The 144179-nt window shown below is 41.0% G+C and overlaps 7 protein-coding genes and 2 pseudogenes across 13 annotated transcripts; 3 read left to right on the top strand and 6 right to left on the bottom strand.

Annotated features, from left to right (window-relative positions):
* Nucleotides 1-14072: 14072 nt before the first annotated feature.
* On the bottom strand, nt 14073-17476 carry LOC144703601 (Sucrase/ferredoxin-like family protein). The gene is made up of 5 exons (XM_078575807.1): nt 17112-17476; nt 16218-16303; nt 15823-16122; nt 14802-14885; nt 14073-14682 (listed from the first exon to the last, which is right to left on the bottom strand). The coding sequence occupies exons 1-5, from the start codon at nt 17421-17423 to the stop codon at nt 14316-14318; spliced, it is 1149 nt and encodes a 382-aa protein (XP_078431933.1). The 5' UTR covers nt 17424-17476; the 3' UTR covers nt 14073-14315.
* A 365-nt stretch (nt 17477-17841) lies between these two features.
* Nucleotides 17842-22742, bottom strand: LOC144703610 (weak chloroplast movement under blue light protein (DUF827)). 2 transcript variants are annotated; one of them, XM_078575821.1, is made up of 3 exons: nt 22501-22742; nt 19755-19953; nt 17842-19675 (listed from the first exon to the last, which is right to left on the bottom strand). In XM_078575821.1, exons 2-3 carry the CDS (start codon nt 19926-19928, stop codon nt 18044-18046), a joined length of 1806 nt encoding a protein of 601 aa, XP_078431947.1. In that variant the 5' UTR covers nt 19929-19953; nt 22501-22742; the 3' UTR covers nt 17842-18043. The 2 variants fall into 2 exon arrangements, with proteins under 2 accessions (XP_078431947.1, XP_078431942.1); XM_078575816.1 differs by having other exon boundaries at nt 22490-22741.
* Nucleotides 22743-31301: 8559 nt separating this feature from the next.
* Nucleotides 31302-54201, top strand: LOC144703621 (uncharacterized). Of its 4 annotated transcripts, none has more exons than XM_078575847.1 (11): nt 31302-31747; nt 32095-32151; nt 34096-34164; nt 40429-40534; nt 40624-40756; nt 43477-43691; nt 43788-44058; nt 44302-44554; nt 44862-44987; nt 53484-53780; nt 53911-54201. In XM_078575847.1, exons 1-11 carry the CDS (start codon nt 31685-31687, stop codon nt 54028-54030), a joined length of 1710 nt encoding a protein of 569 aa, XP_078431973.1. In that variant the 5' UTR covers nt 31302-31684; the 3' UTR covers nt 54031-54201. The 4 variants fall into 4 exon arrangements, with proteins under 4 accessions (XP_078431973.1, XP_078431958.1, XP_078431981.1 ...); XM_078575832.1 differs by having other exon boundaries at nt 31303-31747; nt 34121-34164; XM_078575855.1 differs by lacking the exon at nt 32095-32151 and having other exon boundaries at nt 31304-31747.
* A 119-nt stretch (nt 54202-54320) lies between these two features.
* LOC144703642 (Nucleotide/sugar transporter family protein) lies at nt 54321-58150 on the bottom strand. Its single transcript, XM_078575868.1, has 7 exons — nt 57861-58150; nt 57628-57779; nt 57341-57549; nt 57164-57257; nt 56419-56585; nt 55570-55740; nt 54321-54721 (listed from the first exon to the last, which is right to left on the bottom strand). The coding sequence occupies exons 1-7, from the start codon at nt 57934-57936 to the stop codon at nt 54496-54498; spliced, it is 1095 nt and encodes a 364-aa protein (XP_078431994.1). The 5' UTR covers nt 57937-58150; the 3' UTR covers nt 54321-54495.
* A 12126-nt stretch (nt 58151-70276) lies between these two features.
* Nucleotides 70277-74369, bottom strand: LOC144699908 (pyruvate decarboxylase 2-like; annotated as a pseudogene).
* Nucleotides 74370-74427: 58 nt separating this feature from the next.
* Nucleotides 74428-75901, top strand: LOC144703649 (UDP-glycosyltransferase CGT pseudogene; annotated as a pseudogene).
* Nucleotides 75647-79050, bottom strand: LOC144703659 (coiled-coil protein). Of its 3 annotated transcripts, none has more exons than XM_078575890.1 (7): nt 78787-79050; nt 77913-78127; nt 77569-77792; nt 77101-77247; nt 76566-76790; nt 76301-76449; nt 75647-75786 (listed from the first exon to the last, which is right to left on the bottom strand). In XM_078575890.1, the coding sequence occupies exons 2-6, from the start codon at nt 77988-77990 to the stop codon at nt 76305-76307; spliced, it is 819 nt and encodes a 272-aa protein (XP_078432016.1). In that variant the 5' UTR covers nt 77991-78127; nt 78787-79050; the 3' UTR covers nt 75647-75786; nt 76301-76304. The 3 variants fall into 3 exon arrangements, with proteins under 3 accessions (XP_078432016.1, XP_078432023.1, XP_078432028.1); XM_078575897.1 differs by having other exon boundaries at nt 77913-78169; XM_078575902.1 differs by having other exon boundaries at nt 76301-76389; nt 78787-79049.
* Nucleotides 79051-118314: 39264 nt separating this feature from the next.
* LOC144700769 (uncharacterized) lies at nt 118315-119498 on the top strand. The gene is made up of 2 exons (XM_078572673.1): nt 118315-118636; nt 118684-119498. The coding sequence occupies exons 1-2, from the start codon at nt 118315-118317 to the stop codon at nt 119496-119498; spliced, it is 1137 nt and encodes a 378-aa protein (XP_078428799.1).
* Nucleotides 119499-124624: 5126 nt separating this feature from the next.
* Nucleotides 124625-126722, bottom strand: LOC144703681 (uncharacterized). The gene is made up of 4 exons (XM_078575914.1): nt 126432-126722; nt 126307-126367; nt 126054-126198; nt 124625-125040 (listed from the first exon to the last, which is right to left on the bottom strand). The coding sequence occupies exons 1-4, from the start codon at nt 126622-126624 to the stop codon at nt 124786-124788; spliced, it is 654 nt and encodes a 217-aa protein (XP_078432040.1). The 5' UTR covers nt 126625-126722; the 3' UTR covers nt 124625-124785.
* Between the last annotated feature and the right edge of the window lie 17457 nt (nt 126723-144179).

The raw sequence follows: 144179 nt of genomic DNA on the forward strand, positions 1-144179 counted from the left end.
AGGAGATGTGGGGTCGCAGCCCCGTCGTGGAATAGGGTCATTGCATTAATATCTTAGAAAGCTTACATCGTAGTTGGGACAATCACATAGGGGAAGACGAGAGGTGATACAAACGAACGACACGAGGAACATCCTGCCAGGGTAGTGTCGCTTCTCCGCCTCGAGCCCGCCGCTCCGCGTGCGCGCGCGCCCACTCTGCCGCTACCCATGTGCCCCCTGGTCGAGCGCCGCGCGCCTACAGGCGTGGCGATCACACACGCCACCCCTGCCTTTACGATCACACACGCCATCAACACCCGTGCTCACACCATCGCACGCAGTCTGCGCGGCGTCACCGCATTCGGCGCCTCAAGCTGGGTGTTGGGCACCTAGCACTACCCGCGTGAGCGCTACACCCTCTATGCTGCATCGGCGCTCTCAGTGCGCCACATGCCTTAGTCTCCTGGTGTGATGTCTCCCTACCCCACGCCCCGCACATGCAGTGGGCGCGCTGCCTGCGTGGTCGCTGCACGGCACCCTGCATAACTCCACGTGCTACACCCACAGCATGCCGCCCAGCTTGTGCGTCCCGCGCGCAGCGCTCCTGCTCCCGCGCGACGCTTGGCGCTCGCGCGTAGCGTTGGCACCCGCGTGCTCAAGCCTGTCGGCCCGCACGCCTAGCGTGCGCGGACTTCGCCTGATCTGTTCTGCCTTAGGCGTGAACGGGCACACGCACCATTTGCAGTGTATCACCACATGCAAGGATGATGGCCTAAAAGATCAGGTTTGGGCATCGCTACCCATAGATGACTCAGTCATTAAGTATCGTGAGTCTCAACGCGAACACCCCTCCTAATCAGCACGCAGGCCTCTGGGCAGGGAATGCCGCCTAGTTAGGGGCCTAACACGTCCCCATCGCCTGAACTTGTTGACGCCCTCGTCAACGCCCACTACTCCACTTATATGCTCGCAGTAGGTCCTCGAACTACCATACGTTCGAGTCGCGCTCCCAAGTTGCTGATTCGGCTGGTCTGTTCTTCCACGTGATGTGATATTCAATCTTGTGATAACAATCGTGACGTCCTCCCTAGTCAATTTCCCTCTTCGCCAGGACAGCTTCTGCTTCCTGGTCGAAAGGGGCCGCACATTTGGCGGCGCACGCTAGGGCTGGTTCCTCACCGCGTCTTCAGGATCTCATATATATTTCTTCAAAATTGACACATGAAAGACCGTATGGACCGCCAGCTGACGGGAAATGTTGAGCCAATAGCCCACTTGTCCGATCTTCGCTACCACCTCGAAAGGACCATCATAGCGAGGTACCAGACCCTTGTGTCGTTGCTTTACTTGCTTCGTCTTCAGCATCTGTGTGTTGGTCTTCAACAAAACTAGGTCATCGACTTGGAACTCTACGTCCCTTCTGTGTTGATCAGCGTACTTCTTCATTCTCTGAGCAGCACATTCCAGTGCCTCGCGGGCTTCCTCAATGCGAGCATGATAGTTGCGTGCAAAGCGGAAGACCACGGGGAAATGTATGTTCCCCTTTCTTTTCACCACTTCCAAAGGAGTCAGCGATTGTCTTCTCGTTACAACCTCAAACGACGAATGCCTAGTAGCCGAGCTCCGGTTGATGTTGTGTGCAAATTGCACTACATCCAATAGCTCCACCCAATTCTCTTGGTTGACTGAAACGTAGTGCCGTAGATATTCTTCAAGCATGGAGTTTACACGTTTCGTCTCACTATCTGTCTGGGGATGGAAGCTCGTAGAAATTTTGAGTTTGGAGTCCATGTACTTGAACAGCGACTCCCAGAAACAACCCGTGAATCTTGTATCGCGGTCGCTAATGATGTCCAGTGGAAGACCCCAGTATTTTACCAAATGGGACACGAACAGACGAGCCACGCCATCTACGTGCACCTCCGACATGGTTGGGATGAACGTCGCATACTTAGAGAAACGATCCACGAAGACCAAGATGGCATCGTGCCCACCCACGCGCGGCAAACAAGTGATGAAATTCATTGAAATGGACTCCCACGATCTGCTCACTCTCATGAGAGGTTCCAGTGTTCCCGCAGCCTTTGCCTTCTTCGTCTTGCCTTGTTGATACACCAGGCATGAACGAACATAAGCCTCCACATCTCGTTCCATTCCCGGCTAGTGATAGCTGCTGGATAGGAGTGCAAGCGTCGGGGCCTACCCTGGGTGTCTGGCGTGGGGTGCGTCGTGTGCTTCGTAGAGGAATTTCTGGTGCAGCCCGCCCACACGCGGCACATACGGCATGTTCCCATTTGCATAGATAATGCCATCCTCTGTCCAAAATCTCATCGTCTCGCCCGCAGAAATGTACTTCATGAGGCGAACGACTTATGTATCATCTTTCAGCACCAACTTGATTTCATCAAGAATGCTTCCTTGAACTAATGAAAGTGCGGCCACAAAAACTTCTTGTTCCTTGTGGCTTAGGGCGTTGGCCACTTGATTAGCCCGCCCCAGCTTGTATTTCAAGACAAAGTTGAACTCTGCCAAGAAATCTTGCCATCTTGTTTGCTTTGGGGTCAGCTTCTTCTGTTACTCAAAGCAGCTTGTGGCCACATTGTCGGTGTAGACCACAAATTTCGCCCCAAGGAGATAGTGGCACCAAACTCTCAGGCAACGTACCACCGCTGTCATCTCTTTCTCGTGCATTGAATATCTTCTCTCCACGTCATTCATCTTGCGGCTCTCATAAGCCACGGGATGTTCGTCCTGCATCAAGACACCACCAAGTGCAAAGTCAGAAGCATTAGTGTGTACCTCATATGGCTTGTTGAATTTGGGCAATCGGAGCATCGGTTCACTGGATACTGCACTCTTCAACTTGTCGAATGCCTTTGACACCAGTCTGTCCACTGCCACTTGACGTCTTTCTTCAACAAATCCGTTAGAGGGGCAGCGAGTCGGGAGAAGCCTTTGATAAACTTCCGGTATTAATTTTTCAGACCAAGGAAAGATCTCAACTGTGGTACTCCCTTTGGCTCAGTCCAATTCCTTATGGCCTTCACCTTCGAGGGATCCATGTGCACACTTCCCTTCCCAACCAGGTGCCCAAGAAACTCAATTTCCTGTAATGAAAACTCACACTTTTTTTGGTTGAGGTAGAACTCGTGCTCCTTCAGCTTGGCCATCACCTTCCTCAGGTGCCTCACATGGTCATCCAAGCTTCATCTGTATACGAGAATATCATCCAAGTACACAACAACAAAATCATCGATATAGTCCCTAAAAATCGAGTTCATAAGGCAGCAAAAAGTAGCAAGAGCCTTCGTGAGCCCAAAAGGCATCACACAAAGTTCAAATGATCCGTAGCGCGTCACGCACGCCATCTTCAGTTTGTCCCCATCCTTGATCCGCACTTGGTGGTACCCGCTCTTCAAGTCCATCCTTGAGAAGTAGCGAGCCTCACCGAGCCTGTCACACAACTCTTCAACATTGGGTACAAGATATTTATTTTTCGCTGTTACCTCATTCAGCGCTCGGTAGTCCACGTAAAGTCAGAGCAACCCGTCCTTCTTTTGTAAGAGGACTGGGGCGCCAAAGGGGGCCTTGGACGACCGGATTAGCTTGCTTTCTAATAGTTCTTGGAGTTGCTTCCTCAATTCCTCTAGGTAGGCAGGTGGCATTTTGTAGGGTGCCCGCGTAAGGGGATAGGTGCCAAGGAGTAGTTCAATCTCATGGTCCATGACCCGCCTGGGCGACAGCTTCGCGGTGAGTGGCGCAGGCATCACCCCGGCAAACTCTTGTAGTATGTCTGCAATTGCCCCCGGTAGTCCACCCGCAGTTGCACCCGGGTTTTTGTCATCGTCATCTCTCCCTTTCTCTCTCTATAGAATGCCTCTCTCTCTAGAACACCTCTCTTTATCTCTCTAGAACCTCTCTCTCTCCTTCTCTCTCTCTCTAGCTCGCCCCTCTCTCTCTCCTTCTCTCTCTCTAGAATGCCTCTCTCTCTTATCGGAAAACCCTTGGCAGGTCGACATATCCCCTAATGACGTGGAATCCAGCGTGGCTGCCAGGTGCGTTCCGCCAGGTCAAAATCTGGCCGGAGATCCACCTGGCAGCCACAATGGATTCCACATCATCATCAGGATATATCGCAGTCGACTTAGCGAGTTTGGGATATACCGAGCCAAAAAAAAGCTAAGGTTAACTCACAGATTTTTGACATGGTTTGGGATGTACCGTGCTATTTACCCTTATTTTAATGCTCCTCTTTAGGAGAAAAGTAATAGGGGTTAGTAGATGGATCTGGTATGTGGCCCACACTCCTCTTACTACTTCTTTAATCCCAAAACCCAAAAGTCTACTTTTAGCCATATAGTTTAACTTCAAGCTCGCATAGAGTACTACGTCAATTTACAGGCATTCCATATACCATGCAGGAAATACTATTCCAATAAGTCTCAATAAAATTCAAATAATTCAGTTAATAATATTCTAGATTCATGATTTCATACATCCAAATCATGGAGGAAACTAAAAAATACTAAGGGTTTCCCGAGTCTCTTGATAATTAGCTTAACTTTTATCTCTCTTCTTTCAAGGACAACACATAAAATGCTTTCCCATCTAGATAGGCTTTACCTCCCCCTTTATAGTTCTAAATTTGATGGAGCGCGCCCAAACGACATCAACAAAATGTCATCATAGCCATCTTCGTCGTCATCAGCATCACCGTCGGTCCTTGTCCAGCCCGACCGACACACCAAATCGTCTGTGAAGACGCCCATGTTTAAATACCCCGGGTAGAGCACGTCCGTGTCCGTATCACCGTGTTTTAATTATCTGTTTTCAGTCATTTGATTTCTGTTTTTTTTTCATCACGACGAGTGCATCCTACTCGGCGTTACACGTCCGTATCACCACGTTTTCATATCCATTTGTATCAATTTTATTTCACGTCGTTTTATTGTTATTTTCTTATTTGTGTTGTAAATTTGAGGGGGGGGTGTGGGAATTCTTATTGGACTCCCCTTATTTGGACTCCATGTAATAGGCCCATCGTGGCCCTATATAAGGCCATGATGGGACAACTTCCTGTTTAGATCTGGTAATTTCTTTGTTGCGGTTACTTGTTTGTAGAACCAAGTCTCGTTTGAGGAAGAGAGAAAGGAGAGGAGAAGAGCCAAGAGCTAGAGAAGGGAAGGGCATAGTTGGCGCCATTCGCCAGTGCAAGCCATCAAAGTTTGAGAGGGTTCAGACGCACTCTCCTCCCCGTGGGGCAGTCAACGTGTTCGTTCGCGAAGGCACAGACGACATTGGAAACCCTTCCGACCGACCGTATTAGTGCGTCTGATCTACATTGTCGCAGCGCAATGGCTATCGCATCAATGCATGTGCGTCTGTGTGGTTTGTTGACCTCGCGAATCTGAGCCACTTTTCAATCCTACGACGCCGATCCTCCGTGTCCTGTGCTTCTGAGTCGGGAACAAAAGGGTGCATCGCATGGACGTGTTGTTGACCTGACGGACAAATTCGACAGTTGCATCGACTATGCGACCTTGGAGTATGGAGAAGTTGACCCCGTGGGCCTAGGGTGCTTGCGTCCACGCCGAGCCCTGAAGTCAATCGCAACGCTCAACTTTGAGCCCTGATCGCCCGGCATCCCCCCCCCAAACAGCTGCAACGCCCTGCTGGCCGACTGATGACAACCTAATCATCCAGTCGGCCCATTCACGACGACATCAAAACCCAAACTCGTCCCACCATGGACCTTCAATCGCTCGTGGTTCCAGTATGCACGTGCACCTCCCCACGTTTCGTCTCACCCGCGGTTGGCCTTACTACGACCCACAGACGCTACCACGCCTTGGCAAGGCCCGTGTTTGATTCGGGTTAGTGCTTCTGCTGCGTGTAACTCTGCATTGTTTTTGCCTTGTGCTGCTGACGCCATCACCCGCGACACCCGTGCTCCGCACCAACGATTTGTCGCTGCTCGCAATTGCCACTTGATTCCGCCCGTGCCAATCCTCTGTAAGGATCCCTGCACCGCTGAGCTCAGTCGACTACTTGAGGCCATTCCCTATTGCCAGCCGCTCTATCTCCTCTCCAACCATTGGCATCACGCTCCTACGACGTGCCTCCACCACCAGCCAACCCCAGCCATACCCGCTTACAGCACGTCTCTCACCGTACCTGTCCGCACCGATCTGTGCTCCGACGAAGACGCCAACGACTAACACCGTCACCGACAAGGTACGCTGTGCCCCTTTTTCTCGTCAATTAATTACGTCTTTCAGTATATCTTCGGCTGCACTTCACGCGCTCGGGTTAGATTAGGTTAGAGATTATTGAGAAAAGTACGAGTTGAGCGTCCTCCTAGGTACAGGCCGAGCCCATCTGTTAGGTGTGAGTCCTTATGGAATTATTCCATTTGGTGCCGTAGTCGTCGTCACTCCGATGAGGGTCAGAAGATCACCTTCATCGTCATTGGTCACCCGCTCCGGAGCTCGAAACTCGGGGAATTCCCACTCATCGGCCCTGCACGTACACTCCACCTAGGTCTTTTGCATCCACGTAGTTACATTCATTTAGTGAATTACCCGTCGGACAACGCCATCTACGACGTACGACATCCAAATTCATGTTTATTCATCCCCAATCTTCATAAGCTCTTTCCAAGCCTTCAAAATCTCCCTCAAGTCTGTCATACCAATCAGAAGTTTCTTGCTCAAGTTTTCGTGAAGTGAAATTTTCTGCTGAATATTTGACGTAAAGATATTCAAACTAATTATCACAACCAGCAACCGAATGAACCACTCTCCCATATCTATCATACGGATGCACATTGCTAGAAGGTTGAGATTTTGGATTTTTTTGACAGGCCTCTTTTATAGGGTTGAGACTATTCTCTAATCTACTACATCAACCTTTCTCAATTCCTATTAGAATTAAATAGTTTTGGTAAATTTAAAGCATGAGATCTTGTCCTTTTTAATAGCAATGGTTTAATTGATTTTGATAATATCTGGTTAAACTCAAATATGGTTTTAGTTTCACCAGTATTCCTTATTTCCTAATTTCTCATGTTTTAAAAGTGGTGTAACATGACCAGTCAAGTCAGTGGTTGGATTACACCTCAGGAAGAAACTCGTAAATTTCTACGGTCGAAATGATGCATTGTTTGAAAAACTGTTCAGGAGCAGTACTTGGCAGTTGCCGATTAGTTAGTAGAACCACTAGAGAGGCACGGAGGGATCTAGGAACCAGCCAGGCTCCCAATGACCCAACGGACCACGATGAGGCTGACACGCAAGGTGGACAATCACTGTCCGAGCGCGTTCGACCGTCGTCGGCGGCGACCCAGTCCGATACCAAGAAGAAATCCTCACTATATTTTTGGTAGCTAAACCGAGGGGCGAACATTGAGGATGGCACTGGAGCAGATAATGATACTGCAAACTAAGGGGGAGGGAGAGATCGAACCTGATAGCGACACCTGGTCACTGAACCAGACAAGATCAAAGGTGGTGACGACCTAGGTCGTCGAAGTGATCTTCTGGCCAATTGGTACGACTCCGAAGGTGTCAAGGTGAAGGTGGAAGCCCAGGCGTCGACCAAGCAGTCAGTCAGCACGGACGGCAGGGATGAAAATCCAAGAGACCCGCTGATGCCGGAAGTCATCAAGAACGTCGTCTGGTCAGTACCAAGGACAATAGCTGGGTACCTAGATAGGGGGTCGGACGTCAACGATGTCATCATTTGACAGATGATAAAACCCTAATGTGTTGATGTAACTACAATGCACAATGAGTGATGCATCCTATGTGTCGTACATGCAGGCTCCGACTTGAGGGAGATGCCGAGCACCGTGCTACGAAGGGGTTGCCAGGTGACGGCGATGGTGGCCTCTCGAACCTTCTCAGAGGGGCGAAGACGTCTACGGCCGAACGAAATCAATCCGTAGGGCTCACACGTAACGGACGGACTCGTCCGTACCGGTAAGACGCTCACTTGCATTCATAGTTTTCTCTCAATTTCTTTCCTCTCTCACCTACCTAGCCCTAGCCCCGTGGAGTCAAGACAAAAGTACACTGCAAAAGGTAAAATAACAAGTGACGGAGAGAGGACGTACCTCATCGTCGGGTGGCTCGTCGTGCAGGTTGTTCGTCGATACAGCGACTAGAGCGGGTGCGACAGAGAGGAGCCGGAGAGCGACAGTGGCTCGACTGGCATAATGGCTCAAGAGCGATGGGACGAGGGGGTCGGAGGAGTGGAAGGGCAATGCGGATGTCACCACGCGTTCGACTGTCCCCAGGCGGCACGACCTCGAGGAAGCTGGCACAGACGGTATTCCAACCCGGATTGTGCGTGCGGATGATGACCCCAGGCGGTGCCACGGTCGTAGATAACCCGCGCAGAGCGGCCAAGATCCTGTGGGTCGGCGCCTGAATTAGCCGACCTCTGAGTAATGACCTAGGGGTGTTGACCCACAATTTCAGAGTAGAATTCACCAAGGCGTGACCAGGGGTGTTGACTCGTACATGCCAAGATGAGCGGCGGTGCCTGTTACTTCCGTCGACCAGTGGATTTGTCCCACGGGGTCTTGACCACGTTCACCTGGACGGCAGATCAATCTCACCTGGACGACAGTGATTGTTTGGGTAAAGTGGGATTCTCGGCCACGCTCGGGGGAGGGATCTCCTTGGTCAAATAGATGGGAGGAGGAGCTACTCGCCCCTGTAGTAAGTAACCAAGGAGTCGTAATCTTCCATGATCGTCCCCTGATGATTCTTGTCGAGCAGGAGATGAGGGGGCCGAACGGCCGTTGAGATCTCCACCGGAGGCTTGATTCCGCCTAAATTTTGGGCACGCCAGACTCCTGGTTTGCCAGGAGAGTCATGGTCGTCGAGTTGTCACAGAGGATTGATCCTTGATCAGATGGATGCCCCTGGCAATGTCACGCGGCGCGACGGCTGAGTGCGCGCACGCACAATGAGATTGCTGATGTTGGTGATGCGAGAATCCGTCGTGAGAATTCCTGCTGCGAGGGGAATGCTCGGGGAAGGTAATGGCCACGTTGAGGGCCAGATCTTTGCCTTTCCCTTGCCAAAATTCCCACCAAGCTGCAGCAATTCACCTCAACGCGCGTTGAGATTGCCGAGGATTGTGACGTGTGAATCAAATGTATGATTTCCTGCTGCGATGGGGGATGCTCAAGGAAGGAATTGGCCACATTGAGGGCCAAATCTTACCTTCCTCAGATAAAAAATTTCCCCAATTCTTCTGCGATCTTTCTCCTCCACACTCCTCTTCTCCCCCTCTTTGTTCTCTCTGAACGAGGGGTGAGACCAAGATATAATGAAAAAAAACACTTACTCAAATTCTTCCTGGTCTAACTTCATTAGGCCGCCCACTCTTCCCTTAATGGGTCCTAAAGGGGGAGGGGAGGGGGGGGGAAGGGGAGGATGAAGCCATTAAGGTGGGCCCCTTATATAATGGGCCCACCTTACAAAAATGAAGGAGAAAACATGATGGAAATATATGTGGCCAGCAAGCCAATCACACATTCCACATCTCGTTCCATGTTCATTAATAGAACATATTCATTATAGTGCACGTGTGATGCGTATAATGATGTCCATGAATACATGAGATCGTAATACGGAGATCACTAGTCTTTAAGCATGTGTTCTAAACATTCTTATTCGAAGGATATGCGAGAAGGACATCGAAGTATCCGGATAGAATAGCACTATCTACCCTCACTCATATGATGAGTATGGCCGGTCCCGTAGCCATTAGTGTGGCGACACTAAGGGTAGATAGTGGGTGCTCTTTGGCGAAAAGAGTTCATTGAATTGATCCGTACGAATCCCTGAATGGTATTATACCTAACTGTCAATCAAGTTTATTCACGTCACGGTTGTGTAAGTGGTCCTTAGACCTGAGACACCAAAGACATCTTGTGGACGGACGGTTGTACTTTGGCTACGGCCAACAAGTCTCTAATCATGAGATTCTAAACGGTCTTAGTTCGGGTACACCAAGAAGTTCACGAAGACGATTGAGTGGTCAAGATGGGATCCTCCACCCTCGGTATAAGAGGTGACAGCTCAAGGAAGATGATGAGATGAAGTCCTTGGCCAAGGCAGTGAAATATCAGAGAAGAGTTCTCCGATGATTTCCAAATGCATCAGTACTAACTCGGATGATCGATTAGGGTTTGACAGTTGACCATACCCTAAGTCGTCCAAGGAGCGTCAAGTGGATGAGGGATTATACATACACGGTAACCGATGATGAACACGTTCCATGAGTGAGTCGATACACACTCCTTTGTATCTTCTAGAACACGAGGTGTAGCTTGGCACCCCACGTGTCGGAGTCTCGACCTATCGATTGGGTTAAATCGATCCGACGTTAATTAATCTATATGATGATATAGTTAATTAATTTGGAAGACCAATAAAGGTTATTGGGCCGTTGGAGTCGTTAACTAGACTGATACATGGGCCTAGAGGGTCACACGCAAATGGTCTTTTCGACATCGGAAGATATACTTAACTTTTGGGGGTTTTATGAGAAATATCCACTTTAGCATAAATAGGGGAAGGCCCTGAACCAAATTCACCCAGGCCAGAATTGTTCAGGGGCCTTCCCCTTCTTCTCCACTCTCCCCACACCCCCTTTCCATCCCTGATGTGATGGGGACGACGTAATGACGTCGACGGAGAAAGAACGGGGCTCGTCAACGAGAAAGAGGAGATTCGATGTGCCGAGGACCGCGTGGATACATCTAGAGATTGCACACTTGATCAGCTTGACTCGTCTCACTCCGGGATTGAAAAAATCATGAATGAGATTCATGCAAAGGTACCTCTTTTCAATGTTCTTCTTGATGTCGTTCAATTCACAAAAGTATTCCACTGTGAATCGTTTTGTTTTGTTCATCCATGTCAAGGCCTATAGAACCCAACAAAACAAACATAAAAAAAGGGGGAACAAGGGAGGGGAGTCCGAAATGACTAAGGACCCCCTTCCACATGACGACGAAAAAATAACTCGACGGGTGCGAAAAACATGAAATGCAATTACGAAGATGAGGGAAACCAGCTTACGATAAAATGAGCTTGATTCAACCGGGCTATCGACGACAGCGACGGCGGCTCGGGTGACTCCTTCGACGGGTCACGATGGCGTGCGCCATCACCCACGTCCGGTCGTTCAACGAAAAGAAGTCCAGGACACTGACCAGTCGTCGGATCGACGCGGTCGATGGAGTAGAGACCCAAGGGGCGATTGATCGCGTTGGTGGATGGAATAGCAGACAAGGGGCGATCCCGTTAGTAGATCGAAGAAGGGAATGTTGGAGGCGAGCGAGACGGTGGCTCTTCAGGCAGGGTTGTCCATCTCATTGAGGAATAGATTGGCAATGGCATAGATCAATGGTGGCAGGGCAGCTGAGAACGAGGAGATGTCAAGGGTGAACGGCGACGGCATGTCCTTCCTGCGGAGATCTCATGGACGCGTCAGAGGAGGAGCGGCGGCAACGGCTCTTGATCGACAATCTTCCTGCAGTAGTTATCTTCTAGGTATGATGGGACCTCTCCATGCAGGAGGGTGGGATCTCAAAAGGAACAAAAAAAGAGCATGATCCTTTTTACTAAAGGAAATCCAAAAAAACAGCCTTAGGGTACACCATCCCTTATAGAGGTAAAGGTGGTTGCCCTAACGGACCACTTAGGGGGAAATGTCCGAAGTGAGACGTTCCATCTAACTGTCCGGGTGCCTAAAACGAAAACAAAAATATAAAACATGGGCCCAAACATGGTGGCCCTCGTAAAAATTCAGCAAAATGTAAAGCAACTTAAATGACTTTCGGGGTCGATCGTCAAGTTGGGTACTTGAAGCTCGGGTCCTTGACGTCAGCTCGGGCTTCTCCACACAGTTTTTGGCACGCCTGGGCTTGGTCAGCTCGATGGTCCCCCATCAAAAAGTCATTTTGAGTTACATTTTGACCAAACGTTTAAGTATAGACATAAAATGTTAATTATAAGATCATTTCATTATAGCTACTTTAGGTCCACAATTGTTACCGCCACTTTTATTGAGACTTTGATTTCTAGATCCCTCTCATCATGTTCTCAACTTTCTTGGTCATGTGGCAATGGTCTGGCATCATCCCCCATACAAGGGCGTACAACTTTATGGTCAACTATCAGTGTGCTACTTGGTTTTTTGACAAAGTCACTGTTTCTTTGTATTATAAATTTCTATTTTGTTTGGAGGTTTTTAGCAAACACAAAATAAACAAACATTAATAACTGATTTTATCGTACGATAGCAAAACATAATTTTTCAGATTATTTTATAATAGCAAAACATATCAAGTACATAATTACTTTATTTAATTTATTTACAATATCATTTATAGAACTGTGTTATGTTAATAATTAGAATGGGATAACACCAATAGAATCTCAATTCAATAGTGCAAATCATTAATTTCTGATGAGTTTCAATTAAATAAGTAAACACATAAAATTAGGAATAACTCGATATTGCACTTTGTGTGATAGAAAGGAAATATTGATGTATGTAACACATTAGGCGATTTCCAACTTTTATTTGCTCATGAGTTACATATAGATGGCATTAGTGAACATGAGAGACACCAAATTCAATCATTAAGATCAAACCGATAGTAAATAGAGAACAAAGACCATCTTAATATAATTATTTTGTTACTACTAACAATATTTAAATAAGTAAACCTCCAAATTGGTGTAAAGTATGACCGTTTGACTTTTTCCATTATTACATAGTGCATCATTTGCTAGAAAATTTGAGCATGAAATGGTCAGGTATCAATAAACAACCACCCACTCGACCTTATTTAGAGGGTACCAAAAATATAGTGACTTAATCAATCAGAAAAGGATATATGACACGTACCCAGTAATTAACCAGGTACACCCAATTCGATTTCTTCCATCAAAAATAGTTGCTGTTTTGAATTGCATGCTTTGAATTTGGAGAACATCCAATTCCAAAAAATAATAATAATATTTCTACGAGATATCCAAAACATACTCTGAATATTTCTTAACATAATCAGCAGCTCAGCTAGAGATATCTCTTCGTCATTTATCAATTAATTATCGCTCAAAACCGAGAGTAACATCATACGTTCCTTAAAGCTCACAAAACGTAAATCCCAAAGACTTTGAGAATTCTATTCCTACCCCGCTTCAAAAACGCGTCATGGCAAGAATAACCTCCCTTCGGTTAAGATAGTTTCCTGGGTAGCGGCTGGCATTTCATAACAAGTCATGTTTTTTCTATTATTAATGACCCCGCCAGCCGTTTCCCATCCCTTTCAAAACTTCCATCCCTCTCTTCTTCTTCTATATACACGATCCTCTCTCCCTCTCCCTCTCCATCTACAAACTTCTCTAAACTGTTCTTTCTTCTTCATCTGCTACAAACTTATTCTGCTTCTCCTTCGTCCATCAAAAACCTTTTTTTTATCTTCTTTTTATCTTACACTGGGTTTTCTTATTCTTCATCTATAAACTTTTTGTATAACTTTTTTTTTCTCTTCCTCATCTTCAACAAACTTCAAACCCATCATCGTCTTCGTCATCCGTAAACTTCTTGCGGTTGCTCTTACTATTCTTTGTTTTAAACAATGGAGCCGATGGCGATTGTGGCGTTCACGGGAGGAGTGATAGCCCAGATTGGAGTTATCTCGATGCGTTACCAGCCGGCCTTCGCCTTCATCTCTCGGATTATCGACTGCTTCCGCAACCCGCGGCCGCCGCCGCCACTCGAGTACACTGCCCAGTCCATCCTTCGCGCCGTTGACAACCTCAATCACCCTCACCAACCTTGATCGTGATCATGATCAAATTTGTTCTCCAAAGAATTTCATCCATAACAAGTGAAAAAAGATGATCTAGTTCATCTTCATGTACGCTCTCATGCTTTGTTCATGAATGGAAGAGATTATGTAAAAATTCATTTGTGGCATATCATCATCATAATTATGATAAGTGCGAAACACGTGATAGAACAAGGATGGTTCATCTCACCGCCCATTGGCCTAACCATCACCATAAATTATCAGTCATCATCATATATGGAATTCATACAAAACAAATAAGAAAAGACGTTCAGCTTGGAGCAAGAACTCGGATGGGTTCTTTCAACATGCTGTGTATCCTCACCCGCCTCGTCACCATTATTACCATCATCATACTCCCCATCTGATTTTGTTTGGCAGGGAATTTGGCACAACTATAAAGAGATAATAAGTAGAGATTCGTTCAAGAACCAGGAAAGCACTTGCCTGATCATCTCGTATGCTTGTAGTAGCCATAGGCAGCGGCGACGGCAACGGCAGCCGTGATAACGGTGAGGGCCGCATACGTGTCCTCCCGCTCCCACCGTTCAAGCCACGTCGGCATGGCACAGACCTTGCGGGCTGGTTTGGCGGCCGTGCCTTTGCCAGTGGTCTTTGATGCCGTTTCCGCTACCGGGGACGACGCAGGCAGCTCAGATTGGCAGCACGTTGCAGCGGAGCCCTGGCAGCAGCCACCCCCGCCGTTGATCCCCGTTGTGGTGCCGTTGATCTCTGCTGCAGCGGACAGCTGATCCTTTGGCCGGAGCCTTTGTTCCTGGGCATTCTTCTGCTCCTCTGCCAACAGACCCATCTGACCCCTGCCACCAGATGCAAAAGAAGTAACGATTTAATGAAAGAACTGATTGGATTATGAAGTTTGGAAAGTAGGGGGTCCAAATTCATGTAAGTTTTTTTATTCAGTTTATGCTTTAAGTACCTCCAGAGGCGGGATACGACCTTTCCACGGCCAATGTGCTGATCCAACAGAATGGTGACGTCATCCGGGCTGACATATCCATACCTAAAGGGCAGCAATATTTCTCAATCAAACAAAGAAATGGGATTCATTTCTGGAGATTACCTTATGTTAATATCTATCGGAGATTTATTTTCTATATTTTAGATAGCTTGACGTCTTCTATTTATGCAAAAAAAAGGATAGGGAAAAGAAACCGTGTCCAGTATAACTACATTGATAAAAATTTATTTTGAGAGATCTGTAAATTTACTAAAGAGTACAAAATTTAGAGAACACTAGGAAATTTTTAAGATGATCCACCAATAGGGATCCTTTTTAAAGGATGGAGTGGGTTATGTCCAATATACTTATGATGTGCATTTCTTCTGGAAGTTTGCCGGTCAACAATAACTTTTTGTTTTCCGTAAACCCTAACCATCGTTGGCTGGCACCCTGAGATCTCCAAAGAGAGCCCAAATTCTGTTAGACAGAATAATATCATCTTGCTATGAATGAAGCGCAGCGTTTTGTATTACTGCCGGCAAAGACCCATCGTCAAAGATATCTCAAAAATCCAGAAGCCACTACGACTAGTGCAAGTGATTCATCACCATAATGTCACCTTGCAAGCGAATCACAGGGGAAGATGGAACCTGGTTGGCTCAGACAACACGACAATTTGGGAGTCACCAGTTGCCACCAATTTCTGTTCTACTTATTTTTTACCTGTGCATGATCTGGGTAAAATGGAATGTTCTACTCACAGCTACGAATAACATTTTGACTAAGGACTTGTAAGTCTAAAGTAGGAAGGGGGAATTGCCTGTAGGGCCTTGTAACTAGCCTTACAGGGTATACGAGGAAAGGAATAAAAGGGCAAGACTCTCCTACAAGCTAAACAAAATTTATGACCACATGTTAACTTTTCTTTTGGTAGAACATTTAAAATTAATCGAGGGATATAAAAAATAGTAATCATAAATCAGTTTTTTCAATTTACCAGTGCCCAGTGACAGCCCCATCATCTCCTTTGCTGAATATGATGACGTTGCCAGCATATTTATGACCGCCGATATGAGAGCAACCGCTAACTGAGACCTGAAGGCCGCGTTCCTTGATTTCCTCTCTGAACCGCTTGATGAGCTCTGGGCCACATACACCGCACCTCTTGTCTCGGCTTCCGTGAGAGCAGACAAATACGTAGGAGCCTCTTAACGGCTCTACCACTCCAGGAAGCCACTCGTTCTCTTTAACCAGAACCTCCTCTACAAACCCATCCACATCAAAGTGGGTCAATCGCCTGGAAAGCAAATAAGTAAAGGATTAATGTTATAAACCTAACAAAAATATGGAGTTTCCAAGTAAAATTAACAGAACCCAAATACTCTTCAGGACCTGTATCTTATCATGTCTGGAAAGATGAGGACATCTCCGTTTGAAGATTCTGTGCCATCCTCCCCTTCGCATAAAGTCAAGCGAGTCTGCAAAACAGGTTTGGCAAATAATTATAATGCAAGTCATAACCTCCCGAGATAAATCGGGAATCATTCATTACCTAGAGATTACCCGTTACTTGTGCTATTAATATTTAAAATATCTATTAGGAACGAATGGTATGGGACTGACACAATAATTATAGAATTACTAATTGGGACTGACATGATTTTTTATAGAACTACCCCATCTATAAACATCATTATACCAAAGCCCAACCAAAATGAACAATCATATAGCATTTCATAGAAAACGATACTTACATTTTAGAACGACTAGTGATTAATTGCAGGCCTAGAACAATGAAAATCGGCCTAACGGTAATAACATATGGGGAAATACAATCAGAAAAGTATCCAGGTTGAGTCTCAGAAGAGATTATTCAAGAAAACCTCTTTTCGTACGAATAAAAGATTTATACCATTATCAGGATCCAATTGTCGAAGAAATGAATGATTTATCAAAATCCTAGAAAATAGACCTCTTCCGATTCCACTGATAACCCGAGATTCTGATCAACATATCGAGATCTCCGTCTTTAATCGTTCAATAAAAATTCGTAAGCGTTAAAAGATTCAGAAAATTATCAGAATCAAATCATGGTATAAATTAAAAGGTTTATAAGAATCTTAACAAAAACACGGGCTTCTGATTCTGTTAAATATCTCGAGCTCTCCGTTTTCTATCACGCAGAAACCCAGCAGCTAAAACAACACAAACTATTCGATGGAAAACGCAAGATTACGCTAGAGAAGATAAAAAATTTAACAACCCCGGACCAAAACAAGGATTCACCTTCTTTTTAATATCAGATTTACGGCCAGAGAGAGCGGCAGAAAGAAGTCTAGGCAGGCGGTCGAACTCGGCAGCCTCAACATGAGACGGCCAAACCTCCGGGTGCTTGTAGCAAAGGAACAAGTGCTTATCATACTTCTGAACAGTACCCGCGAGCTCTTCCTGCCCAAACTCGGACCGCTGAAATCCAAACTCTGCATCACTTCCAATCGAACCGCCAATTCCGCCATCGCCAGAGATTAATCCCCCATCTACGACAGCCGAAGCTCCATCGGCAGAGATCGGATTGGCGACGACGTTAGGGTCCTCCATTCTCTATCCCCAAATCCCCACGAACACTACTCTAGAAGAGACTCCTCCATTCAAACCGAAGATCGGAGGAGTTTATATAGCAGTCCACGACCACGACGACTAAAAAGAGAATGCATTCCTCGGAATGCAATCAGAATGCATTCTGATTCCGGAATGCATTGGAAGGACTTTTCTAGAATATCCATTTTCTTATTTATATTCATTTCATGCGGAATCATTGCCGGAATGCATTGGAAGGACTTTTTTAGAATATCCATTTTCTTATTTATATTCATTTCATGCGGAATCATTGCAGACCGTCGAATAAAGAAAGCACCCTGCCGCTGATTTTTTTTTATTAAATTGGGAATGAACTGGAGAGAAAAACCGATGGAGATGCCGCTGCGCTGTGATATAAGTTTAAAAAAAAAAATAAGTGTGGAAAATGGGCGAATATTATTCAGCAGGGAACATGCCACTCGTCACTGGAATGAACCTGAACATCTTTCCAGGATCATTCAAAAAAGAAAAGCGTTGACCCCAACAGTTATTATAAATCACCATCATACACATCTGGCTCAAAACTATACACAAATTGAACCCAAAAACCCACATTTTTTCGCCCCATTACCGTTGACGGCTCACCCGAAAAGCTGATGACCAGAGCTACTGCTTCCCTTGATGATAGTGCCCAACTGCAAAGGCTGTGCCGTCGTCTCTGTCGGCATTGCCGCCGCCTGCTCTCTCTGCCGCCATCGCTTCAGCTCCGCCTCCACAGCTCGTCTCGCGGCTTGGGCCATCTCGGCCTTCTTAAGCGCCTCCTCCGTGGCGGAATTCACTTCCTTCAGCTCCAGTCGCACCGTCTCCAGCCTTCTCAATGCCTCGTGCTCGCTGGCCCGCACGGCCTCCACCTGCGCCAATGCCGCAGCCACCTTCATCTCCATCACTGTCTCCGAGTCCTCCACAGTTTGGTTCAGCGATCTGTGCTCCTCGCCGGAGATCGTGATTCTGTCGTCAGAGTCCGATGTTGATGACCGACCGGCCACGCTCGTCCTCCCTGTGTGCTGTTTCATCTCGTTCCGGGCAATCTCCTCGGCCGCCTTCGCCGCCTCCGCCTCTCTCAGAGCTGCATGTAGCTTCTTCTCAGCCTCGTCGAGGGTGGCGGCAGTAGCAGCCACCTTCTCCCGAAGCTCAGCAGCTTTTCTCTCCATCTCCTCTGCCTCCCTCTTCGCATCCTCCGCTTCCAGGACAAGCTGTGCCCGGGCAGAGATCAGCTCATCCCTGGCCGTCTCCGCCTTCAACTGCCGAGAATCCGCAATTCGGAGCTCCGCCTTAGCTTCTCTGAGTTTTCTATCGAGGTCATCGACCAGGGACTCGATCCGGGTTTCTGTCTCAATCAGCTCGGCATTCTCCTTCCTGATCCTCTCAAGCTCTGATCTCAGCAGCTCAGTCGAGCCTTTCAGAGACAATTCCTCTTCGGCCACTTGCTGAAGGGTATTTCGGGCAGCCTCGAGGTCGGCCGCTAGGCACGCGCACGTCTCCAGGTCCAGCCGCTTGACATCTGCCAGCTCCTTCTCCGCAGCGTTGACTTCTTCTTCCACCTCTGCCAGCTTTGCCTCAAGCGCCTTCAGGATGTCCGGATCGAGATCTGCCTTGAGAGATGCAGCTTCCTTCTGAGCGGCCTCAATGGCGAGCATTTGGGCCTGGCGTTTGAGTTCTTTGTTTGATTGTATCGTTGATTCCTCATCCTGGGATTGCGAGAGAGCAAGCTTAACTTGAACAAGAGTCTCTTTGACGACCTCGGTCTCCTTGAGTAGTTGGGCCACCCTCTCCCTGTTAGATAGGGTCAACTTTTCAGATTCGGCCTCTCGACGAGAAGCTGAGGCCTTGGAGTCCATAGACGCCTTGAGATCCCTTCTGGTTCTGCTCAGTTCCTGTTTCACACCATCAAGCTCTGCAATAATGATAGAAAACTGCTCTCTTGAACTGTCCAATTCTAGGGCCCAATCAGGTCCATCTTTGGAATCGGGCCCCGAGTGGCCTTCTTCCAATTTCTTAATCTGGGCCCTTGCAGACTCTGTTACTTTCAGAGCGGATGTCTTAGATTCATTGACTAACTTGAGTTCGCGAGTTAGGTCATCTACTGCTGCTTTTGCCTGCTCCAGCTCCGCAAGGGCCTCGGCCCTTGTTGCTTCTGCGTTGTTAAGCTGTTCTGTCAACCTGCTCAGTTCCTTTTGTGCCACCTGGAGCTGAGTCTCTTTGGCAACTATGCTCTGCATGATCAGATGCATGATTAAAACTAGATCATGATACAGGCAGTTCAGAGCATTATTGGCATGTTATTACAGATACCTCCGCCACAGGCGGTTTCGATTTCCTGGCCAATGGTTTGTCCGCCATGAACGCTGCCTCACCGAAAAGGGAGACTGCGGCCTTCACAGATTCAAAAGGTGCCCTTGTGTCAATTTCGCCAACCTCGGACTTGGAATTTTCAGCAGCATTTTGATGAGTTTTCACTCCCATCATGCCGTGGTTGATCAGTGACAAAATTCTGCAGGTGAGATGAAGAGCAATGAGGAGGAGAATGTTTGTGCCAGACATAGTAGAAGAAAGGCGAAATTAATTAAGTGTTATTTGTCCAAACTACAAAGAGACAAACAGCTGGACGTACATCAAACAGCCTCTTGATGTTACAAATATTTGGGACTGCACCAATAATTTCCAATGTGGTAAATTAAGATGTACCTTTTGAATATAGTACATACCTATATACCGACTAAAGGTCAAAGATGTCATGTTGAAGCCGAGAGAAAAGAAGCCCATAAAAGAACTTCATAAAAATGAAGAATAAAAACAATCGCTACAAGAATAGGGGGAATCACTAGAGAATAAAGTTATCCCCATTTTACACATTTTGAGAGAAAATGAGCATATATATACTACCCGATCAAAGTGATCTGGTATCAAATATCAGTTTTTTTCGATCAGTTGCATGATAACAATGAGAGACAGTCTCGGATTTCATAATTCAATTCTCTAATATTCGAAGAAAGAGAAAACACATTGAAATCATACTACTGAAACCACAGCACAGAAGACAAAAAATTGATGAGATAAAAAAAATTCCCCAAATGAAAGAAAGAAGTATATTATATTTCAAGCCATCTCAAAACTAGTTTAGACAAGAAGACCTAATTTCAAGCCATCTTACACATTTTACACATTTTGAGAGAAAATGAGCATATATACACTACCCGATCAAAGTGATCTGGTATCAACTATCTGTTTTTTTCGTTCAGCTGCATGATAACAATGAGAGACAGTCTCGGATCTCATATTTCAATTCTCTAATATTCGAAGAAAGAGAAAACACATTGAAATCATACTACTGGAACCACAGCACAGAAGACAAAAATTGATGAGATAAAAAAATTCCCCAAATGAAAGAAAGAAGTATATTATACTTCAAGCCATCTTAAAACTAGTTTAGACAAGCAGACCTAATTTAGCAAAAACCACTCAAAGACACCTACTCTCATGAAATCCTAATCGCCAATCAGACATTATGAAATAATCTTTCAATTTGAACAGAAGATATTTAAGCCACAAACGACTACACATCTACTGTAGAAAATTTCTTATTATTTCACATAAACTACCATTTAAAATCTCAAGACAACGAAACTTCCCCCCCGACCACTTAATCAAGCTGTACGCACAAGATTATCAAGCTCCACACATGATCCATAGGGTATAACCAGATTAAAAGATGAGGCTAGCAGACAGAATGGCTCATAACAAGCAAAAGCGAATTAAAAATCCTCGAAGATCTAACATAAGAGGAAAAAGTTGAGTGAACGATATTCTTGACAAATAAAAAACATTTGAAAAGCTGTCTATAGACAAAGAGACAAGGAGAAAAATAGGCGCGCACAAGTTAGAATATGCTTCTGAAAAACGGGTAACCATGCGATACATTTCCCAATACAACCCTTCTCTCACAATTGTAGGATATCTTTCTAAAAATTGGCAGGATTCTTTTCAACTATTTTTTCCCTAAAATTCTTGTACTGGAGATTTCTTGTCAACCAGATTCTATGATATGTTACCAAATAGCCTAAATCAAGCCCCCCGTTCGTATTTCAACAATAATTCATGTTTCAATAGTTCGAGAAAATTGTTAGATTTGGCCATATGAAAATATATTTTCCAGTTTCTAAGGATGGAAGTTTTGTCTTTCAAACCCGGAATAAACGAGATCTACGGCGATTCTAATTTAAGTTCCTTGAACAATGTTTAGCAATTACTCTGAAACAAATAAAATTGGAAGTATCATTCTTCTATCAGATTTATTTCAAACTTCAATCAACTCTGTTCAGTGTCTACAGTAACATGCAAGTATGTAAAAAAGGAATTTATCTAACATCGAAACAGGATAAATACTTTTAAAAAATATATATGAAACAGGATAAATACTTGAATTGTCGAGAACAGAGGATCAAGAACATGTTGAGGCAAAAGAATGCACTAGGCATTAATTGTACATGAAAGATCATTAATTGAAACCTTCAAAGATTGACGGACGACCTTTCGAAAGAGTCTGTCGTAAAAATCAAATGGTCTTAGAAAGATTCCCATGACGGAATTTCTAGACAAGAATTTTGAGAATCGCAACACAAAACCGTGACGCGTTAATTGAAGTAATATGAATCAATTTTGAGAATCTAACTAAACAAATTTTTCACAAAGACGTTATGGTCATAGATACGCTAACATTAATAGACACAAAGGCTATTGTTCAAAAAAAAATTAATAGACACAAAGGTTCCAACGCATCCACAACTGAAATCATAATGGCTCTTCCTCTGATCTCTGTTCAAATGACAAAGCTACCCACATAAAACCAGAATGAACCAAGTCCCAACCGATCGACAGAGATCCCGGTAAAAACACCGCCCGATCATCTCAGCCACGATTAAAGTTAGAAAAACAGATCCCGAAAGGAAGCGAGAAACGGGATTGCACGCAACCTACACATAAAAATGTAAAATTTCCGCTGAAATAAATGAAAAGAAACAAAGTAGGACCTGGGTGGTACCCTAGGTAAACAAAAGCGCCTTTTTGCCCGAACAAAATGTTGAAAGTCAGGCTATTGGCCGGCAGCAATCCATTCGGATGAATCTGTTGATAAACAGCGCACGAGAAGACAAGAGGCCGGATCGAATTGTATCCGCCAAAGATCAGACTGAAGATCAGAACAAGAATGAGGGAATCGAAACGAATCGAGGGCTTGGAGGAGGTTTCTCTCTTTCCCCTTTGTCACAATTTCATGGCATTTATTTCCCCTCTTTTTGCGCCAGGTCAGCTGTTCTAAAGTCCGAAAAAGTCGACTTTTTTGTTTAAAATATTAAATTACATTTAAATTCCCGCTCCGATTTCACGCATCCCAAAAATAATTGCAAAACTATCTGCCCCCCAAAGAAAATTCAAATTGGACCGTTACGTATGAGTTATGAATTATGATCATTCTCTGCTATAAAGCTGCAGTTTATAATTGACATTGAGTTAGTGTTCCCTCTTAGAATCCACATTATCCAGCATTTAATTAGGTAATATATGTCTCCCTCAACTACCTGTTGAGTTGATTACTCGAAAAGCTAATAAATTTATAAAAGGGGATGATGGTATCTTTTGATTCAATTTAAAGAGGCATCATTGAAACATGGCAATGCCCTCAGTGAATACATAAATTAGTGTTACCTATTGTGATGGACTAATGGTTCATTATGGTATCGAATTACGCTGTTTGTCTTATTATAGGATGCCCCATAACATGCCACATTCAAAATATGGAGAGTATAATAAAGGCTTCACCCTTTCACAAATTATGGAGAAAATGTCCTTTCAAGAGCTTTACTTGGAATGACCAAAACTTGTGTCCCCCCCCCCCAAGTTGGCTTGCACTAGAACATACGACTTTCTAGATTTATATGATGATATATTGACAGATGGATCTTAGATGAATCAAATGATGAAGTACCACATGAGTAGATATATAGGAATCCAAATCTGCTGAGTATAGGCTCCCAGGGTGCCCCTTGGCTGTCAGCTCGACCATCTTCTCAACTAGGGCTTGCTGCAATCTCACTTGCCTCTTACACTCCTTTTTGGTCTGAAATGAAGGCTTTTTGTTTCCATGTTGCCCTTTAAATCTTGAGTAGACGATTTTCCAGATTATTAGAATATGTATTTCTATAATACTTAAAATTTTTGAACTTATTAGATTGCTTTTTTGGGCAATCAAGTAGGCACTGGTGAAGATTTTCAAAAAAGATATGAAAGTTAGGCCTTTGACCAGTGGTCCACTATGAATTGTAACAACTTATGGGCTGGTCACCGGGTTGTGAAAACTGAACCAAGGCATACCAAAGAGGATTCTTGAATTGGCCAACAAAGACAACGGGCTCTTAAGTGAGTTTCTTTTCAATTTCACAACCCATGTTTAAAAAAGTACCAAACACATTAGAAAGATTCCATATGAGACTAAACCAATTTGTAATTGACCAATAAAAACCCCAAGTTTCCCATTTGTATCAAAACTGCTGATGATGGAAACGTTGTGGCTTTATTTTTACTCTTTGTGACGACATCATTTAAGTTGTATAATATAAGTTCAAACCTAAAAATAACTCGTAAAAATGAAATATATATACATGTTTGAATTGACCTAGTCTGATGGTATCACTCACCCTTCAATAAAATGTGTTTCACATATTATCAAAACCATTTTTTTTGGATGTTTGTAGGTCAGCCATTCCAGGTCACCCTAGTTGAGAATGTGATAATTTGGTGTGGGTCACCAACCCATGTCTCCAGCCTCCTCATTCATCCTATAGTTAGTTTTTCATCATGCAAGCTCATAAATTGAATAGCAAATGATATAATAACACTCACTTTCACAGTTTGCCTCTCTGTCTCCATATTTTTGGGTAAAAGAGTTGTTTAATGAGTCTGGTTTGTTCAAAAATATTTGGAACATCTTTCTCAATTTAAACAAGTTGGGTAAGCATCAGAATCATATAGAGAGGGTAATATTTTAATTTTTTTTAATATTTTAGTATGATATTTATCTCATTGCAATAAAAATAATGAAATTGAGAAGAATTTTGTTGAAAAAACTATTGTTTGATTTTGGGAGAATACTTCTGAGTAGTCTGATTGTTTCCTAAATTTGTATGACTTAAATGTAGCAAAAACTAGGAATTGTGTTGACTCAATCCAGAATCGGACTGAGTCTGACTCGATTAAATTCACTTGATGGGCAATTTTGTGGTGCGGAATGCAAGAAAAGGGGCCATTTCAGACTGGATTGCATGGAAAAACTGAGCTGGTGCTGCTATGGGAAATGGCATAGTGGTTTAGATGTAGAAGGAGTTATATAAATATTTTTTTTTTTGGATTATGGATCTTTGCTATCTGAAGTAAGGAGAGTATAACCTAAATGAGGGGAAAATCAGGACGTTCTAGTGGGAGATGATACAAACACCATATTTTGGGCCAGTCATTGGTAGAGCGGTGTACATTCCACAAATCCTTGATTATCCTCACTGGTATCTTGACTTCAAAGTCTTCAAAGACAATAAATGATCCCAAGAAGATGATGTTTCATTTCACTCAGTAATCCACTGTTAGGGAAAAGTCCAAAGGTAAAGTCAGAAATGTCAAAAGAAAATTTAATAGAATCCCTGTAATGTATTTGATTCCTTGACACTGGAGGGCCATGATGACTTCAAATGTACTTCATTTCTATGCCTTTTGATGGCCCATTTATGGAAAATATAGTTTAATCACAGCACCGTATAACTTTGATATTTATCAAGACCACTCAACTCTACAAGGTCTTTGTGAGTCATATCCATGTCACCAGTCTAAGGATGGAATATACTTATTTTTTCAAGATGGAATGGGAATAGAATTTATAATCATCGACGTATAAAACAATAGGTGTTCCATGGCATTATAAGTTATTGTAAACTTAATATATCAAAGGTCTGAGAAAGCATAAAAAATAGGTAATTTCCACATTTCCTTAATGAACATTCAATGATAGAAATCTGATACTTGAAAAAGTATACAAGTAAATACCAAAGTGGGAACACGTGGCTATAAAAAATACATAAAATATAAAAAAACATAGCCAAATCCCACAATTATCAATTTTTATATAAGTCAGGTTTTAATTTTCAAGATATTTTGGGATCCCCAACACACCTTAATAAATTAGTAGAATCTAATATATCTTTGGACTGATATACCAGACGAGATCTAGGAGTTTCATGATAATAATTTTGACTTATCATTCGTTAGTATAATGCTGCAACAGAAAACAATACATCAATTCATTAAAAAAAATTATACAGCAAGGAATTTGTGACAAGGATTAATATTTTGAATGAATTTTTTATGATAATGTGAATCAATATATAGAAAGTGTCTACATTCTAGTTCATAACAAATGATATTTCGTCTCCTTCTTTATTTTCACATACATTTCACCAGAAGGAATATCTTGGAAAAAATTGAGGTTACATTTTTAGGTACCACATGTTTTATCGAAATCCATTTAACTACAAGTAGAATCCATGAAGGCCATCAAAAACATATCATGACTACTCTTTTGCTGGCCTGAAGAAAGAGGCAGCTGTAATATCCATCAAAGTTTCTCGAAGGATTCAAGCAGACCTTGAAGGATTCAAGGATGGTATCCTTGGAACAAATAAGTATCCAAGGAATGTTTTTCAGCTCTAGATAAGAAGTGGATGGTTTGGGACATCCATACGGGGAAATGGTATTTTAGGACACATATTATGAGTACCTATGATTAAATGATTACAAACAAACACGTGTCAAAGAGACAGCACTAAGGGTTATTGAATGTAAATATGAGCATAAAATTTCAAAAACAAGGCGGAAACTGGATAAACCCTATACAAATCGTCACCATTGTTCCAAAGTCACTTAACATTTTAGGAAGATGAGTAGTCTTGTGTGTAAGCATAACACATAGGGTCAAAATACCAAGCCACATATGTACTAATACAAATAAATGGACAGAATTTCATAATCCCTTAAAAGTTCTTTCTTTCACCATTTTTTCCGATAATCTATTTTCACCTAGAGCTGAACTTACAAACCTAGATCTCACTCAGTAGTAGCTATAAAGGTTTGTGAGTCAGGGGGGTTTGAGCAACACATCCATTGGGTTGACGAACAATAAATTAGTGATGGGCAGGCCATGAGTCGAGTGGATTGCTAGGCAGGTCAGCTCGGGTCACCTGTCTTGCTTAACCCATAATTTTTTTTATTCATTTAGCTTATTTGGAACTTGGCAGATGAGTAGATCCAGTCTGCCTATTAATAATATATATACTTAAAAAGTATTCAATAGTTAAGAAATGACAAAAATCATATCATGAGATGCCTCAACCAAGCCACTAAATCCATATAGATCAATACAGTGGATCAACCGTCAGGTTGGCGTGAACGATTTGGCTAACCAGGGTGACATGACCAAAAGTAGTGGCTGAGGGCCAATTTGACCAGCTGGCTCGACCACCCCTAATATCTATTCGACATCCAATATTTATTTTTCCAAGAGTCAACCCTTATTTATCCTTCCTTCGTTGAAATAGTCAAAAGTGAAACTTATTTTAAAAACATGAAGAATATGAAATTATTGTGAGATATTTGGATTGTATCAATCACAAAAAATACAAAAATATACTGAAAATATTAGATGCCAAATCACTTATTCAAACAAAAACTACAAAAGTATAAAGTCAAATGAATCACATCCCCCCATCAAAAGTTTGAGTTCACCATTATAGTTGTTCTCTCTTTTTGTCATTTTTAAAGGATGGATTTTTAAATTAAATAAATTAATATTTATATTTAAATCTAAGTGAAAGAATTTAATGTTGAATAATTCATTTGATTTCAGTTTAAACCGTTAACTAAGTTATATTAAAAATTAGTTATGGTAACATAAATTATACTGAAATTAAACAAACATTACCTAAAATTCCATGGGAAAAATATCATATTCTAGTTTTGAAAAATTATCACTTAAATATCCACAATATCATTTTTAAAGGTTTTCTAACAGCATCCCCAATGTTTTATTAAGAATGGGACAAAAAGAGATACATATTCTCAGACTAGTGCAATTTTCTACAATTTGATAAAACTTTTTACCCAGCATGATAATATGCATAGATCACATAAAAAATAATTTGATTTTTCTAGTTCATATTTTTTAAAAGTGGGACTTTTATGACACCACTAGTTCATAGAAAATAAATTTATACAAAAGTTAATAGAAAAATTGGGACGTTTCTATCTATTTTATTTCATGGATAAGAATAAAAACATGCAAAATATAATTATATAATAAGGAGATTAGTCTGGTCTCTAATAATTAAAAAGTATTATCTATGTAACCAATATATGAAACATGATGATAGGATTTGTGTACGAAGGTTATCAAATCCCAGAAAATATATGGAGACACTGGAAGGAGATATTTTGTTTTATATATTATTATTACTAACAAGACGTTTCAATGATATTAAATAGGCATTATTTTATTCAATAATTTTCTCAGAAAAGTAATTTTCTCATTGTGCCTTTATTTCACTATTTCCAACTGTATATTTTGGAAATCAAATTACAACTCTTTATCTGAGAGACAAAAGAGAGACCCCAATAACATGATAGACGCTTGCCTAGTAAACAAATGACCAGAAGCGGATTATAAGTAGTAAAACCTGTAGAATGACAGTCTATTTTATGCTATTTCAAAAAATGTTATGGGAAGCTTGAGCTCAAGGATGATTTATGAGTACGTGTCAATAGTCAGAAATTAGATATAAAAATGATATATATATATATATATATTGTGGAATTCCAGCCAGTCAGAAATCAAAATGAAATACATGTAATGACCAAGTAAGTTACAGTGATGTCATAATATAGTGATAAATAGTCTTTAAACAATTACTATAAATATTACGAGTCAAAGGACAGTCAATATATACATCAAACTATTTGGAAATATTAGCACTATCTAATCCTACTTATATGATAAATACGAAGATCCTATTGCCATTATTGTAGAGACACTAAGGCCAGATAATGTGTGCTCTCGAGGGAAAGAATCACTTAATGGATCCATATGAATTTGTGATCGGTGTTATACGTAGGTCACGTAAAACACCGATCACTAAGTTTTTACGAAAACTTAGCATGTCTCAAATTAGTCTTATCTTGGATATAGCAAGATGACGTGAAGGTAATCAGATAGTTAAGAAGGAATCATCCCCGCTTAGTATAAGAGGAGATTGACTCAAAGAACAAGATGCATTGAACGGTAGCAAATATATTAGAGAAGGGGTTCTCTAATGATCTTCATTACACGTCAGTACCAACTTGAATGTCAGATTTGGATTTGACATCTAACCTTAACCTTAACATTATAGGAGTATTGCATACATGACAGATAATACATGCATGGTAACTAATGATGATAATGATTCCGTGAAAGAGTTGATATACTCTGTATTTGCTAGAGTGCGAGGTGTATCTTTTCATCCCATGGCTACCAATTGAACCTATGAACTGGGTTAACTTGATCCTTAGATATTAACCTATATCTGATTAATATGCACTGTCAAAAAATGTTATTGGGTAAGTAAAATAACTAACGATATAGATACATAGGCCTAGAGGGACACACGCATGAGATTTCTAGATGTTGGTGGAAGTACTCAAAGTTATACTCTCTAAAATGTCTAAAATAGTACAAATAGGAGAGGCACCCATTTTCTTTTGCTCATGCAAGGAAGGCTTGGGCGCCACTCCTTTCTCCTCTCACTCTCTAAAACTATTTCCCAATTTTGTGAGTGGATGATGAGAAGATAAACAAGAGCTTTGATAGGTGTCAAAGAGATTCAAGAGGAGATCCATCATCTAAGTGATCACATGCGAACAGCTTTGTGGTACTCTTCCATGGAATCAGGTGAGATTGTTATCTATTCTACACATAGTAATGGATTGTACTTTGATATATAGTTTAATTTTTATTTCTTTTGACAAAATAATCGCTTCGGATAGTTAATGAGGCCCACAAAATCCAACCTATATTTCATGGAAAATTGCAAGATATTGGTTCCATAATCCAATGGAAAAAATTGAAAGGCAAAGTGTGCTTGGGTCCGTAGACCACTCAACAAATCACATCACACCTACAAAACTTAGGAAAAAAATTCTAACCTCAGCATCCACTATATTCTATGTTCGCTTAAATCTGCCAATACTCCAAAACAAAAACATGAAAATGGGGATAGAATACGTTTCATCAAGGCAAAGAATGTGAGAGATATAGTAGATAATTTACCTGATGAACATCTTTACAATGTTGTCAGTGGAGCTATTGAATCTAATCAGGTGTGAGTAAAATATTCTGTGTATGTGCTCAATGAATTTATCTGCGATCAAAAGTTAATCATAAGTGACAAACTCCAAGCCCCAAGGCTAGGTGAATTTAGCTTTCATGATGACATTCCATGTCATCTCCCCATACATCACAAAATCCTTGGAGTATGTTGCTTTAATAATGGTAAACTGAATGAAATAACTAGTAATATAGGATATCAAAGAAATGTCACATCCATAACATCATGGTGATGTCATGATATCATGATACCACTGTAGTGTACAATATTGTGTATCTGCATTGATATTTGATATCAGGTACAACTCGATATCCCAAAAGGAAGACGGTCTTAGTTGATGATATCAGATATTAGTATTATAGTTAATATTGAGTTTTCAAATGAAAATTACCATGATGTGGACAATGATAGATACTGATGGAAGGTATAGGAATCGAAGATCCAAATATTAGAATATGATATGTAGGATGTAATATCAATATTTTGATATCAGAATTTGATATATGTGCAAGTATCATATATCTGGATCTCAGATTCTGATGTCCATACATTGGCAAGTTATTTATAATTTGTTTGTTCCATATCGAGAAAGTTATAATAATCATGTTGAAGATATATGTCATCATTAGTGTGAGATTGAATTGAAAATTATGTTTCTTGCTTCTCGTTGATCCACTTACTGACCTATTGGGGACCCACTTAGAGATTGGAGTTCAAACTTGGATATTGACATCAATAAGGGCTTAGTCATCCCCTCTTGACTCAATTTGTGGAAACTCTAGCATATTCTCTCAAGTAGATGCATATATTGTCACAAAAACAATGCATCTTCCAGCCACTTGCTGCCCATCGCTCACCACCTTTCCCACTTGCTATCTGCCACTCAATCAAGCTGTCATGCATAGCTCATCAGTTTACAAGTGGGTTACGCCATAATTTGATAACTAATTACTTCTAATTGATAGATATAAACTAATTAGCTTACCACCCATTAATCATAATATATAAATACTTATTTTATCACTTACCATATTAATCTTGATATAAACGATATCCTATACAGTCATCTTTTATCCAGATATCAGGTAAGGCGGATATTGGTTCCTCCTTTAAATATCTGATTTGGCATCCGGAGGGGCAATTCTTACACTAATGCACACCATTAACATATTTTTCTTCCAATGTTACAGTTTTTCAACAAATAAACTGTTTATCAATCTCTATTTTCATCAACGTCCATTTGAAATAAAATATCTGGTTGAATAATTAAAATAAGATACCATCTTTTATTTGAGGGGCAGAAGTGTAACTACATAGAAATAAATCAAAATCGAATTAAAAAAAGAAAAGCCCGGGAAAAAGAAATAGGAAGACGGGGAAGGGTTTAAGAAGACACAAAACCCCACTCAACTCTCAACTGAGAACCAAGATTTAGAGAGGGAGAGACAGCGGCGGCCGTAGTTCTCTGCTACGATCTGCAGTCATCTTCGTTCTCTTCATCTTCATCATCTTCCCCAGTTTCTTCTCTTTAACTGTGTTTCTCTTATCCTGTTCTTGAAGGCGTTAATTTGTTTCTTGCTTCCGATCATCTTCATTTTTTTTTGTTTTTCTTTCGGCCCTGTTCATTTATTTGTAGTCGTGTTTCACCACGATTTTACTGTGTTGGGAAGATTAGTGGAGGGGAGTTCATGGATTCTGTTCCTGGCGACGTCCTGGAAGTCGTCCGGGAGATTAAAGAGATTTCAGCTGGACATTCCGAAGAGGAGATTTATGATATGCTCAGAGAGTGCTCCATGGATCCCAACGAGGCTGCTCAGAGGCTTATTTTTCAAGGTATCTTTGTTGGCAGGTTCCGTTCAGTGGAATTGCTGCTTTTGCTGAAGGCTGCAATTATGCTTCATTTTCTAAGAAATTTATTTTAATATAGTTTATTATGATCGGATTGCTTTTTGAGATATCAGATATGGCATATTTACCGATGTTGCAATTCTTTCCTCTTTCTTTTCTTTTAAGGTCCGCAATATGTCGCCTAGTGCTTCTCAATGATGAATGGGTATACGTTCTTTGGGGTAGTCATCTTGTGTTTCTTAGTTATTTATCTGTCAAAGAGCTGCATTTTATGATTTACATGATTATTTATCCAATTATCTGATCATTTTGAAGGATTTGGACTCTTATAGGTTGGTCCTGTTTATGTTATCAACCGTTGGCAGTGGTTCTGGTCTTCGAATTCACGAGTATGGACATGGAAAATCCATTTAGAAGAATGGGCAGTTCAACTTTATCATTTTCCTTCTCTCACTTACCTAGTTTCATGTGCTAGGTAGTATATGTTTTAATTCAAAAAACGTTGTCTTTGGATTGCCACCTTATTGTAATCGTTAACCAATTTTTCTCTCATTATGTAGCAATGTTTTTCATTTTGGTTATTTTCAGTGCGTTGCTTTCATCCTCTGCTGTTTGTCTTTTCTAGGAAGCTTATTTCAGATATTTCATTGTTTTTTCCCTCTTTGTACTCGAGTAATTTGCCGAAAATGAGAGCTTTTCCCTTGGTCCTCAGTTTTTATACTCAAAGATTTATGTCAACATGTGCCCACATTAGGTTAAAAAATAACCTGGATAAATGTATTTCGTTTTTTTCTCCTTGATAATAATTTCTTTCTTACCGATCAAATCAGTTTGCTATCTACGATCGATCATTCATTCCTCTCAATATCCATCGGAATATGTTTCTCTCTCGAAGTCAAAATACTTTGTGAGGTGATCCGTCATGAAAAATTTTAATTTTTTGTTATTTGTTTTGTTTTACCAAATTTCTGAGTCCCCTCATCTCTACGTTCAACTTTTATAGTTTAAATACTCATAGATCTCTCAAATTACAACGCAAGTCCTGTTTCTATAATCCATCTGTTGGTCAATATTTTTAGTCTATTGTTATTTTAGTAATTCAAACTTTCGTTTTCTTATATTACGTTTGTATTTATTAGCGGTCCACATGCATGAAGTTGTCTTTTCTTACTTCCCACGTTAGACACTAGCTCAAGTGGGCCCAGACCACTTGTAACTGGTATCAAGTCTGTTACTATAGACAAACCCAATTAGGAGAAGGAGACTGGGCAGCACTGCAGGTGTCTGATATGATGTGATGTTGTAACTCAATGATTCAACCAAATTCAAGAAGATAATCCTTCAATAGTCTGGTACTTCCCAAGCAAAAGATAGATATATGTCGAGCTTACCTCGGTTTATGGAGAAATCGGTGAGAGATGAGTAGGAAAAAGCGAAATGTAGAAAGAGAACAGATGAGTGAAGAACCTTGCGACCTCCCTCCCTCTTCAGTTCGCAGACACTCCAGCTCCCAGCCTTCAGTCTCAACGACTATATCTGGTAACGAATTCTTGGAAGACAAGACTTTATATGCCTGGCCTCCTTGCTCCTTATTCAAAGTTCCTTGGAGTTGGAGTTCACGTGTGTGATCCCACACGCGTGTCTTGATCAATCGGGCTCTAATGTGGAAATGTTGCCGATACTTCTTGGAAAAGAACGTATCAGTGGCAACGGCTTGGGACTATTCAAACCCTGACCTTGAAATTTTTACGGAGATCCCCTCAATCCTGTGGCGTAGATTTTTTTTTTTGTTCTCTTTTGTTTGTAACTGTTTGATTGTGTAATGTGTTTTGCCAGATTTTGAGCTGGACATAGTGTGAGATGGATATAGTGCAATGAGGATTTCTCATCGGCCACCTAAGATGGATGTAGTTCGATTGTAATATATTTTCAACATCTTGGAACCATTCAAACGCTGACTTTGATTTTCTTATGGAGATCCTTTCAATCCTTCAATGCGCACCAAAAGTATCGATAACTTACTGTTATCGTGTCATTGAAAATGTTTTGATTTAAATATGTGATGTGAGATGGATATATTGTTACGAGGGTTCTCACGTGCTGCCCTTGATCTCAACTTGGGTCGAATATTTCATATCGTTCAGTCCACTCTATATGTCTTATATAGGCAGAAGGGGCCATACATTGTTACATAGAGACCACTTAAAACAAAAAAAAAAACGACAGAACCTCTCCGTGTCATCTGACATGTTGGAGTTCCCAGAATAAGTCTATCATCTGTTTGTATGTTTTCTAAGTGCTTTTGAGTAATTGGTTTTATTTGCTATTGACAGTTCTATAATTATTCTATGATTGTAGACCCCTTTCACGCGGTCAAGAAGAAGCGAGACAGAAAAAAGGAGGTATAAAATTGTAATCCACTTTTCGTCTTCTATGTTAAATGTACTGAATGTAAGTCATGTTAAATAACTTGGAAATTGGTCTTGTACCAAGAGGATTGATAGGGCCTATGCTCAATGGTCGGCTTTGATATTTTACGTTTTCTGTGTCATTTGAATAAAAGTTTCTGTTAAGAACAGTCTGTGCTCCTCTGATCTCTCCTACCCACCAGGGCCTCTGATGCCTTCCTCCTGTTTTGTCGGCTTGGGTTTGGGAACGTACGAGGGACACTCAAATGTTTACTCTGGGGCCTGCTGAAATAGTGGCCGCATTGCACTGGACCTAGGCCCCACTACTTTTTTGTTTTACTTCTCTCGTGAGCATGAAGTCTTTAATCAATTCTGTGATGTAATTGTACAATGTAATTCTTGTACCAGTGTAGCAGTTAGAAGAATCTTAAACGTATTGTTGAATACGATGTAGACAAAAATCAAAATGAAACTGAGAAGGATTCCTATCCACACAAGTGAATATGGATAGCAAGAAGGATAAATGTGGGAGGAGGTTGTCTCTTGCCTCCGGCTGCTCTGGCCTCTTGGTCTCTAACTGGATCTGATGTCCCAATTTCTTGAAACACTGTGAATGCCCCTGTCTATTAACAAACGTAACACATGAACAACCCTTGAAGCAGGATATTCCCCACATGTGAATATTCTGCTAAAGCTTATCAAAAACTAGAAAAGAAACTGTGGGCCAGGGACAGAAACATGGCCTACTTACAAATACTAATGAGAATTTGAGTCATTTATAACTGGGATTCAATTGCAGTTCGGGAGAGAGAGAGGGCATAATTGACAGTCTCTGTGTTTTACATATGAAAGTTGTTTTTTCGATGAATGGAGAAGAGAGAGAGAGGAGGCAGGGCAATGGGAGGAGCCTGCCGCCTAGGGAGATCAAAATAAAACTTAGAATTTGCTCGCTTTCATTTGTTTGCTGCCTGTTTTTTATAGAAAACACCTTACTGAAGTATAGAATGTCTGAAATATCCAGCAGGCTGACAATCTCTCTGTAGCTAGTATAGTTTGCGCACAGGGTAAAGAAAAACAAAGGATAACAAGCTGGGACTTCACACCTCCAATGGCATGGTAGCATCTGTTTATGAGATGCAACGCAGATCACTGCTGTGGAGGTTCCTGCTGATGCAGCAATGCCCACTCTTGTGATTCTGCGAGGCTTGTCCTTCCTGATGTCATCCGCCTTACAGCATGGCCTGCCTGATGAAGTGGCTTCTCTGCTTCCGCAGTTTCTTCACTGATGCGGCTTTTGATGGCGAGGCTCTTTTCCTGATGTATGGCTTCCACTGTTGTTGATCAGGGCAAGCTGCGTGCGCAGGCCGCGGGTGCTATGTGCTCAGGCGCCGAGGACGCAAAGGCGTGGGCGCTACACGCCGTGCACGGGGGGGCTGTGCTCGCAGGCCATAGGCGCCGCACACGCAGGCTGTTGTCGGCGAGCAGGCAGGGGCGCTAGGCGCCATATGCACAGGCCGCACAGACTGCGCGGGCAGGCCGTGCATGCTGCGCACGTGGGGCGCGGGGCGAGAAGCATTCCCCCAGTAGACTAAGGCATGGCGCATAGTTCTGAGACGGTTTCGGGGCATAAGACACCCGCACGGGTAGTGCTGTGGCACGTAAGTGCCTAGGCTTGGGGCATAGAGCACAGCGGTGCCAAGACGCACCACAGCGGTAGAGGTGTGAGCGCAGGTGTCGGTGGCATGTGAAGCTTCTAGACTGGGACTGAGCATAAGGGTGCAGTGGAATGTGTGGTATGACTGACCGGCAGATGCACTGAGGGCTGTGACTCACGGATGTGAGGCGTCCAGCCCAGGGGCATGCTTGTAGTGGTGATGTCCGCAGGCAGGTGCTGGGGCTGCAGGCTTCAAGGCACAGGAGCGCCACTACCCAATGGCGCGTTGCGCTCCGTCACATTACTTCGGTATCATCCCTGATCTACCCTAATGGCTGCGATCTCTGATGTAATCCTATTCATTATAATGCAATGTCCCTTTGATACTAAGGGTCAAGCCCTACCCTCTCTCCTTAATCTCCAAGCAATCTAAAGCTGTCCGAAGAGACTTCTGCTGTACTAGTGAAAGCTGCTCAACATTCCTGCCCGAGCATTGAGGCTGGGACGTGTTCGATCCAAGCATTGTTCTTAGCTTCGAATTGATCGCGTGACATTTGGTATCTACTGCTAATCTGGCTCTGTCACCGCACAGCTATGGCACTCAGTTATGCCATTGACATGTTGCTATTGGTTGACATGGCATTGATTTAGAGCTCTGGTGAGCTTCCCACTTGGTCATATTCACCATTAACATAACTGTCAACTCCCTAGTAAAGGCTGAGATATGCTGCGGTGTTCATATCCACAGTCAAATCCCAGCCAAGTGAACTCATCTGCTGCTCTCATTCCCATTGCCAAATTGTGTAGTCTCTTGTCTACAGAGGACAAGAGGCATTCTTGTCACACTTTTTTGGAGCTCCGAAACTGTACACATAGTAATATTACTGAAACATGTTGACTGAGTCATTCACCAAACTCTCTCGACTTTATTGATGTTGTTACACTGAAGAACTCCCTCACAGTTGAGCTTCCTGAGCGAGATCTGTCGGCTAGTGTTTTTGGAAAAGAAAATTGTATTTTTTCTCATTAGCTCCCATAGTCTTATGGGTTACATAGTGGGCCCAAACTAACTGGGCCGTAGACACTTACACATAGAAAGTACTTAAGAGAAATACAAGTGAGAAGGAAAAAGACATAAAGGAAATAAAAAAAGACTTGACAAGATCCCTTGTTGACCGATGCCAAACGTAAGATTCGATGAAGAATAAATAAATCTGATTGAGGATCTGTTTCCAGCTTTACTGTGGATGCATGTCAAAAAGCACTTGGCTGCGATACTGACTATCTGGCGAGACATTTTCTTTTTGTCCATGGGTGTCTTGGCCTAACTGCCGAGGAAGCAAAAGTTTAATTGGTTAAGGAGAGTCAAGGCTCCCACATATTGATGGCTCCCAATGATCAGTTGCAAACCAATGCTGAATGCCACACATTTGCTCACGTGTCATGGATGATGGTTTCTGTATATTTAGAATATTCTTCTTGTAGAAAATTTAGAATATATTTATCTGCTCATAAACACTTTCTTTTAAAAATATCCACAAACACATGGAAAATAATTAAGGAATCATGACTACAGTTTCATTCAGGGGACTGATCAACTGCATGATTTCACCGAACCACTGGTTGTATAAAGGGTAAAGTTTTGCAGCGTGACCTCAAATGTTGGTCAGCGTGAGGCAATGGTGGAAGAGTTAAAAGGTTAACGATGTGGTCTGACCTCACCAGGCGACCGGTCTCCACTGAACTCTTTAGCAACCTCATCCTGAAAGTGCTTCCGGTGACAGACATCTGCATTGGCTTTTGTTAGAGGCGCAGCCATTTGATCTTCAAGGAGAATGTCCAGTGGACTTGAAAGCCAATGGGAATTCAATATACATGGCAAAAATAATTTAAGATGTCTAGCTTGCGATGGGCATGACTCACATCAGAATGTTTATCCCAGGCATACGGTTGGAGAAGCTTGCCTTAGCCTGGGAGTATTGCTTACTTAGGTAACGATCAATGTAGGATACTAAGAATGAGGCTCAGAAGTCAAGTTAGAAACGCGCAGAAGAAAATAAGATGTTAGAAATCCTTGCACTGTTCCTGACTCCGATCCTCACACTCGGTGCCAGACTGATGTAGATTGTGCATTCTACATCTGGGGTGCTACAGAAAAGGTCCACCGGAATTACCAGACCAAGCCTGAAGAAATAAATTAGCTCAAGTGACAATAAAAAGAGAATAAAAGAACTAAGATGAGAAATCTTCTTCCAGGGATCTTGTTGTGTTTTCATTGATGACATATCAGGCCTGCTCAATGTTATGATCCCCATGGAGATCTAACAAAATCAAGAAATGGAACGAGGAAAAAAGAGGAGAATGTGAGAGATGGAAGAGGTAAGAGAGAAGAAGAGAGAGCAATAGGTGAACAAACTCTCAAGAACCTCCGAATCGGGAGTTCTTGCCCTCACGAAAGCCGAATACAGCTACTCGTGCCAAGAAACCGCAAGGTAATCATTCATCAGAAGTCCCACCAATGACCTTACAAGGCGGTATTTATAACCCTAGGATTTCAAGAATCTGTTATCTCATCAGGACTCTAACAATACTTCCCCCATCGGCGACAGCTTGTCCTCAAGCTGTTCAAGAGGATGCCCTGGATCCATTATTAGACTTCTAGTTGGCGTAGGAATGGGTAGCTGGATCCTAGATTGGGTTGATGTCTGCCTTGAAAATAGAGGTGATGATGGCATTGTTTTCGGTGGAGGTGCAACCAATGGAGTCAGCTGCAGCCATGGTATTGATGTAGAAAGCATTGCTGGCTTTGGCTGGCGGCATTAAGATGGAGATCCATGGCAACTGGGTGGCAACTGGCAGTAGGCAGTGATGACTCCCACAAGGACAGTACAGTAGCAGTGCCATTGTGTATCATGGTGGCGGCCACAGCAAAGATGAAAGACTCGGCGGACAAAGTAGGATATGGATATGGCATCAGCGGATGTTGAAGACATCAGGTAGTGCGGTGGTGGCAACGCTGAAAGAAGAGGGCTGTGCAATGGTGACTTCAGCAGTAGATGGAGTGACATGCAGTGCAGAGGCAGCTGAACGCGATAACATCTTAGCTGGATCATGACAGAAAAAAATGTTGGGTCAGTTGTGGCCCTGGGTCGTGGATGGTATTCCCCTATTGGGCCACAAGAGGTGGGCCCAACTTTGAGTGCCCAGTCCGGGTCTTTCTTTGTTCTGGCCCAAAGTTTAGCGCTTGGGTCAATTCGTGCAGCCCGTTCTGGCAGATGGGTTTCGTGAACCCTAGTTTGCGACGGACAGTCATTGTTACAGGTGTGTCTGGGGCGCTGTGACGGCATCCATGAGAGTGGATGGAGCAATGGGTTAGGCCTTGGCCTCTGCAGTACAAGGCTGAGCAGTGGTAGAAGCTGTGGTTGCATCTCGTTGAAAGCAGAGAAGGAGAAGTCTCCAGTGGCATTTTTGGAGGTGTTAGAGATGGCGGCCACGGTGGACTCAGCAACTAGGGTTGCAGGTCCAGCCATTTCATTTTGCTAAGTTGCTGGAGCTTTTGCCAAGGCATTTACAATTTCCTTTGTAGCAGGCAGAGCGACATTTGCAGACAACACTGCTACGGCGTTTGAAGCGGTGATGGATGTAGCTTCAGTAGTGGCAGATCTGGGAGCTATGCCTGATGCAGCATCTATAGAGGATGCATCAGCGGCAAAAGAAACATCAGTAACAACAGCGTCTATGGAAGTTCTGGCATTGCCTGATGCAATTCTTGACGATGATTCATTGGCGGCGACGAATCTTGGAGTGGCTGTTGGAATGTCACCTAATGCAGCTTTTGCAGAGGATGTGTCTGTGGCAGGGGATCTTGGAGCGGCTGTTGAAGCCTCGCCTGATGCGGCTTCTGTAAATGACGCGTTGGCGGCGGCTAATCTTGGAGCGTCGCCTGATGCAGCTTCTGCAGATGACGTGTTGACGGTGGCAAATCTTCGATCGGCAGTGGCTGGAACTGCCGACACAACAGAAATGGCAGTGATTACTGCAATCTTCTTTTCCTTCTTGATTGGTTGAGGTTGACCATAGATTTGCATCAATTCCAACAACAATTGCTCTACATTTTGCAGACTTCGCTGGATGCTGGCGAACAAATCCAACTCTATTGTCACAGGTCGCAAGAACTTCGGCTCTGATTCCAATGTTATGATCCCCATATATATATTTTTGTCAAAAAAATATAGATCCCCATGGAGATGGTCAGGACTCTAAAAATAAATGCTAGAAGTTGCTCACTTTCATTAGCTTTCTCTCTGTCTTATATAGGCAGACAGGATATTATACTTTTGTTGAAAACACCTTATCGCTATTTGGAATGAGAAAAATACCCTGCTGGCAGACAAGTATTTTATTCTTATCTGAAACATTGGGAATTATTAATTTTCATGTCTTCTTAAATAACTTCAGTAACTAGACTTGTTCTGTAGTGCAGTTGTTTTTTGTTGTGATGACTTGGTTTGCAGAATTACTGCATTTTTCTTATCTCCACAGTAGGCACATTTTCAATGGGTCAGTGTATTGAATTATCTGTATTTATGTTCTCTTTGTGGCAGAATTTAAGCGTCAAAGCACAGTCAGATTCTCAATTGAAAGTACAAAACAACAAAAGATATTATGGAAATGGAAGAGGAGCATATTCATCTCGCTACATATCACATGGTAATCTTGGCTCTCATTGCCACAGTTTTTGTGCCTTAAAAATCTAGCTTCCCCAAATAGATTTTCAATTTTAACGGTATTTATCGTAGATTTTGGAGCAAAGACAAATCATATTTCTGGCAAAGAGAATGGATTCACTCTGTTTCCGTCTAAGGAAATAATATCTGCTTCTTCATCTGAATCATTAGAGACAGCAGATAAAGTGGACGATTCACAATCAAGGTATTTTTTGTTTTAACATATTTTATGTTGTGGCAATTCATGCAGTAGAGCTAATTCTCCTGTCCAGTTAAAGGACCCCACTGAATTTGATCAAACTTCTTATAAATTTACTCCTTCTCTATGATAGATGCAGATAAGATACCCATCAATATTCTTTGACCTGGAACTCTGAACAGCTATATCCAATCGGAAACTATTTTTTCCTTAATTTTTATTTCAGTTACTATGCCTGGCCATTCCCTGTTATGGGCCAATACTAATCCCCATCATTTTATCAGAAATCAATTGATATCTTAGTCCAAAAAATCCAGCCCTGTTCCTCCTTGCTGGTCCTCTCCAATGCTGCCGGCTCCCTCCTGTGAGGGCTGGGGTTTCAGAAGTGGCCAAAAAAATCATCTATTAATTATCCTAGCTGGTTTAAATACCAGCCAATAAAACACATGGGTAGGGACCCATTTACTCGAGTGAATTATTACCTCCTGGGAATAAGGCGCTTATTAATAGTACCAGAGAAACTGCCTGGTCTTTCAGGCGATCATTGGAAAATGGAGTTGTTGGATGATACGGTCCCTTTAAGGATGTATGAAAGAAGAAAGAGAAGAGGACAGAAAGATAGGGGCCAGCTGGCGCTGAGCTGGCAAAACAACTTACAGTTTCTTGAATAATAGTTTAGAAAGGAAATAAAGAAAGCGGAGGTTATAAATAAAGGTGACGGGAAGGAGAAGGGGATGGAGGCTTTGTTGTTTTCTGGAAGCTGGCTATTCTTGAGGAGAGAGGGCTGCATTCGGTGTGAGTCTCTTCAGGGGTCGTGGCTGCAGAGAAGAACGAAGACGACGTCAGGGTGTTCGTACAAGAGAAGGAATGAGAGCGTGGATATTCTGTAAGTCCAATTTACAGCATTTTCTTTACCTTTCGATACGGAAGTGTATCATTGAAGCAGCATATTGAAGTGATGAAGGCAAATCAATGAAAGACAGGTGAATTAGTGGAGCTCCTACAGCAGCGTCGGGTAGGATAGAAGACCGCCTTAAGCATCTACCCCAAAAAGCTCCAAGAACCGCTTCTATTATTGCTGTTGCTGCAAACTGTTATCTTTGCCAAGGCAACCACTGTTCCAAGAACCACTACTGCTGCCATTTTATCCACCACTGCTACATCCACTGTTCCATTGCTGTCCCAACCACAGTAAAGGGCGTATCTGCTGCAGACGTCTGGAAGGCAGCCACATCTGCCTTGGTGGCAGCTCTAGCCACTGTCCCTATCAAGTCCACTGCCACCGTGCTGCCCGACGTAGCTGCATCAGTGTCTCCAGACAGCGGCAGGGTCAGCCACAGTCAATACCTCCACTTCAAGTACAACAGCTGGCCCCTCTGCCGTGACTCTAGATGCTGCTGTAACCGTCATATTCATGATTGGCGTCATGACGATGGCAATTCCCTGACTACCTCTGCAGCTGCAGACAAACAACCATGCTTGCTGCAGTCGCCTACGCAAGGCTTTTGCATGACAATTTGTGAAATCACCGCTCGTCTTTTTGCTGAAATGTCTCATGGAATTTTCTAGATCTTGACCAGCTCCATTGGAATGATCCATGGCAAAATCGCAGTTCACTTGCAGCCCAGCCAGGAATGACCTGTGGTAAAATTGCAGTCTACCTGCAGCCCAGATCATTAACAATCCATGAATCAGCCTCCAGTCTGCCTGTGGGCCAACCGTGACGCTGGCGGGGTTCAATGACATGCCCAGACCTGGATACAGTTTCTGCCTTGCCCTGGGTTTAACCCGATCCTTGGGGCCACCAATCCCTGGGACCGAGGGATTCAAGGGGTTCTGTTGAGCCAATGAGGGCCCTCGGTCATGTCACCCTGCTTTACGATTAACATTATGGCTAACAGCACCATGAATGCTGCCGCCGTACTGCCAGATGCTACCTTGTTGCTGGATTTCATTGCCATCCTGTCGCCAGTCACTGTCACCAATACCATTGTCTCTGCCAGCCATGCCGCTGCCATGACCACTGTCTCCACTGAATGATCTGCTGCTGCTATCATCAACTTCTCCATCTCTGTTGTAACAGTGGGCATCAAGCTGCTGCTGCAGCCCAACCTGGGTTTCAGGCGGGCTCTGCCCAGGCCCGCCATGCCATATCAGTGCAATTAGTTGGGGGAAACTGAGCTCTCTATTACCTGCAATGCTAATATCCGTCAACCAAGAAAGCTATGAAGCAAGATGACAAACAAGCGTCCCAGCTCGATAGGAGTGATCATAAGAACCAGCTTGATGACAAGCAAGTTCTTGAGGGGTGAGGTATTGGATACAACCCTCCAACCCATACACGGATCTTTTTATCATTCATCTTTGATAAACATCAATAAAGCCCCCTCATTAAGGGCTGAGAGGAAGTTAGTTGGAGAACAGGTGCAGATCCGGATCGCTGTCATGGTTGCTTTTCTATCTTTATTTCTATATCACTTTCACTTTCATTTCTTGCAGATCTGGACCTGCTGTGATGGTTACCTTTGTATCTTTCTTTCTATAATACTTACCTTTCTTGCTTCCAAGATCTCTTGCTGATATATCTGTAAAATATCTCTAACTAACTTTATTTCCTATTTCTATAACTTAAAGTTTAGTTTTCTTCTTAAATTTAATTTATATTTAATTGATTACTTATGATTTGATTCATTCTATCTCTCATGCCTATCTGCGTTTATTTCCAGGTACATTCCAGTGTCCAATCGCTCTTCTTATGTGGTTGGCTCTCTGCCAGTCACCGTTGGAAGTGAAACTGATGCTTTTTCTGAGTCTTCACGGTATGAAAATGAGGCGAAAGTGCCCTTAAATTCTCAACCATCAAATTCCCATTTGGGGTCATCAAGAGTTCGGATCTCTTCAAAGTACGAAAGTAGGCCAAGATTCTATGTTCCTCGGAAAGGTAAATATATGTGTTATCTTTCTGTCCCAGAAATGGGATTCCCCTTGGCCGATTTTCTTTATTTTAATCTTGGTTATTTTTACTTCGATTTTGCAGCAACTAGCAAAGAGTGGAAGCCGAAGCCAGCCGTCCATAATCCCGCGGATATTTTAAAAAAGAATTCCGAGTCCAATGTCAGCTCTCCAGAGGAGAAAATCTCCCAGCTTCAGTTAATGTTTGGGGATCTGTACTTATCCGATGGCATTGTCATTCCTAACCCTCAACAAATCTCTGATGTTAAAAGTGACTTTCTCAATGGAACATTCTCAACGCTGCTGAGAGAGACATCAACAAATGATCAAGAGAGCGTGAAGCCCTCCAATTTAGGGTGAGATATACTTCCTGTTTTACTGATCATATATTATTTCATCACGTTTGTTGTGACTTGGTGGCTTCCTTAGCTGGGTTTTATGGTTGATTGACGATCCAATTTTTAGATTATGAATAGAAGTAATCAGTCTTCGCAGATATGCTTTATTCTGAAGTGGTGACTTATTTTCTTCTTTTATTTTCTCGAGTATAATATTTAAGTCAACTGAGAATTCGCGATAATTATTGTTGCTTGAAGCAGCACTCAGAATATATGCTCAACTGAGAACGAGGAAGGGATCTCCCACAAGACAGAGTTGAAATCTAGGACTTCAGGAATTGAAATATGCCAGAAATCCGCCGTTGCTGAGTTTAAGCCACAGCAAGATGGAACTCAGCCAGTCGTCCAGCCTTCCCCAGTTTTTGGGCTGATTCCGAATCCAAATACAAGCCAATTTCCTCAGTTTGAAAGTTCAGAGATTCTTGCTCCTGATTCTTTTTCCTCCGGTTTCACTGTAAGTTGCCGAGAAGTTGTCATTATTATTTTCTTCATCTTTTTAGTTTTCATCTTGTGGATTTCTTTCTATCATAATTTCGGGGAGTTTTATGCTGTTCTATAGTTAAAAAAGGGTAAGCATACACTTTCCTCGTGCAATGTAGAACTACTGCTCTTAGGAACAATATTCACCCAACTATTTCGTTGTTTAACTTTATCAGGTACCATAACTGTAATGATGCCGACAAATTATATGCGTTAACCTTCAGCGTTCGCCCTTGTTTCTGGGAATTGTTTAACTTTGCATTTTCTTTCTATGAATTCAGATCCAACAGCCTTTGGATTCCTCCACTGGCTATTACGCTCAGGTTTATCAGGCCGCATCTGACCTCAACAGCTGCCTTCCTCAATTTCACGCTGCTTCCAAGCACAATGGGAATGGTTGCCAAGAGGTCTACATTAGTTCTTATGTCATTTCATCCATGCCATTCCATCCACCCATACATACATCCATGCCATAACATCCGTACATCCATCCACCCATTCACCCATGTCATTCCATCCATCCATCTTTGTCAATCTATCAAATCATACATGCATACAGAAATACATACATCCACGCCATTGCGTCCGTCCATCCATTTCGGGTTGATCACCGATTTCGGGTGATCTTCCCTCTTTTTCTTCACAAAAAAATCCACCCATTCATCCATCCATACATAAATGCTTACATCCATGCCAAAACATCAATAACTACATACAACCGTCCATGCATTTGCATCCACATCTTTGTTAACCCTAGGAGGGGGAAGTGGATCAAGAGAGATGGAGTGAGAAGGAAAATGGAATAATGTACCAAAGATGTTACAAGAAGAGGGTATATATATACCCTAAGTGAGAGAAGAGAGATAAAGGGCTAATGGGCTTATAGAACAGGGCCCATTAGCCCGATATAGGAATATATCACTAACACCCCCCCGCAAGCGAAGTATGGATGTCTTCCATACCGAGCTTGGACACCGCACGTTGGAGAAGTGGACGAGAAAGTCCCTTGGTGAGGACGTCCGCCGCCTGATCAGCGGATGCAACGAAGTCAAGATCAAAAATCCCTTCGTCAACACGCTCCTTAAAGAAGTAGCGATCACGCTCCATGTGCTTTATCCGTCCCTGCTGGCCCGGATTTAAGGCCAGTGCAATCGCTGACTTGTTGTCACAGTAAAAATGGATGGGACGGGAATACTCCACCCGAAGATCGTGAAGGATCCCGTAAATCCACTGACCTTCGGATGCCCCATCGGCGAGCGCGCGAAACTCAGCTTCCGCGCTTGAGCGGGATACCTTGTCTTGCTTGCTGCTCTTCCATACTGTATTATTACACCTTACACTTCACACCTTACACCTTACACTTCACACCTCACACCTCACACCTCACACCTCACACCTCACACCTCACACCTCACACCTCAAACCTCACACCTCACACCTCACACCTCACACCTCACACCTCACACCTCACACCTCACACCTCACACCTCACACCTCACACCTCACACCTCACACCTCACACCTCACACCTCACACCTCACACCTCACACCTCACACCTCACACCTCACACCTCACACCTCACACCTCACACCTCACACCTTACACCTCACACCTCACACCTTACACTTCACACTTCACACTTCACTTTACTTCACGTAATTCACTTCACACTTCACTTAACTTCACTTTACACACTTCACTTCACTTCACACACTTCACTTCACTTCACTTCACACTTCACTTCACTTCACTTTACACTTCACTTCACTTCACTTCACTTCACTTCACACTTCACACCTCACACCTTACACCTCACACCTCACACCTCACACCTCACACCTCACACCTATAACTCAAACACACCTATTATAATAATACAGTATTGAAAAAAGACACTTCACACCTTACACTTCACACACTTCACACCTATTATAATAATACAGTATTGAAAAAGACACATATAATAGGTGTGAGGAAAGACACATATAATAGTCTTACACTTCTCGCTCCCACCAGCCGGCGGATGGAAATGGACTGACTACCGGAGATATTCGTGTTACTTCGTCCGCACTTGTTTGTACACGAATGCGTGAGTTATACCGAGTACTCAGTAAATTATGGACCACTTCAAATCTTCGTTTTCGAGAGGGATGATCAACTCCGCAAATATCGATCGAAACTTGAACCCGTGTATAGGTATGAAATTTGAGAAAGAACAACAATTTAAATGGGTAGTCCGTATTCGTATCAGATCTATTCCCATGTTCCGATCTTTCCATTTTATGTACCCATTTCTTGGGTAAAGTCTCCCAACTATATTTGAAAATGGATTGGTTATCCATAAAGAAAGCTTGATTTTTGTTCCGCTTCTTGCTCTTAAAATTCAGAAAGACTTGTCGTAAATCGCCGATTGGGTTGGTCCGACCAAGAAAGGCATGGGAGTAGATAGGTTCCGAAGGTTATCCGAATTATCTTTCAGAAAACCTCACAGCACACTAATATATATATAATAGTCCAATATTCATGATCGGCTGTATGCTAAGCTTATGAATCGGGTATAGAACCCATGGGGATGCTTGGTTAGCATTTCGAATCCTACCTAATGTTTGCTTTTGTTTTTGTTGTTTTTGATGTCGAAACTATCCATGGGCACTGAGTTTATTTCTTGGGCTGGAATAGAAAATAAGCTTTGATTTTCGTGCTTACTCATCCGCGAAAAGGCGCGGAAGCGGTGAATCTTCAGATGAAGACGCGACTGATGGCGCGAGGAGCGTGAAGATGAAGATTCAGACGATGGAGCGGAGCAAAAAAAAGAAATAAAATAAACCATTGAGACAGTGTTGAATTCTATGGAATTTCCGTTACTTGACCGAACAACACAAATTGTTGTTTGTAATTTCAACTACATCGAATGATGTTTCGAATTATTTCATAACCACAGCCGCCTCTCTATGGAGTTGTTGGATCGCGATTCTACTTTGATCGTTATGGACTGGTACCAAACGACCTAATTTTAACAGCCAGCACAGTCACAATGAAAATGGCTCCTTCTTTAGTGAGATTATATGAACAAAAACCAAAGTCATTGCTAAGCTTATACTATTTCTTACGGTAGGAATGTTCAGTACCGATTCTTACGGGAGTCGATAAGTTGCAAGCGCCCCTATTCCGAATTGGATAACCCCAGTGATTAGCATCACCTGCCTTTCCTTCGGAAAGCCTATGCTATGAGATCTGGGCCCATACATAAGCGCGCATGGGAATAATACTCCAGAAAATCCTAAGCACAGATCGTATAGGCTTAGACCTTAATATCTTGATCTTACATCCAGGTATTGGACATCCATACCTTCGCCGACTCTGGCATCCGGGTGCTGTAAATGCAGGTTCTACCTATGTAAGCTCGGTAGATCGAATCTCCAACTAGAATAGCGAATATAAACCAGGTGATGCTAATCACCGCTCCATCAGTCGCGTCTTCATCTTAATTTTCCCCGCTTTCGCGCCTGTTTTCATACATATATATAAAGAAGACCAGTCATTATCCGCTCCATCAGTCGCGTCTTCATCTATCTTAATCTTCCCGCTCGTAAACTTCGCGCCTTCAGTCGCGTCTGAATCTTAATATTCACCGCTTCCGCGCCGCTCAAGCTAAAGCTGTAGATTGTATATCGATTTGTCTTAGCAGTTCCTTATGGGAACTTTTAATTCACCAACTGGTTCAATTAAAATATGTAACATTACCGATAGGTTCAGCATATCCACTAAGAGGAAAGTCTTTTCGTAATGGATGACCCTCGAAACCATAATCTGTTGATATACGGCGTAGATCTGGATGATTGATGGAAGAAACACCAGACATATCCCATACTTCTCGCTCCCACTAAGAGGAAAGTCTTAGTGGGACACATATCCCACTAAGAGCCAAGAGTTATAAGTGGGAGGAAAGACACATATCCCGGGGCAACCTTTTAGGTATGCAAGTACCCGGTGGGCGGCCTGGCGATGAACCTCTCGAGGCGAGTGCATAAACTGACTAAGTAAGTTGACTGCAAAGCTGAGGTCGGGCCGAGTGTGTGTCAAATAGAGCAATTTCCCCACCAGCTGCTGATACTGATAAGGATTCACCAGTGGAGAGTCCTCTCCTTTGCCCAATTTGACGTTGGGATCAATGGGAGTGCTCACCGGAGCACACTCAGTCATACCAGTCAGGGTGAGCAGGTCAACGGCATACTTCTGCTGCGAGACGAAGATCCCCCGGGGGGAATAAGCCACCTCAAGGCCAAGGAAATATCTGAGGAGGCCGAGAGTCTTAATCTCAAACTCCTTGGCCAGGGCAGCACTGAGACGGACAGCTTCGGCAGCATCGGAACCCGTGAGCAAAATATCATCGACGTACACTGCCAGGATAGATACACCGGTCGGCTGATGACGGAAGAACAATGAGGCATCACCGTTGCTCTGAGTATACCCTTCGGCTTTCAGAACGGAGGAGAAACGGCCGAACCACATCCGAGGTGACTGCTTCAGTCCATAGAGGGACTTCCGCAATCGACAGACGGTGCCGGGAGGACCAAGGGTGTACCCCTCGGGCTGCTTCATATACACCTCCTCCTTCAGATCGCCATGTAGGAAGGCGTTCTTCACATCAAACTGCCGAATCCCCCAATGGAAGTGAGCTTCCAGTGCCAAGAGAAGACGAACCGTTTCCATCTTCGCCACCGGGGAAAAGGTCTCGAAATAATCCACTCCATATGATTGGGTGAACCCCCGAGCGACGAGGCGAGACTTGTACCGCTCCAGGGTGCCATCCGCATGATGTTTCTTGGTGTGGATCCACTTGCAATCCACCACCCTCTTGCCAGGAGGAAGGGGGACCACATCCCACGTGTGGTTCTTGAGCAAAGATTGCATCTCCTCGTCCATCGCCGCTTTCCAATGAGGAGAAGCTATAGCATCGGCTACACGGCGAGGAATGGGATCCGACTCGATGCGAGTGAGAAACAGCCGGTAGGGAGTACTCAGCCGGTCGAATGAGAGAAAATGAGATAGAGGATAGCGGGGTGTGCGAGTGCACTGACGAACCCCCTTCCGAAGGGCGATAGGCCAACCCAGCTGTTCCTCATCATCGATAGAGGGCTGAGCGGAATCGTCCGACGGAGGATGAGCGGAAGCGAGAGGTGGGGGAGACAAAGGTGCGGGAAGGGAAGTGGAGTCACCCGCACAAGGGAGGATAGGATCATCCTCGGATGGGAAGAAAGAAGCCAACTCACCGGGAGGAGAGGAAGAGGACTCACCCGAAGAGGGGAGATCCTGTGAGGACGGAGCTGGAGAATCCTGGCCAGTGAGAATGCCCGGGGGAGGAGGCGGCAAGGGTGCCGGAAGCGAAGGAGTGGACAGCACGTCCAAGGACCCCTCAGGTGTCACCGACGGAGAAGAAAGGACATCAACGGGAAAAGGATCATGGAGAGACGAGGGTGGCGTTGGAGCAGTGGGCTCCACACTCGGAACAGGCCCCAAGTGGGGAGCCGAAGGAGCCTCATCCAACGGGAGGCGGGATGAGGAAGAGTAGTCCCCGAAATAGGGTTCATGCTCGGCAAAGGTGACATTTGCCGAGATGAAGAAACGCCTTGTGGGCGGATGGTAGCACCTGTATCCCTTCTGGAGGGATGCGTAGCCGACGAAGATGCACCTCAGAGCACGAGCATCGAACTTCGTCCGTGATGGAGAGGTATCGTGGACGTAGGCGGTGCAGCCGAAGACCCGAGGAAGGAGACCCGTCCGCAGAGAAATATCCGAAAAAGTCGCATTCATCCGGTCCAGGGGGCAGGAGAACTCCAATGTAGGGGAAGGAAGACGATTGATGAGGTGGGTACTCGTCAAAATCGCCTCACCCCAATACTGCCAAGGCACCTGGTAGTTCACCAACAGCGTCCGGGCGGTGGAAGTGACATACCCAATGCGGCGTTCTGCCATACCGTTCTGCTCCGGCGTAGCTACACATGAAGTTTCGTGGAGGATTCCACGATCCGCAAAAAATGAGGCAAGTGCGGTATTGACGAAGTCGCGGGCATTGTCCGACCGGAACCGCTGGATACCACGACCAAACTGAGTCTGGACCATGGCGCAGAAATGTCGGACGGTGGATGTGACCTCTGACTTCGTGGTCAGCAAATAGACCCACGTATACCGGGTGGCCTCATCCACAAAAATCACGAAGTAGCGGTGCCCCCTCAGACTAGGCTGCGGGGCCGGTCCCCAAACATCACTGTGAACCCGATACAGCGGACTCTTCGTATGCATTTCAGAGGGAGTAAAGGAAGATCGACGATGCTTGGCCAACTGACAGGCTTCGCAAACAACACTCGATAAGTCGAGTCCAGTACATAAAGAAGGGAAAACTCGCTGCATAGTAGAAAAAGGAGGGTGGCCAAGCCGCTGGTGAGCCAACTGGAGACGTCCTCTACACTGCTCGTCGGCTGGTCGAAGTGCCCGGTGCACCAAGAAAGTAGAAGAGCGCCCCCCGTCGTCCAACAGTAGCAGTCCATGTTCCCGCCTAATCGGTGTAGTCCTTCCCACCTTGTCAGACAGAAACATGCCGTCAGGTTGGAGGTGAAAGGAGCACATAAGGGCATCAACAAGACGTTGCGGAGACATGAGAATGGCCCGCAAATCAGGCACATGGAGGACGTTGTTGACCACACCGAGGCCATCCACAAAACTGCCCGATTCCGGCCACCCGGAGACGTCCACTGCCCGCCGTAAGAACGGTACGGCTCTCACGATGCCTCTCGTACAATACAAACCGGTCATTGAAGGGGGTCATATGCTCGGTGGCCCCCGAATCAAGAACCCACGTAGTATCAGAGACGAGAGGTGAGTGAAGAGCCGTATGACCACAGTACCACTCAGAGGAAGGAGAGGGCTGAAACGCACCAAAACCGCCGAAGTAGGACGTGGACTGGGTCTGGGTCTGAGTCTGAAGGGCAGCCATCTGGGACTCCATTTGGTCACGGAGACGAGTGAAGTCAGCCTGGAGTTGATCGATGGTGGAAGCGGAACTGCTCGTGCTGGTGGACGTGGCGGCAACCAGGGCCTGTCCGTCGGCGACTTCCTTCTTCTTCTGCTTGTGCTGGAACTTCGGGGGAACACCATGGAGTTTCCAGCAGCGGTCACGAGTATGCCCCACCTTCTTGCAGTAGGTACAACTGGGGCGAGTCGTGGAGTCGGAAGGTGTCGCCAAGAGGGCCGCCGAGTCAAGGGCCGGCGCCGACGGAGTCCCATGGAGTGCAAAATGACTTTCCTCCTCTAGGAGTTCCGGGAGGAGCTCGTCGATGGTCGGGAAGCCTTCTTTGCGATGTAGGGCGTTGCGGCGAATGTCATGATACTCGCGGTTGAGGCCATTGAGGAACCCCATGAGTCGCAAAAGAAGAACATCTTTCCAAATTTTGCACGTCACATCGTCAGGCGGTAAGTAGTGATCCACTTCGTCCCACAATTTCTTGTGGGCTAAGGCATAGTCGGAGATGCTCATTGTGCCTTGACGAAGGTTGTACGCCTGTCCCACTAACGCAAACAGTCGCCAGTAGTCGTTGTCCCGACCACAGTACGTCTTCGCTTGATCCCAGAACCCCTTCACCGTCGTCGGGTAAGGAAAACGCTGCCGAAAATCATGGGACAGCGTATGCGTGTAGAGCCACCCCAGGACAAACTTCTCTTCCGCATTCCACGTGGCGTAGTGGACATGCGTCGGTTGGAGCGGAGCCTCGGTGCAGTGCTTGAACAGGAAACGTGATTCCAGGGTGGTTTGGACGTAGCGGGTCCATTCCAGTAGATTCGGGCCCCGAAGAAGAGTAGATTCGGGGACCGCTGGGAGGGGACTCACAATTTTGTAGGAGAGAGGCTTCTCGAGGAAATCGGCATCTTCGAACGGCATGATGTCAAGTTTTGGGTGCGGGACGGCAACCGGTTAGAGGGGCGACCGGCGTCGGAGAGGCAGACGGCCAGAACAGGGCCTGGAGGACGTAATGGGGCCGTCCAGGGGGCGGATGACGGAATGGATGACGAAAAACAGTCTCGGGATGACGCACAGATGAAGAGGATGACGGAAAAATCGTCCGGATGACGGTTCGGACGGGTCGGTTGACGGTTCGGACGGGATCGGTTGACGGTTTGGACGGGATCGGTTGACGGATCGACTCGGGATGACGCGCCGGGATGACGGTTCGGCGCTTGCTGCGGCTGCCGCCGCGGCTCGGAACGGCCGTCAGACGCCAGAAATCGAAGGAGGAAGACGGTATGGAAGATTTTGAGGATGAAAATCGGAAGAGGAACGATTTTAAACCGAAAAAATGACTGGAATGAAGAAGAAATTGCGGAAGCGGAAGGGGAAGTTCCGCAAGAGAATGGAGACGAAGTTCCGCGTGACGAAGATAGTCTGCGCGGGGAATGTTCGTCCGGTAGAGGGATCTCACTCCTTAGAGAGCCATTGGCTCTGATACCATGTTAACCCTAGGAGGGGGAAGTGGATCAAGAGAGATGGAGTGAGAAGGAAAATGGAATAATGTACCAAAGATGTTACAAGAAGAGGGTATATATATACCCTAAGTGAGAGAAGAGAGATAAAGGGCTAATGGGCTTATAGAACAGGACCCATTAGCCCGATATAGGAATATATCACTAACAATCTTCAATGCCTTCATGTCATTCCATCCATCCATCTGATTCCACCCCTTATTTTCCATCGAACCACTCAGCCGTCCAAAAATCAATTTGATATTGCTGGGTTTGAGCAAAAGCAGCACCTATATCTTTTTCGTTTGGGGGTTAATTGCCTATTCCATCTCTACTACGAAACTGGACAGGAGAGTTAAATTTCTATTCTAATGCGCTTTGTCTGCAGATTCCCAGCAACGATCCACAAGCTCAAGCCCTGGCAGCAACCTCTTCCCTGCCGTTGACCCAGCAGCCTATTCATCACTTCCAGCCGTTGACCACTCACAATATACCAGATTACCCCCCAAATTATTATTCATACCCAATCTTCACCCCGTTCTATGTCATCCCCCAACTCATCACCAGCCCCAGCCTCCTCCCTCAGCCTCTTCCATCTTCATGCCCGAAAACTGGTTTTGAGGGAATTGACAACCTCGCCGGCCCTCACTTTGGAGATGCTGCCTTTTATGTTCATGGACCCCAGGTAGGTCCCTTTATTATTATTATTTCTTTTTGAAGAAGAGATCTCTTTAATTACTATCGTAATGCACTTAATCTTGCTTAGTCTTAACAATACTTGGGAGGGTAATCTTGGTTTTGGAAATTTGTTGCAGAGTGAAACTCTAGGACAGGACTTGGCCGGCACTTTCTACAGCTTCCCGCCGCAGCCGGAGGTCATAAGCCTTCCTAATGGGGTTTATCAGCTGCCTCAAGCTTCGCAACTGGATTGGTGAAATATTTACTAAAATTCGGAAGACTCGTCAGAAATCCGGGCCCCTGGAGCATGTAAATACGTGTTTCATTAACAGGTAATTTTATTGATTTAAAAATGTTGGAAAAACAAGAGGGTCGATTGTTTTTTTGTTAAATTCTTGGATGAAAGTATGAAAGACGATTTTCACCCATGGCGAGTGTTACTACACGCATCATTGATATGTCATTTCAACGCAGTACGGGTATTTTTGGTAATTTAATTCAACTTCTGTGCACCTTCCCATGATACAGGAGCGTCAAAGTTCTCATCAGTCATCAATAGATGTAATCTTATATAAAACCCATGCTTTTTATGAATATTTTATGAATGAAACAATAGAGAATTCAAACCATGGAGAACTTGTAAATACATGCGTCATCAACAGAGGTGATCTTATATTAAGATGAAAAGAGACCCATGAAACTAAAAAAGAAACTTGCATCTCTCAGTAGACCGGATTTGGGGTGTTATCATTTGTTTTGCTGATTTCAGCATTTTCTTTGGCGAGCTTTAGACTGAGCGAGGTGTAGAGAGACATACCGCAGAGGGCGATGGTGACGCCAAAGAGGCTCGTCATCCCCGGGTCAGAATCTAAGAGCAGATACCCACCCAACATGATAACACACGTCTTGAACTGGCCCAAGACAACATGGGATGTTGCAGATGTCGCACTGCAATTTAGGGAGAGATTGAAGAGAGAGAAGGTTATATGTTTCTGCAGTGTCATCACCTCTTGCATAAAAAATAAAGATTGTTGCTGATGCCCACAAATGGGTAATGTCATATTACTGAATGATAAGGTGAGCATTTTGCATCAAAGAAAACACTTAAATATAAAATCAAACACTGGAAAAAAGATCATCTATCTCAGAAACGCATAATCCTCTAGTAATGCAAAAATATAATGATTCTGAAAGATTAAAGACTTCGCTGAACAGCATTAGACGTTTTCCCAGATTTTGCATCAAAAGAGAGATATAACTAAAAAAATAATGATACAGACATGCAACAGTAACCCTCAAATGAAGAGAGGTTTTACTAAAGAAAACTTCATAAGTTTTGCCGATTAAGTGTCAAACAATAGTGCTATGGCACTATGTAGCACGTACCTCACATGCTACACAATTTGAGGCCATACCATCAATTCTATATGATTGTTGTATCTCGTATAGGGCTAAGACCAACCCACCCTAATACTCTCTTGTATTTATCGCTTACATTTGGCATTATAAAATGAGTTATTTTTCCTTTCTCCCCATTCTTCCTTCTTCGATCCAGAGCTCAGCTCCCAAATAGAACATAACATGCATATGATTTAGGGCTGACGGAGCACCAGAGACGAGTAAACTAAGAAGTTAAGAAGGTAGGATATATTATATATATCTTATATATCGGGAAATATTGTACAATTCTGCAAGTAAATTCCAGAAAAATTATATAATGCTACTCCCAAACAGATAATTTTCTGCACTTTCAGCATTTTTTTTTTGCCTCAAAGAGAGCAGAACAAAAATCTCACCCAAGCACCAAAGCGCCAGAAAGCTGAAGAAGAAACCCAAAGAAGGCAGACACAAGAACAGCAGAGACATTATTAAGATCCCAGTTGAAGGAGAGTATTCCAGGGGGATCCAGCAGGGGCATCAGAGTAACTAAGAAGAACACCGTCACTGGAGCTGTCTTCCACATCAATCTGCACAGCAGCCCAATTGTTGCCATAAATGGTAAAATCATTTGTATCTCCTAGACTTGAAAATGTCGTAGACCATGAAATCATATGCATCTCTCTAGACTTGAAAATGTCGTAGACCATGAAATCATATGCATCTCTCTAGACTTGAAAATGTCGTAAACCATGACATCACATGCATCTCTCTAGACTTGTAAACAATGTAGACCACGAAATCACAAGTTAAACTTAAAAACGTATAGACCATGAAATCGTCTGAATCCCTCTAGACTGGAGGATGTATCTCTCTAGACTTGATGACGTGTAGACCATGAAATCAGATGTATCTCTCTGGACTAGAAGATGCATAGACTGCGAAATCTTATGGTTCCCCTTTGACTTGAAAATGTATAGACCATTGAATCAGATGCATCTCTCTTGACTTGAAACGTGCAGAGCATCTAATCATCATTATCTCTCTAGATTTGAAAAGGAGTATACCATGAAATCATAATTATTGCTCTATAGTTGAAAACACATAGACCATGAAATCAGGTGTATCTATCTTGACTTGAAACGTGAAGACCGTGAAATCATATGGATCTCTCTAGACTTGAAAATGTATTGTCCACGAAATCAGATTTATCTCTTTCTCGACTTGAGACCGTAAAGATAATGAAAGATAGTTTGGCGTTCACTCACGCAAGCGCAGTCCAATTCTCAGACTGCTGAAGACTTGACCATAATATTTTATTAACAGCGCTTGGAATGATCCATGCTAATGCCACACAAGCACCAAAGAAATTAAATTCAAGGTCAGTGACAGTAGCAATAGCCACGCCAACTGATACGACAGCCAACGCGAAGACCTGCAAGAACAATGATCAACATTCCCAGGATTTAGTTTGGAATATTATCGACTCTCAAGGCAGCCTTATCAGTCAAAACTACTTGAATCTAATTATCCCCTCTCAAGGTGTTCTGATCAATCAAAATTACTACATTTTATTATTCTGCTCTCAAGACAACCGGATTAATCCAAAACAGTAGAATTTAATTTTTGGCTCTCAAGGCATCTTGACTAATCGTAGATGTTACGATTGGATTTTCTGATCTCAGGGCATCTTGATTTATCAAAATGACTAAAATTCATTTTCCGGCTTGAAGGCACCCTGATCAATCAAAATTTCTAAAACTTAATTTTCAGCTCTCAAGGGTTCCTTATTGATCAAAATAGCTTGAATCTAGTTTTCAGCTCCAGAGGCGCCCAGATTAATCAAAATTACTAGAATTTAATTTTCCGCAATCAAGTCTCCAGATTGATAAAAGAACTATAATTTAATTTAACTCTCGATGCATCATGACTACTCAAAATTCCTGTCTTATAAAATCCCAATAATTTTTCGAGTCAAATGGGAAAAGAATGATAAAATGCTACGATTGCTACCTTACGGGTCGAAACCTTCTTGCGGAATAGAATAAACTCGGCCAGGACGATGGTCGGAGTCACAGATATCTTGGCCATTTGGTAAAACCCAACGCTGTAAATGAAAAATAAAGTAGATTATTCTTCATAAAGATCTCAGTAGAGAAGATAATCAAACATTCTAATAAGAAGTATTACCTATTATGCTTTAAACTGACGTTGGCAAGGCCTGTAGAGAAAGCCATGACAGCACCCAGAGAAAAAAGAGAAGAAAAAGGAGTAGATTTGGATGGAGGGGATGGTGGAAGAAGAGAAAGCGACTTGAAGATAGCCAGAAGAATCCAAGAAGTCACGTAGTGAATCAAAGAAAGGAGAATTGGGAAATTGAATCCAACACTGCCCATAACCTAAAAAACAAAAAAATTAAAGCATTGATACATAATAATTAATCGCTCTTCGCAAGAGAAAAAAAAACGAGAACAAACCAATTTATTGGCGAAGATGATTCCAACTGCAACCATGAAATTAAAGGTCATAGACACAACAGGGCCGCAGACTCGTTTTTGCTGCCATTTCGCCCCTTCCGAGGTTCTAAAATCATGGTAAAGCGAAGCCCGGAGTTCTTCAAGAGCCCGCCCTGCAGAAAAAAATACGATTATGATCATCAAACCACGATAAAATCCAAATACCCCAAATGAAGACGGAGTAATTGAGTGACCATGAGCGCCAGCATCGCTGTCCTTGCGTTTGATGAACTTCTTGTGGCGATCAAACAATGAAAGGAAGAAACCCATTGCGGGAAATTGACGGGCATCAAGTTCTTCGGAAGAAGCAGAGCGAATGGCGGATCATGGCGAAGGCGTAGGAGAGGAGCCAGCAACATAAGGGGAAGAGTATACTCCTCCGCTGTCGCATTTCAGATGGCCGGTTACTTCGCGCTGCGGCGGCGTGAGCAATGACGTATCTTCATGAAAAACTCAGAGAGAGAGAGAGAGAGAGAGAGAGAGAGAGAGAGAGAGAGAGAGAGAGAGAGAGAGAGAGAGAGAGAGAGAGAGAGAGAGAGAGAGAGAGAGAGAGAGAGAGAGAGAGAGAGAGAGAGAGAGAGAGAGAGAGAGAGAGAGAGAGAGAGAGAGAGAGAGAGAGAGAGAGAGAGAGAGAGAGAGAGAGAGAGAGAGAGAGAGAGAGAGAGAGAGAGAGAGAGAGAGAGAGAGAGAGAGAGAGAGAGAGAGAGAGAGAGAGAGAGAGAGAGAGAGAGAGAGAGAGAGAGAGAGAGGGAGGGAGAGAGAGAGAGAGAGAGGGGGAGAGAGAGAGAGAGAGAGCTGCGCAAAGGTTTTATTTTCAAAAGGTTCTTAAGAGAGAGAGAGAGTTACAGAGAGAGAGAGAGAACTGCGCAAAGGTTTTATTTTCAAGAGGTTCTTGAGAGAGAGAGAGAGAGTTACAGAGATGCCAGAGAGAGAAAACTGCGCAAAGGTTTTATCTTCAAGAGGTTGTTGATAGAGAGTCGGAGAGAGAGAGAGAGAACTGAGCAAAGGTTTATTTAAAGAGGTTATTGAGAGAGAGAGAGAACTGCGCAAAGGTTTATTTAAAAAGGTTCTTGAGAGAGAGAGAACTGCGCAAAGGTTTTTTTTAAAGAGGTTCTTGAGAGAGAGAGAGAGCTGCACAAAGGAGAAGATGGGAGGAGAAGGATAGGGACTCATAGACATCTTGCATTAATGAATTTTTTCAAGGGTTCTCCTATTTATAATTAACAAAATTTTTTTTTATAAAACTCCTAAACTTTAAGTATACCATCCAACATCTAATAGGCCATTTGCATCGGATCCTCTAGGTCCAGGTGGCAATCTAATTAATAACTCTAATGGCCTTATCAACCTTATTATTCAGTGATTAATTTTACATAATCAATAGTTTGAGCTGCCAGCCCGTGAGGTGTCAAACTTCACCTCGTGCCCTAGAAGAAATAAATGATCAAATCAGTTCTCTCATAGAACCTTAATGCCATTAGTAATTGTGCGCATATAATCCCTCATCTGCTTAACGCTTCGAGGACAACTAAGGGTATGGTCAGTTGTCAAGTGTCATCCTAGTTAGTATTAGTCGATTGAGAAATCATCCGATAGCTCTTCTTTGATATTTCACTACCTTGACCAAGGACTACATCCCATCATCTTCTTAGAATTGTCTCCTATTATACCAATGGCGGACGATCCCATGTTGACCATTCAATCACCTTCTTGTGACTATTTGTAATTCCATAATAATGAGCTTGTAGGTCACAATTAAAACACAAATGTCATCCACAATGTGTCTTTTGTGTCTCAAGCCTAAGAAACATTTAAAAACACAGACATGAATCAAGGTGATTCATAGTTAGGTATACTACTATTTATGGACTCACATGGAATATTCACTTTACTCTTTCCCCCAAAGAACACCCAATATTTGTCCTCAATGGCTCCACGCTAATGGCCACAAGATCAACCACAATGAAGATATCACTGACAATATAGTGTTATTCTATTTGAATATTTCAGTATCCTTATTTATTATCATTTGATTAGAAATATTCAGAGCACATGTTTAAAGCGTCTAGAATATGTTTGTTCAAAAGGAATGATTCACTCACTCATACGATGTATTCCTTGCCTTCATAATTATCATTGCATGTTCATTTTATGAATATATATGTTAATAAATATTCAGTGATTAGTTGAATCTGTGATTGTCTGGGTGGCCACTTATATTTACATCGTGAAGTTGATAAAATAATATTTATTAGATTCTATATGAATAAAAATTAGACATGTTGATACCAGATTTTTGTCATTTAGTCGCTTTATAAACTACGAAAGTTGTTATTCATGAAAAAGGATGATAGTTTTACTTATATGTGAAAGTGATATTATTAATAAAAACTTTTAAAATGTTTTGATTTGCTCATAGAGCCATGGCTTGTTAAACATTTCCACTTTGACTGATGTGGGAACCACAATGACACATATGTACGTAGCCATTTTTTGGAGTTCTTTCAATCCTTGCGCTTTTTTAGCTTTAACAAAAGAGTTCTTGATGCATAATTTTTTAAGTAGAAAACTGATATGATAGCTTGGAGGAGAAATTTTCAGCATAAAACCTTGTTGATTTATAGTTTTTGTCCTAAATGAATTGGTTCGACAATATTTGGTACAAGACAGTGATGGAGGCAAATTGCGTAATAATTTTTAGTGTCATTGTAAATTTAATTTGTGCAAAATCAAATAAATTTGATAAAAGTATAAAACTCACTCAACTGTATAGTTAGAGTAAGGCCGTCTACACAGGGACTGGCCTTTAGAGATGTTTTTCATAATTGAGTTGTTAATTAATATGCTATAATAATAATACTAAAGATGACAAGTATAAGAATAAAAAAACAATTAGTAAGTAATGAGAATAATAGGTGAATAAGAGAAATAGATAGCCGAGAATATCATGTATTCTATATATATATTTATAGATACTAGGTATAATAAAGAAGTAATATATTAGATAATATAGTGAAGGATGCTATAAATATAGTTAGTGAAAAATATAAAATACTTAATAAGAGTAATCAGTTAAATAAGAGTAAAGAAGAAGAACAAGAATGGGAGTACAAATTTGATAGATAGGGAGAGATTATTTAATTAATTGTAGATAAGTAACCTAGAGAAGTACTTATATACATATTAAGAAGATAGATAGGGAAGAATAAGTAAATATCTAGCTATAATATAACTAAGTAGATAGGTATAAAGAGATGAAGACAATATATTTATATAAATTTGTAAATGTTTAATTAGTTATTATATAGTTACTATATGTATTTTATATGTTTTGTATTTTTATATGTATTTTAATGTTCCATTTCAAAAGTTAAAGGGTGATTTAGTCGAACACCTTGAAAGTGTTAGACCAAATGCCCGAAAGGAAGTCGGAAAAATATATACTTCATTTCTACTATGTTTAGATGGTTTTGTATCTTTTTATATATATATTTCTAGAGTAAAAATTCGTGTAAAAGAAAGTAGTTCTGTCGAACGCCTCTCGCATGTTCGACAGAATGACCGATAGAGGTCAGGATATATATTATTTATAATTTTTGTATAAAATAAAGCATTAGGTGATGGAAATATATGTGGCCGACAAGCCAATCACACATTCCACATCTTGTTCCATGTTCATTAATACACCATATTCATTATAGTGCACGTTTGATGCTTATAATGAAGTTCATGAATATATGATCGAACTCAGTGAATTATGATGAGATTGTAATACGGAGATCATTAGTCTTTAAGCATGTGTTCTAAACATTCATATTCGAAGGATACGCTAGAAGGACATCAAAATATCCAGATAGAGTAGCACTATCTAGCCTCACTCATATGATGAGTATGGTCGGTCCTGTTACCAATTAGTGTGGAGAACCTAAGGATATATAGTGGGTGCTCTTTAGTGGAAAGAGTTCACTGAATTGATCCGTACAAATCCCTGAATGGTATTATATCAAACTGTCAATCCAGTTGATTCACGTCACAGTTTGGAAGTGGTCCTTAGACCTGAGACACCAAAGATGTCTTGTGGATGGACGGTTGTACTTTGACTATGGCCAACGAGTCTCTAATCATGGGATTCTAAAAAGTCTTAGTTCAGGAACATTAAGAAGTCTGTGAAGACGATTGAGTGGTCAAGATGGGATCGTCCACCCTCGGTACAAGATGATGCGATGAAGACCTTGGCTAAGGCAGTGAAATATGGGGAGAAGAGTTCTCCAATGATTTTCGAATGCATCAGTACTAACTTTGATGACCGATTAGGGTTTGACAATTGACCATAATCTAAGTCATCCAAGGAGAGTTAAGTGGATGGGGGATTATACGGTAACCAATGACAAACATGTTCCATGAGTGAGTCGATCATACTCCTTTGTATCTTCTAGAACACGAGGTGTAGCTTGGCACCCCACGTGTTGGAGACTCGACCTATCGATTGGGTTAAATCAATCCAACATTAATTAAACTATATGATGATATAGTTAATTAATTTGGAAGGCCAATAAAGGTTATTGGGCTACTGGAGTCGTTAACTAGACTGATCCATGGGCCTAGAGGGTCACATGCAAATGTCTTTTGGACGTCGGAAGATATACGTAAGTTTTGGGGGTTTCTATGAAAAATACCCACTTAGTATAAATAAAAGGCCCTAAACGAAATGTTCAGGGGGCCTTTGATAAGTCCAAAATAAGTCATGTAATTATACATATTTTAAGGGCATTTTGGGACCATTTCATGTGTATTTTACCTAATTTTATGAAATATTGCACTTCATGCAATAAATAGAGTAAATGATAAAATAATGCATCTTAAGGTCATTTTTATGCATTTTAAATATTTCCTAGTTAAAATATACATTTAAGACTTGTTTAATATTCTAATGTGCTATTTAATATGTTGTTTATGAAAGTGCAAGGGTAAAGCTTGTATTGAATTTGAAGAAACAAATAGATAAAGCTTAATGAAAAATAAAGAGATACAAAAAAGAGTTCTCAATGGGCTAGCTGAGGAGCAGACCAAGCGTCGGGCCTCAAGCCAGCAGCCAGGCCAGCGAGCACACCGCACTCGAGTCGGCCCAAGCCGCCAGCAAAGCCCGTACACAAGGAGTTTGAGGCGCAGGCCCAAATCAAACCCAGCAGAGGCCCACAACTGTCGCACAGGAGAGGTATGTATTTCATTTTAGTTCAATTACTACAAACTGTGATGTGCGTCGTTTTCTAAAAGTTTCCAATATGGGATGTGAATCCCATTTTTATTTTATTCGCATCAGGCCGGACCACAGAGCGAGAATATTATTGTGGCCCAACGGGCCGCGATCTCAAGGAAATAAGAAGAAAAGAAGACCGGGCTTCGAGCCAAACTGGCCCAAAGCCCGTGTCTTTTCTGGCCAGTTCAAAAAGGGCGAATATGATCTCACTTGTCCGATCTTCATAAGTAAGAACGGACGGGGACCAATAGGGATCCAACTGTCGGGGGGGACCCCCATGACCGTTCCCCTCCATCGGACAGCCTGGGAGGTCCCCCCCAAGACATTAAAGAGGCCCCAAAGGCCCCCAATTTGGACATCTCCGGCCGTAGGACAAGAGGGACGGCGGAGGACTCTCGCAGGTGACCTAGGGGCTGGTGAGGTGCCGTGACACACCTCAAATGGCTCAAAGGACTCTCGAGAAGATCTCGAAGGTCAGAGAACAGTCGAGTCGCACCCGAATGGAGGAGGAGAGAAGGAGAACAACTAAATGAATGCTCGGCGGTGGGGACCAGCGCCGCCACTCCTGATCTCCAAATCAGGGCGTTCGGTGAGATCTGATCATCGTTGATTATCCCTCATACATCCGTTTTGATCTTAGCGGAAAGTTTCACCAAATATTTCACCATATAGTGCAATTGCGATTGATTTTGATTCACGGATTTTGTTGTGGCATTTCATCGAACACCTAGCGTGTTCAATCAATATTCTTCGATTTAACTAAGTTCTACGCTAATCAACCTTATAAAAATAATAGAACATATTCCGTATTCTTTTGGGCATTCTGTCGAACACCTCACGGGCATTGACATAATCAACCCTTTTATCTCTTCTCACTTACTACTCGAAATCTATCAGGCATTCTGTCGAACAGCTCACGGGCGTTCGACAGAAACACCCTCTTCTCTTTATAAAATCTATATAAAACATATAAAAAAACTTAATATTAAGTAAATATTATATAAATATCTCTTCTTCTACCCCCTTACGGGCATTTGGTCGAACACCTTTTGGATATTTGACTAAAGTGACCCAATATTCTTGAATTTAAATATAAATAAACATATAGACTATATAAAAATATTATAAATAGTACATTAACTCCTATTTCGACTCCGTTTGAGCATTTGGTCGAACACCTATTAGGTGTTCGACTAAATCGAGCCTTATAATCTCAGAAGTTGAACTTAAAATGCCATAAAAATATATAGAAATATAAAAACGTCTAAAATACATATAGTAGTTCTATACTAAATCTTTTAGTTATATAAGTGGTATCTTAATAAGTATAGGCGATCTCACACTACTATACTTACTTCTTAATTACTACAATTAATCTTTTATTCCCTTTTAATAGCTCTATATACACATTTAGCCTCTTACTTAGTATATTAGAGTTAGACAATTACTTCACTCTCTCTTAATATACGTATCTAACTTCTTCTACTTATACTTCTTATATTCTGTTATTAGACTACTTATTCTTATCAAACTAATATCCCTTCTACTTATTAATTAGTTATCTTTTCTTATTCCCATCCTCTTTAGTATTATTACTAAATTTTATTAACTAATAACTCAACTATTGAATCTACACCTAAAGGCCAGTCCCTGTGGAGACGACCTTACTCACGCTATACATTGAGTAAGTTTCTATACATTTTATAAATTTATTTGGTTGTAGGAAGATTAAAATTACAAGGAAAATTAAAAATAATTACACAATTTTCCTTCGTTAGCCTTCCCTTTCTTCTCCCTTCTCCCCACACATCCTCTCCATGCTTGATACGATCGAGACGGCGTAACGATGACGATGGAGGTAGAACGGGGCTCGTCAACGAGAAGGAGGAGATCCAACGTGCCAAGGATCACAGGGATAAGTCTAGAGGCTGCACATTTGAGTAGCTCAGCTCGGCTTGCTATAGGATCCAAGAAATCACGAATGCGATCCCTGTAAAGGTACTTTGTTTCATGATTTTAATGATGTCATTATGATTATGTTACATTTCTTCCGCTGCGTAGAGTCATCGTCTTCTTCCATGTCATGGCCTCTAGAACCCAACAGTAGGAACTTAGGAAAATCATAAAAAACATGCGATGTATATCGGGTGTTTCATAAAATGCCCCATAGAGGCCACGGTTACGAATCTTGATGAAAACTCGATCCTTATCAAGACTGAATTTGAAATAAAGCATCTAGAGTAAGTGAAAATAGAAAAATTAACCAAAGAAACTCACAATATAACCTGAATCGCCTTGATTCTACGAGAAAAGGTGGTGGCGCCGATCGCCGCCGCCTAGCTTCAGTGTGCGGTCTCCTTTGCTTGTCTCCTCCGTCCTGGCATGAATCCAAGATTCTCTAGAGCTTCTTTGACACCATCTTGAGCTGGCCGAGCCTCGTCAGAGCTTTTGCCTCCTCCAACTTGGCCGGACGAGCCTGAGAAGTGTCCTCCGTCGTCAAACAAACTCGGTCTAAAGATGGTTGAATTAGGAGGCCTTCGAGGCCCTTTAACAGCCTGAGTGAGACTTTCAGGGCCGTTTCGATGGAGGGGGATGGCCCTGGGGGTCCTCCAAGTCCATCAGATGACCTTGCAGTCCCCCCTCATCGGTCAAAAACCACCTGTGGCTGCAACATCTATGACCAGGGGCAAGGATGGACAGAACTGCCCCTAGTTGTCCGATTCTCTAGCTTGCCCCATCATGGACGGATTAAGTTGGTGCAACGAGGTACACCAACTTAATTCGGGTGTACCTCGTTGCACCATGTCAGCTGCCCCATCAACAGCCACTTTAGCTGCCCTATCACCGTTCCTTCTTTTGATTTATTCATAGAAAGGTCTGCATCCACGTCATTTGCGACAACCAATAGGAGCCTTGGAAAATAAAATAAAAATATATTAAATAAGACATAATATATCTCAGCGTCTGATCTTCTTTTAGAAGATTGGACAGGTGAGATCATATCACCTATTTAAAATATGTTCTATATGACGCGGGCTTTGGCCCGGGTCAGCTCGAAGCCTGATCATGATTACCCTACAAATTGTATTAGATCAAGGCCTGGCCCGGTGAAATAAAATAGACTGTGGGATCTGAATCCCATATCAGAAAATTTTAATAAATAAAATGCTATAAATATTTTGACTTTTATCTTATACTGAATTAAGATGACTTACCTCTCTTGAGTTCATCTATATGGGCCTAGGTGGGCCTCTATGGGGGACTCTCGCTGGCCGCCTGGGCTTGTGCCGCTGGGTGTCACCCCTTGTTAGCTGCGGGTGGGCTTGAGCCCCTTACGTTCACCAGCCCTGTGGCCTGCTTGGGCGCTGCTGCGCTTGGTCAACCCCAAGTTGGCCACATTACACATTTTTTAATTATTATTATTCTTTCTTTCTTCTTAAATAATTCCCTCTTGTATTTTTTTCTTCAATTTCGACTTCTTCCCTGCAAAAAAATAGATGACATACTAAACAGAACATCAATCTCATTATGATTACAATGTTTTAAATATACTTTTACAATGAAATACTTGAGTTTAAAATATGTATGTTTACATACCACATTTTGGGTCTATCAGACAGTAGAGGGCGAGCTAAAAAGGATGATGGGCATCTATAGAGACTTACTGAGATCCATTATTACTTACTATCTTTACTTTGATGGTAACTAGTGCGATCTTCTTATGGTTATCTCAATAAACTCTTTTTTTTGGGTTTCCACCTTTGCCTATATATGAAAACCATACATAAAAATATCAAAGGAAGGAATAAGAAGACAAAATATTAGGAGCTAAATCTGGGCATACTTGATTCAATATCTAAATTTGGGTGACTGCTAACTTCTACACCCCCATTTTGGATCAGCAATTACCAAGAATGTCAGAACACAAAACCAGAGATTGGGAAGATTAGAAAAAGAAAAAGTGGCTGTAGTATCCTGGAATATTAAGCACATGCAGATTATTGTGTTGAAAAAATTATTTTGTGAGAGTAAATTACTTGGAATGATTTATTATTTAGAGAATTTGATAAATTTGAGATAATTTCAAATTTAAAAGGTGAACAATTATGGAAGTGTGACTGAAGTTAGAATTGAACAAAGTTAGAGGATACGAGCACAATATATTTGGAAGTGGACTGGACAATTATATTTAGCTTTTGCTATGATTATAAGTAAATTCTCATTAAATTGATCGCAGTAATATTGATAATGAGAATTAACTTTAAGAATTATCTGTTAAGACATTTTTATTTATAATAGATTCAAAACTGGACTTGGAAAATTTATCACAATATGCATAGATATTTTGCTGGGTTGAGATATTGTGCTATATTGATTTCTAGTGATGAGAATGATCTAAGAGGGATTATTATAAATATTAAAAAATAATCTTAATTAATTAGTTAATAAGAACTACACAATGAGTATACATCTACTCATAAATTATAACCTCATCACGAGAGTAGGGTAGAAGGTAAGGAGAGCAACATAGTATCAATATGCATGTAGAGGCTCCTTCATGATCCTGTTTGAACTGAATTACCGCTTTTTGAAGGAAAGTAGGCCTAATTTTTTTAATTTGTACTTTTTCCTCATTAATGGGGCAAGGCTTTATCACCTCACACTAATTTTAGTATTATAGGAGAAGTGATTCTCTGAGGCTAAGTTTTTGTAGTTTTAGTTGTCATTATGTTTCCCTTCCATGACATAGAAGAAATTGACATTCCATATCTACTTAATTTTTTTCCCAATGATACAAAAGTAATGAGCTTCATATCCAGAATGTTTTGCCCTATTGTAAATACCCAATAATAAAGATAAACATAAATGTACCAAATTGAAACTTGATATATTGAATTTTAAATAATTCCTTTATTTATCACAAGATGTTTCAGAAACTCTTGGTCAATTATATTTAGTTGAAAATAGTTTGACCGAGGTCCGACCGTATCAACCAATATTTGGCCACTTCATTCAGGATGTAGTAGTAAACCCTCACTTTAAACATTCCCAAAACATTAATTCAGTCATTCAATATCAATGGTCTACCCTTGATTCTTCTAAATTAAATAAATTAAAAATACAAAAATTCTTCTTAGAATGTTTATAGATCAACTACCAAGATAAAACACATGGCAAATGCATAGGGATCAGCAGAAGAAGTTAATGCTGAATAATTTTTTTTAATTTTTTTCCTCATTAATAAATGAAAAATTCAGCCATAGAAGAAAAAGGACAGCAGTTTTTACACGAAAAGTTGATTTTGTTCTTTTAACACAAATTGGAGTGGCGTGGAAGTTTAAGCAGACGTGGAGAACCCAAAGGAAATATTATGGAAATAGTGTAGGGCGATAGTAGAAGGCCCTCTGACCTAGAGGAGGACACTGCCAGAGGGTAACACTAAGAGAGGGAATACGTGGCATAACTATGATTTGTTGGATTGTTTGTTAAGGCTATATACATGCTCTTATAGAACTACGAAAGAGAGGGAGGGGAGGAAAGGAGAGAGAGAGGGGAGGAGAGGAATGAGAGAGGGGAGGAGAGGAGAGAGAGGGAGAAAGAGAGAGAGAGAAGGAGAGAGCAGAGGGATGAGAAGAGAGAGAGGAGAGAAGATAGAGAGAGAGTGTGGAGGGAAGAGAGAGAGGAGAGAGAGAAGAGAGAGTGTGGAGGGAAGAGAGAGAGGAGAGTGAAGAGAGAGAGAGAGTGTGTGTGAAGGGAAGATAGAGAGAGGAGAAAGAAGAGAGAGTGGAGGGAAGAGAGAGAGGAGAGAAGAGAGAGAGAGAGGAGAGAAGATAGAGAGAGAGTGTAGAGGGAAGAGAGAGAGGTGAGAAGATAGAGAGAGTGTGGAGGGAAGAGAGAGAGAGGAAAGAGAAGAGAGAGTGTGGAGGAAAGAGAGAGAGAGGAGAGAGAAGAGAGAGTGGAGGGAAGAGAGAGAGAGGAGAGAGAAGAGAGAAGAGAGGGAGAGAGAGAGGAGAGAAGAGAGAGAGGAGAGAAGAGAGGAGAGAAGATAGAGAGAGAGAGAGAAAGAGAGGAGAGAAAAGAGAAGAGAGAGAGGGAAGAAAGAAGAGAGAGAGGAGAGAAGAGAGGAGAGAAGAGAGAGAGAGAGAGAGAAAGAGAGGAGAGAAAAGAGAAGAGAGAAAGGAGAGAAGAGAGAGGAGAAAAGAGAGAGTGGAGAGAAGAGAGGAGAGAAGATAGAGAGAGAGAGAAAGAGAGGAGAGAAAAGAGAAGAGAGAAAGGAGAGAAGAGAGAGGAGAAAAGAGAGAGAGGAGAGAAGAGAGGAGAGAAGATAGAGAGAGAGAGAGAAAGAGAGGAGAGAAAAGAGAAGAGAGAAAGGAGAGAAGAGAGAGGAGAAAAGAGAGAGAGGAGAGAAGAGAGGAGAGAAGAGAGAAGAGAGAGGAGAAAAGAGAGAGGAGAGAAGAGAGGAGAGAGGAAAAGAGAGGGGAGAAGAGAGAAGAGAGAAAGGAGAGAAGAGAGAGGAGAAAAGAGAGAGGAGAGAAGAGAGAAGAGAAGAGAGGGGAGAAGAGAGAAGAGAGAAGAGAGAAAGGAGAGAAGAGAGAGGAGAAAAGAGAGAGAGAGGAGAGAAGAGAGAAGAGAGAAAGAGAGAAGAGAGAGGAGAAAAGAGAGTGAGAGGAGAGAAGAGAGGAGATATGAGAGAATAGAGAAAGGAGAGAAGAGAGAGGAGAAAAGAGAGAGAGAGGAGAGAAGAGAGGAGATAGGAGAGAAGAGAGAAAGGAGAGGAGAAAAGAGAGAGAGAGAGGAGATAGAGTGATAGGAGAGAAGAGAGAGAGAGGAGATTGAGTGAGAGGAGAGAAGAGACAAGAGAGAGAGGAGAGAAGGGAGAAGAGAGAGAGGAGATAAGAGTGAGAGGATAGAGGAGAGGAGATAGAGTGACAGGAGAGAAGAGAGAGAGGAGAGAGGAGAGAGGAGAGATAAGGAGAGAAGAGAGAGGAGATAGAGTGAGAGGAGAGAAGACATAAGAGTGAGAGGAGAGAAGACATAAGAGTGAGAGGAGAGAAGAGAGAGAAGAGAAGAGAGAGACGGAGAGGAGAGAGAGGAGAGGAGCAAGAGGAGAGAAGAGAGAGAGAAAGAGAGGAGAGAAGCGAGAGAGAGAAAGAGAGGAGAGAAGAGAGAGAGAGAAAGGGAAAGGAGATAAGAGAGAGAGAGAAAGAGAGATAAGAGAGAAGACAGAGAGTAAGAGAGAGCCTCGGATCGGGGATTCAAACTGATCGTTCAAATGTTCAATTGGATCAGGCATCCAAACGATCGAATCCGAACCTCGATCAGTCCACTTTAGATTCGATCCGAACCCGATCTTCAAACTGGGTTCAGATTGGTTTGTTTGAACTGACCCAATGTTCGGATCGAATAAACAAATTCGATTTGATTTGAACATGTTGTTCGAATTGGATCAAATCGAATGTTCGGAACGTTGTCGACTTCTCTTCCCACTGAGCCATAGACGTTGTGGATGGCATCGACGAGGCCGGTGTAGTTCCAGTTCTTGATAACGTTGTAGGGGCTGTCCTGGATCTCGACCTCAATGGTGGACCCACCATTGTTGATAAGGAAGATGATGATGATGATGACCCCACCGACCATCCCATCGACCTGCACTGCATCTGAAACTCGTACCTGTTCCACATATATATCGATTCTGATCATGATCATGTTCACGATCATGATGATGATGAATATTTGCTGTTGTACTTGATAAAAAAGAACTGCACCATTGTTGTTCTTGATGATAATTATGAAGATCGTTGTTCTTGATGATGAAGATAAAGGCTGCTGATAATGAAAAGAAGAACGCTGTCGTTGCTGTTGATGATGATCACTGTTAAAAGACCTTGAAGGTGATGATGATGAAGATGAGGATGAAAAGGAGGTGGAGGAGATGACGATGAAGAAGATGAAGATGACGGTATGAAGAAAAAGATGATGAAGAAGAAGATGTTTGATCTTCTTGGATCGCCGTAGTAGGTGGCGAAGGGAAAAAATGTAGAGCTTGAGAATAAAAGAGAAGAGACAGAAGAGAAAGAAAAGAAAGAAGATACACAAAGATAGATCAAGATCATTGTATTAACCCGCAAGTCTTGTGTGCAACATTGGTCGAATATTTATAAGTATAGGTAGTTATCGTATGTATATGTCTGTTGTAACAGTTTACAACGGATATACAAATTTAAAAGGTTGTTTTAATACTCATCGTTATAACAGATCGGGTGCACTGATCACAGCAGTTGATTGGTGTCTTGTACCCATCTTTATAACAAAACGTTATAACCAATCTTGTCTGTTATAACATCTCGGGTGCACCGATCACAGCCGTTGATCGGTGCTATGGTCCCATCGTGTATAATGGATATATCAAGACTTAATCCTGACCGTTATAATTCCTTATGATTTAATCCTGACCATCTAAAGTTTGATCCTATCTATATTGAATCCTACTCTATGTTTAAACCTATATTGAATCCTATTTTCTAACCTCTAACGAGTATATACTATTTATTTGATTTTAATAACTAATCTTTTTAAGTCCCTATCAAAAGATCGCCAAGTTGAATTCCACAGCTATGACTCCTTGCTCTTGAGAGGACTGCTTGAAATGCTGAGTTAGCTGACTCCACAGCGATGACTCGGCGGATGATTGCTTGATACTCGGTGGAGGCGAGTAACACTCCTCAATAGAAGAACGTTGTCGTCATGATTATGATGAATGCTATTGTTCTTAATGATGATGATGATGGAGGCTGCTGATGACGAAGAAAATGTTACTGTTTTTGTTGATGATGATGGCTGTTAAGAGACCCATAAGATGATGATGAGGAAGATGAGAATGAGAAATAGGTGTAGGAGATGACAAGGAAGAATATGAAGAAAATGAAATGGAGAAGAAGAAGATAATGAAGAAGAACGTTGTTGTTCTTGATGATCATGATGAAGAACATAGTTCTTAATGATGTTGATGAGGCCTGCTGACGATGAAGAAGAAGAACATTGTCATTGTTGTTGATGATGACTTTTTAAAAGGCCGAGAAAAAGAAGGTGATGACGATGAAGATGAAAAAGGAGGCCGAACAGAGGATGATGAAGAAGAAGAAGGTGATGGTATGATGATGAATAAGAAGAAGAAGAAAATGATGATGAAACCAAGAAAGAAACTTTTGTGACTTGCCCACAGCCGGCAGGGAGCTTGAGCTTCTGGCAGTTAAACCAGGAATCTCCCGTCTCAGCAATGACAACAGTATCTCCGCTGATCATCTCTTGAACATACTTGAACAGGACATTGACCCGGAGAGACGCCTCTGGCTTGCACCCCATCGGAACTCCGCTGGGGACAAAAATCCGCTGATAATTCTCAAACGCGGTGGTGCTCTTATGAAGCCTCTTCTCCAAAGAATGCAGGAAATCCTTCATCAGCACGCACCCAAACGCCGGGCCATCGGCAATCACGATCAGATCAGGCTGCACAATGATGACCTTCTCCTTATTGAGCAAGAGCCAAGAGGGAGTGACCCACCGAGCTGTAGTCGATGAAGATCGGCCCGGCGAAGAGGTAAGCGTCGGCATATTCGATGATCTTTGCACAGAAGGCGATGCTCACGGTGCCCCAAAAAGTGCTGATGAAGCGGGGAAGATGTTCAGGAACGAGGCCCTACGCCGATGGCATCAGCACCATGGCGTAGCCGCATGTTTGAGGATGGTGTTGTAGGAGAGGAGAGAGATTGAGAAGAAGAAGATGGAATCGGGATTAAGGAGGGAAATCCCATAATACAACATGAGAGGCAGTAATGCAATAAATGCAAGCATTAATTACGATGTACGTCATCATGCTGTTGAGCATGATGAAGGACACTGGTGGACGTCTCTAACCCTAACGACAGGTGTCCAGCGCATGGGGAAGGCATGCCAGCCGCCTTCGAGCTCTGGACCTGTGTCACATCAGGGTAACATTGAAGGCATATAGCAGCGTCCGTACACTTCTCTAGAAGCTTCTTTGATACGTCGTGCCTCAACCCGTACTTGGTCCTGACATCTGTAGCCAGGTCATCATGATCACTAGGTGGCGGCATGTCGTGGCAGTTGGACAGTCTGACAGATTGGTCATGATTACGGAATGGCAACCTGATTCTCTGACACCGCAGGCGTCGGCAAGCTCGACGAAGGCATCGCCGGCCTCGGCCATCCAAAGCTTCGGCCCCCCACCAGCACCGGCTTCACCGCATTGTTGAAGAACTCCACCGGGGCCTCCAGCCCTGCGGCGACACGGCGGACCGCGTGGCCAATCTCTTCTCCGGTGCACTCTCTTTATTGGCCATTTGTTAGAACTTGTTCGAACAGTTTGAATAAAATATTGGTCGAACACTAACAAACTGAAAAGTTCGATCGGATTATTTGTTCGAGCACGAACAAATATTTTGTTTGATTGAAAGATCAAATAGTTCGGATCGAATCTACAGTTGTTCGTTCGAATCTTTCGATCTGGATTTGACTGATCTGATCCGATCCAAACCCCGATCCCTAGAGAGAGGAGAGAAGAGAGAGAGAAAGAGAGAGAGGAGAGAGAGAAAGTGAGAGAGGAGAAAAAAGAGAAAAGAGAGAAGAGAGAGGAGATAGAGAGATAAGAGAGATAATAGAGGGATAAGAGTGAGTTAATGATATATAGATCAATTGGACCTATTAGACTTGTTAGGCCTCTTCACAGTTGAAGTACTAAGATATTCCTAGACGTACTCCTATCTTTTCTCCAAAGGTATTGTTTGACTTGAACACCTTAAGTAATGAGGGTTAATCTTGGATCCATACGCACCCCTAAGATCAGAGATTTTAGCCCTCCACGGAAATCTCTTTTAAACTTTTTTTTAAAAAAAACCTACAGCTTTTCGAGTTCACAGTATTTGCTAAAGACAGTAAATAGGATACCATAATGGGTACTGCCTCTTAATGAAAAGCGAAAAGGATACCATAATGTTTCCATGAACTCAGTTTTCATATCGGGCCCAAACCCAGAAGACAATCGTTTATCCATCACAGAGACAATATTTTGAAGCCAAGACAGTGTCCAAAAGTTCTCGTCCTGGGCAAGAACACACAGAGAACATGAGAGAGAGAGGAGAATAGGGAGAGAGAGAGAGGAGAAGAGCGAGAGGAGCGAGAGGAGCGAGAGGAGAGAGAGACAGTGAAACAGAGAAACAGTGAAAGAGAGGGACAGTGAAAGAGAGAGAGAGAGACAGTGAAAGAGAGAGAGAGACAGCGAGAGAGAGAGAGAGAGATCCACCGCGCGATAAAACGATACCCCGATCCACGCGGCAGCCCAACCCGCCGCCCCTTCCACCAGACTCTTAAACCCCATCAAACCATCCCCCGAGTTTGGTGCAACCGACGGCCCAGATCTCCTCTGCATGGATCCTCCACACCACAAAATAACTAAAAACCGCGCCCCCACTCCCCAGCAAGGCAGCAACCACTAATGGCACCCCACCTCGCCCTCCTCCCCAGCGCCGGCATGGGCCACCTCGCCCCCTTCCTCCGCCTCGCCGCCGCTCTCTCCTCCCGCGGCTGCCGAGTCACGCTCATCACCCCTTCCCCTCCCGTCTCCGCCGCCGAGTCCGCCCACCTCTCCTCCTTCCTCCTCTCCTCCCCTCTTCTCCACTCCCTCGACTTCCCTCTCCTCCCTCTAGCCAAACAAAAACAAGACAAAGAAGAAGACAAAGAAGAAGACCCGTTCTTCGTCCACTTCGAGCGGATCCGGCTCTCCGCGCACCGCCTCCCGGCCGTCCTCGACGCCTTGTCGCCGCCGCCCGCCGCGCTGATCGTGGACGTGACACTGACCTCCGCCGTCCTCCCCACGGCCACCCTCCCGGCCTTCGTCCTCTTCACCTCCTCCGCCGCCATGCTCTCCCTCTGCCTCTCCTTCCCCGGCCTCCCCCCCGACCCCCCCCCCCGCGCCCTCCCCCAACCCCTCCGCCACCCCCCCAACCTCTTCGCCACCCAGTTCGCCCTCAACTCCGCCGCCCTCCGCGCCGCCGCCGGCCTCCTGGTCAACACCTGGCCCGCCCTCGAGCCCCCCCCGGCGCGCCCCGGGCTCATCCCCCTCGGCCCCCTCGCCCCCCCCCAGCCCCCCTCCCCGGACCCCTGGCTCGCCTCCCACCCCCCCCGCTCCGTCCTCTACCTCAGCTTCGGCAGCCGCACCGCCCTCCCCCCCGCCCAGACCCTCGAGCTGGCCGCCGGGCTCGAGCTCAGCCAGTGCCGCTTCCTCTGGGTGCTCAAGACGAAGAAGGTCGACAGAGAGGAGGCGGGGGAGCTCGAGACCGAGGAGGAGCTCCTCGGAGTTGGGTTCTTGAAGAGAGTGGAGGGCCGCGGGAAGGTGGTCAAGGGGTGGGTGGACCAGGGCGCGGTCCTGGCGCACCCCTCCGTGGGCGGGTTCGTGAGCCACTGCGGGTGGAACTCGGTCACGGAGGCCGCGGTTTGTGGGGTCCCGGTGCTGGCCTGGCCGCGCCATGGCGACCAGCGAATCAACGCCATGGTGGTGGAGAGGAGCGGGCTGGGGGAGTGGCCTGGTCACTGGAGCTGGGACGGCGAGGGGGAGCTTGTGGGGAGGGAGGAGATTGGGCGGAGGATTGCGGCCTTCATGGCTTGCCCTGATAGAGCCCGGGCTGCTGCTCTGGTCAGAGAGAGTGCCCTCGCTGCCGCTGCTCCCGGGGGCAGCTCCGACCTCCATCTCGACAAGTTCATCAAAGGCTTCTCCAAGTCTGACTAGTTTGTTCCTGATCCTTGCTGGACTGCTTTAACCTTCTGGGTATCTGTCGTCGTTTTCAAACCTGATTGAATCATTTCGATAGATTAGATGTAAACGAGGGCTGCTGTCCTTTTTTTATCATTTCAAACATGTAAAACGACCTTAATTGATGAGTTCAGAAATATGCCCATTTAAAACTTGTTTAGAGATATTTTCTGAAATTTTTGAATGTCAAGACATGATTTCTCCAAGAAATAAATGGCTAATAATTTACTATCTTTAGATCATGTATGATGTCTGACTGATTTACTTTGCGAGTCAAACGACATTTACGAAGTAAGTAATGCGCAAGATCCTCATATTAACCTTAATTTGCAAAAAATAAATAAAGGTGAAATCTTACATTTGACCCATAAACCTTTTTTACACGTGTATGCTTACATATAGCGAGATAAAAGAGAGAAAGAGCGCAAGTAGAAATTGAGATGAATTTGATAAAACCATTGAGATGACTCTTTAGTTAAAAACAATCAAACCCATGAAAGAACAGTAAAAAAAGGTAAGAGAAGGGGGCTTGGAGTTGGAGGAAAAAGCACCGATTCATCGCCGTTTTATCTGCTGCTCCAATCTCTCGTTTTCCAACATGATTGCATCAGGATCCGACTGAGGCTGCCTGGTAACCTCTCTGCGCGTGGCAAAGACAGAAGCTAGCTTAGTCTGTAAGTCAGTGGATTCCCGTTTGACCCTGTCAGTGAGAAGAATCTTGTCTGATTGAGATGACTCTATAATTATGAGCTCTCATCGGTCATTGTGGGGATAAAATGGGAGTCTATATTTCAGGGAACTGGCAGTTAAGATTACCTTAATAGAGATTCGTTGAGTACAGAATAAACCCTGTTGAGACGTTCACTGATGGCATTGCTCTCCTTCTGTAGCTCCCTGGTGTCTTCTACAATCTTCTCAATGTCCAAGTCTAATTTACGGCTGTTCTTGGTGATCTCTGTAATCCTCTCAACGTATGAACTTCTTGAAGGGACCTTCGGTTGATTCTCAACTTCTTGGGCAAGTCTTGTGTGCTCCTCTTCACTTTTTCGGATTAAAGAAAAATAAATGGACAGTAAATATATAATAAACGGTCAATCGGTTAAACAGCTGGAGATAATTTTTGTAGAAGGGCCCCCTAATCTTGCCTCCCTAGAGTGTAATTTAAACATCTTCGACACTATACCCACCAAATCTTTTCATAAAACTTCTCACAGATTGACTATTTGAAAGATTTTCAAACTATTAGCTGCCTTTATATTGAAAACTTACACGGAAATGAAAGTGAAGTAGAATGTTGTTTATTCGCATATTTCTAGCATGGTCCTTTTAATTAACGGATTTTAGCTTGTACCTCTTTTGGAGTTCTGAGAGGACAATTCCCATCTCGAACCCTATCCCTTTTAACTGGTGAAGCTTCTGTTCTTGATCTGGTTCGCCACCAAAGAGTTCCTGCTCGATAAGCCTTCGTCTATCTTCAAAAAACTCGCAAAACTTCATCCTGACATAAATTCAAGAAAAAAAGGAAGTTAAGTGCGTGGAATTTTGTCACAATTCCCCTTATCCTTTGAAATTTAGGCACAGGATTGAGGAAGAAAGAAAAAAAGAAGGCTAGATTTTCATTCATAGCGAAAACAATATATACAGGGTTTTATTTGGCCGGATTAGCAGCGGCCCAATACAAATTCATAATGGCTAACTACAACAGGTCTATTTTCTGCCTCAAATTATGTTTATCACGTGATGCACACGTGCTACTTCTATCTTCTTGACAATTTTGATTTTTTATAAACTAAAAGGCTTATGACGGGAACAAACCTACCATTGACTCTTTAGCTCCAGAAAGCTGTTTCTTCGTGCATCAATTATCCTGCCCAGATCAGAGTTGAACATCTGGGCTCGCTGCGCATCTCTGTGAGCAATTTCTGAAATGTATTTCAAGATCTGCAACTCGTTTTCTACATCCTCAACTTCACAGCTCTTGGTATTTAGAGCCTCTCTGAGTAAATTTTCTTGAATTATTTGGCTTTCAACTATCTTTTGTCTCTGTAGAAATTCAAAAACACGAACCGGAATAAAACTCAAGAGATTGAACTGCACACATTAAATATTAATTTATGAGGTACATCAGGATATCATTTGATGTTTTAGTGGAAAGACATTTACCTCCGCAATCTGTTCATGCAGACAAACCAATTTCTCCGCAAGATTGTCTGAATATTTATCAAGGCCATGATAATTCATTTCAGCTTCAGATTTCTTCACCGTATTAAGGCCAGGTTGTTGGTTTAAGATTCACCAAGAACCAACCACTTGAACGACCAGACCTTTCTGAGAGTTGACCGAAGTTAACGTGCACCTATTCATCCTTTTTCTTTGAGCTGCTTGATGCATCGCAAGTCGCAAATTTATGAGCTCTATGTCTGCAACATCTCTACTTTGTTTGAACGCAATTCATACGTAATATAAGCCAGAGACACCCTCGCTTGTAAATCAGCGGATGCATAAAGAAATTGATGTATCACTGATATTCGTCCAAATCAAGAGGATTTGAAAATCAGAGGGAATGATAGATTTGGGGAAAATGAGCAAAGGATATGGCATAGAAGTCAGAGAATACTCGCGGGGGAAACCTCATCCATGGAGTTTAATTTAAATTTATTTCCTGCTTAAGATCCGGAGATATGATTAGTCACTCCTGGAACGATAATCAAGCAAAGTGTTCCGAAAATCTCCCGTAAGACATGCGGCTCCATCGGTATCGTACATTACAGATGCGTTCTTCGAGGTTCCTTCCATGGAAAGATGGCAAAAACTAAAAAATTCAACGGTGATTATGCACAAGAAAAAACCCAACGATTGGGACAAAACTTGGATTTCAGTTCAGGAATCCGGCTGGCAGTAATCGGAAAACCTTCTGAAACAAAGTAAAAACAGGGAGCGGAAACCTCTAATAGAGCATATCAGCAAGTTTTCTCTTCCAAATCAAAGAAAAAGACGTCGACTAGGAGAACAAAATTCACTTTTGGAAAATCCTTACCCCAAAAATTGAAGCATAGGACAAATTGCGCAATTGAACCCTGATCGATGCATCGGATTGAAGCAACCACTCTTATACCAGCTCCAATGAAATTATAATGTTTCTGTTGATTCCCTCCGCGATCATAATTAAAATCGGAGTCATCAAGGAAACTGACCCACTTCAGGGAAAAATGGAAATCAAAGTCACGTTACATCACTATGAGAAAACTTTTGGGTTGGTTATGCATCATTGCTCAAGAACAAAATGCTTGAGTAGGGGGGAGTGTTTGAGGAATCCACCTTTTACATGAAATCATGCATCTTTTAAGGTTATTTTTGCCATCATCATGTCGATATTTTTTCATCCTGGTTTTTGTTTGAATTCGCATCTCATGAATTAATTGGGCCATTTTGTTTAAAGTACATTTTATGATATCTTATGCATAATTCTTACAGCCCTATACTTTCCCCATTCAAAAAATATTTTAACATTGTTAATTTTAATGTGGTTAATTTCTTTTTAACATTTTACAGGGTTGAATTTACAGGGTTGAATTTAACATTTCTTAAAAAATGAAAAATGAAGAAAAAAATGGGGTTTTGGTCAGTTAGTTAGGTGAAGCAGAACTTAAGCCAGCCAATGGCTGGTGAGCGTTGGCGTGGAAGCAACCAAAGTACGAGGACGGCCCAATGACACGAGCCCAAAGGCCCATAAGCAGGTGGGAGTAACATAGAGTGCGGGAAAGACGCAGTTTTTTTGTCACCATATAATTAGGTTCAACATTTATATAATAAAAATAGTTCTTAATTTCTCAAATATGGGATCAACTATCTTCCTTGTTCTCTAAATCCCAAACAAGCAAGGTCGACAGTAGGAGAAAGATCGCGCCCAAAGCTCGTGTAATAACAGGATAGTTTATTTGGTCATCTAATCTTGACCATTAGTTCTCCTTTAGAAAGACCAAACAGTTTGATTTCTTTTGTAGGTTCTGATAGGTTGCAGAGGTTGAGGAGGATATCGGGCGTCATATGGATGGGGAATCAAAAACAGGTTAGTGATGTTGTGGCTAACGTGACAAGAGGAGATACACCAAAAAAAGGGGTCCAGAGCTATGACTTAATTGCAGACATTCAACCCCTTTTATGGAGATCATGCGGCCAGGGGGTAAACCAATCCTTCTCCACCTGCCGGCCGTCATCCCCATTGCAAGGATCTATGCCGTTACATAAGAGAAAGGGGGGGGGGACGCACACTGAAGTTCGGGGCCAATGATTGGTGCCCCCATCTTTGTTCAAATCAGGGTGGGTCTTGTAATATCTAGATTCAATCTGGATGAGAATTAGTAGATAAACATCTTATATTAAAAACTTTTTCTTTGAACACCTATCGAGTTGGATTTTGAAGTGAATTTAACAGCTTCTTTGAGACATTTAATCAAACAGCTACTGCAGCTTGGAGTTTTCTCTGATTTTTTCCTATTTATTCCTTTTTTATATTTATAAAAATACAAAATTACTTTTTAAGATATAAATATATAAAAGCCATATTCTATTAATATGATCTACCCCCAAACCATATATCAATATAAATAGTTATCTCTTAATTACTCCTCTCATTACATACTATTTTATATTATTATTTCTCTCTATCTAATTTGTTAATTTCCTCTAAAAATTAATAATTATTATTTTCTATCTCTCCAGCTCTTAAAATCCTATCCTATATCAATGATCTACCTAACCCAAGTAATATATATACCTAATTAATTTCTTCATAGTATTATTCTAATTCCCTTTCCTTTCTTTCTATCTCTTATATCTCAGTACACTTATCCAGTACCTTCCTACATCTTAGTAATGCTTGATTTACTATAGATACCTATCCTATCTTAAACTTAACCTAAAAATAAAATAAATAAAATAATATAAATAACCATATTAAGTATATCTCCGTCTAAGCATATTATCCTTATATTGTTAGCCTATTGCTTTTAAATTTCTAATTAAAATCTAAAAAAAATTCTTCCACTACCTATCCCACTCTCCCTTAATTATAATACTATATACAAATTTCACTGTCCCACTTACTCAATGCATATAATATCTATAAAAATATTATTCATAATAGTTATATAGAGATTATTTTATCTTATAGATACCTTACCACCATACTTCTCTAGTTCTCCCTATCTATATCATACTAATTAATTCATATTATCCTTCTAAATTCTAACTCAAGTATTAGATCTATTTTCAAAGACCAGTTCCTACGGATATGACTGTTGGGTTCTAGAGGCCTTGACATGGATGAAGACAATGATTCCACGCAGCGGAAGACACGTAACGGAATCAAAACAACATCGATAAAATCATTAAACTAAGTATCTTTGCACGGATCAAATCTGTGATTTCTTGGATCCCAAAGTGAGATGAGTCGATCTGCTCAAGCGTGTAGCCTCTAGACGTATTCACGCGATCATCGGCATGTCGAATCTCTTCCTTCTCGTTGACGAGCCCCGTTCTTTCTCCCTCGGCATCATTACGTCGTCCCGATCACATCAGGGATGGAGAGGGGTTGTAGGGAGAAGGGAGAAGAAGAGAAGGCCCCTGAAAAATTCTGGGTGGGTGAATTTAGTTCAAGGCCTTCCCCTATTTGTACTAAGTGGGTATTTTTCATAAAAACCCCCAAAACTTAAATATATCTTCTGATGCATAAAAGACCATTTCCGTTTGACCCTCCAGGCCCATGTATCAGTCTAGTTAACGACTCCAGTGGCCCAATAACCTTTATTGGCCTTCCAAGTTAATTAACTATATCATCATATACACCTCAATTGATAGGTCGAGACTCCGACACGTGGGGTGCCAAGCTACACCTCGTGTCCTAGAAGATACAAAGGAGTGTGTATCGACTCACTCATGGAACCTGTTCATCATCGGTTACCGTGTATGTATAATCCCTCATCCACTTGACGCTCCTTGGACGACTTAGGGTATGGTCAAATGTCAAACCCTAATCGGTCATCCGAGTTAGTACTGATGCATTTGGAAATCATCGGAGAACTCTTCTCTGATATTTCACTGCCTTGGCTAAGGACTTCATTGCATCGTCTTCCTTGAGCTTTCGCCTCTTATACCAAGGGTGGACAATCCCATCTTGACCACTCAGTCGCCTTCGTGTACTTCTTGATGCACCCGAACTAAGACCGTTTAGAATCCCATGATTAGAGACTCGTTGGCCATAGCCAAAGTGCAACCGTCCGTCCACAAGACGTCTTTGGTGTCTCAGGTCTAAGGACCACTTACACAACCGCAATGTGAATCAACCTGATTGACAGTTAGGTATAATACCATTCAGGGATTCGTACGGATCAATTCAGTGAACTCTTTCCACTAAAGAGCACCCACTATCTATCCTTAGTGTCGCCACACTAATGGCTACAAGACCGGCCATACTCATCATATGAGTGAGGCTAGATAGTGCTATTCTATCCGGATACTTTGATGTCCTTCTCGCGTATCCTTTGAATAGGAATGTTTAGAAAACATGCTTAAAGACTAGTGATCTCCGTATTACGATCTCATGATAATTCACTAAGTCCGATCATGTATTCATGGACTTCATTATAAGCATCACACGTGCACTATAATGAATATGTTCTATTAATGAACATGGAACGCGATGTAGAATGTGTGATTGGCTTTCCAGCTACATATATTTCCATCAATGACCTCACTCTCGCTGTTCACATTTGAGGGAGTTTACATAATTACAAATTTCATTTGATGTTGGAAAATTAAATTTACAGTGATATTCAAATTAATACCCTTCTTAGCCTCAGTCATTGGGAAGGTAGCGACATTACGAATACTGCCTACTGGATTTATAGTTAACTTGAACAACATAATAGCATTAGACAAAAAAAATGGTTCTGCATAGTCTTAGGGATACAAGGTGGAATGAGAGCCTTTAGATCCAGGAAACCAATGATCAAATCTGGGCATTAAGAACACATTTTGGCAAATCAGAAGACATATTATTTGCTCAAAGAATTTAAACACATGGAGAAGGCTACTCTAGTGCACAAATTTCCTACCCATGTAATATGAGGGCAATCCTTAAGTGTATTATTTAAGTCTCCCCATTTGTGAAATTTATCTTTGATTTTTGTGGGGACATCTTGGCGAAGAAAAATCTCAAATATTGTCTTTCTTAACTATGTGGAGTTGATTTCAATTGTCAATCCTCTTTGTTATGCCTATTTAAAATGCATCTCGTACATTCAGCATCAAGTTATTTGGCTAATAATAAGATATGATAACAAAACCTAGAGGTTCATCTCTTTATCAAATATAATTCAATACATAATGCATTGTCCACATATTCAAGAGTAGTATCTTTTGTCTTATCTTTACTAGTAGGATGCTAACTAAAAATAATAAAAATAGATGATACATCATAATAAAGGGTATGAAGTAAGAAAAATGGACAAAAAATAAACCTAAAAGTGGATAAATTAATAGATATATGTTTTATATTATTGAGTAGATAATATTACCTCATAATGATTTTTATAACCATCAAAATTACCAACATCAGACAAAATATGAAATGGAAAATGATTCTAACATTTTATGATATATCTGGATAATTATAATAATTTTCAATTTATCAAAAACGTGAAAGCATACAAACGAACCAAAATAAGGAATGCATATCATTGTATGTCTTTCCTGAATATCATAATCATGCTCCAGTAGAAAATTGCTTTCTGAAATTTCAGTTAATATGCATCTAATATGTGTACGGCAACATTAATGATGAGTTTATTTGAAATCATAACAAATAAATTGCAAGTTTCTAATGTGTTTTAAATTGTGAAATTGGATTGATCGTATTAATATAAAATCACAAAATTATTGATTGACACATGGCCATAAATTTTAGTGGGTCATACTTATTCCTCAAAAGTGTACCACATATGAAAATGCTTTCAATCCCTCACGACGTCAGCTTTCATATTTGGCGTCGGTACACCAGTCAGCTTATCAGTTTGAAAGAATTACCTAGCACTAAACTTTGACCTGGAAGCTGCAAGAGCATGGAAAAAAATGAACACAAAATTGGTCACTTTGAGAGGAAATGGTCAAAGTTAAGCGGTTATCTGACTTTTTGTAGAGTCCTCGACTGATTGACGTGACTATTGCAGCTATTGAATGAGAACTCTGTCTGGCTTTGCTGTGTAAAGAGCTGTCATAGAGAGAAGTTCAGCTACAAGGCCAACAAGGTAACAATAATTTCTCACTAAAGTCAGGTAGAAATAAGGTATGGGGGGCTTCACGTTCTGCGACAGTAGAACTGAAACCTAATATTAAATGGGACATTAATATACGATAGATGGATGTGTAGAAATAGGGTTTGATAGTTTCAGTTCAACGCCAGTTTTTAGCAAGGACCTAAGCCTTACTTAAAGTTTGGTCCAGGTCTTGTTTGTTCTTGTCTAGTCTCAGTCCAATAATGTTGACTACTCAATGTCAAAGTCAGAATAAAAAAAACTTTCATAAATTAATGTAAAAGGAATAATGTATTTTTATGTAATCAATAAATTTCATCGTATATATTAAAATAAAAAATAATAAAAAGGGAAGAAGAAGAAAGAATAAACAAGAAGAAGAAATAATGAAAAAGAAGACAAAAGAATAAAAAGAAGAAAGAATAAACAAGAAGAAGCAATAATGAAAAATAAGACGATAGAATAAAAAAGAAGAAGGAATAAAAAAGAAGAATAATGAATAAACAGAAGAAAGAATTAAACAGAACAATAGAAGAGTAAAAATAAGACGAAAATAAGAATAAAAGAAAAAAAGTAAAACCAAATAAGAAGAAGAAAGGAAGATGAGTAGAAGAATAAAACAAAAGAAGAAAAAAGAAAAGAAAAGAAGAATAACAAAAGAGGAAAAGGAGATTAAAATTAAAAAGAGAACAAGAAGAAAAGAAGAAGGAAAGATGGGAATAAGAAGAAAACAAAATAAGAAGAAGAAAATATGAATGGAAGATGAAAAGAAGAATACAACTAAAAGAGAAGAAGAAGAGAGGAAAAAAAATAAAGGAAAAGAGAAGGAGAGTGGGGGTTGACCAAAAACTAATATTTAATATGTATTACTTACTATTCTTAGGCGACAGCCCGACCAGCTTGTCCACCCTGAAATGGCGGACCGACAATGTTTGTTTTCCTACACCACTATGGATTGTCGTCAGAATAAACCTAATTTCTAGAAATAACATGGAAACACGTTGATTCTGTTCATGTGTTTGTTCCCCTTAGCAAACACCATTGGATCTAAAATATCTTCTATTTGTGCTCTGGGAAAGGCATGCTTAAAGTAATGCAACAAGGGTTGGAGATAAATATTTGAATACACCTTTCCCCTAAGTTTTTTGATAGACAGTCTGAAGGAAATTTCATTTTCATGACACAAGTAGTTATATTAAAATGATTATGATGAATGATGCAATATATTATGTCCTTCCTCCAAATTTATATTATTCTGTATTATTCATATATGTTTTAAATGAATACTTAAAACTTCAACAGACATTTCTTCCTCTATATACCTATTTTCTTCTACATGCAATGCACTTGATGCATGCTATTTTTATGGAATGTGTCCAACACCCAACCCCATACCAGGGGATTGAGGGGTTAACCCACCACTTGAAACTGCTATTCTGAAGTTCCCTGAAATGGGGTTCACTAAGGCCCTTCGTTGTGCCATTATTCCTGTTGTTTTGATGATCCCATTGATTAGAGTTGTTCTTTGAAAGTTCCTTTGAACCAGAAATATCTATCTGTGTCTCTCTCTCCATTTGTGCTAAGGGTGTTCCCTTGATGGTGATGAAGTGGGAACATGATCAGGCTGAGGATCTTGTCTCAGATTTTCTCCTCATATTGGTTTGTTTATCAAACTCACTATCTTTTGGATTCATTCACATTCAAATACATGCCCGCCTTATCTCTAATGTCAACACAATGTCAACATCTGTTCTCGAATCTCCTAGTCTTGCTGCAAAAGCAGAGATAAAAATATAGTGTAAGTGATCAGAGGGTTAGAAAAATAAGAGATTCCCTTGGGAGCATAACATAATGGAGAAGAAATGGATTCATCATTCTAATGAAGCCAAGTTGAAAGCTGGTGGACAAGCTAGGTGGAGAAAAATAAATATGGATTGAACAACTCACACCTATCCTCCGATTGTTGGTCACACTGGCTCTCACTCTCATGTAGATTGTGCAGTCATCCTCTGGAATGCTGAGCAGAAAGATCACTGGGATATCAGACAACAGATCAACATAAAAGCAAAGGAGAGTGAAAACTTAATAGAAAACATGTGACAGATTGGTTTATAAGTTTATTCATCCATCAATCAAATGGAACATAAAAGAAAGTTATATATATTAGAGTTTCCTACACACAATTATGAGAATCTTCCCTCCATATTAGTTGTAGAGATCATGGATGTTGTTTCGTTTGATTTTTTCTTGATCTTGATCTCCCAGCATTTGGAAGTGGAAAATGAGAAAGAAATAATCTAGGAGCCACAGATTGTGGGGTAGGAAGCCATAGAGAGTGAAACGGAATGAAGACTGACAATAGCACAAGTGTGCAACAGACCAAGTACTAGGGAAGAATACGGTCCAGTCTCAGTCTGGTCTTACCAAAAACCTAAAACTAAACCTGAAGCTTGGTTTGGTCTCAGTCTGTCTGGTCTCAGTTCAGTCCAGTCATGGTCAGGTCCGGTTGACTAGTCAATGTAAGGTTTAGTTGGTTCCCTACCCCACAATCATCTAACTGGGCTCCATTTGAATTTCACCTCAGTCTAAAGTAGGATTTGATAATTAGAGACTAAGAGGTAGAGAGAAAGAGTTATAAATATATAATTAGAGAGTGAAAGAGTGAGACAGTGAGAGAATTACAGGGGAAGAGAATGAGATAGAGAGGGAGACAATGAGAGAGTAAGACATGGAGAGAGTGAGAGAAAGAGATAATGAAAGTGAGAAAGGGAGAAAGTCAAACAAAGAGGGAGGGAAAAATTTTGTGATAATGAGAGAGGGAGAAAGTGAGAGACTAAGAGAAAGAATGAGTGTGAGAATGAGACAGCGAGAGAGGGAGAGTGAGAGGAAGACAATGAGAGAGTAAAACAGGGAGAGAGGAAGAGAGCGACAGAAGGAGAAATTGCGAGTGAGAAGGAAGTGAGTCAAAGAAAGATAAAGAAAAGAATGTGATAATGAGAGATGGAGAGAGTGAGAGACTAAGAGAGTGAATGAGTGTGAGGATGAGAGAGGGAGAGAGTGAGAGACTAAGAGAGTGAGGGAGTGTGAGAATGAGAGAGGTATAGAGATAGAGAGTTTTAGGGTAGAGAATGAGAGAGTGAGAGCTAGAGGGTGAGAATGAGATAATGAGAGAGTTTGAGAGGGAGAGGAGAGCGAGAGAGGGATACTGTAATAAATTAAGAAGGAGAGAGTGCGAGAGGAGGAGACTAATAGAAATAAAGAGGGAGAATGTGCGAGAGTGATGGAGTGAGAGAGGTAGAGAAGGTAGAGTGATAGAGGGAGAGAAGTGAGAGAGTGCAATAGGGAGAGAATAAGAGTGAGAAAGGGAAGAGTGGAAGAAAGAGAGGGAGAGTGTGCTAGTAAGACTGAGATAGTACAAGATGGAGAAAGTACGAGAGAGATATAGAAAGAGAGTGAGAAAATGAGATGGTAAGTGAGAGGGTCAAACAGAGAGGGAGGGAGGGCAAGAGGGAGAGAGTGAGACGGAGCAGACGAGAGGGAGATAGAGAGAGAGCGAGAGAGTGAGAGGGTAAGGGAGGGGGCGAGACTCAGAGGGAGAGAGTGAGAGGGAGCAGGTGAGAGGGAGACAATTTGAGAGGGAGAGAGGGAGAGAATGAGAGTGGGAGGGAGGGCCATAAATAAAGGGGGAGGGGGAGAGAGTGAGAGCCCGGGGTGAGAGGGCGAGACTGAGAGGGAGAGAGTACGAGAGGGAGAAAGTCCAAGAGGGAGGGACTGAGAGAGGCAGAGAGTGAGTGAGCAGGCTAGAGAAAGATAGTGAGAGAGGGAGAGAGCAAATATAAGTTAAATATTTTTATTTATATGCATAGTCCTCTCTCAGATTTGATGGTCAAACTTGAGCCAAACTGAACAGTCAGACAGCCATAAAAGGTTGACTGGTAGTCTAATTCTATCTGGTCTGACCAAACTTAGGTCAAAATGTATCCTTCTTGACTAAAGACACTAAAAATAGAGACAATGAAGATTCATGGTTGAAGCTTAACAGCTTCTCATTGTTAAGTGAGTCAGTAATCCAGAGTTTGGTCAGCCCCCAAATCAGCACCACAAATTATCACATGGACCAACAGAGTTTTAAGTAAGTACTAGCTAGCAAAATCAAACTGGTTGCCCTATACACATTGTAGGAATTAGTCGGTAGGATTCAATATAAGCTTAAATATGATTAAGATCAAAGGTAGATAGTGAGGATTAAATCTAGATAAGAAACGTCTTCAATTTCTAGGAACAGATCTTAGAATACTAGTTGTATTTAGTTATAATGTCTAGGATTAGGTGATAAAAACTTTCTAACACAACGACTATTACACACTAGTATAAATATGAACCATTGTTAAAAGATTAAGTTTGGGAAATGTCAATCATCTTCCAGCCATCTCGTCTTCCTTTTCTCTCTTTCATCCTCCTCTTACATCCACTTGTTCTGGAGTAAGAGTGATTTATTTCACCCATAATAAACAAATAAAGGAATGCCACTCTTCTCCATTGACTTCAAAATAAAAAGGCTCTCATTTTATAAACATGGGCTTGGTGGGAAAATGCCAAGTTAACTGAAATCTTCATTGTTGGAGAAACCAAGAAGATAAATATGATGAACGGATCTTCGATAGCAAATTAGCTCATACTGCTTTTACATTAATTTGATGGGATTTTCAAATAATAATTTATCTATCGTTCAATAAATTAGGTTATTCAAAAAATGCGAACCTTGCCAAAATGATGTGGCGCTGGGAATGATTTTATATTTTGATTTTTTTATTTTATTTTCTTGAAACTCTATCGTTCCATGTAAAGAGATTTTGGGTATAAAATGTTGTTTTAAGTGGATCATTGATAAATAAATATTGTGTTTAAAATGTTTTTTAAGGTTTTAATTTTTGTAGAAAACTTATAAAATGAGCAATTACAATGAGAAGGGTCAAACTACAGGGATAAGGTATTAAATGGTAATTTTTCCATAACTATTTTATATTTTAGGAAAATACGTGTATTTTTTTATGATTTTTTAGGAATTAATCTAATGAAAATGAAAGGAACTAATTTATAATAATTTTACTAAATGAAAAATTATTTATATGTAAAAGAGAGTCTAATAATATTATAATTTTTTGATTTCTATGGGCATAAATGAATTAAATACTTTAATCGTGAAGATTTTAGATTATGTGTTTTTATGAATTTCAAAATAAACTGAGAAGAGATAACAAAATGTATGTTTTTATTTTGTTATGATGAAAGTTACAAGGACATTTTGGTAAAATGAAAAATGCCTTTGAATGTGAGCATAGAAAAGAGGTAAAATAAAAAGGGAGAAATGAAAGAGGCATCGGGTTGGAAAGAAAATTGCAGGCTGAACGCAAGAAAGAAAAGTCCAGAAATAGAGAAAGTCTGTTGGTGAAGAAAAAGGTTTACAAGAAATCGACAAGGAAGATAGATCAATCTCCAGTACAGCTCCAAAGATCAGATTTCTCAAGCTGATAATCAGGCTCGTTTTTCTTTTCTTTCTTCTGTTATTGATCTTTCAGAATCGTTCATCTCTCTCTCTCTGTGTTTTTGAAAATCGAAACTGCTCTGTTATTGATCTTTCAAAATCGTTCATCTCTCTTTCTGTGTTTTTGAAAATCGAAATTTCTTCTGTCGTTATCTTTCAAAATCGTTCATCTCTCTCTGTGTTTTGAAAATCGAAACTGCTTTGTTATTGATCTTTCAAAATCGTTCATCTCTCTTTCTGTGTTTTTGAAAATCAAAATTTCTTCTATCGTTATCTTTCAAAATCGTTCATCTCTCTCTGTGTGTTTTTGAAAATCGAAACTACTTTGTTATTGATCTTTCAAAATTGTTCATCTCTCTTTCTGTGTTTTTGAAAATCAAAATTTCTTCTGTCGTTATCTTTCAAAATCGTTCATCTCTCTCTGTGTGTTTTTGAAAATCGAAACTACTTTGTTATTGATTTTCAAAATCGTTCATCTCATCTCTCTGTCTTTTTGAAAATTGAAATTTTTTTGTTATTGATTTTCAAAATCGTTCATCTCATCTCTCTGTCTTTTTGAAAATCAAAATTGTTCTGTTATTGTTTTTCAAAATCGCTCATCTCTCCATCTGTGGAAAATCGAGATTCATTTGTCTGCTAAAAAATGAAATTCATTTTTTGTTTATTCGTTTCTAAATCATTTGATTTATCAGTCTGTTGAAAAATTGAAATTCATCTCTTGTTATTCTTTTCTGAATCATTTGATTCATCAGTCTATTGAAAAATTGAAATTCAGGACACTTTCTAAAATCGAAATCTCTGAACCTCATTTTTAAAATAAAATTTCAGAACATTGTTTCTAAAATCAAAATCTCTGAACATCGTTTTTAAATCATTTTTCAAGAGAACAAAAATTCAGATCGGCAGTTCAGAGATTGAATTTTAAATTGAATATTAAATTCTTTAAACTGAGAATCAAATCTTATAGTGAAATCTGTTGAAATTTTTGTTATCTCTCTGAAATGTGATTTTATATCCTACATTGATAACTGTTAAAATTTCATCTTAAATCTCTGAAGTGGGAATCAAATACTATCTTCATAACTGTTTAAAATTTCAGTTTGAAATCTCTGAATTGCAAAGAAAATCCTACAGTCATAACTGTTAAACTTTCTCTTTAAAATCTCTGAATCTCAAAATTGACTTCTAAAATAACTGTTGATTCTGCAGATTTTAACATCCTTGTATTTGAAATCAAAAGATAAAATCGTTACTTTGAAATTTTACAATTTCAATTTTCAGAAATTTGAACTGAGTATTAAAACTCTTGACTGTTAAATCTGTGTCTTACAACTCCTTTATCTCATATTGAACTTTAAGACAGTGATTGTTGAATATTTCAACTGTTGTGAATTTCAATATCCTTACCTTAAAAATTTTATTGTCCTAAAGCTAATCCTAAATTCTGGGTTAACTTGATCCGAATTTAGAGAATTTAATTCTGGTGCAGAAGTGAAAATTTCTTGTTGAGATTGGTATTGTTTCTTAGCTAACTTCTCAGGAACGTGGAAGACATTTTGTTTGAATCATTTCAAGAGTTCTTACAGCATTTGTGAGACTAGAACTACTACCTCAACTAAAGGCGATTTTTGGAAGCTGGGAAGGACTTGAGTGGTCCAGTGGAGAAGAAGTGAAAGCAAGGATTCCTTAAAAGGAGCTAAGGGGGTTCAAGGACATTCTTGTTTTTCAATTTTCTAGATAGGAGGTATCCGTGTATCCCTATTACCAGGCGGTTTTAGCTTGGGGGGCTATAAACTTGGTTAGGGACATTATAACTCCGGTTGGATACCTCGGGACAGGAGTAAGGGATTAGCCCTAACCTGTATAAAAATTCTGGGTGTCCACCTCTTCCCTCTAGATAATTAGATATTAAAAAATAATAGTACAATAAGTAAATGATGAAAGAGGGATTGGTCTAATTCACCCCCTCTTAGACCATTCGTAGGATATAAATCCAACAAATTGGTGCTTCTGTAGAACAGGGAAACTGTTGGGAGTAGTGGAGAAGAGAAATCGAGAGTATGGTAGCCTCTAAATGATTGGGAGCAGAGCCACTGCAGGTGCAATTCAAGCATGGTTTAAGTTGTCTAAGACCAGTGATCCAATAGCTTGACTAGCATTAACCAGATGTAATGAATTGACTTTGAATCATGCTGATATAGAATGTCACCTGATGATTGGGTAGTTGGTGACTCATCTGAGTCTACTCAGTGGTGACTAAGTCAACCTGGTCGTGCATTCATGGGGAAACAGTTGTGGGCATTAGTGCACAAAGTGTGCTGGAAGTGTGAGTGGCTGAATTAGATGAAAACATGCAATAGAGGATTTGTTTTTTAAGACTTTTGTTACATGAGAACCATCCGGTGTGGTTTAAGGTGTTGGAATGGTCTGGAACTGGCTATTATTATCAATTAATGAAGCACAAATAACATGTGGATAATCAGATTCAATGAACTAATTTATAATAACCGCATGTGGATAACACCTGCTAGGGCCTGAGGTAGAGTTCTTGCTCCCTCTTCTCCAGATCACTCCGTGACTTAAATGAAATAAATAACTTTACTACTGATGAGTATTTTCTAGTCCATTTGTGTACAAATTTACATGAATTAAAGGGTTATTATCCATGAGATGTAGAATTTTATGGATTTTGAAAGAAGCAATCAGAAAATAGTATGCCACCACCTGGGCCATATATTTAGCCCCCAACTACCTCCTACAATATGGTAGAAAAAAACTCAGAAGAAGTAGCTCTGAACCAATGACAAAAGAAAGAAAAAATGGCAAGGAGAGAATATTAAGGAAGGGTGATTTCAACAATTAAACCCAATCTATAGAAACTCTAGTTTTGTCTCTTTCCCTCATTTTGGAAGTGCTAAAGCAAAATCTGGCAACCTGGTTAGTTTATTGAAGTGTTTCTTCTTTGTCTGACTTCATCTTATAGTGATGATAACGAATCCTGGCATAATGTAAAGAACAAAAGTAAATGGAGAGCTATTACTAACTCAAGAAATGATCATAAATACTGACGGAGTGCGTCCTGAAGACATCAACGAATAATAAGTGGAGCCAACATCATCGTCGTCAACATCACCGCCAGTTCATGTCCAGCCCGACCGGTAAGCCAAAGCGTCCGTGAAGACGCCCGAGTTTAGGTACCCGAGGTAGAGCACATGTTCACGTTTTCATCATCTGTTTTCATTTGTTTAATCTCTGCTTTTGTTTGTCATGACGAGTGCACCCTACTCATCATGACGCATCCGTATTGTTTTCACATCGTTTTAATGTCTCTAGTTTTATCTTTGTTGTAAAAGGGGGGTTACCTAATGGGCCTCCCTAATGGACTCCTTGTAAGGGGCTCATGGCCCTATATAAGGCCATGATGAGACCTACGTTCATTTTAGATCTGGATTTCCTTGTTTGGCAGTTACTCCCATTTTCAGATCTCACCCCAGAGAAGAGAGGAGGAAGGAGAAGGAGAAGAGAAGAAGAAGAAGAAGAGGAAGAAGAGAGAAGAGTGGTGAAGGAGGGGTTCAACGAATGGCACGAAGAAGAGTGGGTTAAAGGACTTTCGTCGTTCAGACCCATCGCTGCCAGAATCCAGACGTTGTTGCTCTTGCATTGGCGACATTCTCGAGTCGTCACCTCTGTTGGGTGATTCTCTCGCGCTGGCGAGTGTCCCTAAGTTGCCCCAGTGCCAGGCCAGTCGACGTTTGACCCGCATAAATCATACCGCGACACTCCTACGCCTCGGTGGCGCTTTGAACGGCTAGTGCATCAACTCACCGCTGCCTGCTATTTCGGAGTGTTCCTGGTCGCACGCATTACACTGATCTACGTGCACAACAGCTCCTGTGCGTCGCCCATCCAAGTTCAACGTTAGGTGATCCTGACTGACCGTATCTGAGTTGGGTGGAAGATTCCTGAGCGGACGGTCGCCCTATTCGCTGAGCATGAAACGTGCCGTACCACATTCTCTCACCAAGGGGCCTCATCGGTTTCGATCATCGGCTAGCTGCAAACGAGTGACTCACCATTTCATTTGGACCCCACAGCATTTTCTATCAAAGGTTCAGTCGGAGGATCGTCATCCTCGTAGTGACGACGATACACTTGCAAGATGTCTTCCTCTCCCAAACAAGTCATCACTCCTCTGGTTGTCAGATCAGCCTTGCACTACGGTTGCACCACCATTACAGCTTGCTGTGCCAGCTCATGCCACTCTTTGCCGACAAAATGTCTCTGACGCCTCTGAAACCATTGCTGGGAACTTGCACCTGCATCTTGTTGGGTTCTAGAGGCCTAGATCTGGATGAACAAATCAAAACGATGCGCAGCGGAAAACTCTTTGCGAATCGAACGGCATCAACAAAAACCATTGAAACGAAGTACCTTTGCACGAATCTCATTCGTGATTTCTTCGATCCCGGAGCGAGACGAGTCGAGCTGCTCAAGTGTGCAACCTCTAGACGTATCCACGCAGTCCTCGGTGCGTCGGATCTCCTCCTTCTCATTGACGAGCCCCGTTCTTTCTCCCTCGGCATCGTTACGTCGTCCCGATCACATCAGGGATGGAGAGGGGTTGTAGGGAGAAGGGAGAAGAAGAGAAGGCCCCTGAACAATTCTGGGTGGGTGAATTTAGTTCAAGGCCTTCCCCTATTTATACTAAGTGGGTATTTTTCATAAAACCCCCAAAACTTAAATATATCTTCTGATGCATAAAAGACCATTTCCGTTTGACCCTCCAGACCCATGTATCAGTCTAGTTAACGACTCCAGTGGCCCAATAACCTTTATTGACCTTCCAAATTAATTAACTATATCATCATATAGATTAATTAATGTCGGATCGATTTAACCCAATTGATAGGTCGAGACTCCGACACGTGGGGAGCCAAGCTACACCTCGTGTCCTAGAAGATACAAAGGAGTGTGTATCGACTCACTCATGGAACCTGTTCATCATCGGTTACCGTGTATGTATAACCCCTCATCCACTTGACGCTCCTTTGGACGACTTAGGGTATGGTCAAATGTCAAACCCTAATCGGTCATCCGAGTTAGTACTGATGCGTTTGGAAATCATCCGAGAACTCTTCTCTGATATTTCACTGCCTTGGCCAAGGACTTCATTGCATCGTCTTCCTTGAGCTTTCGCCTCTTATACCAAGGGTGGACAATCCCATCTTGACCACTCAGTCGCCTTCGTGTACTTCTTGATGCACCCGAACTAAGATCGTTTAGAATCCCATGATTAGAGACTCGTTGGCCATAGCCAAAGTGCAACCGTCCGTTCACAAGACGTCTTTGGTGTCTCAGGTCTAAGGAGCACTTTCACAACCGTGACATGAATCAACCTGGTTGACAGTTAGGTATAATACCATTCAGGGATCCGTACGGATCAATTCAGTGAACTCTTTCCACTAAAGAGCACCCACTATCTATCCTTAGTGTCGCCACACTAATGGCTACAGGACCGGCCATACTCATCATATGAGTGAGGCCAGATAGTGCTATCCTATCCGGATACTTTTATGTCCTTCTCGCGTATCCTTTGAATAGGAATGTTTAGAAAACATGCTTAAAGACTAGTGATCTCCGTATAACGATCTCATGATAATTCACTAAGTCCGATCATGTATTCATGGACTTCATTATGAGCATCACACGTGCACTATAATGAATATATTCTATTAATGAATATGGAACGAGATGCGGAATGTGTGATTGGCTTGCCGGCAACATATATTTCCATCACATCCCACCTGTCGAATCCTCCAACCATTTGAATCGCTTCACCGCCGGATGACTCTTCTGCGTCTTCGCTTCCGACTCCTACCGTTGGTTCCGCACTATGTTGAGCTACTATGTGCTCACCACCAGCACTCCCTCACTACACTCGTTAGTACCGGTTTGTGCCAAAGAAAATACCAACGACGAGGATGTCTTCACCGACGAGGTACATCGTTCCCCTTGCTCGTCCGTTAAATTACTTCTTACCGTATATTTTTTACTACACTCCACCTCGCTCGAGTTAAGTTAGGTGAGAGAATTTATTGAGAAAACTACAAGTTGAGCATGTTCCTAGGTACGGGCCGAGCCCGTCCGTTACGTGGGAGCCCCTACGGATTTATTCCATTTTGCATTGTAGTCGGCGTCATCGCTGCGACGAGGGTCGGAAGGTCACCGTCATCGTCATCGTCATCGGTTGCCCGATCCGGAGCTTGGAACTCGGCAAACTCCCCACTCGTCGGCCTTGCACGTACACCCCACCTAGGTCATTTGCATCCACGTAGTTACATTTACTTAGTGAATTATGCGTCGGACGACGCCATTGATAACACCCTAAATTCGGTCTTTATTTCATGTTATTAGCACAATTTTATGCATTTAAAGAGCTTAAAATGGAGTTGTTATCATATATTTACATGAAAATATTGTTTCCAAGTGATTTCTGATTTTCCCCTAATTTTCTGTCAATTCTATGAATTTTAAATGATTTATTGGAGCTCGAAATAACTATTTTTGAATGAAAATGGCAAGTTTAATATTTAATTCTGAGATTTATCAGTATGGGGATGAATCAGTGAATTTTCTAAAATTATCTAGAATTTTTTACGAATTTTTAGGAATTTTCTGAGATTTATTTGAAGAGGAAATGCATTTATTTTAAGAAAAAAGGATAGATTTATAAGATAAAAAAAAAGTATTGACATCATTTTCGAACTTTGAAGGGCCTTTTTGCAAAGTTTTGTTGCAAAAAGACCCTCAAAACAGCTCTCGGTCGTCACTGCAGGCGTAAAGATGTGATTTAAAATGTTCCAGGGTTTTATTGCAAATGGTTTATTAATTTTTTTAATGTTTTAGAAAAAAACAGGAGGAAAGAGAAGGCGCAAAGGGCATATACATGAATATTTTTGGGCGGCGTCCATTCGTAGTTGTGAATTTTCAGTGGGTTTTTCCGCAAAAACGCCACTAAGAGCTTTTCGCGCGTCGACGTGGCATAATGGTGGCCGTCGGATAAGAATCCGATGGTACTTGAGGAGATGTCCGTGACGGGAGGTAAGTTCACCGCCCGTGCGGCACGTACGATGCGCACGCACGGGCGGTGATGTGGCGCCTGCGGATTTGTCTTTGCAGCGAGAAACGCAGGTGCCACGTGCGTGCTCTATTTACACACCTATTTGTTTTACCTCTCTCTTTCTATTTTATTTTTTTTTCCAGCGGGTACGTGGCGCAACGAGGAAGCACCCGCCTGAAGAAGTTTAAATGGCACCGCCAATGAAATGGCGACACCTCAGCGTGCGGTTAGGAGAAGAAAAAAATAAATAAATGAATTAATCCAATGGCTAATATTGGTTTAAATTCATTTATTCATAACTTTTGATCCAGAAGTCCGATTGAGATGATTTTTTTTATGGATTTGCTCGTATTGATCCCCTCTTTCTATTTATATGGTTGGATCATTGAGATCAAGCATGTATTGATATACATAAATTAATTACTAATTACGGGTAAAATGGTAATTTATTCCATTTTACCTAGGTATAAAAGCCGATTTTCGAGAGGGGGTTATTCTTGATGGTGCTCTATCACAGCTCCAAGATAGAGAGGAGCTCTATCTTGGATCAACCTATCTGGTACCTTTTGCTTATTTGTATTTGAACTTTTAGTGTATTTTTGGTGATGTTTTAGTGAAATTTCTTCTTCATTCTTCTTGATCTTGGTCTGAACTTCTAAATCGCTAGGCTTGAGCGGAAGGTACAAGCCCTTACTGAGATTGAGAGGAGAGAATGAGAGATTACCTAGCTATTCCAAGTGCACATTAAAAAACTATAAAGAACTTCAATTTCTAGGAGAGTAAATTTCCCTTTGTATTATCTAGTTGTGTAGTTATTTCTGAATTATAAGACCTACAAAACCAACCAACTCAAATCAAAATTTCCCTCTCAACCTCTCTAATTGACCCCTTGGACCCTTTTCTTTGGATCAAAGAAGCCAATTTAGAGCTCCCTATTTCTTCTATTCATCCCATCTCTTCTACCCCCCTTTCTAAATTTCTCATCTAATTAGGGTGGTTTGATCTTCATTGAAGATCAAATTAACTCTAATTAGGGTTGAATTACCAAGAAATTCATCAAATTGAATTCCTTACTAGCTTCCCTTAGACGACACTCGTACTTATCACTACACATCTTAAGTAGAGTTTTTATAAATTTTATTGTATAAGCTAAAATTGACGACGACAAGGGTTTAAAATTGCATAAAATTTACCCCCATTTTTTATCAGCCATCAATGACGTCCGGCATCAAATACCCTTAGAAGTAAATCTGATTCATTCACCTTGTTCTTTATCCATTTCCTTTATCAACTATTCCCTTCCTCTCTCAGTATCTTGATTTAGTCTAGTTTTACTATCTGGAAATCTCAATTTTAGTCTATAATTGCTATACTCTACATTTAGTTTATGCCTCTAAAATTTCAAAAAAAATTCATTCTGACCCCCAATTCCCATTCATGATGTCATAACTGTCCATCCACCACCATTTCCAGGCTCATTTAGATCGCATGTGAGTCGATGCATCATCTGGCCAAGTGCTTTGCCCATCAGCCCACAAACGCATAGGCCTTTCACCTGCCATTCAATAGAGCCACCAGACAAACTTGGCCAAAATTGGGCAAGCACTGAATTGGGTGAACTGGGTAATCCAATCTAGTGGCAACCGTGAAACCCTCGTAATAGATGCTCTTTAAAGTGTGAAAAAATATATGTATATCTCATTCTAAACTGTTTTATGTCACTTAAAAGCTCCAAAATATAAACAAATTATGTGTTTGCCTCCTTATATATCGAACCCCTATTTTCTATATTTATACATATATATATATCTAATTAACAGAAAAATTATATGAATTCATTGGTTGTCTAAATTAAAACATTGATTTAAACACAAAAAAAATTGGACTTATCAATACCCATATTATAATGTGAACAAATATTAGTATAAATTATATATTATCATGTTGTGTACATTCATATGAAAGTAGGAATCCCAATGCATTATCTAGATGGATACAATGCGGTGCTATTTGGACATTTTGTAGTTCAATGTTTGTAATAAAAACATATTACAATTATGGGTTCATAAATACTTTTATTGATAAAAATATCACCCATGAAAGACCAATTTAGACCCTAATTACAAGTAGACTGTACCTGAAAGAATGATAGTTAATAAATTATGAAATATCTGTCCTAATCAAAAAAAGTGTTTTAGATCATAATTGAACCTTTAAGTCAAATGAGAAATATTTATTTTTTTACATCAAAGTATCCCTAAATTATAAAACTAATACTGCAGGTATCTATGTATAGTATCTGTTATACTATAATTCATGAATCTTATTCGGATGCAAGTGCTTAAATTCAAGAAAATTTTCAAAACACTCGCAATGAAGTTTTTTATTCATATATTTTTTTCATTAACTGGTTTTGTGCTGTAAATTATCTTTGTTGGCTGCGTACATTAATACATTGTAATAGACTCTGTCATGTTATAAAATATATTTTTGGCATGATAAGAGTAATAAAATTTATTTGTTTAGTTTTTAACCTTACCCTGATTCATAGGGACATATTTCGTTCTTCCTCTTTAATGTGTTAAGATTAATTTTAGCATCTTATTTTTTCTTTACGACCTTGAAAATTGAAATTTCATACACTAATGTTGCTAAATTTTTCTGTAATGATTTCTAAGATCTGAATTATCATGCATATGCTTTATCCTGTGAGTTATTAAAATACTATTATTAATGAATATTAATTGATACAACATCTAATAAATACCCTTCATTTATCATCCTTCAATTAGTAAATTTTACAATAACCAAGTTTTAAACTTCCTCTAAGAAAGGGATCATTCTGATTCATTATCTTCTTAAATGAATATTTCTGTAATTGTCTGTTCATCTATGCTTTAAGTACTTAAGTTTATGCTCAATATTTCCTTTTAGACTCTCACCAAAATTTTGCATTATCTCATTAATTGTGTCAATCATTGACCCAATAAAAATTAAATTATGTATCCCAAAACAAGATCAAAATACAAGATTAAACTAACCACTTATAGTGATTATCATTGTACAGTGCCTCAGGTATCCCGAAACAGTTTGGTCATGTAACAAGAGCCATGGCTGTCTTCAATGCAAGGGATATAAATGGAAAACAAATAAAACTATTAAAATAAAATTAGAACATAATATCATCATTTCCATTATATGAACATATTGTTAAGTAAAAAACCTGTGCCTCTTTTTAGTTTTTCAACAAAAAATCACTTAGAACTTGAGCACTAAAAATACAATTAACTCATGGTACATAAAAAATTATGTTGATTATATTTTAAAACAAGAGACAAAGGCTCATCAAATATTTTTAAGTAATTTGGTCATACAAGACATTTCTTTATTGATTGCCACCATACCCACATTTGTATGTGGTGTAAGAAGAGTTTAAGTGTCAAATAACTTTAAAGATGTCTTCTCCCCATGTGGCATTCTTAAGTTTACATTGGCACTCTCTCTGTTGCTGCTTTGAGCTCAAATATCTTTTATCAGAAAAAACCCAAGAATCACTAGATGAAATTTAAATTCATTATGTGATATAGGTGTCTTGAACTTTATTTGACCCAGAAAATATGGGGGTTAAGGAATTACTGTCCATGCCACCAATCAATTCAAGTTCCTCACGTATCATTTGTATCTGAACTTAGGGAACCCTTGATAAATGGGATTTTAGAAGTGAAAAATACACATTTTAGAGTTAGCATATGCATGATATTACTAATTTTAATTTTATTTTACTATAAATTTTCCCTCCATGCATTAATTTTTTGAAAATCTTAAATATGACCATTTATCTTCATTAATTTCTATCTAATGTTGAAAACCATTTTCTATCCCATGTATAAATTATTTTGAAATTAGTATGACCTTAAACTTTAAGTGGATTCAATTAAAATAAATAAATAATAAAATAAATAAATGAATAAAAAGTTTTTTTCTAAGTGGCCAGCTCAGGTATGAGCCAGCGACACTCAAGCCAGCCGTCTGCCAGCGAGCTCTCAGTACTCAAGTCGGCCAGCAGCTGATAAGCACAGCTGCACAAGGCCCAATCGTTGACTCACTTAGCATGCATGAAGTTAGGCCCCAACAGCTGGCCCACAGAAGCAAAGGAGAAGTCATAGCATGCATACGAGAGAGGTTAAGTAAATTCAATAGTGAGAGACAAATTGAATTTATACAGTATTTGATATTTTTATTTCTTCGATATGGGATAATGGATGTTTTGTAGTTTTCAGATTCATGTCAGGTCGGTCACAGATATACTAAAAGTGATCACCACCCAACAGGCCGCAATCTTAAGAAATTAAAGAGGAAATTGTAATCCGGCCTCGCGCCGACCCGAGTGGAAGCTCATATAGTTTCAGGCCATTTTTTGAATGAACGGACACCCGGGTGGAAGCCCGTATACTGTTAGAATTCATTTATTTGTGTTGGACTAATTTTTTAACCATAATTTTTTACATCATAAATTTTAATAAATAAGAATAAAAATGTTGAATTATGAACAATTGGATTCTTGTCTATTTATAATAATAAAATCTAAGGCAAGTCATACATGATAAAGTTTTAGATATCAGGTTTGTTGATAAGAAATATGTGAATAGAAAAAGTTTGATTGACCACTCATGTGCATAAAAATACTCATAATGGAAAACATGACTTATGATGATTTGGTGAGATATTTTTCTCTTGATGATATCAATCATCACAAGCACAGCCCCAAAAATCTTAGTCAGGTATGCCAATTTTATTAGAAATAAAATAATATTATGCACAACTACCATAGTGATGTCGGACACCGTCGATGGCATCACCCGACTGATAATTCACTTGGAGATGTAACGACGTGATGGTGTGAATCCAACGTGGATGTACGTGCAAGCCCCGACTCATGGGGATTCACCGAGCTCCGATCAGAGTGAACGATCGATGAGGATGGTGGTGACCTTCTGACCCTCGTCGGAGCGACGACGGCAACTACGGCATCAAACGGAATAAATTCTGTCGGCGCTCGCATGTAACCGATGGGCTCGACCTGTACCTAGGAATTTTACTCTTGATGTAGTTTTCTCGATTTATAAACTCTCACCTATTCTAACCTGAGCGCGGTGGAGTGCAGCCAAAAGTATACTGGAAGACGTAATATAACTGACAAGCAAGCGAACAACGTACCTTGTTGGTAGTGACGTTCGTCGTTGGCATCTTTGTTGGACACGAGTTTGTGCTCGCAAGTAGATGAGTGTTTGCCATTGGTGGGGCACGACTTGGCTGGACCAGCGGAGCCTTTGTAGTGCAGGAGCGTGTGACGGAGAAAGGGTGAGGAAGAGAAGATGAAGATACGTGGAAAGTAGCAGCGAGGCAACTTAACGATCATTCGTCCCAACGAGCACACTCTAACAGGTCTGGCTCAACGGGATCTAATGATGGAAGCGAGTGGAACAAGCGGCATGATGACCTCGGGAAGCGGAAATCTTCAAAGTTGAGGAGGTGCACCACTATTCAGACAGTGGAAGTGTGGTGTGTCGAGTCTGATTCCGGCACAAACGCCGGCGGTGACAGCAGAGTTTACCTCTGATGGTGTCACACTATGGGCGTAGGGGAAGTGCTCGATGAGATCCAGAACAAACTCAGTGTCCGCACCCAAAGGCAACACCAAAAGGTGTCGGATCGGATCAGATCGGTTTGGGACACCAAAAGATCAAGTTGGATTCACGTGGACTGCTCCATTTGGTGAATAGTGTCGTCGTTTCATTCCTATGCACAGTCGAGCAACGTTGACGTCCAACGGCAGCCGTCGAGTTAATCCGTTGTGGTGTAGCAACGTCGCCTTGTTCCATGGCAGTGTGGCACCGAATCCCGTCCAGGGGATTGTCGACCAGATGCATGCACCAAAAATGTCGAACAGGACAGAGTTATCTCCAGGTGGTAGCGTGGATCCACTTGGGACTTCTCTGTTCATGAGCAGGTTGACGCACCACCACTGTGTGCAGCGGGAAAAGAAAACGATGAGAGACCGTGACTGCAATCTGATGTGTAATGGATCTTTTGGGAATGCTGACAGTCGACCATTGGTGCTGTCCAGATGACAGCCGCGTGTTGGTTCGTGGAGTGGGACCTGCGCACAAGGGAGATCGACAACTGCGGTGTGTAGCTACTTCCAACAGTGGGATATTGCCGTCTAATAGTGGTGCAATAGCAACGCGATCGGGGGGAAAATGTTGTGTTCTGATGTGCTTAGGTAGAGGCCAGCAGCGCAGGTGGGTACCCTCCCTGCTCCTTCTTTCTTCACTCTCTTCTTCCTCATCCTTCTTCTTCTTTACACTCTTCCTTCCTCTATCCCTTTCTCCTTTCTTCTTGGTGAGATCCGAACAATGTGGAGTAACTGCAACCAACTTGAAAATCCAGATCTGAAAGAAAGATGTGTCCATCATGGCCTTACATACGGCCATGATGGGCCCATTACGACAGTCATTTAAGGGACCTAACAAGGAAACCCTCTTACAAAACTTAAAGTAAAAACAAAAGAGGAATTTTTAAACAATTTTGGAATAAAACGACAAATAAAACACAATGATACAGACGCGTCACGAGCACGGACATGCTCTACCTTGAGTATTTAAACCTGGGCATCTTCACGGATGCTTTGGCGTGCCGGTCGGGCTGGACACTCACCGGCAGTGATATTGATGATGGTGAAGACGGCTCCGATGACGTTTTGCCAATGTCATTTGAGTGCGCTCCATCACTTAGTATCTTATGGTTTTTTCATAGGAAGACATATTTTTCAATATTCCATGGACTATTTTATTTTTCATTGGAGTATATTTTTGAAAAGAAATATACATGAATAAATTTGTTTATTTGTTAAAATACCTTTTTTCCTTTTTAAATTTTGTGATATTCATTGGTTTAGTTTGTGACATATTAGAGATAATTAGTTTGATTGGGGGAGAGTTTGATCATTTTTGGGCTTTATCTAGTAAAATAATATTAGTGCAACAGACTTATTTTATATGGTGCTTTCAGATATCATACTAGTTTACCTAACACAATGGTATGTTTGATTAGCTAAATTTAGGCCTTGAATATGGTTTGAGTAGATCAAATTACGATGTATGAAAAAGCGGTTATATCAGATGAAGATACAAACAGATTGGAAATGAAAATAATAATAAAATGAATGCACAGTGGGATGAGTAACAGAGTTTTTGATGCGTTTATATTCAACACAAGTGGTATTAAGGCATTTTGTTGGTAAATTTTCTTATCTTAATGACTTATTTGTAGAAAATATTTAGTTTCATGTTGAAGCCTAGATAATAGAATTCAACATTATGTATCTGGATTCATAAGAATAAACTCTATCATTTTAGTGGGATCCTCATAGAAAAATTTACAATGTAATGTTTAGGAAACAATAACTTGGTGGGATCTTCGTAGGACAACTTAAAACCATACATCATACATTAGGATTTTTGATAAAATTTGTCTAAAAAAATTAAACTTGGTACCTGAGAAAACTTTCATGGTACCCTATTGGTTGATGGAAATATGTGGTCAATAAGCGAATCACATATTCTTATCTAGTTCCATGTTAATTAATGTAAGGTATTCATTACAGTGCATATGCAATGCTTAGTAAATTATGATGCAATATTAATATAGAGATCACCAGTCTTTAAGCATGTTCTACTTCGAGGGAGAAGCAAGAAGGACATTGAAGTAACTGAAAAGAAAAAATACTATATTATGGCATTCATATGATGAGTATGGCTGATCTTGTAGCCATTGGTGCAGAAACACTAAAGATAGATAGTGGATACTCTTTAGCAAAAAACTTCCATTGAATTTATCTGTACGAATCCTTGAGTGGTATCGTACCAAATTTTGAAACATGTAAGTGGTCCATTGACCTGAGACGTCTTGTGGACGGATACTCGTACGTTGATGTGACCATAAAATCCTAATTATGGAATTCCAAATTGTCTTAGCTCCACTACATCAATAAGGTCACAAAGACAATTTAGTGGTCAATATGGGATCATTCCCCCACGGTATAAGAGGAGACAAGTCAAGGAAGATGATGTGATGAAGTCCCTCGCCAAGGTAGTGGAATTAGATAATAGTTCTATTATAAATTTCAAACACATTTGAATTAACTCGGATGGCCGATTAGGATTTGACAATTGACCATACCTTAGGAGCATCAAGTGGATAAGGGACTATACATGTATAGTAAATAATGACGTACAGGTTCTATGAGTGAGTTGATATACACTCCTGTGTATCTTCTAGAGCATGACATGTAGCTTGGCAGCCCATTTGTTGGACACTTGACCTATTGATTAAGTTAAATTGATCCATCATTAATTAATGTATATAATGATATAGTTACTTAATTTGGAAGACTAATAAAGGTTATTGGGCATTCGAGCCATTAACTAGACTAATACACGTGCCTAGATGGCCACACACAAATGGTCTTTTGGATGTTGGAAGCTATACTCAAAATTTGGGAGTTTTTATGAAAAAATATTGAATTAGTATCCAAAAGGGAAATCCCTGAATAAAATTAACCTAGGCCATAATTTTTCAGGGCTCTTCACCTCCCTTCTCCCCTTAGATCATCTTCATTCTCAATGTGATCAGGACTGTGTAACAACAATCATAAAGTGTGAACATAGCTTGTGAAGGTAAATCAGGAGATTCAACAAAACAGGACCCCATGGATACATCTAGAGACTGCAAATTTGAGCATCTCAACATGTTTCACATGAAGATCCAAGAATCACAAAGGTGATCCATGCGTATGTGATACAATTCAATATTTTTGTGGATTTCATTTTGATTTTATCATCAATCATACACTGTTAATCTTTGTAAGGTTTCATCTACTTCAAGACCCTACAACCCAGCATGAGTAAATATAGGAATTATACACCTTAAAATAACTTTTTTTCTTTGAAATGAATGCTAGTTTGACATGGAGAGGCTGATAAAAATTCCTTTGAAAAAGAATCTGAAAACAAGACCATCAAAGTGTTATCTTAAATTGAAAAAAAATTTAGTTTACACTGTTGATAAGTAATAACATAAAATAATGACTCATGCGAATACGTAAAATGAAAATTCATTAAGGGATGATCTGATTTGATAGTGTAAAGCATGAAATAAAATATTTTAAGATAAATCTGCAATATATTTGCAAACTAAATAAAAATTAAATATCAATTAATACAAGCTCCATTTTGCCCCCCATATCCTAGATATGAAAACATTTCAACAACTTAATACATTGTTAATATGTGTGGCTTGGAAGCCAATGATTGCAATACAATCATCATTGCTCTCTAAACATGTGTTCGGAGTATTCCTATTTGAATGATATTGGAGAAGGACATTGACATATGTTGAAATAGTATCATTGTTTAGTACCACTCATATTATGTGTATGGATAATCTCAAAGCCATTTGTGTGGAGACATTAAATAGCAGATGGTGGGTAATCTTTAGGAATAGATTTTATTGAATTGATCAGTTAAATTTATGAAGGGTACAATACCTAGCATTAATTAATTAGGATTAATTAGGTGGATGGACTCCTATGTTTTGACTATGGCCTATGAGTTTCTGATCATGAATTCTAAATTGTTCTATCACGGATAAAGCCCATGAAGGTGATTATGGGTTCAAGATGGCATCAAATCTCTAGATAGGACAACCAAAATATTAGCCATACCATAAGTCATTCATGAGTCTCACGTGAATGAATGATCATACATTCATGGTAATAGGTGACAGTAAAGAATCAATAAGAGATTCTGCATATTCCTATATATCTTCTATGGCACGAGGTGTAGTAGCTTCACACCCCATGGACTGGAAACTTAACCAATCAATTTGAATACATAAATGATTTACTAATTAATCTATATTTGATATAGATAATTAATAAGTTCAACCCAAGAAAGGGCATTGTGACATCGAAGTTATTAACTATAATGATACAAGGGCCTAGAGGGTTGCACAAAATTTTTTGACATTGATGGATACACACAAAAGTTTTCTCAATGACCTTTATGAATATGTATAGAATAGTATAAATAGAGGAGGCTTCCTGACTTGATATCCATGTGAGTCATTTTGAGTGCCCTCCCTTTTCTTTTTTTCTGCTTCTCTAAGTACTCCTAGTGAGACAAGATGAAGTGGAAATCAGATTTCTGGCAGCACATTTTGAAGAAGAGAATATGCAATATTAGTAAGAAGGTGTGTATGCATGTAGAGGCCAAACATCTGGATGGCTTTATATGCTCGCTCAATGAATGAGGAAATCATGGATGTGATATGTGCCAATTTGATTTTTGGTTTTTCTATGTTTTTAGTTTTCAGATCCATCTTTGATTTGATATTCCATTGCATAATCAATCTCAGAGTGCGGTCCATGTGTAATTTGAATATTTACGCTCGCTCCACGCCTATAAACTCTTCTAGACACTCCACCTTACATATATAAAACCCCCATGGCAGGTGTCCAGGGCACGAATGCATTGGTCTACGAGCACAACCCTTGGTTTGGTTATACTCGAAACCATGTTTTTTCCAATAAAAAATACATGGATTGATTTAATCAGGACCAAAAAATGCAACACAATTTTGATAAACTATTGATAACACCCTAAATTTGGTCTTTATTTCAAGCAGTTAGCACAATTTTATTCATTTAAATGGTTTAAAATGGGGTTGTGTTATCATATTTACATGTAATTAATGTTTTCAAGTGATTTCTGATTTTCCCCTAATTTTCTGGTAATTTTATGAATTTTCTGGGATCTATTTAACCTTGAAATAATTATTTTGAATGAAAATGGCAGGTTGAAAATTTAATTTCGTGGAATTTGCTAGGATTTTTTAGGATTTTATTGGATTTTTCTGGGATTTTATTTGAGGAAGAAAAGAATGTTTAAAGAGTAAAATGATATATTTATAAGGAGAAAATAAGTTTTAAAGTAATTTTCAAACTTCCAGAGGCTTTTCGTAAATACGCGTTGTAATTATACCCCTAAAACAGCTCTCGGTCATGGTTTTAAGCAGTTAAAATAGTTTCAGAGTTTTAATGCAATTAATCTTGATTTATTTAGTGGTTTTAAGGAAAAAATGAAGGAGAGAGAAAGCAAAGGAGGATATATGCATAATTATTTTTTGAGCGGCGTTTTTTTGTGCATGTGTATTTAATCAGGGGCTGTTTTGCAAAATTGTAGGGCATTCTTTCTCCAGGAGGTAAGTTCACCTTCCGTGCTGTGCATACAAAGCGCATGCACAGAAGATGATGTAGCGCTCTTTGATTGGGGCAAAGTATGAAGGGCACACAGCTAAATGAAAATTGCTACATATTATGTTTATTTTTATTGTTTTTTCTTTATTTTTTATTTCAGGACAGGGGGTACGTGGCACCACGAGATTTAACCCAATTTTTAAAGTTTAAATGCGTCGGCCAATCAGGGAACGATACGACATTGCGTGTATAAAATAGATTAAATTAAATAAATGGAAATTGATCCAACGTTTACAATTGGTCAATTTTCATTAATTGACAACTTTTGATCCTGAAGTCCGATTGAGATGATTTTTTTATGGATTTGCTCGTCTTGACCTCCTCTATCTATCTGTTTGAATTCAGATCCAGCATACACTGATGGATAAAATGGTTATTTTCACTATTTAACCTAAGTAGACAGAGAGGAGGGGGTCATTCTTGATGGTGCTCGTCACAGCTGCCGTCTAGACAGAGAGGAGCTCCAGCTTGGAACAACCTTTTGTTAATTTTTCCTTCTTTGTATTTGAATTTTTGGTGTATTTTGGATGATGTTTTAGTTAAATTTCTTCTTCATTCTTCTTGATCTTGGTCTGAACTTCAAAATCGCTAGGCTTGAGCGAAATGTACATGGCCTTACTGAGATTGGGAGGAGAGATTGAGAGATTTACCTAGCTATTCCAAGTGCGCATTAAAAAAACTACAAAAAAACTTCAATTTCTAGGAGATTAAATTTCTCTTTTACTATCTAATAGTGTAGTTATTTATGGATTATCAACCCTAAAAACCAACCAAAACACAATCAAATTTCCTTGTGAATCCCTCTAATTGAGTACTTTGATCCTTTAAATTGGATCAAATAATTAAATTTAGAGCCCATATTTCTTCTATTCCTCTCATATCTCCTTCCTCCCTTTCTAAATTCCTCATTTAATAAGGGTGATTTGATCTTCATTGAAGATCAAATTAACTTTAATTAGGGTCAAATTATTCAAGTGGATCATCAATTGAATTACTAGCTTCCCTTAGACGATACCCTCTACTTATCATTATACATCTTAAGTAAGGTTTTATAAATTTTACTGTATTAGCTAAAATTGACAACTTCAAGGGTTTACAATTTTATAAAATTCACCCCTATTTTTGGCTTATCAACTATAGTTCTGAAAGTTAGTGAATTTTTTTGATAAATAAAAACCTTTTTTTAATGGTGACCCTATATCTAGAGGATAGTAAGGGGAATATATATGTCTGGAACCCAATCACACAATCCATATCTTGTTCCATATTCATTAATAGAACATATTCATTATACTGCATGTGTGATGCTCATAATGAAGTCTATGAATACATGATCTGACTTGGTGAATTATGATGAGATTGTAATATGGAAATTACTAGTCTTTAAGCATGTGTTCTTAATATTCCTATTCCAAGGATACTCGAGAAGGACATTGAAGTATCTGGATAGAATAATACTATCTACCCTCGCCCATATAATAAGTACATCCGGTTTTGTAGCCATTAGTGTGGAGACACTAAGGAGACTTAGTGGGTGCTCTTTAGTGGAAAGAGTTCACTGAATTAATCTGTATGAATCCCTAAATTAGTTCGGGTACATCAGGAAGTTCATGAAAAAGATTGAGTGGTCAAGAGGGGATCGTCCTCCTTGATATAAGAGGTAACAACTTAAGGAAGAGATGCGACGAAGTCCTTTGACAAGGTAGTGAAACATCAGAGAAGAGTTCTGTGATAATTTCTGAATGCATTAGTACTAAGTCGGATGAATGATTAGGGTTTGACAATTGATCATAACCTAAGTCATCCTCAGAGCGTCAAGTAGATGAGGGATTATACATTCACGATAATGGACCACGGACAGGTTCCACGAGTGAGTCGATACACACTCCTTTGTATATTCTAGAGCATGATATGCTGCTTGGCATCCCATGTGTTGGAGACTCAACCTATTGATTGGAAGGCCAATAATTAATCCATACGATGATATAGATAATTAATTTGGAAGGCCAATAAAGGTTATTGGACCAATGGAGTCATTTACTAGACTAACACATGGACATGGAGGGTCACACACTATTGGTCATATAACGTCCGAAGATATACTTATGATTTGGAAGTTTATTAAAAATACCCAATTAATATAAATAGTGGAGGGCCCTGAACAAAATTTACCAAGGCTAGAATTGTTTAGGGGCCTTCTTCTTCTTCTCCCTTCTCTCCACACCTCCTCTCCACTCTCGATGTGATCGGGACTGCATAACGACGATGAAAGAGGGTGAATGGAGTTCACAAGGACGAAGGAGGAGATTCAACCTGCGATGGGCCATGAGGATACATCTAGAGGATGCACACATGAGCAGCTTGGCTTGTCTCACTTGAGGATCCAAGAAATCACGAATGGGATCCGTGCACAAGATCTTCGTTTCAATGTTTTGTTGATGCCGTTCTGATTCTGAAATTCATCTTTCGCTGTAGGGAATCCTCGTGTTCATCCATATCAAGCCCCGTAGAACCCAACAAATATCTGTATCACTTATTTTTTATCATTAGACTTATTGTTTCGTTCCATTTTACCTCCAAACATAGCACCTGAGAATTGTACTAATTAAGCCTTAGAGTTACTTAAAATGTTCTTGGTTTCTTTCAATCAAATAAAAATAACATGGTGGTTCTCTCCATATATGTGATTAAGCAATCTTTCACAAATATTATTTCAGTTTAATTGTCTTTTTCTGAAGCATATTTTATCAAAATGCATATGAAATTAAACCATTTTATGCATGATATTTAAAGTATTAAACTTTAATAACATTCTTTTTTGTGCATAATGTTTAATAAAAAATTTAAAATTAATAAATTAATAGAGATATTTAATTCTTATATCAGATCCTGGTGCATAGGTAATATATTGTGTCTTTCTCTCTTGAATACCCGTCATGATTGATTCCAACATCTTCTTGTTTCCTTCTGATTTTCTAATTGGTATTTGCCAGTATCACACCCTAATGCCCCTTTTTTAAGAAACGGATTCAATGATATGAACTGACATGCACACCTTTTGTGTGTTAATTATGTGAGTACTATTAGTAAAAAATATTATGTCATACTATACCTAATCTAGTTTTCTATTTCTTAAACGTAACTTCTCTTAATTTTTTCATGTTTGGCATGGCTATGCTAATACTTTTGTGGAGACTAAAATAAAGTTCTCTGATTATATCATTAATCATCTCAATCTCTCCCACTCGAGAAAAGATTTACATTGCTAGTAAAAATAAAATTCTCACCTATTTAAATGAAAGCATGTCTTCATAGACAATTCTTCTAATATCCTAGAAAATGTTTCCTAAATAACAAGGGTTATGGTTATATGTAATATAAATGATATAAATCAAAAGCTAGAACTAATTTTTAAGGGTCATTCAAAGATTAATATTTTGATCAGATAAATTAACATATTGAACCATCCCTACAATCTTGTTAATTTAAGTATCCGGCTCATTCTTACTTTTCAACATTATATTTATTGGTAATTTGAAATAGGAAAAATTCATTACCTATGATCCCACTTTTCCCTCTGATAATCACAAATACCTTGGCAATTTTTGTTGTAATTTCCTGCACTTTATATGTTTATTCTCCTTAAAATTATCACAAATCCATGATATTAGAGTTTCAACTGATTTATTTCACTTTTACAATGAATCTCCAATTTTTATTTATTTTATGGTATTTTAACATAATTTTCTGACATCAATTTCATGAATAAATAGTTTCACAAGTCAGAAAATATATATTTAGATATATTTATATATTTAAGGGGGTTTATTATATTTTAATGGATTTTTTAGTATTTTTATGGAGTTGTATGAAGTTAAATTCATACAGAAAATAATTTATACTTCAAAAAATGAATTTATTTCAATATTTTTAATGAATTAATTAACTTTCCACTCCTAGAAGTTTGTGACAGACTAGCAATCCACCATACACTTCAAAGGACATAGAAAATTGAAGGAGAGAGAAAATCGGATGTCTTAGATCTCTCCCAATTGAAACGATGATATCTAATGATCAAAAAGGACTTTCGGGCTGAAATTTTGAGGGTAGTTCCACAATTCCTTTTACTATCCATCACCTGGGATCTATACATAGAACCTCCAATCATTGTAGAAAAGACACCCTTGGATTTTTTTCCAAATTATGATTAGCTGAGTGATTTGCCCATGAAAAATCTCATTTGGTCCATTGTTGTACTTAAAGAGCAAAGGATGGAACAATCGACATTCAGATCAAGACACATGAAGAAAAAGTACCACTTGGCACATGTCGATGAGGTTAGTGTGATCTACGTCTTTTCTGGTTTATCTCTTTTTCCTTTTTCCTAGGTTAAACTCCGCTTCTCTTTGGCACATATCCGCCTACATCTCTGTCACACCAGCAGTGGTAAGATCATCATCATTCACCCCGGCTCCACTTCTTGTGGTCACATTTTTGCTATCATCTGTGTTGTAATCAGCACAATATCTCTTTCCTCCACTCCACTCCACTATTGTCCATCTCAGTCTACCATCAACCGACACTCCCACAGTGTCGACTAAGGTATTTTATAATTTGCATTAATTAATATTTATTCTACTATAAAGTCATTAAATTTCTCAAAATTAGTCTATAAAATCTGAATATATTAGGCTACATTGGGTTGATATTTTCTGACCTTCCTAAAATTATTTTAATTTTCTTTTCGCTAGTTTGCTTTTGCTAAATTTGATTTGTTTCCTTAAATCAATATAAACATTTGCCTATTCAATATTTCTCTCAGTGGATTCAGCCCTTACTCGCTCTATGCTCATAAGGAAATTATAAATATTTTTGTACAAACCAGAAGCCTGAAATGACATATTTAACCCAAATTTCTGGTTCATCAAACTCCCATTATAATACTCCAGTATAGAGAGGTTTTACGTCTTGCCCATGATTGAAAACATGTGAAATATATTGTTTAATTTTTTGACATAATTTCATATGTATAACGCAGTTTTGGTGGAATAGATTGACAATCTAAAATGACTCACACAATGGAAATAAAAAATCTGATCATATTAAAAACAAATCACTTTATGATCATATCATTTTGTTTTCTGGGACGAGTCTCTTCAAGCTGTTCATAGACATAGCCACATGATCTTGAGAATGTTGGATGTCTATGTCTTTACCTCATGTAGCACTGCTTGAAATACTAGAGGATATTCTCATCATTCAGTTTCACTAGATGGCAGGGTGCCTAATAATGAACTCAGATATGAAAATCGAGGGCACCAAGTGATGAAATTAAAACTTGGGGGTTTGATTCATCACTAATGATTGAGTTAATCAAAATTTATCTGAAACCTTGAGTCTTAAAAATATGATTAGATATTGATGATCAATGGTAGTGTCCACAAGGAATGATGATTAGGTAATTAATTAAAATTTAAATGGTGATTAGAGGGGGAGAATAAGTATTTTTAAATGTATGAAACATGGATAAATATGCGGGAGAGATAAGGTGATAAATAATAATAATATATATGTGAAGAGATAGGGATATAGAGATAGTTGAGAGATGAGGGATAAAGGGGATGTAGGTTGATGGGTAAGGGTGGGTGTTGAGAACAAGACGACAACTTAAATGCAAGGAATTCCCAGTAGATCCTTATAATTCATAATGATAAAGGTGGCATTCCACTCCATGAGAGCCCCCCTCCTAGTTATGTTTTGTCTTCAGACTTCAATCAATGGTTTGCACCAAGAAATCTTGATGGATAGTTAAAAGATGAATCTTTGTGTATTAATTTTTCTCCAATACTTACATTTTATGTATTATTTGGAATTAAATTCATTTTGCATTATATGTTTTATATATCAAATAAATGACTCCTTGAAGCACTCACCTAAAAAGAAAACTTATAACTTTGTGGAAAGTAATGGTTCTAGTCCCGAGTGATGATAACATAAGAGTGAGATTGGAGTAATTATCCTATGATATTTAAACCAAATTAGTTTCAATTATCTTATAAATTGAAGGAAAAATGTTCTGTATTGGTATTATTTTTCAAGGAACATATATCCATTGCATTGAAAGAGTGCAATATTTGAACTATGATTGCAAGCCACTTTTTTTAATGATTCAAATTCATGGGTAATATTCTGAATTCCAAGACTTTTTCTGAAACACCAATGTCGTAAATGAGGACATCTTAAAAATACCTATAAATATGCATGATGATCAGCTGAGATCCAATATTCATTTCGTTTTACATTTGGTTTTACAATCAATCCTGAAATCCACGTGGTCTTGGGCAGACCAACGAGGCTCCTCTCCTCTTTAGAATCCATACGTTCCTTATCAGTGTCAATGGAAAAATGGGTTGACTTGGTTCATTGGGTTTAGGTTTTTTGGTTTAGCTATCTTTAAAGCACAGGTTTAGGTTCATTGGGTTCAGTCTCAATGGAAAAATGGAGCACCTAAAGCCACATAACTATAGAACAAGACCAATACGATCCCCTCTTTTTATTCTGGGAGTGATGGAGGAATCATAGCATTCTGAGTCATTTTTCATGATTTTTAGCAAGTTCTTGAGAAAGTAGCAATAAATATGAATTATCATCTTTTCTGAAGTGATAAAAACCAACACCATTGCATAATTTACATAAGTGGATCATGACTTATTTAGTGAAGCTTTAAATTTATTGAGGAAATCAGGAAAGCATGTAGTGCCAAAAGAACAGGATTGAAAGTCAGAGAGAAAAATTATAATAGTGAAGATGTAGATATAACTTTTAGATTGGAAGAATAACATAAGAGAACTAGAGGAACTTAAAATTTGAAAGGTAAAATAGATGTATGATCTAGAAACATCAACATATGAAAACTACCAACTCAACACAAAAATTGATAGTATGGTTGAATAATGGTATACAAATATAAAATATTAATGAACATATATAATGGGATACATGGAATTTTACTCTAACCTAAATGGGTAGAACCGGATCCTAGAAAATGGAAGATTCCTATCTCATTTCTAAGTTCGTTTAATTTTTTAAAGGGAAAACCCTAATTGATAACATGCAAATATAATCCATTAAAGCACTAATTTCATCATATTTTTGGGCTTTTAACGCTATAAAAAAATTAATTTTGGATGCATGTTATCATGATTTTAGGTTAAAATAAGATTCTTCTTAATTATCAATTAAAATAATACTTTTGATAAATAATTAGGTCCATTAACACATTTTTAATGTCTTTAAAGTGAATGTTATAATAAATTAAATGTTTTCTTATTGACCTATCCTGATAATAAAAAGAAATTAATAATAAAGCATGTTTGAGAAATTAATAGAGCATTTGCATGCATTAATAAAAAAAATTACATTTTATTTCATTTGTTTTCTTAAATAAAATCATTTTTTTATGAAACTGTCCCATACTGGACCAGTTTAATTTCTAATGGACCGTTAAAGTACGCATAAAGTACACGAAGAGGCTCACGGACCAATCAGAAGCGACTTAACTCACTGCATGCAACGCAGCGAGTTAAATCCATACGTGGCATGTGTGGACCAATCATGTTTCAGATCTAAAGGATAACTGTGAAATCCACGCATGAGAATCACACATACACATCTCCACACGGAGGAAGCTCAACGCTCCATATTGCTGCATGGACCAATCACGGCGCTCCGCTTCACCTGCGTACAAAGCAAAGAAGACAAGATAATAACAGAATCACAAGAACTTGTTCTTCCAATTTTTTCGGCAATAAATTGGGGGGGGGGGGTTAGATGAAATTAGAGGGCATTCTTGATTTTGAAGTGAAAGGAGAGATTGCCTAGCTCCCTTACCGACTCAAGATCCCCCTAGAGCAAATTGGAGCCCATTTTGAACCAAAATTCTGTCGATCCAATCCCGTTGTTCTTCCCCAATTTGAAGTGAAGATTATTGGAATTGCACGTTGTTCGTTGCGCGGAATCCCTCCAAGTTGACTCCAAATCCACTTCCGGCATTCATTGGCTTAGTTAGCATTCAATTAACAGTCGTTTAGCTTTTTTTAATTCAGTCAATTTCATAGATTCATTCGATTTCACGTTTTCTTCTTAATTTCTGATTTTAATTCTTTTAATTTTTAAATTTCTTTGGTTAATTATTCCTCTTTGACTCATTAATGAATGATTAAACATCTTGACATGAATTAAAACCTTAGTCAACAAGAAGTAAGACCATGAGGACCTTAATTAGCAAATCTTAATCATGATTTTCTACAATAAGGTATTTTCCAACATTTTCTTGATTAATTCGGATGTAAAATTATAAAAGAATATAAAGTTTCTGGTTCATAAATAACTAGTAACACTTCGTGATAAAAAAACATGCATAAATCAGTTGGAATGTAATCATTTTCTAAATAACAATTCTGGTGTCGGACGTCGACGGGGACGTCGTCCGGTCGAGACCGAATATGACTGTTTGGTGTTGATAAAGGATGATGGTATCGAACGTCGACGGTTTCGTCGTCCAACGGATGCAACCCTAACGGGTTATGTAACTACGACGTGATGAATTGGTGTCCTACGTGACGTACGTGCAAGCTCCGACTCGAGGGAGGCGTCGAGCTCCAAGCTTGGACAGGGGGTCACTGGGTGATGGCGACGGTGGCCTCACAAACCTCGTCAGAGCGACGAAGGCGTCTATGGCTGAATGGAGTCTATCCGTAGGGCTCACACGTAACGAACATACTTGTCCGAAACCGGTAAGACATTCACAAAGTCGAAGTTCTCTCAATTTCTCTCTCTCACCTACCTAGCCCAAGTGCGGTGGAGTTGAGATGAAAATATACTGCAAAAGGTAAATAAACGAGCGACGGGAGAGGACGGCGTACCTCGACAGCGTGGCTTGTGATGCAGAGTTTCATCGATGTCGGCGGCGATTCAAAGCGGGTGAAACGGAGAGGCACCAGAGAGCACCAGCGGCTCAAATAGCGTCGGGCGCAGGGGTAGTTGAGGAGAGGGGAGCGAGGGTGAGCAGCGGTAACGGGCTCGGACAACTAACCAAGCATGGGGCGCACGACCTTGATCAAGGGAGGGGTCAGTGTGGCGGTAGTGTCGGCCAGGTTGCAAGCGAGGGCGCTGGATTGGGAACCCTCGTAGACTCAATGTGTTGGAGTAGTTGTCGAGCTGGTTTTGAGCACCGTGGCCAGGGAGGAGTCCTACACTTCCCAACTAGAGCCTTGATTCCGACCTCTGGATAGGTCTCTGCGTGGCCTAAACGGCGCCAGAAGATAACCAGAAAGGGGGGGGTGGAAATAGAGCACGTTCATTGTGTGGGTGAGTCAGTGGGTGCACCTGCGAGGACCCTTAGCAAGCTTCCGCAGGCGGGGTAAGCGGCGCCCTCAAAAGCGAGAAAGGAGTCCAAGCTTCAGCAGGAGATATCCCTGATCGGTGCAGACTGTCAATGTGAGCCTTGCACGTGGGTTCGTGGCCACGTAACCACATCGTGGGCACGTTGTGCGGTGATGCGGAAGTTTCTCCACGCTGCGCAACACTGGCCGATCGTGGTGATAGTTAGTTGTTTTATTTCCCCTGTTGTTTTCCTATTTAAGAGATGTAATAGGTTCCTTTTTAAAGGAGCTTTTTTGTGAGTTTAAACGGAGGCCCTCCTTTTTGAGTCACTGGTGTTCGGTGGTGATCTCGCCAGCGACGTCTAACCGCGTTGTTTCACCGGCGAGTTTCTGACAAGTGGTATCAGAGCATTGGTATACGCACTGATGGCAGGAAGCAAGGACGTCATCGTCCAGAGGGTGATTCGTGAGGTGAGCACCGGGACCGGATTCCCAATGCTCACCAAGACCAACTACTTCGATTGGGCGCTACTCATGAAGGTAAAGCTCAAGGCATGGCTGCTCTGGAGCACCATTGAGGAAGAGGGCACCGAAACCCATGAAGACATGCAGGTGCTCGACGCGCTCTGTAGTGCTGTGCCCCCGGAGATGTGGCCGGTGATTGCGGACAAGGATACGGCCAAGGAAGCGTGGGAAGCTATCGCCACCATGCGGAGCGGCGATGACCGCGTAAGGAAGACGTCGGCTCAGAACTTGCGGCGGTAGTTCGACTCGGCGACGTTCAAGGAGGAAGAGTCTGTTGAGGACTACGCGCTGCGTCTCAACAGCATGGCGTCGACTCTCACCACTCTCGGCGACAAACTTGAAGAGACGCAGGGAGTGGAGAAAATAATTCGCAGTGTCCCCCAATGTTTCAGGCAGATCGTGGTCGCGATCACGATGTTGCTCGATGTATCAACGCTCACTATCGCTGATCTGACGGGTCGGCTTAAGGCGGTAGAGGATGCCTTCGAGGAGACGCCGTCGGCAATGCACCACGAGGGCAAGCTGTACCTGACTGAGGAGGAGTGGGATGCGCGGCGGAAGAAGCGTGATGCTGAAAACAAACCTGGTGGCGGAGGCAGCAGCAATGCAGCACGCCGTGGCAGACGTGGGTGCGGACCCGGCCATCGTTAGGCGGCTCGTCGGGCAACTCAGGCCGGTCCAACGATGAGTGCAGAAAATGCGGGAAGTTGGGCCATTGGGCTCGTGAGTGCCGCTCAAAGTCCAAGAATGAGCAGGCCCACGTCGTCCAAGAAGAGGAGGGGGCTTCGCTGTTTTTTGTGGAGTCAACGCCAGTCATATTGACGTCGCCGGCACCAACCTCCACTCCACGAAGCTCTACTGCGAGTCCGAAGATAGAAGAGAAGAGGCCAGACGCCCCGACCCAGATCCAGTTGTGGGAAGAGAAGGTGTTCGCCCACCTTGGAGACGAGGAAAAGCGTGATGAAGAAACGTGGGTCTTGGACACGGGTTCCACGAACCACATGTCGGGTTCCCATATGGCCTTCACCGAGCTGGAAGTGGCGGTGCTCGGGTCGGTACGGTTTGGCGACGACTCGGTGGCACAGATCGAAGGTCGAGGGACAATCATGTTCCAGTGCAAGAATGGCGAGCACGGGTCTTTCAGGGGGGTGTATTTCATTCCCCGATTGACGATGAACATCATCAGCGTCGGCCAACTTGATGAGGCCGGGTACCGAGTCGACATCGAGAAGGGGGCAATGAAGATCCATGAACCAGGAGGACAGCTCCTAGCAAAGGTGATGCGCAGAGAGAACCGGCTGTACATCCTTGGCGGCGAAGTTGACGAGGAAACCTGGAGATGGCACGCGCGCTTTGGCCATGTTAACATAGTCGCACTGAGAAAGATGGCTCAGGAGGAGCTGGTGCGTGGATTGCCAGAAGTTAGTCGGGTGGACCAGCTGTGTGAGGCATCTCGCCGGCAAACAAAAGTGGTCGTCGTTTCTTGAGCAGGGTGAGTACCGGGCGCGGCGCATTCTGGAGCTGGTACACAGCGACCTGTGTGGTCCACTTTCCCTTGAGACGCCAAACGACAGCAAGTATTTCTTGCTACTCGTGGATGATTGAAGCCGGTACATGTGGGTGACCATGCTGCCTTCGAAGGACCGTGCTGCAACAACCATCAAGGAGATCAAGGTTCGGGCGGAAGGCGAGTCCGGACTGAAGATGGGAGCGCTCCGTACCGATCGGGGTGGCAAATTCACCTCACATGAGTTCGCGGAGTACTGCACGGGAGAAGGTATTCATCATCAACACACAGCGCCATACAGCCCGCAGTAGAATGGCGTCGTCGAGCGCAAAAATGGTACGGTGGTAGCAGCCGCGAGGAGCATGCTCAAGGCGAAGGGGCTGCCGGGCTGGCTGTGGGGTGAGGCAGTGGCAACTGCTGTATACATCGTGAACCGGTGCCCAACGAAGAGCGTGGATGGTATGATGCCATTCAAGGCGTGGCACGGGAAGAAGCCAGCGGTGCACCATCTGAGGGTGTTCGGTTGCATCGCCTACGTTCGGAACACGATGCCACATCTCAAGAAGCTAGAGAACCGTGGCCGCAAGATGATCTTCATAGGCTACGAGCGTGGATCAAAAGCCTATCATGTTTATGATCCCACCACGAAGCGTGTCCATGCGACACGGGACTTGGTCTTCGACGAAAAAGCCCAGTGGAACTGGTGCAACAGCGCAGAACAAGTCGATGAGGGCAACGGTTTCATGGTGGAGTATACCATCGGGAATCAGATGCCTACGGAGGATGATGCGCCGGGACTTGAGCAAATGTCTCCACCGTCCGGGCACTCCAGAAGGGGAGCAGCACCGATCGGAGATGGAGGAGAGGAGGTGGAGTTCGCCACTCCACCCAGTGTTCGCGTCGATAACCTGGATGCTGATCACGGTGATGATGCACCACTCTGCTTCCGCAAGATCAACGAGATCATCGGGCTGGCCTCGCCGCGTGGGCTCGCATCACGGGCATTAATTGCAGAGGAGCTGCACGCTATAAGTTCTGATGAACCGGTTTCCTTTGCTGAAGCAGAACGCCACCCGAGCTGGAAGAAGGCTATGGAGGAGGAGATGGTGTCGATCGAAGAGAACCGCACCTGGTCCCTGGTCGACCTCCCGCACGGTCATCGAGCGATTGGGTTGAAGTGGGTGTACAAGGTGAAGCAGGATGAAAGCAGAGTCGTGGTGAAGTACAAAGCCCGCCTGGTGGTAAAGGGCTACGCGCAGCGCCAGGGGATTGAGTACGACGAGGTGTTCGCACCTGTGGCACGGCTGGACACGGTGCGCCTTCTCATCGCTCTCGCGGCACACGAGGGGTGAGAGGTGCATCACATGGACGTGAAGTCGGCATTCTTGAATGGAGATCTCCAGGAGGAGGTGTACGTGGAGCAGCCCGCTGGTTTTATTCTCGCCGACAATGAACACAAGGTGTTCAAGCTGAAGAAGGCGCTCTACGGCTTGCATCAAGCGCCAAGGGCCTGGAACGCGAAGTTGGACAACACGCTAACGTCGTTTGGATTCAGGAGGAGTCTCTTGGAGCACGCCATCTACACCAAGCGGAAAGGGAATGCGCAGTTGGTGGTGGGAGTGTATGTCGACCACCTAGTCATCACCGACGCCAACTGCGATGACATCAGGAAGTTCAAGAAGGAAATGGCTGACGCATTCCATATGAGCGCCCTCGGCCTGCTTCGCTACTACCTCGGCATTGAAGTGAAGCAGAGCGCGGGGGGCATCTTGATCAGCCAAAGAGCCTACGCCGCAAAGATTCTGGAGAGGAGCGGCATGACAGGGTGTAATCCTTGTCAAATACCAATGGCAACACGTCTGAAGCTGAGCAAGAGAAGCGAGGAACTGTTGGTTGATGCAACAACGTACAGAAGCATCGTGGGGAGTCTCAGGTATCTGGTCAATACTCGTCCAGATCTTACTTTCGCTGTTGGATATGTTAGTCACTTTCTGGAGGAGCCACGAAATGATCACCTGGCCGCTGTGAAGCAAATTCTCTGCTATGTATCTGGAACCAAGAGCTGGGGTCTCAAGTTCGAAAGAAAGAAGGAGGAGTTCCAACTGACAAGGTTCAGCAATTGTGACTTCGCTGGTGATGTTGATTCTCGAAAGAGCACAACTGGAGTCATTTTATTCTTGGCCAGCAACCCAATTACTTGGCAATCGATGAAGCAGAAAGTGGTGGCTCAATCTAGTTGTGAGGCAGAGTACATTGCGGCTGCCAATGCCGTCTGCCAAGGTTTGTGGCTTGCCCGGATGCTAGCTGAAATACAGGGCTCAACACCAAGTGTACCAATGTTGAGGGTGGACAACACGTCTGCCATTGCACTGATCAAGAATCCGGTTCTCCATGGACGCAGCAAACACATTGAAGTAAAGTATCATCTTGTCCGGGAATCGTCAGAGAAGGGACAGATCAGCGTGGAGTTCATCAAGAGTGAAGAACAGTTAAGTGACATTTTGACGAAGCCACTCGGAAAAGGCAAGTTCCATGAGTTTCGCGCCAAGATTGGCCTCGTTGATGTCCAGGGTGGGCACAGCAAAGCTCAGGAGGAGATTGTCAATGTGAGCCTTGCACGTGGGTTCGTGGCCACGTAACCGCATCATGGGCACGTTGTGCGGTGATGCGGAAATTTCTCCGCGCCGCTCAACACTGGCCGATCGTGGTGATAGTTAGTTGTTTTCCTTCCCCTGTAGTTTCCCTGTTTAAGAGATGTAATAGGTTCCTTTTTAAAGGAGCTTTTTTCTGAGTTTAAACGAAGGTCCTCCTTCTTGAGTCACTAGTGTTCGGTGGTGATCTCGCAAGCGACGTCTAACTGCGTCGTTTCTCCGGCGAGTTTCTGACACAGACAGGCAGGAGTCCTTGGTCGGCGTTGTCGCGATGAAACAGTGCTGGGAGGGAGATATAGTCGTCGGCTCAGGATGAGACACCGCACGGTGGCTATCAGGCCGCTCACAGGTATCTCTGGGAACCCACGTAGTGGGTGCCATCACTTTGCGTTGACCCTGGTCAACTCACGACGCCCGCGCGGTGAGTGCAGTCCCACGACCGCAGATCTCAGCGAGAGCAGTCAGCGATGCCCGTGAGGCCGGTCATGACTGGTCGCAGGGCTAGGGAAGTAATAGCTTGCTGGCGGGGCTGAAGTGACAGCTCTCCCAAATCGCTGTTTTCCCTCCCTCTCCTCCCCTCTAGATCTTCCTTTCTCTCAAGGGGATGTGAGACCAAGAAAAATAACACAAAACTTCTCTTCGTTAATTTCCTGGTCTAAGGATTAGTGCGCGCTCCCCTCTTCCGTTATAAAGGGGGAAAGGGATGGGCCCTTAAGTGGGTCAACAAAAAGGGGGGGAGGAAGGTCCATTAGGGGAGCCCTTATACATATGGGCTCCCCCCATTACAAAATAAAGGAAAGAAAATCATAAAAAGAGAACAAGGGGGGAAGGCGAAGACTAGGTACCCCTCCCCGTGACGCCGATGAAGGACGTACGGGACGAGACGCGAATGCGACGAGAACACAATGACGCGACAGAAAACACGAAACATGAGAAAGACAAAGAAAACATAATGCGACAATTCGAGCATCTCTTCACCGATCTTCGATGATGGTGTTGGCGACGCAGACGACGTCGTCGACGATATTCGATGGCGTGCGCCATCAAATTTCAATCCATTCTTAAATCGAAAAACATTATTCAATCCAACTAAGTTTTCTATTCAAATAAAATTCAGTGTCAATTGTCTACCTCTAATGTAGATTTCATTTTAAAAAAAAAACAAGTTAGTGATTAGTTAATAATTTTTCAAAATTCAAAAAAATTCATTCAACATATAGTCAATTCAAGTTAGGTGATTACTTAGCAAAGCTTACAAAGAAGTGCTAAGTAATTATAAATCTGATTCTAGTGATTGATAAAAGATAAAAATTAAGTGATTTTAAGTCTCTGTTGATAAATAACCTAGAGTTAATTGGGTGCATTTGAATTTGTAAAGGTTGGAATTTAACTTGCAATTTACAAGCCTTTACTATCTCTTACGTAAAGTTGAATATCATCTAAATTTTGATTTCTCTACCCTAATGCGATCAAAATTGAATATCGCCACCACCTCCCTAGGATTTGACCTATTACTCAAGCACAAAGGGATACAATAAATTTTATTAGTTAACTTCGAAAGCCCTTAAATAACAACATTAACCACGTATTTTTTGAGCTTATCACTAACGATAGCCGCCTGTTTGATATTCATGAAACAAAATGTTTTTTCTCTATTTTTAATCATGCAACATTTGAGGAAAATTTGCCTACAGAGAAAAGTGTGCCAAAATGGAGGAGCATGAAATTGATAGGTTTTTCTTATCAGGTTAAGAAAACAATATTTCTTTCCCTGTAACTTATAGGTAAAGCGATTTCTCATAAAGCCGTAATATAGATGAAGTGGACCTTAAACTTTTGTAAAACTATTTGACTATAGTGTTGTCATACTTGACCAAAAGTTCAACAATTAAAAGTCAATGGGAAGATTGAAGCCTTGCGTGGATGTAAGGCCCATACATTATCTTATATCACTTAGTATGTAATACACATCTTCTTCGAACCCCCTCCTGAATACTATGGTGCTATATCATACGGTTGCAAACAATCAATCTCTTGGAACATATGTTACTCCTCCAAGTTTTCCATTGCAGTTTTAATACATTAATAATCAAATTGTTTGCATTTTAGTTTCACTTTTGTTCCATCTGACTCGTTAGAGATTTCAGATTTTTTTCATCACATTCGCCAAGAAAATGAGTTTTTAAGTACAAGTACTAGGAATAACTTACAATGTTTTCAGGATTTACTTTAAGTTCTTCCTATCATTACAGCTTAAAAGACAGGTCAAAGTCCGTAGAGATTCTCTGGAAGAAATACAGGGTTCTGCTTCTGACAGCAACATGATATTGCGAAGAATAAATATTTGATTATCAATCTCATCGACCTCAGTCACATCTAATGGATGACATCCAATCATTAATCTCAACCCTGAGTGATGATAATATTCTTTGGATAAAGGTTTTTCTGCAAAAAATAGAACAAATTGCAGAGCCTCATATAATATTCCAAAAAAAACTGTTCTACTCAGGGAAATTATTCCCATCATCAGTTCCCAGAGTGTTCTTTAGAAATTCCTCCCATCAGACCTACATGGCCAGAAGGTTGAGAGAGAGGAAAGGAGAGAGAAAGAAATGATTATTCGCTGGTGCCCGTGGCCATGAGGAATTCTCCTTCGCAGACGACCTCACCACCAACGTAGGCTTTGCCCTCCATTTTGGCAATGCCAAATCGCTTCTGCAGCTTGATCAGGGTCATCCTCATGACCAGCGTGTCCCCTGCGATGACTGGCTTCCTGAACCTCACCTTGTCAATCCCAGCAAAGAAGAAGTTTTCCCTTGAGCCCCCCACCTCTGGTTGCAGCATCACCAGTCCTCCTACCTGCGCCATTGCCTGCCCAAAAAAATTGAAATTAAGATGGCTCCTCATGATGGATCATCTGGATGCATTGAAATGAGAACGTTTTCAAGGGGAGGAAGACTTCGATGGCGTCATTTACGAAGTGGAGGGTTTTGTTTCCTGCTGGTTTAGAAGGTTGTGAATGGTTGGCAGGGAACCAGTTTAGTCCTTGTAATTCTAGTTTATGTTTCAATAATATCGAGTTGATCACTGATTACAGGTGATATTTCTTTATTGTTAAAAAAAACAGGTGATATTTCTTTTTCCTCCAAAAAAAAATTGTAAGACTCAGAGAGAGCCTGAAATCAGCACCAAAAAAACCAAAGTTAATTCCATATATATATATATATATATATATAGAGAGAGAGAGAGAGAGAGAATTCGACTTCTTTCCATTTTGGTATCATATTTCTGTCAACATACTTGCAAAAGGGTTTTACCTCTTTTTGACGATATTAAGCATATGCATTAACCCCAAAAATAAGTTGAAGTGTAAAGGTATACTATCTGGACGGTAGAGAGAGATAAAGTATACGGTATAAAGGAATACAATCTGGATAAATATATATATATGAGAGAGAGAGAGAGACTGTGTGTAAAGATGATGCCCAGCCGGACTGCTGGGCTTTAATGACATCTGTAGACCTGATTTTTCTTCAGGAAGGCCACGTAAAAATGATTATTGTCTTCCCAAGGTCTGTCTGAGTAGCGTGGAATTTGTACTCGATAAAACACATATTAGCAAGGAAATGCTGCTGGGGTCATCAAATTTGAGAAGGAAAGCAGGGAAGCTAGTCACTCAATCTGTCAATCATCATCAGTTTACGGTAATCATCAAATCAACTATAATCATCCCGATAAGCCAAATTGAACTCTAATCACATCGATTCCCCGCCCATAGGCATCAATGAGTTCCCATTAACAAAAAACTTGATCTTAGAAAATCTGAAAGAAACAGAAAAAAACAGAAAAAAATCAAATCTTACGCTAGCCTTATTGATAGTTACCTCAACCATGAGAACACCAGGCATGATCGGGCGCTCGGGGAAATGTCCAGGAAAGAAGTTATCGTTGATCGTCACGTTCTTGATACCCACCGCGGAGACGCCAGCCTTATACTCGATCACTCTATCGACCAGTAAAAATGGAAAACTGGAAACAAAGTCCAAAGAAAGAATAAATCTTATCAGAAAGCTCCGAACTTAAGAAAGAACAAACAGAATTCTCCAACAAGGAATAGAAATCCGAGCAACGCCTCACCGATGGGGCAAAATTTCCCGAATCTGATTGATATCCATCACCGTTGGGAACGCCTCGAACCCTGAAAAGAATCGTTAGAAAGAATCGGAGATGATAAAAACAACAGCAACTCGAGCAAATCTTACGCTTTTCGATGGGGACGGCATCAGAGGGCGCCGCGACGTCCGCCGCGCAACGAACCGCAAATCTGCACGATTTCGAAGGAGGAAACTTCGAAGTGGATAAGGCGAGCCGCGAAGATCGAGCGGCGACGAGAGAAGCGCCCGAATATGGAGCAGAGCCCACGAGCATAGACTTGGAAACCGCCATGCCCTCCATGCGAGCTCGCTAGAGAGAGGAAGAAGAGAGAGAACGACCCAGATACACAAAGAGAACGATAGAGAGAGAAAGCCCTGAAGTGAGGGAGTAGCAGTTTTGGGCGGAGGGGCCGAGGTGGTGGTCAGCTTCGATGATGGATGACGGATGACTGAAATAGACCGGCCGACACAAGACGGGACGGAACGGAACTGCTGCATACCCTTTTATTCTTTTTTTATTCTGAAATTTGATGTTCTGAAATCTCCAGGCATATGGGTGAATATGACTTCATTAGGCAGTTAAACCAGAATGATTAAACAGGTTGGAAGTTTATTTCTCAAAAGTTATAATGTTGATTTAGTTGGAAGATATGGTCCATGGCATTTAGATCATTGTACTTCTCCGAATGACAATTTTTAAGGATGAGGAATATGAATATTCACATAAATGATATTTTTGGGATGATAAAATGAACTACATCAATGTGAATGATCAAAATTTTCAAATCACTATTTTTGTATTCCAAAATATTATTTTTAGAATCTTATGGAATTTCTAAAAATTTGATTTCAATGAACATGCTATGTAGGAAGAGGGGGCATGGGCGGTAATTGTATGTCTTGACTGATCATAAATTCCATTTATCTTTGACGTACCTCAAAATAATGGATGTAAGTAATTGTAACGAAACTTGATAGAATGAGAGACATTAATGGATGTCAGTACCATATGAGAGAGGGGGATTGAATGGATAGGGGAAACTCCTCATCTTCCTTTAATTTCCCTTTTAAAAGAAAATTTTCAATAATTTTGATGATTTTTTAATGTAAAAATAGCTATGAAGGGGTGATTCGTCCATGAAAAGTAGTATTTTGAAAATATTGATCATTCAGACTGATGGAGTTCATTGTTTCATTCCACAGCTATTATTTATGTCAGCTTATGTCAGTCATTAATAGTGTCGAGGGATATCTAGTCTGGCCTTGCACCGCCCTCAGTCTGACCTTGCACTGCCCGCAGCCCCCAGCACCGCCCACGGTCCGGCGTTGCACCTCGTCCAGCCTTGCACCGCCCATGGCTGCCCCATCGCCTACGGCCCAGCGTGTACCACCCGCAGCAATCAACACCGTTCGTAGTGCCTGGCGCCGCCGGCAGCAGCTTCACACTGCCCGGGATCGCTTGCACCACTAGCTGTAACAAGAATTGACGTCGCAGCATGCGCTGCCTCCACTCGCCTTGGGTCTGCTGACTGCCCCGTGCTGCGTTCGTCGAACGCCTGTGCGGCCAACGCGATCTGCTGGTTGACCGTTGATAAAACCCAAAATTTGGTATTTATTTCAAGCCATTAGCTTACATTTATGCACTTAAAGAGTTTAAAATGGGGGGGTGTTATCATATATTACGTGTTAATTAATGTTTCCAAGTGAGTTATGATTTTTCCGTAATTTTCTCTTAATTTTATGAATTTTCTGGAATATATTTAAGCTTGGAATAATTTTTTTTGAATTAAAATGGTAGGTTTAAAACTTAATTTTGGTGTTAATTAATGTGGTTACGAATTACTGAATTTTCTAGAATTTCTAGGATTTTATTGGATTTTTTGGGAATTTATTCAAAGAAGAAATGGATTTTTAAATAACAAAAGGATATATCTATATGGAAATATGAGTTTTAAAGCAATTTCTAATGTCAAAGGGGTTTTTCTTAAATTATTTCTGTGATTATGCCCTTAAAGCTCTTGGTCGTAATTGTAAGTGATTAAAATAAATGTGTGGTTTGACTGCAATTAATCAGGATTTTTATTTAATGTTTTCAGTAAAAAATGGAGGATAGAGAGCAAAGAGAAGAGGCTCTATCTGGTCATGGATGACCTGGCTGATGAGTTTGGAAGTGGCACACTTCGTCTTACCAGAAGGCAAACCTTTCAGCTTCATGGCATTCTCAAATCGAATTTTAAGACAATGTTTAGCACTATAATTATAAATATGGCCTCCACTCTTGGGGCATATGGTGATCTAAACAGGAATGTTCTTGCTCCTACAGCACAACTTGTGAGGAAGGATTATCTTTTTGCCCAAGAGATTGCTGAGAATATCGCATATGATTTGGCGGCAGCGTTTTGCACATGTGTATTTAATTAGGGACTCTTTTGTAAAATTCCAGGACATTCTCTCTCCGGGAGGTAAGCTCACCTTCCGGCTATGCATGCAAAGTGCATGCACAAGAGGTGATGCTACATCTTTTGAGTGGTTTAAATTATAAAGAGCGTACATGTACGTGCAAATCACTATGTATCATGTTGTTTTTTATTATTTTTTCTTTATTTTTTATTCCTGAACAAGGGGTACGTGGCACTACGAAATTGGACCCAATTTTTAACATTCCTGGACAAGGGGTACGTGGCACTATGAAATTGAGTCGGCCAATCAGGGAACGACGCGACATTGCGTGTATGAATTAAATTAAATTATGTAAATGGGAATCAAACCAACGGCTTTGATTGGTCGATTTTCATTTATTAATAACTTTTGATCCTAAAATCCAATTGAGATGGTTTTTGTATGGATTTTCTCATCTTGATCCCCTCTTTCTATCTGTATGCCTTTTTTCTATCTGTATTGTACACTGATAGAAAAAATTAATTACTGAATGGGAATAAAATGGTAATTTTTACCATGTAACCTAAGTATAAAAGCCCAATTTTGAGAGGAAGGGGTGATTCTGGAGGCGGCTCTATCACAGCTACAAGACAGAGAGGAGCTTCATCCTGGATCAACTCTATTAGGTGCTTTCTATTTCATTGTGTTTGATTTTTAGTGTGATTTGGATTATGTGTTAGTAAAATTTCTGATTGTTCTTCTTGATCTCGGTCTGCATTTGTAAATCGCTTGGCTTGAGCATAATGTACAAGTCCATTCTAGGATTTAGAGGATAAATCATGAAATTGATCTAGCTATTCCATTTGAACATTAAGAAAAAAACATAAAAAAGTTTCATTTCTAGGAGATATTAAACTGGCCTTTATGATCTAATAGTTATCAAATTTGGATATGTAATTCCCCCAAAACAATTAAAATCAAATTTTCTTCTTAATTCCTCTACTTGATTCCTTTGATCCTTTTCATTGGATCAAAGAATTCAATCTAGAGCTCTCTATTTCTTCTATTCCTCTCATCTCTTCTACCTCCCTTTATAAATTCCTCCTCAAATTAGGGTGGCTTGATCTTTATTGAATATTAAACTTACTCTAGTTAGAATCAAATTATTCAAGCAGATCATCAATTGGATTCCTTACAAGCTTCCCTTGGATGATGCCTCTACTTATGATTATAAATCTTAAGCGAAAGTATTATAAAATTTGTTGCATAAGCTAAACTTAACAACCACAAGGGGTCTTGCCGCCAGGGTCTTGCCTCTACTTATGATCTTTATTGAATTTTAAAATATCGTAAAATTCACCCCTATATTTGGCTTATCAACCGTGCAGGGTCTTGCCGCCAGCACCTCGCATGCCGCGCCGGCCTGTACCCTTGACTACAGCCAGGAGTTCGTCGTGATTACCCTTTGCAAGTCATCGGTCCCATATGTCTGTTCTGAGTTCCTGACCCGCCTAGCCATGTGGAGTTACCACACTACAGTGCGATAGGCCATCCGCGCGATCGCCACACTACAATCTCCGCGAATACCCTACAGTAAGCAGTGTGCACATGCCGCCTCTTGCCACTGACAATGCCTCCTACTCAGCCTGCGTTCGTCTAGTCTCGACAACTACACCGCAAGCCGCCATCGTTCCCCTCGCCGCCTCCAATCCTCAATGTCCCGCTCCAGTGATGCACCATTGCCGCCTGTCAAGTAACTCCATGCCACCTCCAACACGCAACCTCCCTTCCTGCCCATACTAGCTGCTACACCGACTAATATATTGACGACGGGCGATGCCGCCGATGAGGTACGTCATTCCTGTGCCCTCCAGTTATATTACCTTTTACAGTATATTTTTTTCTGCAGTCCACAACGCTCGGGTTTGACATAGGTGAGAGGTCATAATGATAAAACTGTGAATTGAGTGATTTCCTAGGTACGGTCAAGCCTGTCCGTCACGTGTGAGCGCCAACGGAGTTATTTTGCTTGACGTTGTAGTAGCCGACGTCGCTCCAACGAGGGTCACAAGGTCACTGTTATTATCACCGATTGCCCCACCGAAGCTTGGAGCTTGGCAAAACCCCACGAGTCAGGGCATGCACATACACCTGCCTAGGATACGACATCATGTAGTTACACATCCCTAAGGATTTTCCGGTCAGGCGACATCACCGACGACGTCTGGCATCAGAATCTAATATCTACTTGGAGAATGTTGACTTCTCCCTTCAAATGCATTTGAGATTTGTGTTGAATGATTGCTTTGAATGTGATCTTGGTATTAATGAATATAATATCTTCTAGACTACCTTAAGTACTAATGCTCCTATCTCTTAAAATGAATATGTCGTCGAGTAACCCACCATATGGGACCTTTGATGTTGATCCTTCAGTACTCCAAACCATATGATTGTCTCAAGAACTAAATAAACAGTCTTAAAGTATAAAAAAAACCTATGTGCATGTTGAGCTGGCATTCGACGTGACTAAACAAACATGAAAAGAGTGTTATCAGATAATGGTTCCTTTTTTCATGGTTCAACGTTTCACATCCTCAATGAGCTATAATCTATTAAGCTAATATCAAGGCATAGCTAGATGCCATGAGATGTCATATAATGGAGCCGTTTGACAAGTGGAATAAGGATCAATGATGTAAGATATTGAAAATTGTGTGCAAGGTTCACAAGATTAAGGCATCTTAAGTATATGATAATGTGCTGAAGATAATTTAATGGATTACAATGCGGAGTATGCTAGGAGAAGAATTATCCATGACATAAGCACTAACCCTTGATATTCAAAAATTTCCCCAACACAATAATATTTCATTTTTAATTTTACCATTAAAAAGAAGCAGGTCATTTTGATTGAATTACTTAACTTACTTAATAATGCTAGGTGACTAACGTGGTGGTGGCCAGTGTCCTTGAGAAAGACAAGAGGACAAAGCATATTAAAATAGCTAAACTAAACAAAGATACCAGTGACAGCGAGTACTTTTGCTATGGTAGAAAATGCCACTAGCGGAGAAACTATAATTAGAACCTTACTTAGTTAGCTTAGAATGAGTTTTAGAATGGATATTTTTTTATTCCTGAGAAGTGGAGGAAAGTTGAGAAGAGGCAAGATGAAGTTAAAGCTTGCAAATATAGCAACGATTGTCATAATAAATGGTATGGAAAATAAACTCAAGCTTCTCTGAGTATATATGTTATCATAATAATTTTATTATGTTCCTAATATAATAAATATCATCACTTCTATTTCTTGAAGAGAATTAGATATCTTTTTACTATAATGAACATCACTTTTCCATTTATTTGAGAAAAATCCAAATGCTTTGACATCAGTAGTCAAGAAAGATCCATAGATGTTCCTTATTCCGTCCAAGTTTATATTACTCCTAAGCATATCAAGAAATATGTAAATTAGGCTCTCTTAATGAGTTTGAGAACACTTCAAATGGAATATTACCCAGATGCATAAGATTCTTACTCAGTGCATTTGATTTCGAATCAAACACTAGACATTAATCAGGCCTTATAAGTAAAGTATCGAAATCTCCTGTTTTAGAAATGGAGAATATAACAAGGAAATATTGTGACTGCTACATGTTAATTTATATGGGTATATGCATATAAGAGTATGTAGCCACATACATCAAGGCACATCAGCCTTCATATTTCATTGACACATTCTCCATCTCTTGAATTTGATGAGAAAATACTTGAGTATTTAATTCACATAAACAATGAATGATGAATGTTATCCCAACTGAAATTGACCTTATTCTGGTTTGTAATTCTCATTCTATATATACACATACGGTCAATGGTTTATCCAATTGGCATAAGCACCTTCATTCACATAGTGAGATCCATGATGAGTTGTTTAAGTTTGAGTTTTGATCAAGAAAGAGGGAGCTTTTTATAATTAAAGTAATTATTTTTTATGATATTATATTGGTATATAAATATGATAATTTGAGTATTCATATTAGCGGACTATTCTATTTTGTGAATGAGACAGGTTTATAAGTTGATTTGTGGGAAGAGAATCTAGAGGACAGTATGGAGACATACACTTAAGGTAACCACATGTTTTTTTGGCTATTAAACCATTAAATTTTTTTAATTTTGATTGATTTAGGTATTAGTCATTTAATGTTTTAAGCTGAGTGACTGAATAATATTAAATATCCTTAAGTTTTTAAATAGGATATTTTATTTTCCTCTTTTTGGTGAAAATATGTAAAATACAGACAAATAATGTGCAGAGTTGGTATTTATGGAATTCTGGATGAAAGTCTCTGAAATTCTTGGCAAGTTTGAATCCCAAAATCCTCAACACATTTTTTTCTCTATGTTTTGGCAAATTGAGTGTTGGAAATATAAATTGTTCAATTTTTTATTTTTGGGTTGAATGAAGGAGAGGAAGATGTGGTGTGATTTCTTCCTCAGTTCATCAAGAGGAACTCGCCGACAAGTTGCTGCTTAAGGGAAATCTTCAATTTGAAAACTCATGTAACTTAATTGTATTTATGTTTTTCATTTCACTTAAATGATTTTTATAAATTTATTTTTCTATGATACCTCAGTTAGTTATTGACTTAATATCATCACACTATTGAATTGATCTCATTTTTCAGATCTCAAATGATTCTTGATAAAAATTTTGAAATCATTTAATTGTCATTAATTATCTTGGTTCTTTATTAATTCCAGTTTACAGTATTCAGATGAAAAATATGTTTCTTATTAACTTTAAGCAGATGAAAACTGGAAGTCATTTTTCATTTGGAATCTTTTGAAATCTGATATATGATTCCAAATCTCAACTATTTGCTTAAACTTAACCCTCCTTACAATGATTCAGGGTATGGGATGTTTTCATCCTAAGTGCTTTTTAATTTATTCCAAAAAAAATTTCTCCATTCAATAGTTTGGCAAGAAATTTCTCTACTTTTTAAATATAAAAACCTTCAAAAGCTGAAGCTTTATATTTGACTCTAAAATTTTGAAATATGAATATATGATTTGACCATGTTAAAAAACTATATTTAAAATTGTATAGATAGAATTATTGATTAAGCATTATAAGTTTTCTACATCATTAAAATTGAAAAATTTTCTACAATTTTTTGACAGAGAATTATGAGTTATTGTTACAATATTGCTTCAGCATCAAAAGTTGAAATTTAATCTCTGGAAAGTTTTCTATGGAGAGTTATGAGTTCAATATTTATAATTTCTATAGAAAAATGAATTCAAAATTATGAAATGTATTTATGCAAATTTTCATAAAATAACGTTGAATTCAGTAATACAAATTCTATTGTACAAGACTTAAGAAAAGAAAAAAAGTTGAAATTTGTTTCCTGGAAAAAAAGTGGCGCAAGTTTTTGTTCTGCGGAAGTATTTGAAATTTGTTTCTATATAAGTGTCTATAGAGAAATCAGAATTTATCTCACAAAATTTTAATAAAATTAATGTTAAAACTTGATTCTGAAATTTTTTCTTCTGTAAGAAATCAAGTCTTTATATACAAATATCGCTAAATTAAATTTTTGTTCGATCTCCACGTAAATAATTCTTTTGAGAATATACAGCCTTTTGGAAACTCAGACAACATACAATATGAAAATTTTTGGAAACTTCTGTGGTACTAAATTTGAGAATTTATTATGATTTTTTTCAGTAATAAAATTGAGGGCAGACATCTTAATATCTATCACTTTGAAGTCCAATTACCAATATAAATTAATAAACATTTGCTATTAATACATGTAAACGAATCATTATAGAAATTGTTTTTTTGAATTTGAATTTCATAAAACATTTAATCAATTTTCAGTAATACAAATCATTATACATCAAAAAATCTATTACTCTGAAGTCTTCAAACATTAAAGTGAAATATGAGGTTAACTGAAGCTAGGAAATATTGCATGGAATGGATGGGGCTGTGCAGCTCGGAGGTGTGACATGGATGTGGCAGTGCGTTACAGTGGTCTTGTGTGGAACAGAGACGTCGTGAAAGAAGGAGGCATATCGCAGAAAGGTGGCATTTCAGAGGGTAGCTTGGCACGAGGCAATGATGAGTTGCACGAGGGCAGCATGGCATATACAATGCGTAGGGTGTGACAAGGGAAATAAAGTACACAAGTAGTGGGCCCCCCTCAGTAGTGGCGAGGATAGTGTAAAGGGAGCTCTAGATGAATTCTTGAGATTCAAATATCACAAAATGATGCATTACCGAAATACACTATTTATAGGCCTTGGAGGAGGGAGAACATAAATTTAAATTCAAAAAGTAGAAATCCAATACAAAAGATAAAATAAATTACAGAAAACCAATCTTACTGACGACAGTATGTGATATCCCAGGCCGCCTCCTCTAGATATAGGGTCATTGGTTCCAATGGTGAGGCTTGGGCATTTGTCCCTCCAGGACCCTTAAAGAAAGATTGGTGCAATGGAAAAATTAAAAATTATGAGGCATAGTTCAAGGCGAATGGTTATTGCGAAAGACAAACATTTGAGTATAACAAAACTGATGGGGGACCATCTCGTCACCAATGCTTAAGGACGCCATCAGCCATCATGAGCAGCCCCAGTCGACGTCCACGACCCGTCATTCAAGTACACGGCCTAATAACAGGTCATCGGATTGTTTATTTCTTTCTGCATTTTTGTGTTTGTAATTTTCATTTCAAATTATGGACGGGCCTTTTCATGTTTGGGCCTTGTCCATTGTGGTTTATTTTATTAAACTTGTCATTAAGGGAAGGCCGCTCATTATGAGATGGTTCCTCCCAGTTTTGGCCCAACTGGGCATGCCCCTAGCCTATATAAAGGAAGGCATGCCCAAGAAGGCAATTGGATTTGATTGAAATTGAAGTGTTTACACAATTGGCTCCCGCATACCTCCTTCTTGGATTCTATTGTTTTAGTCTAGCATAGATCGTGGGGAAACGCCCACCACATTGTTCAGCCCACGTCGAGGAATACCCGTGGAAGAACCGTCACCGCCGCCGCACCACCGTAGCTTATCTTCTTGAAATCTACATCAAGAACGAGAGTTCTTGATTTGTCCTTGACCAAGAAATTGCCGGGAACCCTCTTCTTGGGCTGTTCTTGAGGCCTCGATCACCGCCTTTGCCATGGCAATGGCGTCGTCGTGTCATCACCACTGTTGTCGTGCCGCCACCACTGAGGTATCGCATCTGCTGCCGCCACCGTCAACGTCGCCGTTATGCCACCGCCCTTGACCTGCTCAGTGTGCCCGCACCCCACCACCTCTTGTGCCCACACCCCATCACCTCGCACGTCCCGCGCCCTGGATGCATCGCACCCCACGTGCCTCGCGGTGCATGCTCACGTGCTTTGCGCACCCCCGCGCCCATGCCATTACCCAAGCGCGCTGACAGACGCGACCACCCACCTCACTTGTCTTGCTCCATCGCTTGCCACTGTTCCTTACTCGCCAATCGCCAATGTGCTGCTGTCTGGTGCCTTCGCGCAGGACACCATTCTCTCTGTCCGGACTATCTTCATGGTCTATTTCATCAAGAACATCTGGCCTAGCCCATCAGGTTTGAATCATTTTCCCCTATGTTCGTAGCTGCAATTGTGTCTTTCACAATCATTGATTTTGTGTTCCCGTTGTCTCTGATAATTCAAAGTATAAAGTGTTACGATTTACCCAGTACTGATTTCTTTGCAGTAAAACTAATCCTTGCTGAAGAGGATTGCACGCCTTGGGGTAACAATATTATCCCTCATCACGTAGATGTCTAATTGGTCCAAAGGGACGTTGAGGAGTCTGATTGTGACCAATCAAATTCCACCAACTTAATTGATTGTCTGATTTAATCAGTACTGCTGCGTACTCGTTCATTGAAGATACACTTGTATATCTTTGGTATCACATATCATTGCACGAACCGTTTCCTTGTGTTGTAACACATGCCGCTCGATCCCAGCCATAATGTGTTACATCAAAAACCTTCTTAGTAGTTTCTATGACAAACCCAATCAGTCTTGTACTCACCATTGCAGTGTAACATGATTATGGACTCTGGAAATGATTATCAAGGCCGATTTTCTTAATGAAAAGCCAAGGTGTGGAAGTTGTCAAAGTCATATGAATGTGATCAAATCACATATGTTTATTGAGAATGAAGATGACTCTTGTCTATACACATAAAGATCAATGGGAGTGTAGATACTTTCCTAATCATTTACGTAGACAACATTATAGTAATTGAAAATGATGTAGAAATGATATCATTGATAAATGAATGATTGTCAAAGATATTATCAATCGATTGATTTGGGAGAAGCTGTCTACATATTGGGAATACGTACATATAGAGATTGATCCAGGTTCTAGGAAAGAGAACTTGAGAGGATTCTGATATTGATGAGACATGCAGTTCATATCTCCAAGGAGTATTCACAACTCCTCCTAAAAATAGATCAAATATGAAAATAATATCATATATATTGATGGTAGGATCTGTCATGTGTATAATGTTATGTACAATGCTTGATGTGGCAATGTTATCTTAGTGTTATGAGCAGATTCAGGCTGACTCTATGGAGTAACATTAGATATCCATGAACAGCAGATGTAAGCACTTCAGAAGTAATAAGATTTATTTTTGATTTATGGAAGAGATGATCTAAAATTTCAAAGTTACACTTATTCGAATTGTTGTTCAGACTCAGATGGTTGCAATTTTACATCTAGACCCCTGTTCAAGTTGAGGAATGTTAAGTGCCTTGGAATAGCTCCAAATAGAGTACCACTATATACCCCCAAAATTGAATATGCTATAGTACTACAGCTGATGTCACTAAAGAGGTTGTATGGCTAAACAAATTCATAGGTATCCTTCAATCTTGAGTACCCACTCATTTGTGTTAAAAAAGGGTGTTTTTGTTTAAGCAAATGAGTCGAGGTCTTATCATAAGTCAAACAGATTTTTAAAGCACTTAACTAGCTAAGGGAGATCCATGGACCTGCTATATAGCAGATCCCTCATCTATGAATTCCTGATACTACATGTCGAACACGTTGATTCAAGTTATGATAGATATGAAGCGGTCCTAAGGCTTGAGATTCCAAATACACACTGTGGATGAACAAATTTGCGTTAATTATGACTTACGGGTGCTTATTCAGAGTTAATAAGAGATAAGATTGACTCAAAAAAATGACACAATTAAATCCCTAGCCATGGTGGAAATATGACTGAAGGTGTTCTCCAATGATTTTTTCACCCATTAGTAAGTATAAATAACTGATTAATTTTTTATGGTTAATCATACCCAAAGTCATCAGGATTTTTTGTGGATGAAGGATTATACATACACGATAATAGATGGTGATAGAGATTCCATGAGAGAGTTGACATAGCTCTTTGTATATTCTTGGTTCTGAGGTGTAGCTTGGGGCCTCAATGCCACCAACTTGACCAATTGACTATGTTAAATCAATCTTGGTTAATTAATTTATATATTGATGTCGTTAATATATAAGGTCACCGTATCAAAAGTTGGTGGGAAAGTAAAGTTATTAGCTAGTCTGATATATGGCCCAAGAGGGTCACATGCATATGGTTTTTGGACTGTGGTGTTTATACTTTAAGTTTAGGTTCTTGTCACAAATCTTCCCAAATATGGTGCTCTTTTATGAAAAATTCCTAAATACCATGGGGAAAATTTCTCAGATAGTAGAAACCAATGTGAGTCATTTTGAGCGACATGGCCTTTCCTCTCTTCCTCTTCCCTAATGATGTAACATGACAGCGGCCGGGATCGACGGCGCGTGTTACGTCACAACAACGCACGAGGGATGGTATGAATGTAAATGAATTATGCAAGTTTAAGAAACCCAAACGAGCCAAAGGATGGACCGGCGAAGGTGAACAACTCAATACGCCCTCGAAAAGATGAATAGTAAAGCAGACTCCAGATGACCCGTAGGAATTCCCGAACAATACTACGACGGAGAGGCATTTTACGGCCCGTCCGAGGTAAACCTTCAAAAAGTCAATGACCTAGTCGTATATCACAAAGGGAATCCTACCTCTCGAAGGAATGTGGCTATCCTACCGAAACAATGTCAAAGTATATAGCGGCAGCGGTAGGGAGAGACGGCACTGAAGAAAGTAACAACACTGGAATTCAATGGGGAATCGAAATTAGAACCTGGCTATAACCCGCCCACGCTCTTGGTCGAGAGAAGTCCCGAGCCTCCGATGATCACGAGCAGGGGCCTCGGCACCTCTAGGTAGCGGCACAGGAGGCGGATGGTCAGAGCACGAGCGCAAGAGTGGTAGCTGGGAGTCGGTCCGGACGCCGGGTGCACGGTGATAGGGCCCAAGGGCGCGCAGCATCGTGAGCGCTGAGGGCGGCGGGCCACGCATGGGTGCACCGCTAAAGGGGAAGGATCAGCGGCAACGAGCTTCCCCGGCAGTGACAAGGATCGGGAAGGTCGTGCGAGGTCACCAGGGGGCGGGCGAGGTTGGCAGCAGCAGTTCCGCACGGCAGGGCGAGGGATGGGCTGCGCGGCGTCGGAGGCGTCCGGGTGGAGGATCTCGCCGGAGACGTGCAACTGACGGGGGCGGCTCGGTGTTCGACCTGGCCGGCCGAGACAGGGCGTAGGCAAGCTGTGGCGGGGAGCACTGCACTCGCGGATCCACGCTGGCGCGGCCGGGAGGATCGATCGTCTGTTGACGCTGGCGGGGCGGAGGCGTGGCGCGGCGGCGGTAGAAAACAACGTCTACGGGTGGGCGACCGGAGGAGCACTCGAGCCGGCGGAGGAGATCGTTTCACCGGCGACCTGGTCTGGCAGAGGAGAAAAACGGTTTTCTCTCGAAGGAAAGAGCGGCCGATCGAATTCTCACATAGGAAAGGCAACGAAAATAAAAAAAACAAAGGGCGCAACGGTTTCTTCTTTTCAAAATCTCTCCCTCCCCCTTGGGCATACCTTCCCCTTAATTAGGGAGGAAGGGTGCCAAGAGGCCAACCTTAGAGGAGGAAACCGTCACGAGACGTGGTCCTCCTCTCTACGCGTATTTCAAAAACGAAAACAGAGATATGGACGAGGCCCAAAACAACAGCCCAATCCAATTGTTCTGAAAATTAGAATTAAGTAAAATAACAAAGAAAACTTACGGGAGATCACGACGAATACTTGAATCTTGGGTCGCGTGCGTCGGCACGAGCAGCTCGAAGTGGTCGGGCTCGTCTAGTGTTGGTGTCGGCGTCGGCGCGATGGTCCCCCATCACCTAAGAGATGCTTCTAGGGAGACTTGGTAGAGAGGAAATCAGATTTTTTTTACAATACAGTTTTCAAAAGTAAGAATGGATCCAAAAATTTGAAGATCACATGGATATGGATAGAGGCTAGAAATTTGAATGGTTGGAAGAGACTCAGTTAGGTGACGTTTTGGGTTTCTTTATGTTTTCGGATTTCAGAACTCTCTTCCATTTGATATTTTTCTACATAATCAATCTTTCATAATGTCAATTGAAGTTGAGAAATCATATACATCTCACAAAAAGCACTACTCGATCCTTTGGACAAGAGACAGTTTGGTTATTTTTCTATGTTGATTTTTCATTCTGATTTCTTTGTCCTTTTTACAGGATATGTTCTTGGATTATAGCTTATTTCCTCATATTTCCACAAACTACCACTGTCTTTCCTCTCATCAGCGCACATCCACCATCCATGTATGTTGTAATTATTAGAAGTCATCTGTAACTCTCGCTCCATTCTTCATGGCATTGTCAAAACTTATTTTTTCCACATTCAGAAATGTTGTTACACAAATACAAATATTTTATACTATTTTAACACCTACCACATGCACCCACGGCTATCAACTGTCACATGGCACTACCAAGGCACCATTTATAAGGTATTTTAGTTAGAGTTAATTATTATTTACTGCTATAGAATCCTATAAAATTACTTACAAAATTATTTTAAATTAGGATTAATTAATTTTGAATAGAATAAATAGTTTCTAAATTTTGTACTGTATTTTAATTTTTTGATTGGTTAACTCGCATTAAATTATATTTAATCCCTAAAAAGTATATAAACTAACTTTTGGCTTTTTCAACAATTTCTCTTTGTGGATTTCCCCCTTACCAACTTTCTTCTCATAAGGAAATTATAAATATTGGTTCATGTCTCAGAAATATTTAAATAGAGGTTTATCCTCAACTTCAAGTTTATCAAGGGGAGAGTTAAAATGTAAAGGCTGTACTTGTAACATAAGGGTTTACAAAAATGGAGTGCATTGACTATAATGAAACTTTATTTCAAATATAATCAAATACATCTAGACTACTCATGATTTGTCTAGCTCATTTAAATATAGAATTAAATAAAATGGATATAAGAGCATATTTAAAAAATAGTAAGTTGAAGTATGAAGTGTACATGAAGAAACTTAGAGGTTTTGAGACGAAAGGAAAAGAAACTATGGTTTGCAGGTTGAAGTAAGCTTCCATACAATAAGACTTCAAACTTCATGAATTCATCATTACTTGTATATTCAGAGAATAATTTATGACTGATATATATACCTAAAGAAAGTGGGAAACCTTAGATTTTATTGGGACTTTATACAGATGACATTTTACTCACTACTTCAAAATTTAGTTTGGTAAAGGAGACAATAGACTTCCTATCAAATAAACTAGATACCAAAGAAATGGGTAAAGCCCACATATTATTCTTTTTGAGATCAATTGAGATAGGTCCTTAAGCCCTCTATGACTATCACAAATGTCCTAAATATTTAAATTTTCTGGAAATTTTTCTATTAAAAAAATTTTAACTTGAAAAGCCCCTTTGAAATTTTCAAGGGCGAAAAGCTGAAAACGTCGCAGGGTCTTGAATGTGATAAGGAAAGGCTTGAAATGAAGGATCAAATGTATTATATTGTGTCTTGATCTCTCAACTATGTGTAGACATAGATACGACCTATCCTAGTTTTCTTCACTGGGTACATAACAAGAAATCAAAGTGATGTGACATTATGCATTGGCCAGTGGCCAAGAACATTCTATGATCTCTGCAGGGAACCATGTATTTGATGCTTGCAAATAGAAGAATATATCATCCAAAATCAGTGGGTTATACGCACTCATTCTTTGGATACAATAAAGTTAACATCCAGGTATGTCTTCATGCTTGCGTGAGAAACTATTTCATAGTTCAGTACAAACAAAGCATGATTGTAGCATTCAGAATGAAAGCTGAATATGTGGCTTGTTTTCACTCTTCAGGGAAAGCAATATTGTTAAGGAACTTCATTTCATATCTTGGAGTCATGAGCTCTATAGAGAAACCCATAGGAATATATGTTATCAATTAAGTTGCCATAAGACTCTCCAACAACAAAAAGAGCTCGAGTGCTTGTAGGCAAGTGGATGTGTAGTTATTGATTGTTAAGGAGAGGATCAGGGATGGATTAGCGTTCATTGAGTACTTTGAGACTGATTTGATGCTAGCTGAACTGCTTACGAAGACAAATAGGACCTCATATCTATTTTGGGCATGTTCGTAATGCGGGGTTGCACTCTCCCTCTTTTATGGTGCTGTAAGTTTATCATTTAAGATTCCAACATTTTTGTAATACCACCTTGAATCTTAGATTTTGACTCGTTCTATATCATGACTTAACTTTTTGGCTTTTCGATCAACTGGAGCTCTGATTATTTTTGAGATATTGTGAGCTCATCTATTTGTGTATCGAGACATTGTTGACAGTCTCCAACATCAATCACATGTATTTTATTCATGGTTGGGTTGTACATGTTGAAGATATATAACTTTAAGTTGAAAGTAGTGACTACTCCATTTGTAAATATGTCACAAACTCTAAGGTTGTTGAGTTATACATGCCTAAGTAAAGAGCATTTTGCCATGTCCATGTATGTGTTGACCTGTCTAAATGAGTGAAACGGAAGACTTACGAAGAGTGGAGTGGATGTGTTTGTGTTGTGAGGAGAGGAAGAGAGAGGAGATAAAGAATGGAGAAGAATGTAGAAGAAGGAAAAGAAGACAAAAACTTGAGATCCTAGAGAGAAGGTAAAGAAGAAGGAATAACCAAGAAGAGGGAGAAGGAAGAGTAGAAAGGGAGGCCGCGGAAGTGATTTTTCCATACTAAAACACAAACGTTATGACGTGAACATAAATAGGGTTTTCCCACTATGTTGGACCCACATTGACTGAGTTCACAACACCCCCTTCAGGATCTGATGTTAACTAACATCCAACCTGACTCAAACATAAGCACAAAATAAACAACAAAGTAATAACATCGTGGGTCATCAAGAAATCATAGAGCTCCATTGTTGGTGAAGATATCATGCATTTTCATTTGAGTACACAAGGAAGTGAATTTTGGATAGTTTGCCCCCTTTGTCAAGATGCCTGCAACTTGCTTAGTTGAGCCAACATGTGTCAAGTATATGATACTAGTGTCCAACTTTTCCTTTATGAACTGACGATCAATCTCTATATGCATGGTAGAATCATGTTTCATGGGATTTTTTGCAATGTTGATAGCAGCTATATTGTCACAATATAAGACAAGTGGATCAGGAATGAGTAGATCTAGTTCCAACAAGAGTGCCCATAGCCACAACATTTGACACACGCCCAAGACCGTTGATCTATATTCAGCTTCAACTGTAGATCTAGCAACAACAAGTTGTTTCTTACTTCTCCATGAAACTGGATTCCCTCCGACAAACACAATGTATCCTGACGTCAAGCACCGGCCATCTTTGTTTCCTACCCAATCAGCATCTGTGTAACATTCCACTTTCAAATTTTTGCCATTCGCGTATAGCACTCCACGACCTGGATTACCTTTCAGATACCTTAGTGTCCACATGACAGCATCTAAGTGGTGTGATCTTAGATCGTGCATAACCTGATTAACCACATTCCCAGCATAAGTAATAGCAGGGCATGTATGTGACATATAGATTTATCGTTCCACCAATCGTTGACACTGTAATTTATCAACCTTCTCCCTCTCATTAAGTACCAGCTGATGATTATGTTCTATAGGTGTGTCAATTGGCTTACACCCTAGCATCCTTGTCTCTGTTAGGAGATCTAGTGTGTATTTGTGTCGAGTGAGAAAGACACCTTGTGACTGTGATACTTAAATCTTGAGAAAATACGTCACTTGGCCAAGGTCTTTAACTTTGAAGATTTGTGTAAGGCTACTTTTTAACTCTTTGACTGATTTTCCATCATTACCAGTGATAATAATATCATCAACATATACAATGAGGATAATAATTTTACCCATATGTCTTTAGAAGAAAAGAGTGTGATCATCATTACTTCATTGATATCCCATTCCTACAACAACCTTGCCGAAG

The sequence above is a fragment of the Wolffia australiana genome, chromosome 1 (genome assembly GCF_029677425.1).
Source record: "Wolffia australiana isolate 7733 chromosome 1, ASM2967742v1".
Taxonomy (NCBI): Eukaryota; Viridiplantae; Streptophyta; class Magnoliopsida; order Alismatales; family Araceae; genus Wolffia; species Wolffia australiana.

What these genes read in the sequence shown, in the direction of transcription:
- LOC144703601 (XM_078575807.1), bottom strand. Translation starts at nt 17,423, where the DNA reads ATGGAGGACCCTAACGTCGTCGCCAATCCGATCTCTGCCGATGGAGCT. An exon ending in CCAGACATGATAAGATACAG is followed by an intron (nt 16,123 to 16,217) that starts GTCCTGAAGAGT and finishes TTTGCTTTCCAG; the next exon opens with GCGATTGACCCACTTTGATG. An exon ending in GGGGCTGTCACTGGGCACTG is followed by an intron (nt 14,886 to 15,822) that starts GTAAATTGAAAA and finishes GCTGCCCTTTAG; the next exon opens with GTATGGATATGTCAGCCCGG.
- LOC144703610 (XM_078575821.1), bottom strand. Translation starts at nt 19,928, where the DNA reads ATGATGGGAGTGAAAACTCATCAAAATGCTGCTGAAAATTCCAAGTCC. An exon ending in CGAAACCGCCTGTGGCGGAG is followed by an intron (nt 19,676 to 19,754) that starts GTATCTGTAATA and finishes CTGATCATGCAG; the next exon opens with AGCATAGTTGCCAAAGAGAC.
- LOC144703621 (XM_078575832.1), top strand. Translation starts at nt 31,603, where the DNA reads ATGGATTCTGTTCCTGGCGACGTCCTGGAAGTCGTCCGGGAGATTAAA. An exon ending in TCTGGTCTTCGAATTCACGA is followed by an intron (nt 32,152 to 34,120) that starts GTATGGACATGG and finishes CTATGATTGTAG; the next exon opens with ACCCCTTTCACGCGGTCAAG. An exon ending in GTGGACGATTCACAATCAAG is followed by an intron (nt 40,757 to 43,476) that starts GTATTTTTTGTT and finishes GTTTATTTCCAG; the next exon opens with GTACATTCCAGTGTCCAATC.
- LOC144703642 (XM_078575868.1), bottom strand. Translation starts at nt 57,936, where the DNA reads ATGGGTTTCTTCCTTTCATTGTTTGATCGCCACAAGAAGTTCATCAAA. An exon ending in TCATCTTCGCCAATAAATTG is followed by an intron (nt 57,550 to 57,627) that starts GTTTGTTCTCGT and finishes TTTGTTTTTTAG; the next exon opens with GTTATGGGCAGTGTTGGATT. An exon ending in GTCAGTTTAAAGCATAATAG is followed by an intron (nt 57,258 to 57,340) that starts GTAATACTTCTT and finishes TTTCATTTACAG; the next exon opens with CGTTGGGTTTTACCAAATGG.
- LOC144703659 (XM_078575890.1), bottom strand. Translation starts at nt 77,990, where the DNA reads ATGAATTATCATGGCCTTGATAAATATTCAGACAATCTTGCGGAGAAA. An exon ending in TGCATGAACAGATTGCGGAG is followed by an intron (nt 77,793 to 77,912) that starts GTAAATGTCTTT and finishes GAATTTCTACAG; the next exon opens with AGACAAAAGATAGTTGAAAG. An exon ending in CTCAACGAATCTCTATTAAG is followed by an intron (nt 76,450 to 76,565) that starts GTAATCTTAACT and finishes TCTCACTGACAG; the next exon opens with GGTCAAACGGGAATCCACTG.
- LOC144700769 (XM_078572673.1), top strand. Translation starts at nt 118,315, where the DNA reads ATGGCGTCGACTCTCACCACTCTCGGCGACAAACTTGAAGAGACGCAG. An exon ending in TGCAGCACGCCGTGGCAGAC is followed by an intron (nt 118,637 to 118,683) that starts GTGGGTGCGGAC and finishes CGGGCAACTCAG; the next exon opens with GCCGGTCCAACGATGAGTGC.
- LOC144703681 (XM_078575914.1), bottom strand. Translation starts at nt 126,624, where the DNA reads ATGGAGGGCATGGCGGTTTCCAAGTCTATGCTCGTGGGCTCTGCTCCA. An exon ending in CGGGAAATTTTGCCCCATCG is followed by an intron (nt 126,199 to 126,306) that starts GTGAGGCGTTGC and finishes CTTTGTTTCCAG; the next exon opens with TTTTCCATTTTTACTGGTCG. An exon ending in CTGGTGTTCTCATGGTTGAG is followed by an intron (nt 125,041 to 126,053) that starts GTAACTATCAAT and finishes TTTTTTGGGCAG; the next exon opens with GCAATGGCGCAGGTAGGAGG.